Below are 144,179 nucleotides of genomic sequence, written 5' to 3'. Positions count from 1 at the left end.
TTACGTACCACATTAGCGCGTGGAGAGCACTCCACGCGCTGTCCCAGGGCTGGAGCTTTCACAGGTCGGGTCAGGAGACCACACTCAGCCTTGAAATGACCACCCTCACCACAATAGAGGCACAAACGAAGCCGGATCCGGCGCTGTCGCTCTTCTGGAGTTAGCCGGGTTTTCTGGATGTCCATGGGCTCAGGGGCAGACAGCGCAGCTTTCTCTGATGTGGGAGTGCGGGGTAGAGTCACAGGAGTGTGTAGAGTGCGAGAGCTGGTCTTGGGGCGGCGCGAGAGAAGTTGATCCAAACGAATCGAAAGTGAGATGAGTTGATCCAAAGTTAGCGAATCATCTCTGCAGGCTAACTCCCTCTGTATGTCAGGGTTGAGTCCGCATCTGAATACGTTAAGCAAAGCTGCGTTATTCCAACCACTACCAGCTGCAAGAGTGCGGAACTCCAAAGCGTAGGAAGCCACCAGCTTCTGACCTTGCTTGAGAGCCACCAAAAGTTCTCCATTACACTGTCCATAGCGAGAATGATCAAAAACCGAGCGAAAAATAGTCAAAAAATCAGTGAAACTAGCCCCTGAAACTTCCTCCCAAATAGCTGTTGCCCACTCAAGTGCCTTACCAGAAAGCCGGGAGATAATAAAACCGATTTTAGCATTATCGGTTGTGGTCGGTGAATTATTGAAAAACACGGAGCATTGTAAAAGAAAATCGCTGCATTTTTCCGGATCCCCATCAAAAATCTCCGGTTTAGAGACAGAAAAACCAGGCACAGATGAAATAGCGTTGGGCAAACGGCGGGCAGCTAACGGGCTAGGGCAAGGCTCAGTTAAGCCTCTGAGGTGAGCTAGCAGCTCCGAAAGTTGTTGCTGCTGTGTAGCTTGTTGGCTGGCTAGCTCAGAAACAGCTTGGGTCACACCAGCGAGCGTTTGCTGGTGCTGACCGAGTAGCCTCCCCTGGTTGGCTAAACCAGATCTAATAGCCTCAGTATCTGCTATCTGATCTTGTACGGCCGCGTATTCTGTCATGTTGAGCACAGAATTGCAGACACGTACAGATACTGATAAAAATATAAGTTTATTATAAAAATAAACAGATTTAATACGTGGTGGATACAGAAATCAGTTAATCACCAGAAACCAGAGCAATATAGACAAAACCATACCATAGCAGAGACAGTCCAGAGTTCATACACGAGAGATCCAATGTCAGAGGTCATCCAAGAGGCAGTAGTGAAAACACAGTCCAGGTAATACACGAGCAATCCAATATCAGAGGCAAAGGCAATAATCGGCGTCGAGAAAACAAAGGCAAGGTCATACACAAGATAAACTGAGACAAGAGATATAGAACGCTTTGTAATGAGGAGAACCTACAATACGCGGCGTGGGTGTTTGTGTGGAGTGCTCTTTTATAGTGCCAGTAATCAGTATTCAGGACTTCCTGGAGGAAGCAGGTGAGGTGTCACGTGATCAGGTGAGTGCGTGATGTCAGCGGGTGGTGCATTCTGGGTAATGTAGTTGTTGACCTGAGAACCTCCGTTAGAGCTGGGTGTGGAAGGGACAGAGGAGCTAACAGCACCAGACGTGACAAGGTGCTTTAATTGGAATGTGGGTTCCAATCATGCATCCAATGACTCTTGAAAATCCTAAAATATAAAATTTTGCAGAGCTATGTATCTTTCACTTCCCATTTAATTTTTGTTATAAAGACAAACCTGCAATTCTGTGGAATTCCTCTTTAATATTCATTAAAGGCTTATGCCCAGAGAACACCACAAAACTGGACAACAACTGTTTTAAAGCTAGACATACTTTGTGGACTGACCAACATACAGTTGCCTTGCCTATGTTTTCAGCGTCTCCTACATTGTACAAAAAAAGACCCATTGGCAAAGAAACAGACAGCAATGCATAAAGTCTGCAAAGAGGTGGAGGCTGATCCACGATGCATGATAGTTTAAATGTGTGGCTTTAAAATATTGTTTAGGTATAAAATTGACAGCGAGGAAAAACGGTAACGTGCGAATAATTTGCGTTTCAATATCAACTGGATCCGCTTGCATGAAAAAAGTGGCCGTAACCCTGAGTTCGGAGTAAGTTAACCTGCCAGCGAGCAGATTAGCTTCAGAGCGTAAGTTGCTATAGTAACTGACTCATGTTCTCTCTAAGCTCGGTTTCTGGAACGGGAAATCCTGAGTTTCCGTTAACTCAGAGTTTACTTACCCGGTTTTGTCACTTAACCCGCTTTCTGGAATACCCCCCCAGACAGGGACCACGTGACACACATATGTAGGAATGTCCACAACATTTCAATGTCAACAAAGGTAGGCCTATTAGATTTTAGAATAAGGGAACATTTTCCTTATTTTTAAATTCAAAACGTAACAGGTATGCAATAGTAACACAATAGTTACTTTTACTGGTAACTAGTTACTTTTGTATTTGAGTAACCTAGTTAGTAACTCAGTTACTCTTTTGGAGAAGTAACTAGTAACTATAACTAATTACTTTTTCAAAGTAACGTGTCCAACACTGGTCGTTATTGTGTTTACTATTATTATGATGATTTTTCATGAACCTGTGCATGATTGTCACATCTGGTGCTGTTAGCTCCTCTGTCCCTTCCACACCCAGCTCTAATGGAGGTTCTCAGGTCAACAACTACCTTACCCAGAATGCACCACCCGCTGACATCACGCACTCACCTGATCACGTGTCACCTCACCTGCTTCCTCCAGGAAGCCCCGAATACTGATTACTGGCACTATATAAGAGCACTCCACACAAACACCCACGCCGCGTATTGTAGGTTCTCCTCTTTACAAAGCGTTACTTTATCTCTTGTCTCAGTTTATCTTGTGTATGACCTTGCTTTTGTTTTCTCGACGCCGATTATTGCCTTTGCCTCTGATATTGGACTGCTTGTGTATTACCTGGACTGTGTTTTCACTACTGCCTCTTGGATTACCTCTGACATTGGATATCTCGTGTATGAACTCTGGACTGTCTCTCGTTTATGGTATGGTTTTGTCTACATTGCTCTGGATTCTGGTTATTACCCATTTTCTGTATCAACCACGTCTTACATCTGTTTATTTTTTATAATAAACAAATTGTTTTATCAGTATCTGCACGTGTCTGCAATTCTGTGCTCACCATGACAGAATACGCTTCCGTACAAGATCAGATAGCAGATACTGAGGCTATTAGATCTGATTTAGCCAACCAGGGGAGGCTACTCGGTCAGCACCAGCAAACGCTCGCTGGTGTGACCCAAGCAGTTTCTGAGCTAGCCAGCCAACAAGCTACACAGCAGCAACAGCTTTCGGAGCTGCTAGCTCACCTCAGAGGCTTAACTGAGCCTAGCCCTAGCCCGTTAGCTGGCCGGTCATTTCAAGGCTAAGTGTGGTCTCCTGACCCGACCTGTGAAAGCTCCAGCCCTGGGACAGCGCGTGGAGACGTAAGCAAAACACAATTTTTCGTTCCAAGTGTTTCTCGTTACCTGTGAATATTATGTTGCCTGATGGTATGCTCTCTGTCCCAGCGCTTATAGATTCCGGGTCGGAAGGGAATTTCATCAGTGTGGACCTGGTTAAAGAGCATGGCGTACCCACCCGAGAACTTCTGCGTCCGTTATCCATTCATGCTGTGGACGGGAAGACGGTTCGTTCAAAGCCTGTTACTCTGCAGACGCTACCCATCACCCAACAAGCCAGCACTCTTCATTTTGAGGAACTGCCACTTTTCGTGCTTCCCAGCACCGAGCATCCTGTGATCCTGGGCATGCCATGGCTCAAGACCCACGATCCCACTGTCTCCTGGCGCGATGGGGATATCACGGTTTGGTCTTCTCATTGTCATAAGAACTGTTTAGCTTTAGACAGCCTTATCATTCAGTCCACTTCTGTGGAGAGCCCTGAAGTTTCTGATTCCCCTGTTATTCCCACTGAGTATTCAGATTTTCTAGAAGTGTTTAGTAAAGATAACGCTACAAAGTTGCCTCCTCATCGCTCCTGTGCCTGTGCTATTGACCTAGTGGAGGGTGCCACCTTACCCAAAGCTAGAGTCTACCCCCTCACTCTCGATGAGGAGAAGGCTAAGAATGATTACGTCACTGAAGCTTTAGCTCAGGGATTCATTCGCCCGTCAAAGTCCCCTGTCGGTTCTGGCTTCTTCTTTGTGAAGAAAAAGGACGGGGGACTGAGACCCTGTATAGATTACAGAGGTTTAAACACTATCACTAAGAAGTTCACGTACCCTTTGCCTCTCATTCCATGCGCTCTTGAGCAGTTGCGTAACGCCACCTATTTTGCGAAGCTCGACTTACGTAGTGCTTACAATTTAATCCGCATCAGGGAGGGGGATGAGTGGAAAACTGCGTTTACTACCACTAATGACCATTATGAATACTTAGTTATGAGCTATGGTCTCGCTAACGCCCCCGCAGTATTTCAGTCATTTATGAATGACATCTTCAGGGACATGATTGGAAAGCATGTCACTCTTTTTATAGATGACATTTTAATTTATTCCCCCGATCTAGAATCTCATGTTCAGCACGTTCGTTCGGTTCTTCAAAGACTGTTGGAGAACAATCTCTATGCTAAAGCCGAGAAATGCGAGTTCCACCTTCAGAGAGTCGCATTTCTCGGCTATGTCATCAGCTCCCAGGGAGTTCTCATGGATGACTCTAAGGTAGACGCCGTAACTAGTTGGCCAGTTCCCCAATCCATCAAAGACCTCCAACGTTTCTTAGGGTTTGCAAATTTTTACAGACGTTTCATACGTAACTTCAGCAGTATAGCTGCCCCCCTTACAGCGCTCACTAAGAATGCCACCAAAGTTCTTAAGTGGTCCCCTGAAGCTGACCAAGCGTTCCATAAGTTAAAAGCCGCCTTCGTCTCTGACCCCGTTTTTATGCACCCCAAACCTGAACTACCGTTCATAGTCGAGGTCGATGCTTCTGATAATGGTGTAGGAGCTGTTCTCTCCCAACGCAGCGGTTCACCACCTAAACTACATCCCATAGCCTTCTTCTCACGCAAAATGTCACCTGCAGAGCGTAACTATGGGATAGGGGATAGAGAGCTGTTGGCTGTTAAACTTGCTCTAGAGGAGTGGCGTCACTGGCTGGAAGGGGCTGCACACCCATTCACCATACTAACTGATCACAAAAACCTGGAATATCTCCGTACAGCTAAACGCCTAAACCCCCGTCAAGCTTGTTGGTCATTGTTTTTCTCACGATTCAACTTCTCTATCTCGTTTCGACCAGGTAACCGCAATACTAAGGCTGATGCCTTGTCTCACGTCTTTAGTCACCCAGATGACACATGCCGCGCTTCTGAACCAGAATACATTCTGCCACCCACAGTTAAAGTGGCTGCCATTAGATGGTAGCTTGATGATCTCATTCATCAGAGCCAAGTTAACACACCACCTCCGGAGGGCTGTCCTCCTCACAAGATTTATGTACCTGAACAGTTTCATGATCAACTCATTGGTTGGGCACATGCTGCCCTTACTTCTGGTCACCCTGGTGTTACACGTACGCTACAACTGATCTCAGCTCGTTATTGGTGGGAGACCATGCGAGCTGACATACAAGCTTTCGTAGTTTCATGTTCTGTCTGTGCACAATGCAAAACACCCAAAACCCTTCCAGCTGGTAAACTATGTCCTCTGCCTGTTCCTGAAAGACCATGGTCTCACATTGCCGTAGATTTTGTTACTGATCTACCTGAATCAGAAGGGTACACTACTATTCTAACAGTTGTGGACAGATTTTCTAGGGGGGTTAAATTTATCCCTTTTCCTGCACTACCTAATGCTCTTCAGACAGCTCAGGCTATTTATACTCACATTTTCAGACATTTTGGTGTCCCAGAGGACATTCTTTCGGATAGAGGCCCACAATTTACCTCCAGAGTTTGGAAATCTTTCTTTGAACACTTAGGTGTCCACGTCAGTCTCACTTCTGGGTTTCATCCCACTAGTAATGGGCAATGTGAGAGGGTAAATCAGGAATTAGGAAAATTTCTGAGGTTATATTGTTTTAAACACCCTACTAATTGGTCTCAGTACCTCATTTGGATAGCTCAAAACTCTCTTGTCAACTCTACATCTGGTCTCACACCTTTTCAGTGCATTCTGGGTTACCAGCCTCCGTTGGCTCCGTGGACAGCGTGGTCCACTGAGAGACCTGCTGTTGATGACTGGATGAAGTGGAGTGAGCAGGTGTGGGAAGAGACGCATCAACAGATTTCGGAGGTTTTACGCAAGTATAAGGAGCAGTCTGACAGACACCGAGGTACCACCCCCCAATACCAGCCCGGAGACAGGGTGTGGTTGTCGACCCGGGACTTGAGGTTTGAGGGGGCCTGTAAGAAACTGCTGCCTAGGTATATTGGCCCGTTTAAGGTTTTGTCTCAGGTTACCTGCTCAGTACAGAGTGCATAACTCGTTCCATGTTTCTCTGCTTAAGCCTCTTGTCTCAGGTCCGCTTGCTGAGGGTGTTCCTGATGACGTGCCGCCCGCGGCAGTGGAGGGGGAGGATTCGTCTACCTATGCGGTTCGAGAGGTGCTGGATTCACGCAGGCGTGGCGGTGTGCTCCAGTACCTCATAGACTGGCAGGGTTACGGCCCTGAGGAGCGTTGCTGGGTTGCCGCCGGTGACGTGCTGGATCCTGCTCTACTGGCCGAATTTCATGCCCGTCACCCTGGAAAACCTGCTCCTCGACCCCGTGGGCGTCCCAAGCGCTCACTCCCTTCTTCGGCTCCGGTGCGTCGGGGTCCGCAGCCTCGCAACCCACGCCTGCCCGGCACCTCTGAGGCTACGCCTGGTCCTCCCGCCGGTACTCCCTGCCCGTCGGGTGGACGTCGTCGTGGTCGTCCCCGTTCCGGCTCCGTTACGACTCCCTTGGGGGGGAAGTACTGTCACGTCTGGTGCTGTTAGCTCCTCTGTCCCTTCCACACCCAGCTCTAATGGAGGTTCTCAGGTCAACAACTACATTACCCAGAATGCACCACCCGCTGACATCACGCACTCACCTGATCACGTGACACCTCACCTGCTTCCTCCAGGAAGTCCTGAATACTGATTACTGGCACTATATAAGAGCACTCCACACAAACACCCACGCCGCGTATTGTAGGTTCTCCTCTTTACAAAGCGTTACTTTATCTCTTGTCTCAGTTTATCTTGTGTATGACCTTGCTTTTGTTTTCTCGACGCCGATTATTGCATTTGCCTCTGATATTGGACTGCTTGTGTATTACCTGGACTGTGTTTTCACTACTGCCTCTTGGATTACCTGTGACATTGGATCTCTCGTGTATGAACTCTGGACTGTCTCTCGTTTATGGTATGGTTTTGTCTACATTGCTCTGGTTTCTGGTTATTATCCATTTTCTGTATCAACCACGTCTTATATCTGTGTATTTTTATAATAAACGTATTGTTTTATCAGTATCTGCACGTGTCTGCAATTCTGTGCTCACCATGACAATGATCTGCATAAGGGGGGTGTCAGCACTGCCAACAATACCAAACAGGGCTGTTTGACACACATACACATAGAACTTTGTAAACACTGTTATTGTTTATTGGAACTGTGTAGTCTAAGTGACTCTGGCTTGTCCCTCATGAGCGCACGCTGTATTCTGTTAAGCACTGAAGAAATAAAATACATGATCCTCACAGTGCTACCAGGCTTGTCCTGGTGAGAGTGAGAGCTCTATGTAGGAGAAAAATAATGGCATCATTACCAGTGGGCGGAAATTAACAAAGACCAGCCTCTCTCCTGTCTTCATCAGTTGAGGTATCTGTGCCACCAACCTGTGATTGTGTGATAGAGGTCCTTGAGGCGCAGAGTCTTGGGCTCAGACAACACGCTTGATGTTTTTCACAGCTGTGGCACCCTCCCCATCCCGGAAGATCCTCCGGCAAGAAAACCTCCAAGCGGTAAAGTTCCTTTTCTTTGTAATTTTCCCAATATGAGTATTCCAAATTAGCATACTAAATTATTACTAATTAACATATTATAATCTGCATAACTGACAGAGAGGACAAGGCGGAATGTTGTTCTTGTGTGCATTGAATTCTGCTTATGTATGGTGAAGAGTAACCATTTATTATACCTTGGGTGTATTGACAAATATCTTTCAATTATGATTACTTAACTGTAGCATCTATAATTACATTTTTTTTCTATGCCTTTATATAAAAGACTATTATATGACAAACTAACCCACACGATACATAAGGCATGTAACTAACACATAGGATCTATTGTATGGCGTACTAACCACGTGTTATTGACATATTAGCATATAACATATGGAATCTATTGTGTGACATGTTTAGCTCACTCTTAAGGCATCTCGGTCGCTGCATGACCCTAACTAACGGACATCAATCATCGGCTGGTACACTCTGTATGAACTCGACTGGTACACTCTGTATGAATTAAATTGCTACAGAGGAGGCTCTTGGACAGAGCGGCATTCTCTGTGTGTGGGTGCCTCCCTGAAACCTGCAGCTGCTTCAAAGAGGGGGTGACGCGCACACACACAGATAATGCCACAATGTCCAATTATGGAAGAACACAGTCAAGGCCAAGCACTAGTGGTCCGGTCAGACACGTGAAACGGATTACTAACACGTGAAATTATGCATACTAACATGAGATGATTTTAGCAACGCCTCATCAGGAGGTTTCACGTCATTTGGGGTATAAACATGGAGTCAGATCAGAGGGGGTCAGAACTTTTACTGGGACGGCTGTTAACTGTCTTGTATGTATTGGTTCTCCTGAATTCAGTATTTTGTAATAAAATGCTTGGTTTGCTTTCAACTCCACTCCACCTGTCTGCGACTCTCTCCATCAAAACGAACACGCAGTTGTACCCCGGATGGTGGATGGGGGTAACCCATCTTTCATTTTCTTTTTACAACAATGGTTTAATACATCTTGATTTTTTTTGTGCATTGAACTTTTGTACACAATATTTCAGTAGGAATTCCACAGACATTGAAACTGCTGCCAGAATCGCTCCCGGAGGAACAATCTCCGTATTATCGGCATTCCTGAAGGGGCAGAAGGCTCACAACCTACCCTGTTTATGGGGTCCTTCTTCACGGAGCTGTTCGGCGCCTCGAAGCTCTCATCTCCACCTGAGATTGAACAAGCCCACCGAGCTCCGATTCCTAAGCCTCAGCCAGGTGCTCAACCCAGGCCAATGCTGGTTAGTTTTCTTCGCTTCCAGGCTAAAGAGGAGATTCTGCACTTTTCCCGTCAGCAGGGCCAGTTGCTCTACAAGAACTCCCGAGTCCATATTTTCCCGGATCTTTCAGCGGAATTACGGAATCGTCGCAACAAGTTTAAATCCGTTAAACTCAAACTACACAAGGCAGGTCTGAAGTTCCGCATGCAGTATCCAGCACGGCTGATCTTTTCCTTTGACGGGTCCGCGCACAAATTCGATTCTGCGGCCGAGGCATCTACGAGACTCTCGCCTGCATTCTTTTACAGAGTTAAATGCAGCTTCAGCAGCTAGCACTGTAACTCTGCTGCTTCTTAAGCGGACTCAGTCCAGCGTTTGGACCTTGGATCTGACTGTTATGTCTTAATATTTCATTCGGAGAGTGATCTATCTTTTGTTTTTATTTTACTTTCTTACACTTAAAATGCTAGTGGACTCATTTATTTTCACATATTCTGCAAGCCTCTGATGCAGATGCAATGTGCGTAATTTTTCCACTCAAAAACATTTGTCGTTTGACCGGGTGTTTGTTTGTTTTTATTTATTGTGTAATGCGTACATCTTATTGTGTTTTAAGACACACGTTGGTGTTTTTGTGTATGTTTAGATTTACTTATGCGAGCAAGATATGTCACGGTGTTCCCTCTCCATAGTTCAGGAGAGTAATGTTTGGGTTGTTGAAGTGTTTCAAGTCACTTAGTAAGGTCGCCCTGTTTACTTTCTTCTTAGTTTGCACTCAGTTTATTATTTTTTATTTTTCCTTTGCCCTGTTACTTTCTTTTTTCTTTGTTTTTTTGCCCGTTTTGATTGTGTCCACCTTATCATTTCTCTATATGGTCCTTTCACTTTATTTAAAATATGGATGGAAATGCCGGCAGTATAATTAATTTCGTTAGCTGGAATGTTAGAGGGTTAAACTTATTGCGTAAAAGGAACAAGGTTCTTTCTCATCTTGAATATTTGCATACCCATATTGCATTTCTACAAGAGACGCATTTGCGTCCTTCTGAACATAAAAAAATGCAGAGAAGATGGGTGGGGCAGCTTTTTCACTCACAATTTTCGTGCAGATCTCGTGGACTAGCAGTTTTAATAAACAAAAGTGTTCAGTTCACACCTGGTTTATTTCAGTCAGACATAGGAGGTAGATATGTTATCATTACAGGCCATCTCTATCAGACTCCTGTGGTTTTAGTTAATATCTACGCACCGAATTGGGATGATTCTAAATTTATTGAAAAAATGATTTCTCTCCTTCCAGACTTAAATTCTTATTATCTTATTATGGGGGGTGATTTTAATTGTGCCATGGACCCTGATCTAGACAGATCATCCAAAAACAATTTCTCAGAATAATCTTAGACAAGCACTAAAGTCCTTTCTTGTTTCACATGGTCATTCAGATGTATGGCGCTTTCTCAATCCTTACAGTAGACAATACTCGTTTTTTTTCATCTGTTCACTTGTCCTATTCTCGCATTGATTATTTTTTTTTATAGATGATGCACTATTACCTAGAGTAAAGTATTACCTAGCTCTTACAGCAGTATTGTTATTTCTGATCACGCCACTTTATTAATGGCATTACTTTTTCCAGACAAACCTTCCACCACTAAATTGTGGCGCTCCCTCCTGCTTTCGGACAGTGATTTTATGCAGCATCCTGCTACTAATATTCAGGTATTTTTTCGCATCAATAACACTAAGGAGGTCTCCCCTTCTACTGTTTGGGAAACATTTAAAGCAGTGATTCGAGGCTGCACTATTTCCCATGTTTCATTTCATAATAAACAGCGGAAAGAAAAATGACTGAAGTTGACTAATGATATTCAGCAGTTAGATTCACTCTGTGCCCTTTCCCCTGATCTAGACAGTCTTAAGAAAAGAACAACCCTGCAATCTGAATTTAATTTATTATCCACTCTTCATGCAGAACAAATGCTTCTACGATCACGACAATCTTTTTTTGAACATGGCGATAAACCTAGCAAGATCTTGGCCTCTCAGCTTAAGCAACAATCTGCCAAAAATTTTATACGGCAGATTCGTATGCAGGACGGTACCCTTACTACAGACCCTTTAGAGATTAATGCATGCTTTAAACACTTTTATTCCTCATTGTATGAATCTGACTTCATGTCAAACTTAAATCAAATGGACGATTTTTTTTAAGGATCTCCCAGTTAACACAATTAGTGTATCAGATGCAGCTCAATTAGATTTACCTATAACCACGGAAGAAATTATTTCAGCCATTCAGGCTATGCAGAGTGGCAAGACTCCTGGCCCGGATGGCTTCCCTGTAGAATTCTTTAAGAAATTTTCTAAGGAACTCGCCCCTGCACTGTTGGAAATGTTTAATGATTCTTTACAAAAAGGAGTACTGCCTAATACCCTAAGGCAGGCGACTATTTCATTGATTTAAAAAAAGGTAAGGACCCTCTTGATTGCGGCACATACCGCCCTATCAGTCTCTTAAATGTAGATGTTAAAATCTTATCAAAAGTGCTAGCCGAACATCTTGAGACTGTATTAGGAGGTATAATACATACTGATCAAACAGGATTTGTTAGCCATAGGCTATCTTTCTTTAATATAAGAAGAGTCATGAACATTCTCTACACTTCAACTCCTTCTCCACCTTCAGAAATACTACTTTTGTTAGATGCTGAAAAAGCCTTTGACCGTGTCGAATGAAATTATATATTTTACACACTGCACAAGTTTGGTTTTGGTCCTGTATATATATCGTGGATTAAACGTTTATACACATCTCCTTTAGCATCAGTGCGCACTAATGGTCTCTGCTCAAGTTTCTTCCCTTTTCATAGGGGTACACGTCCCTCTCACACCTAATCTACGCAATCGCAATAGAACCTTTAGCAATTGCTATTCGTTCAGCAGAGGGAATTCAAGGGATTACTCGTGGAGGACTTGAACATAAAATCTCCCTGTATGCGGATGATGTGGTTCTATTTATAACTGATCCAGAGGTTTCCTTGCCACATGTTCTCAACGTCATTGATAGTTACAGCTCATTTTCTGGATATAAATTAAATTCTACTAAAAGCGAATTGTTCCCCATTAATATTTCAGTTGATGAATTGCCTCAGAGTGCCTTACCCTTCCATATTATCTCACATAGTTTTAAATATCTCGGTGTTACTTTGACCCGTAGATACTCCGACCTTTTTAAGTATAATTTTCTGTCTTTACTGTCTCAGAATAAGGATGATTTGTCTTCTCTTCCTCTGTCCTTAATTGGCCGGGTCAACTCAGTTAAAATGAATGTACTTCCCAAATTCTTATATCTCTTTCAGTCAATCCCTTTATTAAATCGTTCTTTAAAACTATTGACCAATGTATTGTTAATTTTATCTGGAACAAGAAACCCCCCAAAATTCATAATGCGGTAATTCAAAGTCCTAAGCATTTAGGTGGCCTTGCATCTCCAAATTTTCTATTTTATTACTGGGCGGCAAACATTCGTAGTATCCTGTTTTGGTGTGAGGGCCATTATGGGTTGAGCGATTGGGTGCCTGCATGGACAGCAGTAGAAATTGATGCGGCCAGACCCATATCCCTCATGGCTTTATTATGTGCTCCTCTAGCATCAAGTGTTAACACACCTACTACTAACCCAATTTTAAATGCTTCTTTACGTATTTGGCGCCAATTTCGGCATCATTTTGGTCTTCAGTCCCCATCTACTAATATGCCAGTTACTGCCAATCCTCTATTTCTACCTTCAACTATTGATTCGGCCTTTCTTAATTGGCATAAAGCTGGTATCAAGAAGATTCAGGACCTATATTCTGATGGCACATTTTGCAGTTTCACTCAGCTCTGTACCAAATTTCCTCTTCTCAAATCTCAATTCTTTAGATTCTTACAAATCCGTAACTATGTTAGAAATGCTTTTGCAGACTTTCCCAACACTCCCTCAAAATCACCCCTTGAAGATATCCTGGAAATTGATGCTAATGCTAGAAGCATTATTTCTAAAGTATTTAACATGTTATTTGCTTTAGCCCCTGCCCATAGATCCCTTCTTAAACAACAGTGGGAAGAGGAACTACAGTTAACTTTTGAGGATGAAGAATGGGACAGGATAATTCGCCGCATTCATTCTTCTTCAATCTGTGCTAGACACAACCTTATTCAGTTAAAGCTGGTTCATAGTGTATACTGGACAAAAGTTAAACTTTCTAAGCTTAACCCTAATATAGATAATCTTTGTGACCGTTGTTCTCAAGCTCCTGCCACATTGTTTCATATGTTTTGGCTCTGCCCTGCTCTAAAATCTTTCTGGCATTCTATATTTAACTGCTTCTCCTTTATATTAGAATCGAAAATTGAACCTTGTCCCTTGATTGCAATGTTTGGTATATCACCTAAAGACTGTTCCAGCTGTTTATTCTGATGTTTTTGCTTTTTGTACTCTTTTAGCTAGACGTCTTATTCTGATGCAGTGGAAAAGCTTCACTCCACCTTTATTTGAACGCTGGCTTAATGATGTTGCTTTATTTCTCTATTTGGAAAAAATTAGACACACTCTTAAAGGTAAAACACGTAAATTTAATCGTACCTGGGCCCCATTTTTTTCTTTTTTCTCAGAGTTCAGGCAGTCTAATGTCCCAGATGGATTGCAGTAATTTTTTTTCTCTCTTTTCTTCTTTTCCCCTCTCTCCTTACTTTTATTTTAGTTTCTAATTTTACTGTACTGAGTGGTTTTATTATTATCTTACATTGTCATTGTCATGAATGTGGGCGGCAAGTGACCGGGTGGGTGACCGGGTGGGTGAGTTTGGTTGGGCAAGGGGGAGTAGGTGGGTTAGGTAATAAATGAAAACAACTGTAAAAAAAAAATGTAATGTAATCAATCTCTGCCCTGTATTCTTTTTCCATCTTGCTAACCCAATAAATAGAATGGTCAAAAAAAAAAATCCTTAACTGGTGTCTGTATTCTGTACCCCACCATGACAACCTGGTGCTAATTGAGATGTTGAAATCATTTTAATTGGGTGCCAGTTTATTAAAATGGATTATTGAATAAATTAATTAATCAATTAATTCATAACACAAGACATCTCAGGGTGTGGCTTCTACGAGTAACAGAAATTCTCATAACCAAGTTATCCAGAAAACACACTGAAATTACAGGTTTGTAATATAAAAAGTATTTTAATAAGTCACATATAAGTAAATAATTCAGTAAAATGTCAACTGTAGCCAGAAGATATCACATCATAGGGTATGAAGATAAATGAGAATTAATAGAACGGTAAGGATTTCTAAATAAGGAACTATGTCATTTTAAGTCTACGAAGCCAGTTCTTATTTCCAATTTCACGTGAGCCAGTCTGCAAGATGATTTGACTTCCTGGTGTCAGTACGGAGCCCCGTCAGAACCCACGGGAAAATCACTTCGCTCTCAGCTGGCTTGCTGGTTGCATACGGACTGTAGGCTTCTGGGTTGGATCTGGTGGGTCTCTATTAAGCTGTACTTAGTTAAACTTGGTATGCATAATGCGTAGCTTCATAGATCGTAAAATTGCTTTAGTTGTCTTAACTAAAAAAGCTAGTATTAATATGCTTAAAGTTAAATGAGTTGTACTAAGAATGCTAAACTATCACTACTGGAGCTAAAATGCTAAGCTAAACTGAAGGATCTGGAGCTTTCTTCAACTACCACTCCATCCCCCATTTCTTTTGTTTGTTTTAGGACTGAGATGGCTTCGTCTTCATTAGGAAATGAGGAAAGCCCATCATGATCTGCTTGTTTGGGTTGTTATCTTCAAACCACAAGAATCTCAGGTAATCACGATGTTCTTCATGGACAATGAAGCAGTAAAACATCTGTTGAATATCCACTGTCACGGCTATGGGCTCGTTCCGACAGCTCAGAGGACTCCCAGCAAGGAATTGTTCATGTCAGGCCTTTGGAGAAGAATATCATTGAGAGAAATGCCCTCATGCTTGGCGCTAGAGTCAAACACCACACGGATCTGGTCCCTTTATATGGGTGATAGACACTGAAGATTGGTAAGTACCAGCGTTCTTGTTGTGGTGTCAGCACTGGAGCAGGCTCTGCTTTGTCTGCATCAAACATTGCTTGCATGAATTTTAAAAAGTGTTCCCTTATGTCTTTTTTCTTTTTCAAAATGCGGCGGAGATGATTGATGGCATGTTGTATGTTGTTGGATAGACAAGCCCTTTTTGGCTTGAAGGGCAGAGGTGCTACCCAGCAGTTTGCTTCATTCATGAAAACCTTTTTGTCCATGAGGTCAAGGAAAAGCTCATCTTCAACAGACATGCCAAGCTGGTCATCATGCTGTGTTTTTTGAAACACATCACTGCTCAGGCTGTCTACCTTGTTACTGTGACTGAATGCAGAGACACTTAAGAAGCAGTGGGGAGGCTCAAGGCTCCCTATTTTCTCTTTTACAACTAGGCTGCTGGTGCATGGGCTGAGAATGGAGTGGCGCCCCCTCAGCAGCACACTGTTCTAAAAACATTGACACTGTTTGTTCTGTGAGTTCTTCCCAGGCACACGTCTCCGATTATCACCCATCCAAGGTCAAGCCGTTAAGCAAATGGTGCACTTTGAGGGCCATTACACTGTTCTCGTACCTTGTGCACCTGGATTAAGTCCCGTCCGAGGAGGAGCAGGATAGACGCATCTGGGTCTACAGCTGGGATTTTATCCACGAGGTGTTCAAGATGTTGATGATGTCTGGCTACCTCTGATGATGGTATTTCAGACCGGTCGTCTGGCAGCATGTCGCATTCAATTAAGGTAGGTAAGGGAATTTTTGTGTTGCCATCTAGCGATTCCACAATGAAGTTGCTGCCAAGTCGTATTGCAAATGTATGTTGATCCTTCTCCCTTAATGCCGAAGTGCTCAAAAAAAATGTTCTACCTTCATAGCTTTGTCTCTTTGCCCTGAAGGATACACAAGCACCAGACAGATTTTGGAGCATGATTTAGAGGTGTTAACACTGCCACAGGTTTTGGTGCATTTGGGATTTACTGATGTGACAGCCTTCACTTCCTGTAGCTGCTCCCTGCCATGGTCTGTTCCAGTTTGTTGCACCTCAGTCTTGGGGCAGGCCCTGGATGCATCGCTGAGAGGTGTCTGTTACTATTACACTCTTTGCACTGCACAAGTTTGTCACAGTCTTTGGCCACATGGGTAGATGACGCACAGCACCTAAAACAGATGTGTTTTTCCTTCAGATATGCTTTTCTTTCATTTTTTTTTCTGAAGCCACGGCACTTTCTCAATGGATGGGGCTTGTTATGCAGGGGGCAATGTCTGTCAGGTTGGGGTTGCTGTGGCACAGCTACTGTTGTTGCCGTCAGCTGAGACTTCATTCCTTTTCACAGCAACAGATGGTTTCATCTGGTTACTGGTTAGGCCACTCTTTTCTGTCTTGGCTACACACCATGGTCCTGCTATGCTGGCAAAGCTGGGGTCATTGCACGTTTTTGCTTGTTCACAGAAAGTTTACAAAGACTGAGAATGGTGGGTATGGAATACGGTGTTGTTCCTTGTAGCGTGATCCCACTGTAATCCACTTTTCTTGTAGAGTTTAGGGAAGTTTTTGTACTATGGGGCTGACTCCACGGGAGGTGTTAAGATATGAGAGGCCAGGTAAGTACCCTTGCGCCTTAGCTGCTTCAAGCTCCATGAGGATGTCTCCAAGTTCTATTAGCTTGTGATTATCCTTAACTGAGATTTTGGGGAAATCTTCAACTTTTTAAAAGAAGGTGTCTTCAGTAACCTCTGGTGAGCCGTAAACATCTTCCAGTCTCTGCCACAACATCCTGAGGCCTGAAGGTGGATTGTGAATGTGTACTGCTCTGATTTTTTTTAGCTTGCTCAGATTATGATGGCCCAAGCCATTTGCAAAGCAGATCAAGCTCCTCTCTAGCAGAGAGCTTTAAGTCATCAATTGAGCTGAGATAAGATGCTTTCCAAGCCCAATAGTTTTCTGGCATGTCATCGAACCTCAGCAGGCCTGAACTCACCAACTTACGTCTCATCAAGTACTTCCCTATGTCAGTTGTAGCTGCTACACTGGATGGGCTGGTGTTATGCATAGGGAATGAAGGCATTTGATATGGCTTGTATTCATCTCTGATGTGGTTAATGTTGTGAGGGAGTTCCCAGTTACTGTGTGTTTCTTCTGCACAGTGCTAGTGTGCTGTTGTGAAGTCCAGGTGGCTTGTCTTTGGGGTAAGTGGTGTGAGCCCAATTCAATAAACTCATGGTCACTGATTTCACTTGATGATATATCACCCTGATTCCTGCAGCTCTGACCAGGCTGGTGCACTGGTGAATGTGAGGTCATAGGTGGCTTTGCATTAGAAGGTAAGGCTGTGAATGAGTTTAATGTTTTGGCTGTTATACTCTGAAGGGACTGGTGACCTGGCTGTCGCACAGTCATCTGTAATGTAACATTTTCACCATATAGTTCAGCTGAGTTCTGAAGCAGTGATGTTTTTTTCTTTGCTGAGGTGGGCTCATTTGTTTAAATTCTTCGGCAGCTGCCTCTAATATTTCAGCTTCTGCTTGGGCAGCTGCAGCTGCCTTTTCCATTCTCAATTCATGCAAGTTAGCCCGAATTATAGCTTGCTGCTTTAACATCTCTGCTGTTTGTTTAGCGAATGCTAGTTCTGCATGTGTAGCTTCAGCTTTAGCACGGGCTTTCAAGACAAGAGAGCTAGCTACAGACAATTTGCTGATCCGTGAGCAACTTGTGAACGTGTTTCCAGATCCTCAAGATCGACATCTTCTTTGTTCTGTGTCATGGTGATAGCTTGAGTTTGTTTTCTAGTCACAGGTTGGAGGTACATTAACCATTGGAAGAACTGCCTTTTTACTATTCTGCCCCTGCTACAAGCTCGGCAGATAGACAACAGTTTCTCAAGAAAAGCCAGATGCCGAAGTTCTCTTCAAAAGCTTTACTTAAGACACACTGTAAAACTGTATGGCAAAAATACAAAATATATCTTAGTTACATTTGTTTTCTAAGTTTACTTGTTTAACACTGTACTTTACTGAATGAAAACTGAATCGTTAGCTTAATGCTAACGTCTATGTAAAAATCCATTCAGATGCTAGCGGTTAGCATTAACAATTACCGGACGAAATATAGAACTTATTTTCGTTCATAAACATAGGTTTACCTCAGAGACAGCCTTAGTATAAAGTTATACAACAACTAAACATAATAATACTCACAAGCAAATGTTTTCCTGGCCGTATAATGCAGAGTAAGAAAACTGTGACTGTTTAGTTCCCTCATGCAGCCTGAACTAACTACAGGATCACTCAAGGCTCAAATAAATATTACTGCAACAAATCTTGACCACTAGAGGTCTCGCTTTGCCCAATGGTAATAACAGAACATCACAGGTATGTTATGCACAATTTTGTCCAAATCTCTATCAGAGGGTGCTTGAGGTTGCACAGAAATCCCATATGGCTGGGAATGCGGTCCGTGTACATTTTGACAGTTTGATTCTTGAACTGAATAGAGAGCTGAAGAAATGAAAAAACGGCTCGTTTTTTCGTTTTTTGGTTTGAACACACAAAAACAGAAACAGGAATTGAGTCAGAATATTGGTTTTCTCCTTTTGGTCTACAAAACGAACTTACCGCTCATTATTTTGATTGCGAAATATGGGCAGGCTTTAATCGTGCCTCTTACCACATTGGTTAGTCTGAGAGATCACGTGTTTGCAGTCGCTACGTTCCGATATAATAAAAGTCCCGAATTGTCAGACGTCAGTAATTTTGACCGCAGGAATATTATCAGTGTCTAGATTTGCGTGCAAAGATTTTCTCCAGTCTGACTGAATTAATTCCGATTACAGAATCTGACTAAAGTGTTTGTACACGCTACTCATCTGAGGAAAAAGGATATTTATATGTAACAGGAATGTACGCTGTAAAAGTAATAGAGCCCAAAATGATACACGTGTAGAGTACTACTGATTTTTCGATGTACCTTGAATTCATTATATTATTACATTCATACATTTAAATGTAATATGGTCAAACCATTGTTCATCTTCTGTACTACACACTCATGAACTAGGTACCAGTCCCACCATGCATGACAAAAAAAAACCTTTGGATGAAATTTATGGTGGAAGTAAGTCTGCTAAAAAATCCAGCTCTTTACCTGAAAATAAATATTTTACATTGAGACGTTATAGTTTATAATTATAGTTATTGTTTTTTTTTCATAAACAATGTTTATGATTTATTATATTATTATTTATTATGTTGCGGCTATATCAATCGGACGATTAAAAAAAAAACATGGAATTTAGGTTAAAAAGGTGTCATATGCTATTATTTGCTGTCTGTCCTTCAAGAGAAAAGTGCAGTGTCATTTCCTCCTTTGCCTTAATGATGATATCATAAAAGCCAGTTTTTAATTTTATAGGGGGTAAATTGAATGGTGTGACAGCACAGCCGCCCCAATGCATACTCAAATTATGTGGATACTTAGGGGCCCTAACGCCACCAGGGGGCACACCAAGAGCACCAAGAAACCATGATAAAAAATACATGTTTTAAAATAACGTTGAATAATAAAAATGAAATGGTAAAACAGTGTTTTAGGGCCATACAAAAAAAACAGAATAAAGACATAATATTACGAGAATAAAGGCGTAATATAACGAGAATAAAGTCGTAATATTACGAGAATAAAGTCGTAGTATTTTAAGGGAAATGTAGTTCTAACTGTAGTTCTAACTGGTTGCAGTTTAAGAGCGGAGCACTGAACGGCGCATTTTCCGCTAATTACCTGTTACAGGGCTAATCGCCATTTATCTATTATTTGTTATTTACATTTATAACCTGCAGAGTATTATTGTAGTGTTACAGATAATACAGTGTCCAGATTTTCCCATGGTAGCGTAGCCGAGCCTTCAGCACCCCTGCAGCGAGAATCCTCCCGTGTGCGCTGCTGCTCATGCCTTTTAGTTGGGTTTTTGTGACAAAGAAAGGAACAGAAATACAGTAAATTCCAGTCATGAATAAAGGAAATAAACATTTTACTGATGCAGGATGACTGTGTGTTATATATGGAGTTAAAAAAGGGTCATAAAGATTTTGAGTTTGTAAAACAGAAGTCACAAATGTACTGAAACTTGTAACTGCGTTTAATGTGTAAATCCAATCTCTTGAATGTGTGAATCAGTACTGCTCAAATGGCTTAAGCTGGGTCAGACCAAAAATCACATGGAATTTGTAAGGTTGTAAATGTGACAGTGGGTGTTTTTCACTGTGGAGCTAAAAATCCTCTCATTCATCTTCTCTGCTGCGTGTGCGAAGCTCTAGCTGCAGTTGCGAATTTTGACCCTGTTTTTACGCCTGATTGATGGACCAATAGGAAAGCTTTATACGGACCAATCAGATTACGGGGTTTGTTTAACCAATCAGAACACTGGGTGGGTCTCTGCAGCTCGGAGTACTGGGCGTGTCGAAAGGTGTGAGCGTGTCGAAAGTGTGGCCGCCATTTTGGAGTCGGCCACCATGCACCCCCAGTGGATGAATTTACACAGAGGAAGGAGTTTAATAAACCGATAATATTCACAACTCTACCAATTTTTACCCGATTTACACACGGTTTGGTTTGTTACAAACAGCAGAGATGTAGTTATGATTCAGGACACTGTCACACATTACAAATACGTGCTTTCATGCTGAAATACTTTATATTATGTTCTAATAATATGAATTAATTTTATATTTATGTACATAGATGCACACACACACATGTACACACACATGCACACACACACATACACACACATATATATATATATATATATATATATATATATATATATATATATATATATATATATGTGTGTGTGACCCCTCTGATGCGGACCCCTTATGTTCCTCTGCCCTCGTTGGGAAGGATACAACAGGCTGGGATAATGCAGCTTTTTATTGCCTGTAATGAATAAGGCAGCCACAGGACAGATCATTTACATGTGCTTCGGTCAGCTTACAAGCACAGCAATGTGCACACACTCTACTGACCCTTAATACTCTTTTCAGATAAAACAATGAAATACACAATATACATCAGATAATACAATAATATTTCTATATAAAGTTTCTATATAAAATAATAACATTTTAACACATTTCTTCCTTAGTGATCGTATAGATTTTTCTCTTAATGCTTATTTCTAGTTTTTTATATAATTATTTAGCTCTTCATATGTTTAAATCACTGCTACAAATCCCTTCTTTAATATATAAACCATACAACACAATAAAAATGGTGAATTAGCGCCATCCGGTGTCGAAGAAAAAACATGAAATCTAGGCCACATGGTGCAGCTAACTAGCTAACCTAGCTAGCAGAGATTCACAATTAGACTCAAGTGTTCAAAATCCTAAGAATTAACTAAGTAAAACACAAAAAATATATATAACACAACTTAGAACATACCTGTAATGAATAAGGCAGCCACAGGACAGATCATTTACATGTGCTTCGGTCAGCTTACAAGCTAGAGAGACAGGCTAGAGTTAGCATATTACTAGCTCAGATTAGAATTAGATTTATAATTATTTACAACACTTTTTACGACAGCCCAATGGGTCCACTAGTTTCTATGATATGTATTTAGAGATAATATCAGCATAAAGCAGTATTAAAACACTATACAGCATTATTAGCAGCTTTATTTAGCTGAGCTAAGCAGAGTTGTACTCACCACAGCAATGTGCACACACTCTACTGACGAGGGTGCACAGAGTCTAGTGTATATATTTCTCTGAGCTATTACACGCTGACCGCAGCAGGTGGCGCCATACCCATTTAGCAGGAATTTCACTCAATTAAAGTAGGTAACTATTGTACACCGTTACATACACACACACATATATATATATATATATATATATATATATATATATATATATATATATATATATATATATATATATTAATAAATTAATTAATTTATGTACTTATTAATATGCTATACCATATGTCTGTCTTTGTTAAAGAACATAATATAAAGTATTTCAGCATGAAAGCACGTATTTGTAATGTGTCACAGTGTCCTGTATCATAACTACATCTCTGATGTTTGTAACAAACCAAACCGTGTGTAAATCGGGTAAAAATTGGTAGAGTTATTAATATTATCGGTTTGTTAAACTCAGTGTAAATTAATCCACTGGGGGGCGCATGGTGACCGACTCCAAAATGGCGGCCACGCTGAAAAGACAGCTCAAATAGACCAATAGACGACCACCTTTCGACACGCCCAGTACTCCGAGCTGCAGAGACCCACCCAGTGTTCTGATTGGTTAAACAAACCCCGTAATCTGATTGGTCTAGATAAAGCTTTCCTATTGGTCCATCAATCAGGCGTAAAAACAGGGTCAAAATTCGCAACTGCAGCTAGAGCTTCGCACCCGCAGCAGAGGAGATGAATGAGAGGATTTTTAGCTCCACAGTGAAAAACACCCACTGTCACATTTACAACCTCACAAATTCCATGTGATTTTTGGTCTGACCCAGCTTAAGCCATTTGAGCAGTACTGATTCACACATTCAAGAGATTGGATTTACACATTTAAAAATATATATTTATATATAATTAAAATATTTTTTCACATTCGTACATTTGAGTTATTATTAATATTACTTTCTGTTTCAAGTTTGCACATTCCAGTTAATTTGTGGATTTGGATTTTCGTGCATGCAGTTGTTTAAACGCAGTTACAAGTTTCAGTACATTTGTGACTTCTGTTTTACAAACTCAAAATCTTTATGATCCTTTTTTGACTCCATAGTTATAAACTATATCAAGATCAAATATACTGTGAAGTATACATGATATGCACGTCAATTATCTCAACAATTGTGTTTATTAATTTCTTATTTCCAACAAAAATAGAATTATATATTTTATAAATATACAATTATAAGACTTAGGTCCAACTGTACACTGTACAAAATAGGAAGTAAAGATAATATAAAAAATATATTTTTTAATGTATTTTATTTTATTTTTGTACATGTGTGTATACTATTTTGTTTGAATATTTTAGAATTCGTTAGATTATATTTCCTTTAGCGTTTTGAGCTTAGTTTAGTTTTCCTATTTCATATCTATTTTTCAGTTTTTATTAAATGCTGTTATTAATCCACCTGCAGAGCTTTAAACGCGCGGATGAGCTCGTGTTCAGGCTTGTTCATGCTCGGGTTCAGGCAGACAATCTAAACTCTAGTATGCAGAACTATATTATTATTGTTAATTATTTTCCATTTTTTTAAACAGCAGGATACTTTGATTTTTATTTCTCTGCTCGGACCTGACCCGGCCCAAGGAAAGTAATGGAAAATCTCGGGTCGAGTCCAGGCTCCAGGAAATAGTCTGTGATGTTGTCATCTAAATTTTTAATACTATTTTTATTTTATATAAAGCTATGGCCTGATAAATCACCATATAGCTAAGTAAAAATGTATTATTGTTAACGAAAAGGAAAAACGAAATAACGAAAACTGAAAGTAAAAGTTCGATTTAACTGAGACTAATAAAAACAGTAATTAAAAGAAAAAACTAAAACGAACTGAAATTGCAAATTGAATACCCTCATTTTCGTGTTTGTTCATTTATTTCAGCGCTCGAGCTAGCGGCGAAATCAAATCAAATCAAATTTATTTGTATAGCGCTTTTTACAACTGGTGTTGGCACAAATCAGCTTTACAGAAACATGATTACAGGACAAAGAATCGGGCAAAACATTAAACATAGAAAATACAGAATACAGAACCCCCAGTGAGCGTGGAGGCAAGGAAAAACTCCCTCAGAGCTGCAGGAGGAGGAAGAAACCTTGGGAGGACCAAGACTCACATTTAAAGGGGGGACCATCCTACCACTGGTCAAATGGCTTTTAAATTCATTTTAAAAAGTCTTTCATACATCCACATAGGTTTTATATATTCAGGTGTATAGCAGCTCCACTAATGGCTTATAGAGTAAGATGGATGATGAGCAGCTGATCTGTGGTGGTGGATGGAGAAGAGCTGACTTCAGAAACTTCCAGTCTGGCCAGACAGAGGACATGAGAGCCTGAGGGTCCAACATCCCTCAGTATCGGGTCAGACAGGTGGGCAGTCAGTAACTCGGAGGAAGACAGAGAGATGGAATTAGTTTTGACTGGATTTATGTAAAACAGAGAATATAAAACATTATCAGAGTGTGGCTAATGACTCCGGCAGATCTAAATAAAACAGCCTAACTAGAGGCAGAGAGCCAGAAGGTAACATAGACATGGAGGCTCCCTGAAACACTGGCATCCACCCACTCCACCGTCCACAAACCTGAGTGACCGTGTGCAGTGGGAGAACAACAGCACCAGCATCTCAGTTTACCACAATTCCCTCTGTCCATGAACCCCTGAATCTGCAGCCTTATCTAAAGGGAAAAACATTAATTACCAAAAGCTAAAGTCTAGACTTAAAGATTGAGACTGTGTGAAATAATGACAGAAAACCCTTAGAAAACTGCAGAATTCTGAGATTAAAAACCTTTTTTGTTTACCAACTAATTTGTATGTCTAATATAAATTACACTTAAATGCAAAATAAATGTTAATTAAACCATTAAAATATATTATTTTCTGATACGTCATTACAAATCAAAACTATAATGCAGATCTCAGAAAAAAAACTGTACATAAACAGTGTAATCACAGATACTGTTTCTTGAGCATATTTTAGTGATACGGTCGGACCAAGGTCTTTAAGCTTTCCATTTGGTCACATTTCACAGGTATATAATGACGGAAACACAAAATGGCATTTCATGTATAACATAATGCTGTTTCTATATCTGATAAAATTGACTGAAGATCTGTATATTGTCAAATCACAGTGTCCTGCTTAAGAAACATGTCACAGGCCTCATATAAAAGACATAAAATTTGTTAAAGCTATATTTTCTGAATTATGTGTTCATTTAATTATGTAACCAGGTTTAAAACGGGGCGCATTTCCTCGGAGGCTGACTGAGTGTCTAATACTAAAAGTATTTCATGATTGGGTGTAAAGTTATAGCAAGTGCTTTGTAAGGTATACTATCTGCTGGGAAATATTAGGAATGTTTTAATATGAATTATGTTTATTTAATTAATACATGTTAGCCCTATATTACTAAATAGTTATTGAGAAATTATTAAACACATTTCCACATTTCCATCATAACTTTTAAACGCATATCATGTTTCACAGTATATTTGATCTTGACAACACAGAGACAATCATCCTGCATCAGTAAAATGTTTATTTCCTTTATTTATGACTGGAATGTACTGTATTTCTTTTCCTTTGGTCACAAAAACCCAACTAAAAGGCAGGAGCAGCAGCGCCACCATGGGAAAATCTGGACACTGTATTATCTAACTGTAACACTACATTAATAATCTGCAGGTTATAAATGTAAATAACAAATAATAGATAAATGGCGATTAGCCATATAACAGATAATTAGCGGAAAATGCGTCTTTCAGTGCACCGCTCTTAAACTGCAACCCATGCAGTTAGAACTACATTTCCCTTAAAATACTACGACTTTATTCTCGTAATATTACGTCTTTATTCTTGTAATATTAGGTCTTTATTCTCATAACATTCTGTCTTCATACTCGTAATATTACGAGTTTATTCTCATAACATTCTGTCTTCATACTCATAATATTACGAGTTTATTCTCGTAATATTACTCTTTATTCTTTAATATTATGTCTTTATTCTCAAAGTGAACTGTTTTTTTTTGTATGGTCCTAAAACGCCGTTCTACCATTTCATTTGTATTAGTCAACGTTATTTTAAAACATGTATTTTTTATCATGGTGTCTTGGTGCTCTTGGTGTGCCTCTGGTGGCGTTAGGGCCCCTAAGCATTTGAGTATGCATTGGGCCGGCTGTGCTGTCACACCATTAAATTTACCCCCTATAAAATTAAAAACTGGCTTTTATGATATCATCATTAAGGCAAAGGAGGAAATGACACTGCACTGTTCTCTTGAAGGACAGACAGCAAATAATAGCATATGTCACCTTTTAACCTAAATTCCATGTTTTTTTTACCTTCCGATTGATATAGCCGCAACATAATAAATAATAATATAATAAATTATAAACAATTGTTTAGGGGAAAAAACAATAACTATAATTATAAACTATAACGTCTCAATGTAAAATATTTATTTTCAGGTAAAGAGCTGGATTTTTTAGCAGACTTACTTCCACCATAAATTTCATCCAAAGGTTTTTTTTTTTTGTCATGCATGGTGGGACTGGTACCTAGTTCATGAGTGTGTAGTACAGAAGATGAACAATGGTTTGACCATATTACATTTAAATGTATGAATGTAATAATATTATGAATTCACACAAAATATGTACTCTACACGTGTATTATTTTGGACTTTATTACTTTTACAGCTTACATTCCTGTTACATATAAATATAGTTTAGTCAGATTCTGTAATCGGAATTAATTCAGTCAGACTGGAGAAAGTCTTTGCACGCAAATCTAGACACTGATAATATTCCTGCGGTCATAATTACTGACTTCTGACAATTCGGGACTTTTATTATATCTGAATGTAGCGGCTGCAAACACATGATCTCTCAGACTAACCAATGTGGTAAGAGGCGCGATTAAAGCCCGCCCATATTTCGCAATCAAAATAATGAGCCGTAAGTTTGTTTTGTAGACCCAAAGGAGAAAACCAATATTCGGACTCAATTCCCGTTTCTGTTTTTGTGTGTTCAAACCAAAAAAACGTCGTTTTTTCATTTCTTCAGCTTTCTATTCAGTTCAAGAATCAAACTGACAAAATGAACACGGACCGGTGACTAGAGGGAATGTATTTGAGGATGACTGTTGCTTAAGATCAGAAACCTCAGGGGTTACTGATCTAACAGATGGATTGATGCAGGATTCTCCTTCCATCCTTAGCTCAAGTGTTAACTCGGTTTGGTCACAAGTTAATTTTACTGCATTGTTAGCATGTGCAAATTCAGTTTCTAGCTCAACTTGTTTTGCGTTAGCATGTTTTAGTTTTTCGTGTGACTAAACTAAGTTGGGTAGCTATGTCGGCTTCCTTCTATCTTAACCGACTGCACTTTGGTTTTAAGATCCCTTGGTTAATTTCAGATTGTGTAGTTATGTTCTCTGGGTCTGAAACTGTATCATTTACAGTCACAATCTCTGCATAGAGATTTTGGATGGTTTTGGAGAAAGCGGCAAGTTGATCAAGGGCACACTGCTCTCTCTCCTGTGAGAACAGCAGTTGTTTCCAAGAGTAAATAAAATCAAACCTTTGAGTTGTATGTCAAAGTGAGTAACAAGCTTTGTTGAGAGTTAGGTACACAAAGATAGAGGTCTGTGATTGTACTGGGACGGTAAATCCTGGGGGTAGACCAGCTGTAAGCTCTAAAAGGGCTTATTTGGTGGCAAGCAATTTTCATGACAAACAGGTTTATTTTATGCTTGAGTTGTTTATCAGTGTGCCTTGCTCTATTCTAGAAAGAAAAGCTGTTAAAAGGAGATGACCTAAGATTAAGTTACAATAAGCAGATTAATTTTACAAGAATAGTTAGATTAGTTGTCAGTGGTGCGAGTGAACAGTTAATAACTCTATGGCACTATATGCGGTATGGCTGTATGGGTATAGCTATTAATTAATGTACAGGATGTGAGAAATTCAACTATGTATTAAGCACAGGTGTGCTGGGTATATGGTTGAGTAACTGATAACTGTGTTATTCTGTTTACGTCTCTGTAAATAAACCAGTCTTTACCTTTTATTCGGCAAGCGTCACCCCTATCTGTCTGGTGTTACATAATACCTCGCCGAAAGCTGTGATGGCCGAATTTAAGGATTTACAGCAGGCTGTAGATAACCAGAGGAGATTGCTCGGGCAGCATAGCCAGCTGTTCGAGGGTCTAACTCACTCTGTTAGCTCTCTCACCGCCCAGCAAACCGAGCAACACTCCCAGCTAGCCCAGATAACCGCAGTTAGCCCAGCTGAGCGTAGCCACCCCGGCTAGCTTAGCTCCCGCTAGCCAGGCCCCGGTTAGCTTAGCTTATCCAGCTCCGGCAGCCACTGTTTTTTCTGTGAGTAAACCGGATAAATATGACGGCTCTCCGGATCTGTGTAGAGGTTTTTTGCTCCAAATGTCATTATATTTTGCCAACATGCCATCTACCACAGATAGAGCTCGCGTTTCGTTTTTTGTTTCACGTTTGACCGGTAAAGCTTTGGACTGGGCTACTGCTATCTGGCCTATGGTGGAGAACGGCACCTATGAACAGTTTTTGGGCGAATTTCAGCTTGTTTTCGACCATCCGCATCAAGGACAATCTCGGGGGGAGTTGTTGGTCCGTTTACACCAGGGGAATCGTTCTGTAGCAGATTACGCGCTGGAATTCCGTACGCTAGCAGCGGGTAGCGGATGGAATGAGCCAGCTCTGCGTGTCATGTTCCATAATGGTTTACGGTCGGACATTTTAGCTGAGTTAGCCTGCAAGGATGATGGTCTTCCCCTAAATGACTTGATTTCTCTGGCTATAAGACTGGATCAGCTTAAACAAAATTCGTCAGTAGATCGTAAGAATACTGCTACAGCTGCTCACCTGGCTACTCCTCGCTCTGCTGGATTTACTCCCTGGTTCTCCACCTCACCTCGACCAGCTGCCACTTCATCGACCCGTGAGGAGCCCATGCAAGTCGACGCTACTCGATTGTCAAGAGAAGAACAACAACGACGCATACAGGCTGGCTTATGTCTATATTGTGGTGGAGCTGTTCATATGCTCCGAAATTATCAGATTCTGCCCCCCCGAGTATTGAATAATAACACTCCTGGCTTGTCCCGCGTTGGGCTCTCCCATGGTTCCCATGGCAACCCGGACCGTCCATACGAGCCACCTGCTGAATACTCTGGAAAGCGTGTGGAATCTTCTCCACACGCTAAAAGGGTAAGCGGTCACTGCTTTGACATGATTTCCAACTCTATTTTTATTTCTATTGTTCTGCTCTGCCAGTCAGTTTCTCCTTCTGTGTTTCCAGCACTAATAGACTCCGGTGCCGAGGGCAACTTAATTAATGAGCAACTGGTTCAACAACTCCAGATTCCAGTAGAGCCCCTGGACGATCCTGTGAAACTGTCAGCGGTGGATGGGACACCAATTGGACAGGGAACCATCTCCCACACCACCGTTCCAGTCAAGATGAACATCAGTGCCCTACACTCTGAGGAAATCAGGTTCTTTGTACTAACAGACACAGACTATTTTGTTATTTTGGGTCTCCCATGGCTGAGAAAACACAACCCATTGATTTCCTGGTTAAATAATGAAATAATGTCCTGGTCTCCCTATTGTCATGAACATTGTATCACAACTCCTAAATTGAAGGTCCAGTCTACAACAGTAGAAAGTCCTGAGCCTGAGTCTCTTGCACATATCCCCCAAGAATACTCTGATCTTGGTGAAGTATTTAGTAAACTTGTATCTTGGTGAAGTATTTAGTAAACTTGTATCACAACTCCTAAATTGAAGGTCCAGTCTACAACAGTAGAAAGTCCTGAGCCTGAGTCTCTTGCACATATCCCCCAAGAATACTCTGATCTTGGTGAAGTATTTAGTAAACTTCGGGCTACTCAACTCCCACCACACCGCCCCTATGACTGTGCCATTGATCTTATTGATAATCAAATACCTCCTAGATCCTCCTAGATCTCACTAGACTAGATCTATCCTCTAAGTCAGACTGAGGAGCTTGCCATGGAAGAGTATGTGCAGGAGTCTCTGGCTCAGGGTTTTATCCGTCACTCTACTTCTCCGGTTGTGTGGTGGAAAATAATGACAGGAAGAAAGAAACTTCAGGGTCTCTGAGTCTTGATCAGAATGAGTAACAAGATTTATTGAGAAGACACGCGTATGAATACAGAGTGATCTCCTGCCTTGGAAAAGTGCCACGCTCTCTTTTATACCTTTCAGATCCTCCCAACCCTTACTGTCTTACTTTCCCAATTATGGGCACAGTGCCACCATTGTGACACGTCAACTTCTTCTGACATATGGTATGACATAATCCCTTAGTGGGCATATCAGGCTGGCTCTCAAAACACTGCAAGCAGAAAGGAAGATGACCCTGGCGGCCGAACTTGTAGACAGAACAGCTGTGACGTGCATTCCTTAACACACACACACACACACATAGACACACACTGCTGGCGCCAGATAGAGAAAACTCTCACTCAGCATTTCAGAAATGCTCACTGAGGGTAGTTCAGTTCAGTTTACAGTACACATTATTATCGCATAGAACAAAAAGGTAATATCATTAATAGTCGTCATTGTTTATGAATTATCACACGTCATTGATTATGAATCATTTCAATAAACACCTTCCATCACACTCCCCCCTTTGATTCTGAATCAATAATAATTTTTTACAGATAATTTTCTTTACCTTCATCAAACAAACGGTCCAGCCTAAATGCAGTATCTAACTCTATTGTATCTACTGCAACTTGCAGGAACTGGCCTTTCTTCTGCATATGGCGGAACAAAAATTAATAGATATATATTAGAAAAGAGTAAAAGTACATCAACAAATAAAATCTCGATAGATCAACACATTCGCAACCCATAGAGAGAGAGAGAGAGAGAGAGAGAGAGAGAGACAGCCAGTCGAGGGCCAGAGAGAACTCCTCATACTTCATCCAAGCAGTTATACATTTTGCAAATGACATGTGATTGTACAGAACTTATCAATATGATTACGTCAGCAGAGTCCAGTTAACAGCATGTTGTCCAGTTTTAATGACGTGATCCGCTCTAGCCCGTCTGAGCAACAAGTTCTTATCATGATGTTGTTCAGCGCTGTGTCCTTCATGAACACAGCAGACAGTCCTTAAGTGTCCTAAAGTCTGTGAGAAGATGAGACAGAGGAAAAAAGTGGATGGAAAGATCTTCTGGCTATCTGAGGAGAGGTTTCCAGCACTTCACTCAGATAACTTGTTGTCTCCTAGTTCATATGCACTGGTCCCAGAACAGCAGAACAGCAGTGAAGCTTCTCTGCCACTCAGGGTCACGTTCTCCTCACAGCTCTCACTGTTGATGAAAACACTCTGACCTTCCTGATTCCTGAAAAAGTAAAAACAACCTCCAAAGCCTTGTGTCGCCGTGACAGTTAAAAAGAGAGCAAAGATCATAAAGTTATTAAGTGAATTATAAAGTGAACAGTAGAAATAATAACTGTATATATAAATGTATAAAACATTTAAGAATAAGAGTGTAAAGGTGTGGTTATCTCCAATCACACCCTTCACTCCCCCCTTCTAGACCAAATGGAATCATTCAAGATTCCATGATGGTCTACATAACGCCTAAGAAGCCCCGGGAGTAATGACAAGTGTCTGCATACAGAGTATGAGAACAAGTGTTTCTTCATCTCAGCTGTGGACATGCTGGGGCCTATTGCACACCAGTCCCCACGCCGGACTCTCCCTGCCTCGTCATGCCCACCATGGATCTGAGAAGATTCATAAACAAATTTTACTAAATTTTTTTTTTTTTCTCAGAATTACAACATAAACTTATAAAAGTGTTAAAATCAAGTCAATGTTTTTCAACATTGTCACTGTTTTTGCTCTAGACTATAGAATACATAGTCTCAACATTTATTTTTCAAATGCCTTCTTATTTTCTTTTAACCTTTCACATTGTCTAATTTAATCTTCAACCATAATAATGTATATATTTTTATACATTAATTAGACATTTTCTTACACTAGATGCTGAGAAGCTGATCTACACCTTTGTTTTGATTTAGACTATTGTAATGCATTATTCTCTGGATTACAATTATTATTATCTACAATTTACAAATTACATCTTGGTCAAAATGCTGCAGCTACAGTTCTAACTCACACACACACACAAAAAAAAGAGAGAAGATTATTTAGATTGGATTTTAATATTCATTTAGTGTAAAAAGTGTAAAAATCTCTTAACTGCTTAGCAGCTAAGTATATATCAGGACTCCTGACAGATCGACAATTCCAGCTCATTTGTTGAGAACATTTAGCGTTGCATTCTGTATTTATGCACCAAAGATTTGTAACTCTCTATCAGTTTATATCCCTCAGGGATCACCCAGTTCTTCCTTTGAAGCACATCTAAAACTTATTTGTGCACTTCAGATTAATCTTAGTTTTATTTATTTTAAAATAGTTTGTTATGTGCCAAAATTCTTAATGCCAATCTGTAGACAAACAATCCTCAACTTTACACATACTCAGAAATCCTTAAAGCATTGTTCAGAATATTTAGTCTGATTAGTGCTGTTATTTGAGGGCGAACACACAAAGAGCATAAAACACCCCCTTTTTATTTTAGTTATTGAGTAGAGAGTTCAGTTCCTCCAAAACTCTGATGAGTATGATGCAGTCAGTGCATTTCCTCTATATCCTTCGTAAACTTATTTTCCATCTGTTAACTTGAGTCTAAAAACATTTGGCTGATGTTAGAATTTAAATGTGTGTGGAGTTGTGTCCACAAGCTGTTGTAGGCATGGTCCACCTAAGTTTAGACTAACTAGTTCCTATGACAGTGATTTTGAAGTTATGAGCTGCAGTGGTCCTGTTTGAAGTCATTAGCCTAATATTTATTTTCCTTGTTCAGTTCCAATATATATTTTTGCGAACTGTGCTACCTGTAAATTAATTGCAAAAATAAAAACATATTTAAGTTTCACTTGTATGGCATAGTTGCAAGACTGTTAGCTGGTGGTTTAGCAAGCTAGTTATTATTATATATATTGAATTAATTTAGCATTAATATTAATGCACATATAAGAGAAAGATTTCTATCTTACCCTATATATTTTTTTAAAAACTTTTGGAGCAAACAAAGCTCTTTTTGTAGTTGATAGTCTACATTGATGTATTAATAAGATTTTAAATGGTTGATTTTTATTTAAGCCAGCATGTTTGGTTACTTTAGCTAGTTACAACTACATCTGAGTTTATATGTATTAATTTTGTCAAAAGCCAGTAGACAACTTCCCTTACATAAGCCTTAATGGAGATGATTGTTATTAAAAATGTTTTATACAAATCATAGTCATTAGGCAACATAAATTACATAATGTAAACCTAAAAAAAAAAAACTTTCCAGTGAAAATTGAGGGCCAATGTGTGATAGGCCTCTAATGTATTAATCTGCCCAGCAACCATGTTTGGCTACTGTTTACAATGAAATTAAAGATTTTTTTTTTTTTCCTGAACTAGATATTATTTTTAATTCATCAAAGTTTTTGATAAGAAATACTACTTAAAAGAGAAACAAAAAAAAACTAAAACCTCCCTTTTTTTTTTTTCCTTAAAAAGAAGGGTAAAACAGTCATAATTTGAGTCACCACCAGATTTAAAGTTTAACCAAACATTTTCTACATGAGGCATAAACATCAAAAATTAAATAAAATCACTCCTTTTAATGGAAAAAAAGTAAACAGGCATAAAAATAAAAAAATCTGGTCTCACGTCTCTGTTGCTGGCTCAGGCTGAGGGGTGAATCCACTGGGCTGATTGGCTGCTGGGGGTGGGTGGTGTTGATGGTTGAGCAGGTGCTGTCTGAAGCGGTCTCTGATCGCTCAGTTCTTCCAGATCTGAAACCAGTTTCCTGGACCAGTGCTGTAACATTTCAATCACAGCAGGTCCGGTGAAGACGCAGTCCAGCCATCGACCGACAGCTGGACCAAACACAGTCTTTCATCTGAGACTCTCCTCATAAAGTGCTCTGGTTCAGATGATGTTCACAGTACTGTTGCAGAGGACCCTGTCTCTGAGGGTCAAAACTCCTGTGATGAGCACCACCCCCGCCTTCTCAAACACCCAGAAAACAGCACTGAGCAACATTCAGTCAAAAAAGAAAAATCCCTCCAAAAAAAAAAAAAAAACTCAAAAGAAAAAAATAATAATAAAAAAAAAGAAATTCTGAAAGGAATTCTATAATATGGTTAAAAATTATTTCCAGCCAAACAACGCTTGATATTCCTAAACTGTATAAACATTAACATTATATTGTTGTGCTCTGATGGGGACTCAAAATATAGCCAAGAATATGCAAGCAAGTTCTTCATTGCCAGAAATAGAAAACATATGGAAAGCAAAACAGAAAGCTTTGTTTTTTTTTTTTTTTTAAAACATCTGATGTCTCCTTGTTTAAAAGTCAGAAAGAGAGACCCAATTCACTGCAGCTCGTAATAGATCCAATACTAAGATTGTCAAATTACACCCTTCCAAAGAAAGTAAGGTCTTTCCTTACTGGATTCTACTATCCTCATTAAGAGAATCAAAAGAACAGCATAAACTGAGATGCATGAGAACCACTAGAGAAATTAGATATGTGTATTCTTTAAATCTCATTCAGCTGAGACTGAGCTGAAATCAGTCTCAATAAGAAAAGAATAAGAATAGAAAAGGCCTAAACCACATGAAGACAGAAGCTGTGTTCAGAATGGCTCACTCATTAACTCTTTCACTGTGTAGCATTTTCTATTTACTAAACGAATTATGGAACAACCAAACAATAAACCATGTTTGTCCTGCTCTGAGGATGTCTGATACAACAGCACTGCATTGCATTATAGTATATTTTGGAATTTCTAAATTTTGTGATGCATTAGGTTGTTTCATAGTGAACTATATAGGGAATAGAATGTACTGCTGCGGTTTTAAACAGTACTGCAAAAATGGTTTACACACTATATAGTGCACTATTTCTGGAATAGGGAGCGATTCTGACACAGCCACACACACATTATATTCATCATTAGATTCGCTTATAGAATATCAGAGTTAGACAAATGTTAGAAACATACACACTTACACACACGCACAGACACACACACACACACCAAATGTGATAGAAGATAGCATAGAAGAGATGTTTTGTCTATCTCTCTCACTGCTTCATGCAACACACGCAGAAACACACACACACACACTGTCTCAAAAGCCTGGAATCCTCATCTCTTTTCTGTTTCAATCAGGGATGACTTTCACAATGTGGACATTTGTACAAAACTCATCACTACTACTCAAACATGAAGCTGTCTCACATATTCACTAAACTGTCATCCTCAGAATTCTACAGCATTCTCCATAAAGATAATAAAACGTGTTACATTGAACAGTACCAGCATGGCTCAATATTCTGCCCTACTTTAATATATGTATATTGTTTATATGCTGACGATTCCAAACTTTTGAACAGCACTACATAAACACACACATAGTTTTGGCTCATTTGATTGAAAAGAGCTGCGTCATGAATTTTTTGGATTAAATTTCAATTCTTTAGTTACTTGGGATCCCATTTTGTTCTCTCATTCGATTTTAATGACTCAGAGTAATTTAGCCCCAATAATCACGTCTCACCTTCCTTCTTCTAACCCTGCTTAATACACAATCAGTACCCTGTACTATTAGTATTATTTATGCACTCCTCCCCACGGTCCCGGGACCTATTACTCTAATGACACGTCTATCAATAGAGGCCTCACGACCAGGCTAGTCTTCTCTTTAACTTTAAAGATATATTTACATACATCAATAAAGGCCTCACGACCAGGCTAGTCTTGTACACCGTCATGTAACTATACACTGTCCAGGGCGGAGTGCTGAAGGAAGGATGGAGGGGAGTAAATTAATTTAAGAACAAATTTTACATTCAAAATTTCCTTAATGAGTAAATTAGTTAACCTGTCACTCACCACCAATGTTTGTTGATGAGGCTTGGATTTGCGAGTGGGGGGGAGAGGCCGCACTTACCCCCGCGGTACTTTGTCCTTATTCTGTGGAATTTTCCCTTGCTTCTGGGGCCCAGCTGTTTTGCTGGAGAGCGTCCTCGGCAGGTGCTAGTCTCTCCCCCTCCGCCGCAAGACCATGCTCATCCTGTTCCGTGACGCCAAATTGTGGTGGAAAATAATGACAGGAAGAAAGAAACTTCAGGGTCTCTGAGTCTTGATCAGAATGAGTAACAAGATTTATTGAGAAGACACGCGTATGAATACAGAGTGATCTCCTGCCTTGGAAAAGTGCCACGCTCTCTTTTATACCTTTCAGATCCTCCCAACCCTTACTGTCTTACTTTCCCAATTATGGGCACAGTGCCACCATTGTGACACGTCAACTTCTTCTGACATATGGTATGACATAATCCCTTAGTGGGCATATCAGGCTGGCTCTCAAAACACTGCAAGCAGAAAGGAAGATGACCCTGGCGGCCGAACTTGTAGACAGAACAGCTGTGACGTGCATTCCTTAACACACACACACACACACATAGACACACACTGCTGGCGCCAGATAGAGAAAACTCTCACTCAGCATTTCAGAAATGCTCACTGAGGGTAGTTCAGTTCAGTTTACAGTACACATTATTATCGCATAGAACAAAAAGGTAATATCATTAATAGTCGTCATTGTTTATGAATTATCACACGTCATTGATTATGAATCATTTCAATAAACACCTTCCATCACAGTTGCTGCATCATTCTTTTTTGTAAAAAAGAAAGACGGTGGTCTCCGACCATGTATTGATTATAGACAACTAAACGCAGTTACTAAAAGCTACCCGTACCCTCTCCCTCTTGTACCCGTAGCTTTAGAACAATTATGAGGGGCCTCTGTCTTCACCAAACTTGATCTCCGTAGTGCTTATAATCTTGTAAGAATCAAAGGAGATGAGTGGAAAACCGCCTTTTTCACCACTAGGGGGCACTAGTACTTAGTTATGCCATTTGGCCTTAAAAATGCCCCCTCTGTGTTCCAATCTTTTATTAATGACGTTTTACATGACATGTTAGGAAAATTTGTTATTGCATTTATGGACGACATTCTCATATACTCATCTGATTTGCCCACACATGTCCTCCAGGTACATGCTGTACTATCCCTACTGCTCGAAAATCAGCTTTTTATCAAGGCAGAGAAATGTGCTTTTCATCTCTCCACTTTCTCTTTTCTTGGATATGTTGTCAGTTCTAAGGGGGTTGCCATGGACTCTACCAAGGTCCAGGCAGTAATAGATTGGCCACGTCCAAAGTCAGTGAAAGAATTACAAAGATTTTTGGGTTTCGCAAACTTTTATAGACGTTTCATTCGTAATTATAGTTCTGTTGCAGCTCCACTCACCAATCTGCTGTGACATAAATCTAAAACTCTGGTTTGGTCCGAGCAAGCAACTGATGCCTTTGCTACCCTTAAAGGGAAATTCACTTCCGCTCCCCTGCTAAAACATCCTGATCCTAAGGAACCTTTTGTGGTAGAGGTAGACGCTTCTAGTGTTGGGGTAGGTGCTGTTCTGTCCCAAAGATTCGGCACACCGAGTAAAATGCATGCTGTAGCTTACTACTCTCACAAACTCACACCAGCTGAACAAAATTACGGAATTGGTGATTGTGAACTCCTGGCCATAAAATTAGCCCTAGATGAATGGCATCATTGGTTGGAGGGTGCTTTGCACCCGTTTGTAGTTATTACTGACCATAGAAATTTAGAATTCTTAAAGTCCATGAAATGCATGAACTCCCGTCAGGCTAGGTGGTCCCTGTTTTTCTCCCGGTTCAATTTTACTGTGACCTACCGTCCAGGTTCCAGAAACACCAAAGCTGATGCTCTTTCACGCATGTATGATGAAAATAATTCTATTATTTCTGAATCCACCACAATTCTGAAACCTGAGGTAGTCTTGGCCCCAATTAGGTGGGAGATCTCAGAAGAGATCAGTCAGATTAATGAAGTCACACCCCCTCCTGCTGAATGTCCTCCAAGCAAAACGTATGTACCTAATCAATGCAGGAGTAAATTAATAACATGGGCTCATACTTCTTTAACTTCTGGGCATCCTGGTGAGACTCGCACCCATCAATTATTAGAGGGTCGTTTTTGGTGGGAAACTATGCGCGCTGATATTCATGAATTTGTTTCATCATGCACCGCATGCGCACAAAGTAAAACTCCACGTACTTTACCTGCCGGCAAACTAGTACCCCTACCTGTTCCAGCTCGACCCTGGTCCCATCTGGCGGTCGATTTTGTCACAGATCTCCCCGTATCTTTGGGTTACACAGTAATAATGACGGTTGTAGATCGTTTTTCACGTGGGGTTAAGTTCACACCCTTTGCTAAATTACCCACAGCATTTGAAGCTGCAGAGAGTCTTTTTAATAACGTTTTTGAGCTTTTGGTATCCCCTAAGATATAGTTTCCGATTGTGGTCCTCAGTTCATATCACAAGTTTGGTCAGCTTTTATTAATAGGTTGGGTGTTTCTGTTAGTTTGACTTCTGGTTATCACCCCCAGAGTAATGGTCAGTGCGAAAGAATGAACCAGGAACTAGGAACATTTTTACATATTTATTGTTCTAATAACATCCATGACTGGGCTCAATATCTCCCCTGGGCAGAATTAGCACAAAAACTCACTAGTCAGTTCCTCTACCAAACTAACTCCCTTCCAGTGCTTTCTAGGCTATCAACCTCCTTTCATGCCGTGGTCGGCTGAACCCTCTGACATCCCTGCTGTGGATCAGTGGATGCGCCGTAGTGAGGAAGTGTGGGAGGAGACTCACAGGCGCATCGAGGCTGTGTTAGCGCAACATAAACAACAGGCTGATCGCCATCGCCATGAGGCTTCTCTCTACTCCCCTGGGGATTGTGTTTGGCTATCTACCAGGGATTTCCGGCTCCCTGAGGGAAACAAAAAACTCTCAGTTAAGTTTATTGGTCCTAAAATTACTAAATGCATCAATGAAGTCACTTATCGCCTAGAGCTGCCGTCTAATTACCGTATCTGTCCTTCGTTCCATGTCTCTCTTCTTAAGCCGGTTATCTCTGGTCCGCTGGATGAGGGATGCTACCTCCTCCGCCGGTGCTTATGGATGGGGGACCTGTCTACGCGGTGGAGCTCCTGTCAGACTCCAGAAGGAGAAGGGGTGCCCTGGAGTACCTGGTGGATTGGGAAGGTTACGGACCTGAGGAGAGAAGCTGGGTTACTGCAGCCGACATCCTAGACCCTTTGTTGGTGGAAGAGTTCCACCGGTCTCACCCGTCTCATCCAGCACCACGCCCTAGGGGTCATCCGAGGAGGAGGTCTCCTGACCCTGGAAGGGGTAGGCGCTGTAGGTCGACTGCTACTCGGTCTCTCAGTTCTGTCCGTGGCTCCAGGACCAGGGGTCGTCCCAGGACCAGGGCTCCTGTTCAGGCTATCCCCGCTTCAGGTTCTCGCGTCCGTCGGGCCTCCGGTCGGAGAGGGGCGGCTCCGGTGTGTCGTCTTCATTCTTCGGTCCTTTCGGACTCCTCGGGGGGGAGTACTGTCATGTCTCTAAGCTCTCCTTTCACACTCCCGAACTCCATTTCCCATATACCCACTCGCGATGACGTCACCGTCAGCCGCTCACCTTCATCGAGAAGTACGAGTAGGGAAACACAGCCTTGGTCGGCAGCTGTAAGTAGATAATTTGTTATTTTAATTAAAGCTGTCTTAGTGCTATGATGAGGCCTAAATCCAGATTGAAAATTTTCATAGATTTGGTTTCTTTGCAGGTAAGAGCAAAGTTGTTGGGCTACAGCTTTTTCTAAAATCTTAGAAATGAACGGTAAGTTTGAAATAGGTCTATAGTTAGACAGTAAACTAGGATCAAGATTTGGTTTCTTGATCAGAGGTTTTAAAGGCTTTGGGTACATGGCCTAGGGTAAGTGATGAGTTTACTATCATTAACAGAGGTTTAATTATATCTGGTAGTACCTGTTTTAGTAATTTTGTGGGAACTGCTTCAAGTGTGCAGGTTGTGCTGTTTGAAGAGGAGATAATTTTCTCTAGTTCAAGCTGTGGAAGTGGGTTAAAGACTTCCAACCTAACGTCAGTAACAGGGTTTTGTTCTATATCGACAACACCAGATGAAAGAGAGGATGTGCTGTTTATCTGTTTAATTTTATCCTGAATGTTTTCAATTTTACCATCGAAGAAGTCCATAAAAGCGTTGCTGGTGTGAATGGCTGGAATCTGAGGTTCAGTACCTGCCTGGTTTTTAGTTCATTTGGAAATAACACTAAAGAGAACTCTAAAGGATTATTTTTATTAATCTCGATCTGTGAGCCCAGATATGCTGAGCGGGCTTTATCAAGTTCTTTTCTATATTTAACAAGACCGTCTTTCCACGCAGAGTAAAACACCTCCAGTTTAGTTAATCGATATTTACTCTCTAAATTTCGTACTAAATGCTTTAAGGTACGAGTTTGATCATTGTACCATGGTGCGAGCTTTTTCTGTCTCTCTATTTTATGTTTAAGGGGAGCTACAACATCTAAGGTGGAGCGAAAGGTATTTTCTAAACCTTCGCTTAGTTTATCTAGTTCTACTGGGTCTACAGGAGAGTACATTATAGTTGATAAATCGGGAAGCTTATCGGTAAATTGTTGGGCTGTAAAAGACGTTATTGAATGTTTTGTAGAGTAGCTATGGGATGTACGTATATTATGACTGAGATGTAATTTAAATGAAATAAGGTAATGATCTGAAATTGCGGAGGTTTGAGAACGAATATTCAGGTTATCTATGCTCACACCCAGGGTCAAAACTAAATCCAGAGTATGATTTCAGTAATGAGTAGGTCCTGTTATATTTTGAATAATACCAACTGAGTCTAAAATGGATGTGAATGCCTTTTTAAATGGATCATCCAATTTTTCAAAATGAATGTTGAAGTCTCCAACTATAATCACTTTATCACTACATACTGCTAATTCTGTGACAAAATCACTCAATTCTTTTAAAAATTCTAGATAGGGGCCTGGTGGTCTGTAGATTTTAATTAAAGAAAATGCATTCTTTTTTGTAACTGGATTAGTTATACTGGTGTAAAGAAGCTCAAAAGAAGTAAAATTATCATAGTGTTTCTGATTGCTAATTAAGGTACTTAAAGTATGCAGACCCCACCTCCTCTACCAGACAATCTCGGATTGTGTATATAATTATAGCCTGCAGGGGTGGCTTCATTTAATGCTACATATTCATTTGGCCTAATCCAGGTTTCTGTCAGGCACAGAACATTGAATTTCTGATCAGTTATCATTTTATTCACTAGAACTCCTTTTGAATTTAGAGATCTACTTAAGTAAACCAATCTTTAGGTTTGAAGTGTTAGTACTACAGTCTGGATACGATTGTTTAATATAGGTTAAATTATTTGGATTGACTGCTTTAGTTTTTTGATGTTTTTGTTTGACTCTGGGGACAGACACAGTCAGAATATATTGGTATCTTGGTAACGTCTCTTTGCAGCTCGCAGAAGGTCGGTTAAGCCTCTCTGTCTGCGGCCTGGTCTCGGCTCTGGATTGTCAGCAGCTTCTAACACTACTTTGCCGACCAGCTAAAAGTCTATGAGCTATGCTGCATAAAAGTAAGGCAGCACCCTCCCACGTGGGGTGGACACCATCCCTACCTAAAAGACCAGGCTTGCCCTCAAACTGTAGCCAGTTATCTATAAAGCCCCCATGATTTTCTGCACACCACTTGGACATCCAGCGGTTCAGCGAAGAAAGCCTGCTGTAAGCTTCATCACCACACCTCATTGGGATGGGGCCAGAGCAGATTATCTCCTCGGACAGCGTCTGGGCCTGTTTAATCACCTCTTTAACATTAGGCGGGCTGGCTGTGGCCTTTGCGGTAACATTAGCCTTAGCCTTTCGTCTATGCCGCCGAGACGTTATCCATTCGCCCCGCTGTGAGGGCTCTAAGGCCGGAGTTGAGGGGGTACTAACTCTCCCTGAGACACCCGGGGCTGCTAACAGTGAATCCTGCTGTCTATCCCTTATTAAACCCCAGATGTGTAGCTCTAACTTATTCACCTTATCCACCAAGGTGCTAACTATCTCACACTACAAATACCACTATTTTTACCAGTATCGGTGGAAAAGGGATCTAAGCTAAACATGCCACACTCTAAACAGGAGTAAACCTTAGCAGAAGCCATGGAGAAAAAAGCACTCGCCTTGTTTCAGTTGAAATTAGAAACTTACACAAACAAACTGCAGCAGCAAACAGCTAATCCAGCAAACCTGAGAAAAAAGTCTATAAAAGTAGACTGAGAGTGGATTAATAGGTGTGTAGAGCAAGAGAAAGCAGACTAAAAGTGAATTAGTAAGTGTGAAGAGAGTAAAAGAGAAGAAAACAGAGAAAAGTGTAGAAGCTGAAGATTAGAGCAAGCTTTCAGCAGCAGACCAGAGTAGCAGAGAGCAAAGCAGGGAGCAGAGAGCAGAGCAGTAGACTTTTTTTTTCTACTGCGGCGGAGCCGGTCATGTGTTGCGTAACTGCCAGATTTGCCCCTCTCGAGCTAATTGCAAAGATGATACTTCAGGCTCGTCCCACGGTGGGCTCTCCCATGGTTACCATGGCAACCCGGACCGTCCATACGAGCCACCTGCTACTAGCTCGGGAAAGCGTGTGGAAACCCCTCGGATTCCACACGCTAAAGGGGTAAGCAGACTCAACTCTGACATGTTTTCCAGATCTTTCATTATCTCTGTTATACTGTTCTGCCAGTCTTCTTCTTTTGTGTTTTCAGCTCTAATTGACTCCGGCGCCGAGGGTAACTTCATTAATGAACAGCTGGCCAGACAACTCCTGATCCCGTTTGAGAGCCTGGAGGATCCTATTAAACTGTCTGCGTTGGATGGGACACCAGTCGGACAGGGAACTATCACCAACACCAACACACCTGTCAAGATGAGCGTCAGCGCACTGCACACTGAGGAAATAATTGTTTTTGTTATGAAAAACACTAGCTATCAAATTATTCTAGGACTTTCTTGGTTAAGAATGCATGATCCGTTGATTGCCTGGTCCAACAAAGAAATAACATCCTGGTCTCCATATTGTTTAAAGCACTGTGTAATGTTTCCAAAAGTCAAGCTCCAATCTACTTCTGTTGAAAGTCCAGGGCCGGAGTCTCTTGCTCATATCCCTCCTGATTACAAAGATCTTTGTGAGGTTTTCAGTAAGTCTCATGCCACCCAACTTCCTCCACATCATTCCTACGATTGTGCTATCGACCTTATAGATAACCAAATACTCCCTAAGTCTCGTATTTATCCTCTAACTCAGACCGAGGAACTGGCCATGGAGGAATATGTGCAGGAGGCTCTGGCACAGGGTTTTATCCGCCACTCTACTTCACCTGTAGCTGCTTCCTTTTTCTTTGTTAAGAAGAAGGATGGCGGCCTTCGTCCCTGTATTGATTATCGTCAGCTAAATGCAGTAACTAAGACCAACCCCTATCCTCTTCCTTTAGTGCCTGTTGCTCTGGAAAAATTGCGTGGGGCCTCTGTGTTTACTAAATTAGATCTTTGCAGTGCTTATAACCTGGTGAGGATTAGAGAGGGAGACGAATGTAAAACGGCCTTTTTCACCACTAGAGGGCACTATGAATATCTTGTTATGCCTTTTGGTCTCAAAAAATCACCTTCTGTTTTTCAGTCTTTGATCAATGATGTGTTACGTGATATGCTTGGAAAGTTTGTTATTGTATTTATAGATGACATTCTGATTTACTCCTCCGACATGTCTACTCATATATCACATGTACGAGCTGTCCTAACCCACCTTCTTCAGAACCAGCTCTTTGTTAAAGCTGAGAAATGCGAGTTCCATAGGTCCACAGTCACCTTTTAGGGGTATATCATTAGTGCTCAGGGGGTTTCCATGGATGATAAAAAGGTTCAGGCAGTGGTTAATTGGCCCCAACCCCAATCAGTTAAGGATTTACAGAGATTTCTAGGTTTCGCTAATTTTTACAGACGGTTCATTCGCTCCATTGCGGCCCCACTCACCAATCTGTTTAAGAGTAATACCAGAACTTTGACCTGGTCTGAGTCAGCTACCAATGCATTCACTTCCCTTAAAAGGTTGTTCACTACAGCCCCTCTATTAAAACACCCAGATCCTAAAGAGCTTTTCATTGTCGAAGTAGATGCTTCCAGTGTAGGAATAGGTGCAATCTTATCTCAGAATTTTGGCCCTTTCAGTGAATTGTATCCAGTGGCTTATTTCTCTCACAAACTCTCCCCGGCAGAACACAATTATGGTATTGGGGATCGCAAGCTTTTGGCTATCAAATTAGCATTAGAAGAATGGCAACACTGGTTAGAGGGAGCTTTACATCCGTTTGTTGTGATTAAAGACCATAAGAATCTAGAATATTTGAGATCTATGAAGAGTATGAACTCCCAAAAGGCACGCTGGTCTTTGTTCTTTGCACGTTTTGATTTCGTAAATTACTTATCGACCAGGGTCCAGAAATACTAAGGCTGATGCACTCTCCCGAATCTATGAAGAGGGTAATTTAGAAAGTCCTGTACACACGTCTATTTTAAAACCAGAGATTATTTTGGCTCCCATCAAGTGGGAGATTTCTGATGAAATAGATCAACTGAACTCAGCTACACCTCCTCCAGCTCAATGTCCACTGAACAAATCTTATGTTCCTGATCAATGCAGAGCCAGACTTATTACATGGGCTCATATTTCTCCTTCGTCAGGACATCCGGGTGAGACACGTACTTATCAGTTATTAGAAAATCGCTTTTGGTGGGAAAATATGCGTTCTGATATTCACGATTTTGTCTCCTCCTGCACTGTCTGTGCTCAAAGTAAGACTCCGCGTACCCTACCGGTCAGCAAATTGGTACCCTTACCTGTTCCAGTTGGACCCTGATCTCACTTAGCGGTTGATTTTGTTACCAACCTCCCTGTATCTATGGGTCAGACGGTTATTATGACTGTTGTTGATCACTTTTCTCAACATCCCCTTCAGTAAGTTACCCACTGCACTAGAAACAGAATCACAGAATCTCTATTTAATCAGGTTTTTCGCATTTTTGGTATTTCAGAAGATATAGTTTCTGATCGAGGTCCCCAGTTTATTTCTCAAGTCTGGTCAGCATTTATGAATAGGTTAGGTATATCTGTCATTCTTTCTTCAGGTTATCATCCTCAGAGCAACGGCCAATGTGAGAGGATGAATCAGGAGCTGGGTAAATTCTTAAGGATTTATTGTTGTAATAATTTTCATGACTGGGCCAAATATCTCCCCTGGGTGGAATTAGCTCAGAACTCGCTCATTAGTTCTACCACTAAGATGACTCTATTTCTATGCTTCCTAGGTTACCAACCACCCCTTATGCCCTGGTCAGCCCGCTGTTGATGATTGTATGCGCTGGAGCGAGGAAGTGTGGGAGGAGACTCACAGATGCATTGAGGCTGTCTTAGAGCGGCAACAACAACAAGCTGACCGCCTACATCATGAGACCCCCCTTTATTCTCCTGGAGACCGGGTTTGGCTATCTACCAGGGATTTCCAGCTGTCTGAGGGAAACAAAAAGCTTTCAGTTAAGTATATTGGCCGTTTCAGGATCATTAAGAAAATAAATGAAGTAACCTACCGTCTTGATCTACCCTCTCATTATCGTGTATGTCCCTCTTTTCATGTATCCTTGTTAAAGCCGGTTATCCCTGGTCCTCTGGATGAGACTTCGCGCGGGTCATTCCTCCCCCGCCCATAGATAAGGAGGGTGGTCCTGTGTATGCTGTGGAACGTTTATTGGACTCCAGGAGGAGAGGGGGAGGCCTGGAGTACCTGGTGGACTGGAAGGGTTACAGACCTGAGGAGCGTAGTTGGGTTCCAGCTGATGCTGTCCTGGATCCCTTGATGGTAGAGGACTTCCACCGGTCTCATCCGTCCCATCTGGCACCACGCCCCAGAGGTCGTCCTAGGAGAGGGTCTCCTGGTCCTAGAAGGGGTAGGCGCGGAGGTGCAGGCTTGATCCGGTCCCTCAGTCCTGTCCACGGCTCCAGGAGGGGTCGTCCCAGATCAAGGGCTCCCGCCCAATCCGTTCCCTCTTCCAGGCCATTTGTCCGGATCTCCACTGGGTGTGGGGGGGCGGCTCCCTTGTGTCGTCCTCATCCGTTGGCCTATTCGGACTCTTTGGGGGGGGAGTACTGTTACGCAGCCTGACTCTCCTTCCACACAACCGGACTCCATTTCCCAGAATCCTATGATTTATGACGTCACCGTCAGTCGCTCTCCTTCGCCCAATCACGTTATGCTCCGACACTCAGATTCATCTGTGTTCTGAGGAAGTTCCGGGGTTATGCTCATCATGTATTTTGTATTTAAGGCTGCATTATGTATACTATCTTCGCGAGGTATTGTCGACTTTGGTTGCATACTAAGCGTTCTTTTCATGTATTTTTCTTGTTACGACCCTCTTTTCTGATTTATCGGTTTATGTCTCTTGTTTTGCCCCTATTGGCTTTAATGGACTGTCTTTTGGTTTCGAACATGGACTGTTTATACTGCTACGGCTCAGGTTTTTGGTGAGATTATTGTTTGTTTGACTCTGGTATCTGTAATATCTGGTTATCAGCCTGTTAATAAACCAGTCTGTTTATTTGACTCGGCTAGCATCTCTCCACTCTGTCTGGCGTTACAGCTGCATTGTGAGCTTCGTCCTGTACAAATTCACTGTCCTGCTTAAAGAGTTGGTGCAGTGGTGCATTGACATCAGACAACCTTGGTGCAAATATAGACAGGTTATAGTTTTAAACTCAGCCACTTTTGGGTGGCTCCATTTCTTTCACGTCCTTGACTTTTTCTGGGTCCAGTGACACTGTTCTGAAGTTGTGATTATGTTGTCATTTTGTTGAATAAATAATAATAATAATAATTATTATTAAATAATAATAATACTTTAACATAATTAATTATGTTTTTGTGTTTTTTCAATTATGCCTGTGGTGGAAAAAAAAGATTAGTAACAGAACAAACAAATCTGAGTCTGGATCAAGTGAGTAGCAATTATTTAATTGTAGAAAAAACAGTATATTTGTACTTTTTCTTCCCTTAGGCATTTTGCCTTATATGGTAAAAAAGTCCACGTCTCCGTGTACATCACCTGGCCAGTCTTGACCAGTCCGGTCCGGTGCATTCCTACAGCCTGGGGCGAGGCACATAGCTTCCAGAAACTTCCAGTACACTGGTCAGTAATTTGTGCAACTTATGCTTTATGGTTGATGCCCGAGGGATATGATCATGTGGTCACCTGTCCTGCACGCCCATGTGAGCCACGTACACACATTCTAATCTCTGCAGCTAATCACGTATCTCCAGTCACAATTACATACATGATTAAGGAAAAGTTTACTCTTCTTATTGAATCACCTTAAATAAATAAACTTCACATGCCTAATTATTGGAACATTTATATTATTTTCTGTAAGCAGCTGCCTTGGAAAAATGTGTTTTATTACAGTGATAAGAAACTTTAATTCAGAATATGGTATGGTATGGTATGGTATGGTATAGTAAAAATTGCTGCAAACCGCTATAAACCTTGCAGTCAGTATTTTACTTACTGTATGGTTTAATTGTTGTTATTATTATTGTTATATTTAATTGTTTTTTTAATACAACAATAACAAATTTACTGTATGTGATTTATCTTTTAATGAAACAGAAATTTAGAACACAGTAGAGAAACTGTAAAAATAAAGGGAAAGAGCTAAAAAAAACCCTGCTGCCAGTATTTTACTGTAATTAAAGGACATTTTCACATTACAATAATGACTTTAATCTAGTAATATTGCAACTTTAATCAGGGTACATGGAAAACAGTAATACAAGAAGAATCAAACAATGCTGGGCGAACTGAAACAATACTCAGCACAGAAGCTGAGTTCAGGGCTAGTACTCAGGAGAAGGACTTCCCAAAGGGGTCAAAAGATCGAGTCACAGGCTGGTGCGTTCTGGGTAGTGTAGTCTTGTGCCTGTAAGTTACAGGTAGAGCTAAGTGTGAGTGAGACAGGCACAGTTTCAGTGCCAGGCGTGACACAAATTAGCAATATTTCTCATTAGAAACACAATATTCTAGGATTCAAAGTTCAAGGAATATCCTGGCCAAAGGCATATTTACAATTTTTTTAGGCGTTAAGCTTCTTTCCATTTACTCACATTCATTGTGGACTCGATCGTGGACAGGCTCTACATAAACAACCTTGATTAACTAAAAATTTTACTTAAGGCAACCAAAATTCAATAATGATTGAACATTGTTCCTTGTGTCATATTTAATTATTTAATTTATTATTGTTAGCAAATAGCAACTATGGGGTTTAAAGGTTTTAAAATTCTGAAATGTTTAATGTTTTATAATATAAAAGGTCTTCTTCCGCTAAAATCCACTTGTTCTTTGTAGGTCTCTCTGAGTTGTATATGCCTGCTGCATATGAAACGGTTCTTTAACCCAGCGTTTCTCAACCTTTTTTCTATCACGGCACCCTTTAAATATATGCGAGATGTCAAGGCACCCCAGTTTACGGACGGGGGGGGGGGGGGGGGGGGGGTGGTGTGGGGGGTGCTGGCGCAGTACTTCAGGTGAGAACGAGGGGTGTTGCTGGCGGAATATGAAATAAAATAGCGCGTGCATCGCGTGGGGGGACAAAAACTTTACAGTGTGTCCCAATTTAGGGGCTGCATCCTTCAGAGGCTGTATTCGAAGACAGATTGCGTCACAGCTGCGCAGTAATACACCGCCTCTGTGAATTGGGACACACCCCGACACGAGCTGACTCTGGGAAGGAAATATGCACGTGAGGCGCAATATTTTGACGGCACCCCCGATGAAGCCAGACGGCACCCCAGGGTGCCGCGGCACCCTGGTTGAGAAACACTGCTTTAACCTATATTGTCTGCAGTAGCTCGTAAAATATAATATTTAGAAAAATAAGCCAATCAGGAAAAGCTGTCTTCAAGTGTCTTCAAACACCTCTGCTCTTTCAGTCGTGGGGCCACTCGCCTCACAGCCAAGTGACGCTGAGAGTCTAATGTTGAGCAAAGTTGACAATTGAGTCGAAGTTAAGCATTTAAAATATATTAAATTAAAGTAAGTAATTAAATTATGAGGTTAATTCTACAATAGTTTTGACTAATTGTAATGTGGATTCAGGTTGTGTGCATTTAAACTGCTTGTGCTTGCTATATTGATGTGAGGCATGGCTTAATATGCCAATCTAAGGACAGCTCATGTAAATATCCTGAATATTCATTTAAAAGCCGTTTGACCAGCGATAGGATGGTTCCCCCGTATATGTGAGTCTTGGTGCTCCCAATGTTTCTTCCTCCTCGAGCTCTGAGGGAGTTTTTCCTTGCCTTCGCACTTACTAGGGGTTCTGTATTATATGTTCAGTGCTTTGTCTGATTCTTTGTTCTGTAAAGCTGCTTTGTGACAACATCAGTTGTAAGAAGCGCTAAATAAATAAATTTGATTTTATTTGAAGTCAGGAGACGGGATTTCCATACCGTCCTTCTGCAGACCAGCCGGGGGCGCTGATACTGTACAAGTAGTCACCAGCTTCAATACAAGGGGAGCAGAAGCAGTGGGCAGCAGGGCGCATGTGCGTGCGCTGTAGCAGCAGGATTGTGGAAGGTGGGTAGTGATCATGTTTAGTATTTATAGAAACAATTTTGTAATAGTAACCTAATCTAGTGGCTGCTTTCAAAACACGTCTGTAGAGATTCTTGGTTTGTTGAGGGTCCTAAAGAAAACAAGGAATTCCTTGCTGTGGTTCTTGTTAAGTAACATACATGTTTCTGCTAACAAAAATCCTGCTCAACAGTAGCTTCTGCTGGTAGCTGTTTTTTGATGCTCAGGTTGTTTGGAAAACTGTCCATCCAGCCTAATGCTGGTAGGCTGGCTAGGGTTCAAGTGAAGGTTTTTATTAAATTAAAAAAGTTGTGACATTTTCACTTAACATTGAACACATACATCAAGTAATCTTTGCGTCCTTGGGATTTAGAACATGCATTTCATAATGTTGGTCACTGATGTAGATTTCTAACTAGATAGGGCTAGAAGGGGCACTACAGCTTTCAACAATTTTAAAAATCAAACTCCAATCATTTTATGCAATCTACAGACAAACAACTGGTTCAGTTTAATCCAGAGATCAGATTTAGAACAGCTTTGTCAGAAAATTGATGAATTTTGTTTAATTGTGTGTGTGTGTGTGTTTAACTACAGCGTTCTTTGAAAATGTCAAAAAGTCAATCTAAAACAAACTGTGGAAACAGTCTGCATTTTCATTCATAACCACAACATGTGGACACCTTTTGACAAATTCTAACTCACATAATAAATGTTCTATATATCCTCAGTAGAGGATATGCTCTAGCCATACCTGTCAAGTCTCCCGTTTTGGCCGGGAAACTACCGTATTTTACTCCTCTTTCCCGCCGTCCTCCTGTATTAGTATTTTCCCGTAAATTTCCCGTATTTTATTAAAATAATAAAATATATATTATTGAGGAGACAGGGCACTGACCGCTCTGTGTCTCTTAACCAATCGTGGAGCCGGTTCAAAGAGAAAGTCCCGCCTTTCAGGAGAAACAGCCAATCAGCTTGCAAAGGAGGGTCAGTGTGGGGAAGCCCCCCGTCGCTGTGAGTTCAAGCAGCTAGTCGGAGCAGCTGATGTTAAAACATATCTGGATATTCAGCGATTTTTCTTAAAGAAAGGGTATAGGTATAGGCTAGGTATAGGGTATAACGGTATAGGCTAATCATGGAAACTGTGATGCGATTTTTCTGATAGCTGCTTAAAAATACTCGTCTCCGAAATAAAACACACAGATTAAACCTTTAAAAAAAAAAAAAAATACAGCTTGTGAGAGGACCGAAATTATCTGAACTGATCAGGGGTGGAGTGATCAAAAGAAAGAAGTATTAATTAAAAGTTATTAATTGTGTAGGCCCCTTAGGACTAATTTTTACTGATGGAATATATCTGGTCCATGTCCTTTTAGTAAAAGCTCATGATACTATTTTTAGGTCACCAACAGTCATTTTGCAGAATTTGCGCACCCTTTGTTCAATTTTAAATCCATTAAATAAATAAAAAATATATCATATAAAAGAGGGCATTTATGCCAAAAAAGACATGAAATCTTAACTTTTTTTAATATCTAGAAAAGGGTTTTTAATTTGGCTGTATTAAAAGAATGACATATGTAGGAATGTCCACAACATTTCAGATTCTGATAATCTAATTGTAGTGTGTAGGTGGTTTACATGTGTCTTAAAATGTAAGGGATACTGAACCTTCGTTGGGCTGGTGGGACGGCTTTAAGCGGACAGAGGAAAATATCCCTTATTTTTAAATCTAAAACTTGACAGGTATGGCTCTAGCAGGCGTCATTGTGGTTTGTGGTTGAACCTGCATATTGCTGCTTGTGGCTATATTTTGGGTTGATTTTGCTTGTTGTGGTTTTGCGGTTATCTAGCTTTGTTAGGTTGATGATGCTGGTGGACAATCTAGTTTTACCAGCAACCTCTAATAGAAATCTACCCTTTGCTGGTCGACCATCTTGAGATGGCCATGCGGTTTAATAGCAAGGAATTGCTGTTATGTTTTTGGCAGGCATCTTAGTGTGTTAATATTCTTGAACTCTTTAAAGCTCACCTTCCGTCGTTTTTTCTTTCATTTTAAAATGTCTAGTTGTGGTCTCTAGTATGAATGAATGACATGTGAGCCGTTTTTGTAAAAAAAAAGTGCTCAGGTGTCTCTGTATAGCTCTTTTTTAACGGACTGTTTTAGGGGTGTGTCCAAAATGACCGGATTCCAGCTTTGCTCATGAATATTCATACATGCAAACAGCATGCAAATATCTCTCCTCTGATTGGCTAGGAGCACTGCGACGCCCCTCCACCGCTCTGCCGCTCACTGCCTCCCACCTCCTAACTGATGAGCGGTGATGTTGCATCGCTTCAGCTCCTGGGAGTTTCTCGAGCCAAGGTGGGCTGGTCTGTGAGTTTCTGCCTACGTAGGCAGAAATGTAATTCAAAATTCACCCGTTTTTCTCCTGCAGACAATGGGGGCTGCAAAACAGTTTAATGTGCAGGTGTACACATTCAACTCGGAGAGACCTACTGTATTCCACAAAAAACAAGAAAAATCGGATTTTCGCGGAAGGTGAGCTTTAAACTATTATGGTAGATTAGGAGGTGGAAGATAGAGAGGCCTTCTGTGTAGTGGTTGGCTGAGGGATGTAAAGAAGAGGCTGTAGCCAGTGTTGCCAACTCCTCAGTAAGGAAAGTAGCTATTGGCTGTCCTAAAAGTCGCTAGAAGTCGCTAAATGACGTCATCGCCTAATTTGCATAATACATATTTTTGAAGCTGTAAAGGATTAGGGAAAAAAAGTGAGTAAAAAAACACCATAAATATGTTAGAAATGTTACAAATAAACAACTTCTGTTGCTTTTTAAATAGGATGTCACTTTTTTTTTTTACAATAACTTAATTTTTACGTGAATTACATAAATTAGTTTTTTTTGCCATGTTCTTAAATGTTATTATATGTTGTTTGTTTTATTTTTTATTTTTTTACGTTTTCTTAAGTTTTCTTTATTTTTGAATCTATCATAGACATATTGTTGAATGGTTTAATAGATATTTAGCTTTTTATAAAGAGGCAGACACTGTGAAGGAGGTGAGTGACAGGCTATGTGGTGAATGAGGTGAGTGACAAAGTGAGTTAAATTCAGTGATTTCTGTTCGTGTCACACTGAAGACACATTAATATTTATACTTCTGCTCTGTAAATACAGAGCGGGCTCAGTCAGCGGTGGCTGTGGGCAAGCGCGATTCATTTACAGTGTGTTCGTGGAGCGGTGTGTGTGTTCTCTGAGTGTGAGAGAGTGTGGGTCTGCACTGTGAGTGGTGTGGGCGGGGCTCCCGGCAGCGCCCGCTGCAGCGCGGAGGACAGTAACTGAAGAGCCTGTGTTCATCTTAGAGTCTCCAATAACACCACAAAAACTCGCTAGATTTGTCGCTAGTCGCTTTTTTACTAAAAAAGTCACTAGAGGGTCTGAAAAGTCGCTAAATATGGCGACAAAGTCGCTAAGTTGGCAACACTGGCTGTAGCAGAGCGGGTTTATGGAGAACCTATTTACCCCCTATCTTCACCATTATATGAAAAATTAACAGTAAATGATGCTGAAACTCAGCTGATGCTGCAACTACAGTCAGAACTTTTACCTAGTTTAAAACTAAATATATATTTGAGGGCGAATGATTTGATATTGTTCTGTGTTGGGAATATTAATACATTTTCTTTTTAAGAATGATTAGTCATTTATGAACTTATTTTGTGCAAATGCTCCATATGTATAGAGAGGAATTAGTGCCAAATTTAAAAACAAACACTACTGTCGAAAAAGGTAAATGCAATCAAGTGTATCCACAAGATGCATTGCTTTTCCTCACCAACATGCAGAATATGTGCCAAAATTAACTGCAACCACTATTACATTAGATTTTACTACACTTGAGCTCTTTATTAAAAACAATACACAAGAATTTACATTTTCCAAAACCAAACACTGAATTTGACAGAATTTAATAGAATTTACCACAAGGTACATTAAACATAAATGTAATACTCACAAAATTTGCTTTTCAACACTGGTGTGAGGAAAAAGTGACACAATGGAAAATAAAGGCTCCAGTAAACTGATTTAATGTCACCCAATGTTTAAAAGCAAATTTTAATGCACAGAATGGCATTTTGTCTAGGAGCCGTACAATATTTGTGCCAAATTTTCACTTAATTTTCACATAGATACTGTGCGTCTACTATGAAATGCAATCCTAAGAATAACAAAACATTTCACCTCACCCTGTCTTTCTCCCTTACTGAACACAACTTACCCTTCCTTACCCCTTCACTTTACCTCGCCTCTCTCCCTCACTGAACACAACTCCCCCTTTCCTACTGCTTCACTTTACCTCGCCTCCCTTCCTCACTGAACACAACTCCCCCTGCCCTACCGCTTCACTTTACCTCGCCTCTCTCCCTCACTGAACACAACTCCCCCTTTCCCTACCGCTTCACTTTACCTCGCCTCTCTCCCTCACTGAACACAACTCCCCCTTCCCTACCGCTTCACTTTACCTCGCCTCTCTCCCTCACTGAACACAACTCCCCCTTTCCTACCGCTTCACTTTACCTCGCCTCCCTTCCTCACTGAACACAACTCCCCCTTCACTTTACCTCGCCTCTCTCCCTCACTGAACACAACTCCCCCTTCCCTACTGCTTCACTTTACCTCGCCTCTCTCCCTCACTGAACACAACTCCCCCTTTCCTACCGCTTCACTTTACCTCGCCTCCCTTCCTCACTGAACACAACTCCCCCTTCACTTTACCTCGCCTCTCTCCCTCACTGAACACAACTCCCCCTTCCCTACTGCTTCACTTTACCTCGCCTCCCTTCCTCACTGAACACAACTCCCCCTTCCCTACTGCTTCACTTTACCTCGCCTCCCTTCCTCACTGAACACAACTCCCCCTTCCCTACTGCTTCACTTTACCTCGCCTCTCTCCCTCACTGAACACAACTCCCCCTTTCCTTCTGCTTCACTTTACCTCACCTCCCTTCCTCACTGAACACAACTCCCCCTTCCCTACCGCTTCTCTTTACCTCGCCTCCCTTCCTGACCGAACACGACTCCCCCTTCCCTACCGCTTCACTTTACCTCGTCTCTCTCCCTCATTGAACACAATTCCCCCTTCCCTACCGCCTCACTTTACCTCGCCTCTCTCCCTCACTGAACACAACTCCCCTTTCTCTAACGCTTCACTTTACCTCGCCTCCCTCCCTCATTGAACACAACTCCCCCTTCCCTAGCGTTTCTCTTTACCTCGCCTCCCTTCCTGACTGAACACAACTCCCCCTTCCCTACAGCTTCACCTCGCCTCGCCTCCCTTACTCACTGATCACAACTCCCCCTTCTCTACTGCTTCACCTCGTCTCGCCTCCCTTCCTCACTGACCACAACTCCCCCTTCCCTACCGTTTCTCTTTACCTCGGCTCCCTTCCTGACTGAACACAACTCCCCCTTCCCTACCGCGTCACCTCGCCTCGCCTGCCTTACTCACTGAACACAACTCCCCCTTCTCTACTGCTTCACCTCATCTCGCCTCCCTTCCTCACTGACCACAACTCCCCCTTCCCTACCCCTTCACCTCGCCTCGCCTCCCTTCCTCACTGAACATAACTCGCCCTTCCCTACTGCTTCACCTCGCCTCGCCTCCCTTTTTCACTAAACACAACTCCCCCTTCCCTACCGCTTCACCTCGCCTCGCCTCCCTTCCTCACTGAACACAACTCCCCCTCCCTACCGGTTCGCCTCTCCTCCCTTCCTAACTGAACACAACTCCCCCTTCCCTACTGCTTCAACTTGTCTCGCCTCCCTTCCTCACTGAACACAACTCCCCCTTCCCTACCCCTTCACTTTACCTCACCTCCCTTCCTCACTGAACACAACTCCCCCTTCCCTACCCCTTCACTTTACCTCGCCTCCCTTCCTCACTGAACACAACTCCCCCTTCACTTTACCTCGCCTCTCTCCCTCACTGAACACAACTCCCCCTTCCCTACTGCTTCACTTTACCTCACCTCCCTTCCTCACTGAACACAACTCCCCCTTCCCTACTGCTTCACTTTACCTCGCCTCCCTTCCTCACTGAACACAACTCCCCCTTCCCTACTGCTTCACTTTACCTCGCCTCTCTCCCTCACTGAACACAACTCCCCCTTTCCTTCTGCTTCACTTTACCTCACCTCCCTTCCTCACTGAACACAACTCCCCCTTCCCTACCGCTTCTCTTTACCTCGCCTCCCTTCCTGACCGAACACGACTCCCCCTTCCCTACCGCTTCACTTTACCTCGTCTCTCTCCCTCACTGAACACAACTCCCCTTTCTCTAACGCTTCACTTTACCTCGCCTCCCTCCCTCATTGAACACAACTCCCCTTTCTCTAACGCTTCACTTTACCTCGCCTCCCTCCCTCATTGAACACAACTCCCCCTTCCCTAGCGTTTCTCTTTACCTCGCCTCCCTCCCTCATTGAACACAACTCCCCCTTCCCTAGCGTTTCTCTTTACCTCGCCTCCCTTCCTGACTGAACACAACTCCCCCTTCCCTACAGCTTCACCTCGCCTCGCCTCCCTTACTCACTGAACACAACTCCCCCTTCTCTACTGCTTCACCTCGTCTCGCCTCCCTTCCTCACTGACCACAACTCCCCCTTCCCTACCGTTTCTCTTTACCTCGGCTCCCTTCCTGACTGAACACAACTCCCCCTTCCCTACCGCCTCGCCTCGCCTGCCTTACTCACTGAACACAACTCCCCCTTCTCTACTGCTTCACCTCATCTCGCCTCCCTTCCTCACTGACCACAACTCCCCCTTCCCTACCCCTTCACCTCGCCTCGCCTCCCTTCCTCACTGAACATAACTCGCCCTTCCCTACTGCTTCACCTCGCCTCGCCTCCCTTTTTCACTAAACACAACTCCCCCTTCCCTACCGCTTCACCTCGCCTCACGTCCCTTCCTCACTGAACACAACTCCCCCTTTCCTACCGCTTCACCTCGCCTCCCTTCCTCACTGAACACAACTCCCCCTCCCTACCGGTTCGCCTCTCCTCCCTTCCTAACTGAACACAACTCCCCCTTCCCTACTGCTTCAACTTGTCTCGCCTCCCTTCCTCACTGAACACAACTCCCCCTTCCCTACCCCTTCACTTTACCTCACCTCCCTTCCTCACTGAACACAACTCCCCCTTCCCTACCCCTTCACTTTACCTCGCCTCCCTTCCTCACTGAACACAACTCCCCCTTCACTTTACCCCGCCTCTCTCCCTCACTGAACACAACTCCCCCTTCCCTACTGCTTCACTTTACCTCACCTCCCTTCCTCACTGAACACAACTCCCCCTTCCCTACTGCTTCACTTTACCTCGCCTCCCTTCCTCACTGAACACAACTCCCCCTTCCCTACTGCTTCACTTTACCTCGCCTCTCTCCCTCACTGAACAAAACTCGCCCTTCCCTACTGCTTCACCTCGCCTCGCCTCCCTTTTTCACTAAACAAAACTCGCCCTTCCCTACTGCTTCACCTCGCCTCGCCTCCCTTTTTCACTAAACACAACTCCCCCTTCCCTACCGCTTCACCTCGCCTCGCCTCCCTTTCTCACTAAACAAAACTCGCCCTTCCCTACTGCTTCACCTCGCCTCGCCTCCCTTTTTCACTAAACACAACTCCCCCTTCCCTACCGCTTCACCTCTCCTCACCTCCTTTTCTCACTGAACACAACTCCCCCTTCCCTACTGCTTCACCCTGCCTCACGTCCCTTCCTCACTGAACACAACTCCCCCTTCCCTACTGCTTCACCCTGCCTCACGTCCCTTCCTCACTGAACACAACTCCCCCTTCCCTACCGCTTCACCTCGCCTCGCCTTCCTTTCTCAATGAATACAACTCCCCCTTCCCTACCGTGTCGCCTCGCCTCCCTTACTCACTGAACACAACTCCCCCTTCTCTACTGCTTCACCTCGTCTCGCCTCCCTTCCTCACTGACCACAACTCCCCCTTCCCTACCGCTTCACCTCGCCTCGCTTCCTCACTGAACAAAACTCGCCCTTCCCTACTGCTTCACCTCGCCTCGCCTCCCTTTTTCACTGAACACAACTCCCCCTTCCCTACCGCTTCACCTCGCCTCACCTCCCTTTCTCACTGAACACAACTCCCCCTTCCCTACTGCTTCACCCTGCCTCACATCCCTTCCTCACTGAACACAACTCCCCCTTCCCTACTGCTTCACCCTGCCTCACGTCTCTTCCTCACTGAACACAACTCCCCCTTCCCTACCGCTTCACCTCGCCTCGCCTCCCTTTCTCACTGAACACAACTCCCCCTTCCCTACCGCTTCACCTCGCCTCACCTCCCTTTCTCACTGAACACAACTCCCCCTTCCCTGCTGCTTCACCCTGCCTTATGTCCCTTCCTCACTGAACACAACTCCCCCTTCCCTACTGCTTCACCCTGCCTCACGTCCCTTCCTCACTGAACACAACTCCCCCTTCCCTACCGTTTACCTCGCCTCCCTTCCTCACTGGACACAAGTCCCCCCTCCCTACCGGTTCGCCTCGCCTCCCTTCCTAACTGAACACAACTCCCCCTTCCCTACTGCTTCAACTCGTCTCGCCTCCCTTCCTCACTGAACACAACTCCCTCTTCCCTACCACTTCACCTCGCCTCGCCTTCCTTTCTCAATGAATACAACTCCCTCTTCCCTACCGCTTCACTTCACCACACACATGGTTTTAGACCACAATAATTTGTTGTGCTGGTGGAAACAGGAGAGTTGAGGTGTACATTGAATTCTGCCGTGATTTGGGCAGCCGTGCTTTTATGTTTTTTGGATACAATCAGGGTTAGCACCCGAACATCCCTTTCAGCTTTCTCTTGCATCCACAGTTAATCCTGTTTGATTTGGTTCGTCTTTTTTTGTGGTATGCTGACACTATCCTGGATACCGTGACTCTTGATACTCTTGATACTTCACAAAGATTTGCTGTCTTGGTCACAGGTGCGCCAGCAAGACGTGCAGCAAGAAGTGGTCCTCTTTTGAACATACATCACCCATAATGTTGTGTGCATTGCAATATTTTGAGCCAAACTGTGCTCTTTCCCTGCTAATTTAACCTTCACACTCTGCTCTTACTGGTGCAATGTGCAATTAATGAAAATTGGCCACCAGACTGTTCCAATTTATCCATGAAACCTCCCATACTAAAATAACAGGTGTTTTAGTTTCATTATTCAACCACTGTAATTATCACAGGTGTCTGAGATTGATTTCAGCGATCCAAAGAGCCGTGACACCCAATAATATCCATGAGTTGAGAAACAAAAACAAAAAATCTTGACACTTAAATGCATGTGTTATTTGCATAATAATTTAGAATGCGTTGTAATAGGCTACACTAATATACAAGATAAGGCACTGAATGATAAATGTGTCAGTGTAAAATCTTGAACATGTAGCTTTGTCTCATTATGTCTTTTTGGTATTACTGTATGGGATGAAGACATATTGAGATGTATATCGAATATCACCATTTAACAATTAATGATGATAACACATGCTGTGGAAAAAAATCTGATCCAAAATTATGAGTACAAATTAACTAATTTCTGTATTTTTGACAAAGAAGGCAGTGATTTATTCTGAAAGTATACAAATATATGTTGAGCGATTTCTTACATCCAAAATGAATAACGGTAAAAGCTATTTTATTTAGATGTTCATTATCATTCTTCACTGACTTCGCTGACTGCCCAGTGAGGGCAGATCATAAATAAGATTAGGCTGCAGATTCACATGTAATTCACATGTAGGTTCAGTGCCCTTAACTTGCCCTTAACAAGTACTTTAGACCACGTTGACTTTTTTACTTTACTGTGCATGTTTCTGTGCATGCTCTCTGTTTTGGCACATTTCTGAATTTCATTCAAAGTAAAAAAAAAAGTGCAACAATTCATTTATACCTTTTATTACTTTCAATAATAATTTACTAATTTCAATACCAAGCCCTATTTTTTATACACACAGTACTTCAGGTATTGCCATCTTCAAATTCAATACCAAGCCCTAATTGTTTATCCCAGAGACTGCAAAAAAGATGGAAGCCATGTCGCCGTTTCCATTCATTCAATGAAAATGAAGCTATAATCTTCAGCCATGTTGGCGATCCTGAAACCCGAGTCTGCTCAGTAGAGACCAGAGGAGGGAGAAAGAGTGTGGATCGGCGGCCTGTCCAGGGTGTATACTGCCCTCCGCCTGATGCCGGCTGGGATAGACTCTAGCACCCCACCCCCACCACCCCACCCCGGTGCCCCTTAACGGATAAATTGGTTGACGACGAGTAAATGAGTGAGTGAATTACAGAATATTGGAAAAAAACATGATTTGAAATTTGTCTGTTTCGCCATTCAAACCTATGGTTTGGCCTAAACCTTAAATTATGCAAAGAAAACAAGTTCATATTCATTTAGAAACAACAATGGTAATGTTTTAAAAGTTTAGAAGTTAATATTTGGTGGCATTAGCTTGATTTTGGTCCGTGTACACCTGCTCTCAGCAGCTACGTTCAGATATGATAAAAGTCCCAAATTGTCTGACCTCAGGAATTATGACAGCAGGAATATTATTAGTGGCTAGGTTTGCATGCAAAGACTTTCTCCAATTAGAGTAAATTAGTTCCGATTACAGAATCTGACTAAAGTGTTTGTACATGCTAACAATCAAAGAAATACCTGATTTTTCTCTGGATATTTTATTTAGTTTTTGAACTGTCCCACCACAACTGACAAACATCTCCGGATGAAATTTATGGTGGAGGTAACTCTGCTTAAAAAATCTAGCTAAAGACCAGCTGTCATCCAGGAAAACATACATTATACTGGTCAATAGCTAGTTAACGAGAGCCAATAGGTTATGTTTTTTCTGGATAAACAGGTGGGCTTGAGTTGGATTTTTTTTAAAGATTTTTGAAAGATAATAAGACATCCCGTCTTTATGATCACTTATTGTGTAGTTTTTTGTTATTTGACTGACAAGCTGTTGACGGAAACCTTTTCCATTTTTTCGCCTTCATTTTCAGAATGTTAATAAAAATAAAACACTACGCATGATGGGGTTCAAACTATTAACATGGTTAATGGGACAATCCACAATTCAAGAGACAGTATTTAATACATTCAAAACATTCAATACAGTATGGATCTATTTATAGTCATTTTACATTGTTAAATTATAGTTTATAATTATAGTTGTTTTTTCCCTAAACAATTGTTTATCATTTATTTATATAATAGAGTAAAATGTTGCTCCTATCTCAATCAAACAATAAAAAAACATGAAATTTAGGTTACAAAAGTGAAATTTGCTATTATTTGCTGTCTGTCCTTCAAGAGAAAAGTGCAGTGTCATTTCCTCATTGTCCTCAAAAATGATATCACAAGAGCCAATTATTAATTTGACAGGGGATCAATTGAATGGTGTGAGGACAACCGGCGCAAGGGATACTCAAATTAGCTGCTTAGGGCTCTAACGCCACCAGGAGCACCCCAAGAGCACCAAAACATCATGATAAAAAAAAAAGAAAAATAAAAAAAAACCACGAAAAAGCGATTTTTATATTATTTTGGTATTGGCACACCAATATGTAAATTAATTCCTACTGATGGCTGCTGCCACTGTTATGGAAATGCAGACATGCACCGCTTGAGTGTCACCAGCCAGGATGACACCAGTATGATATAAAATAATTACAAATAATAATATTAATAATAATAATAACTAACAAAAAGGCGGTCAGAGATTATATCTCAGTGGTGGATCCTTCATCTGTGCAGTGCTGTGTAGGAATTCCCTTGCTAACATCTGTATGTTGCAAAGCAAAACACTTATCCACTGAATCTTGTCATTTACCAACATGTGTAACTTGATTTTAATTCACAGCCAGGTGTATTTGGAATTTGCCCATGTTAAGAATATTCTTAAAGCATGGGCGTGGTAGTGGGGGGAAAAGTGGACCTGAATACCCAGGGCCAGAGTAGGGAGAGGGGTCCATGAGAATCCTTTTCTTAAGTCCTGGCTTGGAGAGGGGCCCACTGATATTGAAAGTGTACAGGGCCCAGAATTTGCTGCTACGCCCCTGCTTACAGTAAAATGAGTAGCGATTCTCATTACAAACGAAAATAACTCTACAGAAGTCAAATTAAAAAGCTACTACATACGCTATAGACGCTATATACAAACTATTTACAAAATAGGCGAGAGAAAAATGTGTGAAACTGTAAAAGAAGTACCATAGTAAGTGTAATATAGAATACTAAATACAGCGACATGATAGAAAATACTTAAACAATGACAATGTATCTGATTATTACAAAATGCATGTTGCAAATTTGGGACAGTATTTTTTTATATCTGAGCGTAGCTGCTGAGACCAGGTGATCTCTCAGACTAACCAATGTGGGAGGAGGCACGACTAAAGCCCGTCCATTCTTCTCAATTAAAATAATGAGCCGTATGTTTGTTTTATAGACACAAAGGAAAAAACGAACATTCTGACTGAATTCCCATTACTGGTTTCGTGTGTTTAAACCGAAAAACGAAAAAAAAAAAAACAAGCCGTTCATTCAATTCTTTAGCTCTCTAATCAGTTCAAGAATCAAATGGTCAAAATGTACATGGACCGATTTTTCACAACAACAAGTCTTTCACACTGCTTTTGGGTGACCATATTCAACTACTGGCACAAAAAATCAAGCAGTTTAGCTTTGTTTAATGGCTTGTGACCAACTTAAATCTTACATGATTACATTAAGAATTTTTTTTAATGGGGTTCAGGTCTGGAGATTGATTGTTGACTTATTTGAACAACAGTCAACAACTGCAGGCTGACATCAAGAGACCTATAAAAAAAAATGGCAAATAGTGAAGTGCATGAAAAGAACAGTTCAAAACAATCTCGCTAAAAAAAGGACCTTCTTTAATGAGAAGCAAAGAAGAGCCAGGCTGAAGTTTGCAAAATATCATAAGAATTGGACTATAGAGGACTGGAGTAAGATAATTTTTTCTGATAAGACCGATTTTCAGCTTTTCAGCACCTGGCCATCAACTGTTTAGATTGAGACCTGCAGAGGTGTACTTGCACCCCCTGTGAAATTTGGTGGGGGATCGGTGATGATCTGGGGAAGCTCAGCAAGGCTGGAATTGGGCAGTTTGTTTTTTGCGAATGAAGCATGAATCAATCCCAGAGGTGGAAAGTAACGAATTACATTTACTCAAGTTACTGTAATTGAGTAGATTTTATGAGTAATTTGTATTTTTTTAAGTAGTTTTTACAATAGGTAATTTAACTTTTACTCAAGTTCATTTTGACACAAGTGATTTTTTAACTTTGCTACATTGGAAAACTCCCGTTACTGAGTAAAAAATAAAATGCATTTTAATTATTTCATGCTTACTTTTGTTCTTGGTGTTACATCTTTATATTAGCTTTATATTCTGCTGCTTTGAGATTAGTACCACTTCAGTGGCTGTTAAATTGTTGTTTTTGTTCATTTCTTTGTTTTTTTTTTATATATTTCTTTGTTTGGTTTTGTGGGATTTTTTGTAATATTTCTTTTGTATTTTTGTAACTGTGTGGTCACTTTTTCGTTTTGATCTTCTAGAATTTGTTTGATTATATTTCTTTTAGCATTTTGAGCTTAATTTAGTTGGTTATTTTATTATTTTTCTATTTTTCTGTTATTATTAAATGTTGTTATTAGCTTATTAGCTTCTAGCTTGTTGCTGCCTTCTTTGTTATTTAGCATACAGAACGTCTCACTGGTATTTTCAATTAATGTTAATTTATTCATTTAATAGCTGTATCTAACTATTTTAAGCCAGACAGACACTGTGTGATTTTTTTTGATCGGTGTGGAGAGCTCATCCACATGTTTGAATGGTTTGTCCTGTAGGAAAACGCACACGATTTATATGCTGACACTGCAGTCTTGCAAGCTAAGAGACGTCATGCAGCCCGTAAGCAGTAGAAGAAGCGGCAAATCCCGCGAGAGGTGCGCACCGATTAATCCACCTGCAGGTGGATTAATCAGGCTCGGTTCAGGCAGACAGTCTAAACTCTAGTATATAGAGCTATATTATTTTTGTTATTTATTTTCCATTCTTTTAAAGAGCAGGATAGTTTGACTTTTATTTTGCCAGAAGAGACTTGAGACTTGACTCAGACTCTGACCAAAGACTTGTGAACATCTCTGATATGTATATTCTAAATTCACTGGTTAGCTGTGGATTTACTTTATAAAAGCCAGTAATCTCCATTAATATGCAGCAACACAGATTATACAATCTTCTGTATTTAGTTAAATATCCAGCACAATAATCCCTTTATTAAAAATTGTACAACCTAAGCAAATTCAGGGTATTTGAAAAACAGTGAAGGTTAATGAAGACGGAAGGTGTTTGTTATCCTGTATGTTGCTTAATCTACTAACGTGTATTAACACCTAAATGAATAGTATGTTAAATTTACTACAGCTGTATGAAATGCATCTGTCAGCGCTATGTCAACAGGTGGTTGAGGTGAATATAACCTAAATACCTTAGCTAATGATCATGGATTACATAGATCCCCTTTAGACATTAAACAACGCTGAACTAAACTGGAGACATATCAAACTGCCTAGGTTAGCAAACAAGGTTGTTAGCTTGCTATCTATTCTAGCTAATGGAGCTGCGCAATGTTACATGCTTAACCTGCGTGCACAAATAGAGTTTATCTTTCTGAAAGTCTTGGTGGTGAGAGAAATGCCCCATAATGTTCGCTGTGTTTATGTTCCACTGATTTTATCACACATAGTTTGCACTGAGTTGTGTTCTCCCTGGCAGTGCAGCTAAACTTTTCCCAGCAGTGTTTATTACGGTTAGCGGGAGAGACGCTGTGTAAATCAGCTGTGTAACTTGTGGTCTGTGTGCGGGGCAACCGATGTTCTGTCGAGTTATGCTACCAATCGATATGTGCTTCTTTACGGCACTGCGCATTTTTATGATTTCATGTTTTTAATGATAATTCCTTATTTTTTTTATTAGAAACATTAAACAATCTGCTTAAATGTAAATATCAGTTAAAGCAATGAAAAAGTAAAAAATAATAATAATAATGAACTATTAAACTATAAAAATACAGTTTATAGTCACCTATATGACCATAACTTTTTAACAGTTAAGAAAAAAATGGATCATAGAAACATATGCCACTTGTTCTTGAAAATGTTTTATGGGGTGGTATGAACAAATACTGCCTGAAAGGTCCAAATTATTATGTGGAATAATAATTTATATATATTATTATATATATAATAATAATAATATAATAATATAATAATATATTATTATATATATTATCAAATAATTAAAAGTAACTATGTAACTTTTACTCAAAGTACATTTTAAATTGAGTACTTTTTTTACTTTTACTCAAGTAGATGGGTACTTTTACTTTTACTTGAGTAGAATTTTAGCAAAGTAAAGGTACTTTTATTAAATTACAAATTTTCAATACTTTTGTCACCTCTGATCAATGCACATGCAAGGTTATCCTGGAAGAAAACTTGCTTTCTTCTGCTCTGGCAATGTTCCTCAACTCTGGGGACTGTTTTTTTCCAGCAGGACAATGCTCAATTCCACACATCTAGATTAATTAAGGTGTGAATAAAGTACCACAAGATCGAGACAGTGTCATCTCCAGCCCTGGACCCCATTGAAAACCTATAGAATGTAAATCATAAGGAAGTTAGATGGTCACAAGCCATCAAACAAAGCTGAACTGTTTGAATGTTTGCGCCAGGAGTGGCATAAGGTCACCCAATAGCAGTATGAAAGACTTGTGGAAACATGAAAACTGTGATTGAGTGGGGACCACAGATCTCTTCTTAGAACCTATGCATTCTGGCTGATGTTTTGGTTACTTTTGAATGATTGTGGTGCTTTCACACTCGTGATAGCATGAGATGGACTCTATAACCCACACAAGTGGCTCAGGTAGTGCAGTTCATCCAGGATGGCACATCAATGCGAGCTGTGGCAAGAAGGTTTGCTGTCTCTGTCAGCATAGTGTTCAGAGGCTGGAGGCGCTACCAGGAGACAGGCCAGCACACCAGGAGACGTGTAGGAGGGCAACAACTCTACCTCCACCTTTGTGCAAGAAGGAACAGGAGGAGCACAGCCAGAGCCCTGCAAAATTACATCCAGCAATCCACAAATGTGCATGTGTTTGCACAAATGGTTAATAAACCCACTCCATGAGGATGGTATGAGGCCAGAGGCCTGTGCTCTTCACAGATGAGAGCAGGTTCACACTGAGCACATGTACCAGACGTGACAGAGTCTGGAGACGCGTCTGCAACATCCTTCAGCATAACTGGTTTGGCAGTGGGTCAGTAATGGTGTGGGGTGGCATTTCTTTGGAGGGTCGCACAGACCTCCATGTGCTCACCAGAGGTACCTTGACTGCCGGGATGAGATCCCCAGAACCCTTGTGAGACCATATGCAGGTGCAGTGGGTCCTATGTGGGCCCTAATTGTCCCTAATGCAGGACAATTGTATACCTCATGTGGCTGAAGTGTGTCGGCAGTTCCTGTAAGATGAGGCATTGAAGCTATGGACAGGCCCGCTGGTTCCCCAGACCTGAATCCGATTGAGCACATCTGGGACATCATGTCTCGTTTCATCCACCAACGCCACACTGCACCACAGACTGTCCAGGAGTTGGCGGATCTGGGAGGAGATTCCTCAGGAGACCATTCGCCACCTCAGTACTGGCTTAATATACTGTGGAGAGATGAAACCAAAATTTAATTGTTTGGAAGAAACACAACGTCAAAAAAGGCACAGCACACCATCATCAAAACCTCATCCCAACTGTGAAATATGGTTTTGTGAAGAGGAATGGTTCCTTCTGACCATTGTGCAGGTCTGATCTGCAACTACGGGTAACGTTTGGTTGTGGTTATTTCAGACTGTGTTTGTCGGTTTTTGTGACTTTGCTAAGTGCGGACCACGCCTGATAGAAGTAGAAAAGGAGGAAGAAAAAGGGGAGGGAACTCGGGGAAATTTGGGCTGGAGTTCTGAACTGCATGCTGAAGAAGCGTGCAGTTATATCCCCCCCTTTTTATTTAATGAGAAGTGGAAGAGTAGAAAAAAGGGGGTTGTTGGGGAGGAGGTGGGTTGCGAAGTTTTCGTCACGAGAGGTAGTTAGTTAGGGGAGGTATTTATAGGACGGTTGATTGATACGGGGTGGAGTTAGAACGTAGAGTTCAGGCGTGGTCCTTCTCCCAAACTTTTGTTATTACATAACATCATTTTGCTAAGTGCGGACCACGCCTGATAGAAGTAGAAAAGGAGGAAGAAAAAGGGGAGGGAACTCGGGGAAACTTGGGCTGGAGTTCTGAACTGCGTGCTGAAGAAGCGTGCAGTTATATCCCCAAAATATGGAGCTTATAATGAAGCTAGTTTGAGATGAGCCTGTCTCAAATCGTCTGGTTTGGAACAGATGTATAAGTGGTACGCCTGAGAAGACCACCGTCTGAGAAGCTTGATGACGTGCTCGGGGATTCCTTGTCTGGAGGCGTTGGATGCTGCACCGATGCGGAATGAGTGGGCGGAGAATTGGTCTGGTGAGTAACCGTTGACCGAAAGGATGCGGCGGAAATGTGTGTGGAACCAGTGCCTTGTGATTATACTACCAGATTCCGTAGTGAACAGAGGATCTGAAGGTGATGCTTGTTGAGAGAGCCGGAGATTTAGGTGGTGGACGAGTGGTTCGTACGGGCTGAGGGGTGAGTCAAGTTTAAACAGATGGAGGATAGTGGTTTTGCCAAGTTGGTCAGTTTTGCTTCGCTTGATTTTAAAGGTGAGAGTATCCGAGTCCAGGATGCTGAGATCTGATATGAGGGGGTATGAAAAGGAGTTGTGGGAGATTTTAAGTGAAGTGAATTCTGAGCATCTGAGGAATCCGAAGTATGCCAGGAGAAATAGTGATTGGAGTGTGGAGGATGTTGTCGGAGGGTAAAAGCCTGATCGGAGGGTTTGAATGCAACGATGGAGGATTTCTGGTGAGATGGGAGCTCGTTGGTGTGAGCATGGAGTTTCTGATTTTTGGATTCCTTTCAGGAGAAGGGAAATTTGAGGGTGATTAGAGGAAGGGTGTGGTATGCCAGTAATTAGTTTAGTGAAAAAATTGATAGCTGCCAGATGGACTCTGAGTGATGAGGAACGGGCTGAATGTTGAGTGTGAATGTAAGTAATATAAGCTGCTATTACGGATGGATGATGAGAAGGGAAAGATATATTATGTGTGGAGTGGAAATCTTTGTATGCTTTCCAGCTTGACCAGTAAGTAGAGAGTGTCTGTGGGGAAACGGCTGAAAGGATGGTTTGTTGTGCTTGGAGGATTAGTTCGTTCAGACGGGGGTTAGGTGTAGTGTAGTTAGTGAAAATGGAGGTACCGGCGTTGGGTTGCAGTCTGCATGCGGAGCCAAGGATCTGAATTTCTGGAATTGAAAGCGAGAAAGAGAGTCAGCAATAGAGTTGGATAAACCTGGGATGTGGACAGCTTTAATTATAAACTGATGCTTAATGGAGTGCCAAGTGAGGCGACGGATAAAAGGCATTATTTCTAGCTATTTTGATCGACTTTTGTTGATGATGTGGACCGCGGCGAGATTGTCTGAATGGAGTAAAATTGATTTTCCTGACCATTCATGTCCCCAAAGGAGGGCAGCGACAACTATAGGATAAATCTCCCAGAGCGCAGAAGAATCGCGCAGAGGAGCAGACGAATTGCTTCGGCCAGGCAGAGGCGAACCAGCGTCCGCCGTAATAGCCGCCGTAACCAGAGGAAGGCGCAGCATCAGTGAACAGCTGAACATCAGAAGGGCTGGAAGCTGCGTCGGCATAGAAAAAGGAGATCCCATTCCAGTGGCGGAGGAGAGAGAGCCAGAAACGGAGCTCCGACGTGCAGTATTCGTCGAGCGTGACGAAATGGTGGAGGGATCGGACAGAAGAAGACAAGCGAAGGAGATGGGAGATGAAAGAACGACCCTGAGGTATGATTTGGGTAGCGTAATTAAAGTGGCCGAGCAGGGAAAGAAGCTGCTGCTTAGTACAGGTGGGAAAACTGAGAAAGTCGGAGATGAAAGAAGTGACGTGATTAAGCTTTTCATGAGGAAGAGAAGCTTGGAAGGAAGCGGAGTCGAGAATGATCCCGAGGAACTCCAGAGACGTGGCGGGACCCACGGTCTTCTCCTCCGAATTCGGGACTTCGAGACGAGTGAAAGTGCTGGTCACGGCGTCAAGGCCCCGCGAGGGGGGCGAGGAAGGTGAGTCAACGACGAGAAAATCATCCAGGAGGTGGAGCACGAACGGGAGCCTGTGTTTATTCAGCAAGATCCAGCACAGCGCCTCAGCGAAGGAATCAAAAAGCTTGGGGCTGCTTTTGCACCCAAAAGCAAGGCGAACGGAAAAGTAAAACTGATCGTCCCAGCGGACTCCAAAAAGGTGCCAAGAGTCAGGATGGAGGGGTAGGATTTTAAAAGCTGAGATGATGTCGGCCTTCGACAGCCAAGCACCTCTGCCGGCCAACTTGATGGCTTCGATGGCACAATCCACGGTGGCGTAACGGAGAGAAAATTCAGAACTAGGGATGAGACTGTTGATGGACGGGTCCGAAGAGCCATGCGGAGCCGAGAGATCAATTATGATCCTCTTTTTGCCAGAGTATTTTCGTGTGGCAATGCCCAAAGGATTGATGCGAATACGGAAAAAGGGGGCGTTGAAACCACTGGAGAGCTCCTGTTGCAGAAGGGAAGACATGACATCGGGCTCGGCCAGAGCGGAAAGGAGGTTAGGACAGGTGAGAGAAGAGCTCGGCGAGGCGACGAGACCGGGATAAAAGCCAAAGAGAAAGCCGTCCAGGAGGCTGCAAACGAAGGAGGTGTCCGGGTGAGCAGACAGGCCAGCGGCGAGAGCCGGTACGTTGACCGGGGTGGAGAGGAACCGCAATAGTCAGCTCTGGCCAAACTTGGGGGGATGCGTTGGGCAGCAGGAGAGAGCGTGCGCCAAACCGCATCGAGAGCAAACGTGCAGCCTTCGACAGGAGGAAGCAAAACAACCCAAATGGTTGAAATTGTTGCAAACCATCTGCCCGTCGGGAAAAACGATAGGGCGGCCAAAGCTGTTGCGGGCGCCCGAAGAGGACGGGCGCACGGGAGCGGCGCGCGCCGAGGAATGTTGGACGGGGGCTGAAGGGGCGGTGGAGGCTGCCTGGGAACAAACAGAAGCAGGGTGAGAGGGGCCGCCACACACGGAGCAGGAGAGGGAGCTACGTCCCGCGAAACGTGGCAATAAAGTTCCAGGTCTGGGGCGCCCCAGAATGTAGCAAGGTTCCACTGTTTAAGTCAAGCTGCGGCACGGGCTGAGAAGAGGCGGTGATATTCGTAGAAACCAGAGCCTCCGAAACGGATAGCCATATCCAAAATCAAGGACAGATAGTCGTCCAATTCCTGGCGACGTGATGGAAAAGCCGAACAGATGACATCCCTGAAGATGGAGAAGGCAAAGGCGAATTCGGCTGCAGAGAGGATTTTGGAGACGCGGGGGCCTGGTTGATGCAAGGTAAGCGAGATGTCGCCGGTGTCGATGACACGGGGAGCAGAAGAAGTGGAGGGGAGAAGTAGGGAGGAAAGATCGACATCCGCACCTTGAAGAATGCGGTTCCGCAGAGAAGAGGAGACCAGGGGAGGGTTGAACATCTGTGCGTTGGCCGCGGGGGCAACAGGCGGTGGCGTAGACAGGGAGAATGAAGAGCACAGAGCTCCGGTGAAGGGCGCGGCGAGTGCTGCAGACTGGGGGGAACAGGGATAGAAGTGGAGGGGAGAGGCTGGACTAGCATAGAGTGAGAGAATGAGAAAGGCTGGCTGGAAAACACCGGTTGGGGAACGGCAGAAGCGGAGCAAAGGGGAGGGACGAAGGATGATTGAGGGAAGGGGTTGGACGACTGAGGGAGGGGGTTGGACGGCTGAGGGAGGGGGTTGGATGGCTGAGGGAGGGGGGGTTGGACGATCGAGGGAGGGGGTTGGACGATCGAGGGAGGGGGTTGGACGAATGGAGGAAGCGGGGGGGAAGGAGAGAGACGAGAGAAAACAGCCAGAGCGGCGAGCCCGACCAGGAGGAGTAGGGGAAGGAGGAGAAGAGCGGCAGGAGCGCTGAGATCCGGGGGTGCGTTGGTGAGGACGACCAGCCCGGGAGGAAGAATGGGTAGAACCAGGAGTAGCCGGAATGGAGACGTTAGACCTCAAGCGATGAGCCCGGCGAGAGGGAGCAGGAGCAGAGACAGGCTGGCTGGGAGGGAAGAGGTCCTCATCGGAGGCGGTGAGTTGGAGATCCATGGGGAGCGAGCAAATGCTGGCAGGTGAGTGCGTCAAATTCGATTGTTGCGAAGTTTTCGTCACGAGAGGTAGATTTATAGGACGGTTGATTGATACGGGGTGGAGTTAGAACGTAGAGTTCGGGCGTGGTCCTTCTCCCAAACTTTTGTTATTACATAACATCATTTAGATAAAGATCAGAACATATTTAATGACCAATTCATGCATGAATCCAAGTAATCCCAAAGGGTTCACATACTTTTTTGCAACTGTATTTTGTGTTGGTCTATCACTTAAAATCTCAATAAAATACATTTAAATTTGTGGTTGTAAGGTGACAAAATGTGAAAAAGGGGTATGAATACTTTTGCAAGCCACTGTGGTGTGTGTGTGTGCTACAGTGGGGATGGTGTGTTAATTATTAATTGTAACTGTTGTGAATGAGAGAAATGTGGTGCTGGAACTACAGTTTTGGGAAACAACCGAGTAGCTTAAGTAAGGGTCGCACTAAGTTGTACTAAAATGCACTTTAGAGGTTTAGAGGTTACCTCCATAGTTCCAACAACACTTTTGGGAAAGACCTGCACAGCAGCTGCATTATCCAGACTATGTAAGTTGCTAACATACTTAGCAACTACGCTTTTGGGAAACGGACCCCTGATTGAGCCCTATGCGTAACGCTGGAGAAGTTGGGTGTCTGTAATTGAAATCGTGCATCCTCCTTCATTATGTAACATATTATTCATGGTATATCATACAGTGGCTTGCAAAAGTATTCATAGCCCTTGAACTTTTCCATATTTTGTCACATTACAACAACAAACAGATATACACTGCTCAAAAAAATAAAGGGAACACTCAAATAACACAATAAAACTCCAAGTAAATCAAACTTCTGTGAAATTAAATTGTCCACTTAGGAAGCAACACTGATTGACAATCCATTTCACCTGCTGTTGTGCAAATGGAATAGACAACAGGTGGAAATTATTGGCAATTAGTAAGACACACTTAATAAAGGAGTGGTTCTGCAGGTGGGGACCACAGACCACTTCTCAGAACCTATGCTGTCTGGCTGATGTTTTGGTCAGTTTTGAATGTTGGTGGTGCTTTCACACTCGTGGTAGCATGAGACGGACTCTACAACCCACACAAGTGGCTCAGGTAGTGAAGCTCATCCAGGATGGCACATCAATGCGAGCTGTGGCAAGAAGGTTTGCTGTGTCTGTCAGCGTAGTGTCTAGAGGCTGGAGGCGCTACCAGGAGACAGGCCAGTACACCAGGAGACGTGGAGGAGGCCGTAGGAGGGCAACAACCCAGCAGCAGGACCGCTACCTCTGCCTTTGTGCAAGAAGGAACAGGAGGAGCACTGCCAGAGCCCTGCAAAATGACCTCCAGCAGGCCACAAATGTGCATGTGTCTGCACAAACGGTTAGAAACCGACTCCATGAGGATGGTATGAGGGCCCGACGTCCACAGATGGGGGTTGTGCTCACAGCCCAACACCGTACAGGACGCTTGGCATTTGTCAGAGAACACCAGGATTGGCAAATTCGCCACTGGCGCCTTGTGCTCCTCACAGATGAAAGCAGGTTCACACTGAGCACATGACAGACGTGACAGAGTCTGGAGACGCCGTGGAGAGCGCTGCAACATCCTTCAGCATGACCGGTTTGGCAGTGGGTCAGTAATGGTGTGGGGTGGCATTTCTTTGGAGGGCCGCACAGTCCTCCATGTGCTCACCAGAGGTAGCCTGACTGCCATTAGGTACCGAGATGAGATCCTCAGACCCCCTGTGAGACCATATGCTGGTGCGGTTGGCCCTGGGTTCCTCCTAATGCAGGACAATGCTAGACCTCATGTGGCTGGAGTGTGTCAGCAGTTCCTGCAAGATGAAGGCATTGAAGCTATGGACTGGCCCGCCCGTTCCCCAGACCTGAATCCGATTGAGCACATCTGGGACATCATGTCTCGCTCCATCCACCAACGTCACGTTGCACCACAGACTGTCCAGGAGTTGGCGGATGCTTTAGTCCAGGTCTGGGAGGAGATCCCTCAGGAGACCATCCGCCACCTCATCAGGAGCATGCCCAGGCGTTGTAGGGAGGTCATACAGGCACGTGGAGGCCACACACAATACTGAGCCTCATTTTGACTTGTTTTAAGGACATTACATTAAAGTTGGATCAGCCTGTAGTGTGTTTTTTCACTTTAATTTTGTGTGTGGCTCCAAATCCAGGCCTCCATTGGTTAATAAATTTGATTTCCATTGATGATTTTTGTGTGATTTTGTTGTCAGCACATTCAACTTTGTACAGAACAAAGTATTCAATGAGAATATTTCATTCATTCAGATCTAGGATGTGTTATTTGAGTGTTCCCTTTATTTTTTTGAGCAGTGTATATATATATATATATATATATATATATATATATATATATATATATATATATATACAGTGAGTCCAAGAAGTATTTGATCCCTTGCTGATTTTCTTCGTTGGCCCACTAATAAAGACATGATCATTCTATACTTTTAATGGTAGATGTATTCTTACATGGAGAGACAGAATATTAAAAAGAAAATCCAGAAAATAAATGTAAGGAATATATATTAATTGATTTGTATTTCATGGAGTGAAATAAGTATTTGATCCCTTAGTATTCATTAGCAGTTCTGGCTTTTACAGACCAGTTAGACACTCCCAATCAACTTGTTACCTGACCTGAAGCCACCTGTTCTCACTAATCACTTGTGTGAAAAACACCTGTCCACAGAATCAGACAGATCACACAGATTTCAAGTCTCCAACATGGGTAAAACCAAAGAGCTGTCACAGGACCTCAGAGTCAGAATTGTTGACCTTCACAAAGCTGGAATGGGCTACAAAAAGATTAGTAAGGTGTTGGATGTGAAAGTAACAACTATTGGTGCAATTATCAGAAAGTTTAAAGAGTATAACATGACAATCAACAGACCTCGGCCCGGTGCTCCAAAGAAGATTTCGCCTCGTGGGGTGGCAATGATGCTGAGAACGGTCAGAAATCGTCCTGCAACCACTCGGCAGGAGTTAGCAAATGACCTGAAGGCAGCTGGGACCACAGTTTGCAAGGAAACAATTGGCAACACTTTGCGCGACAATGGATTCACATCCTGCAGTGCCCGAAAGGTACCCCTGCTGAAGAGAGCACATGTGGAGGCGCGCCTCAAGTATGCCAATGATCATTTGAAAGATGAACCAAGTTATTGGGAGAAGGTTTTGTGGTCAGACGAGACCAAAATTGAACTTTTTGGCCTCAACTCCACCCGCCATGTGTGGAGGAAGAAAAATGCTGCCTATGACCCCAAGAACACTGTGCCCACCGTCAAGCATGGAGGTGGAAGCATAATGTTTTGGGGTTTTTTCTCTGCAAAGGGTACAGGGCTACTTCACCGCATCACTAGGAAGATGGATGGAGCCATGTACCGCACAATCCTGAGGGACAACCTCCTCCCCTCTGCCAGGGATCTGAAAATGGGCCGTGGTTGGGTCTTCCAACATGATAACGACCCTAAACATACAGCAAACGCAACAAAGGATTGGCTCAAGAAAAATCACATTAAGGTCATGGAGTGGCCCAGCCAGTCGCCAGACCTCAATCCGATCGAAAATCTATGGAGGGAGCTGAAGGTCAGAGTTGCCAAGCGACAGCCCACCAACCTTCATGATTTAGAGAGGATCTGCAAAGAATAGTGGGCCAAAATTCCCCCTGGTGTGTGTGCTAAACTTGTGGTTAACTACAACAAACGTCTCACCGCTGTGCTTGCAAACAAAGGCTTTGCCACTAAGTATTGAGTGTGTTTGGCAAGAGGGATCAAATACTTATTTTCCTCATTGAAATACAAATTAATTAAAATATATTCTTTAAAATTATATTCTGGATTTTTGTCTTGATATTCTGTCTCTCCATGTTAGAATATATCTACCATTAAAAGTGCAGAAGGATAGTGTCTTTATTAGTGGGCAAACAAAGAAAATCAGCAAGGGATCAAATACTTCTTGGACTCACTGTATATATATATATATATATATATATATATATATATATATATATATATATATATATACATACATACATACATACATACATCATTGGAATTTAATGTGAAAGACCAACAAAAATGGTATACAATTTTGAAGTGTAAAGAAAATTATGCATGATTCGAAACATTTTTTACAAATAAAAAAGTGCTGTGTATTCAGCCCCTCTGAGTCAATACTTTGTGGAACCACCTTTTACTGGATGTACAGCTGCAAGTTTTTTTAAGCATTTTATCTCCACCAGCCTTGCACATCTTGTGACTGAAATTTTTGCACATTCTTTTTGGCAAAACAGCTTAAGCTCAGTCAGATTAGATGGAGGGCGTTTGTAAACAGCAGTTTTTAAATCTTCCACAAGTTCTAGATTGGGTTTACGTCTGGACTGACTGAACCATTTTAACACATGAATGTGTTTTGTTTTAAACCATTCCATTGTAGCGCTGGCTTTATGTTTAGGGTTGTTGTCCAGCTGGAAGGTGAACCTCCGCCCCAGTCTCAAGTCTTTTGCAGATTCTAACAGGTTTTCTTCCAAGATTGCCCTGTAATTGGCTTCATCAATCTTCCTATCAACTCTGACCAACTTTCATGTCCCTGCTAAAGAGAAGCAGCCCCAGATGCTGCCACCACCATGTTTCACAGTGAGGATGGTCTGTTCACACATAACGTTTTGCATTTTGGCCAAGGAGTTCAATTTTGTTCTCATCTGACCACAGCACCTTGTTCCACATGTTAGCTATGTCCCCAACATGGATTCTGGCAAACTGCAAATATGACTTTTTATGTTTTGTTTTTTTTAACAATGGCATTTTTCTTGCCACTCTTTCATAAAGACCACATTTGTGCAGTATAGGACTAATAGTTGTCCTGTGGACAGATCCCCCCACCTGAGCTGTTAATGGTTATTAGTGGTGTCAGTCACTTAAAAATTAATTAAAAGCATGATTACATTTTTTAAATGCTGGAATCAGTATTATTAATAATAGTGTAGTGTGGTTTAGGTCTGGCAGACAAGATAATTTTGTGCTGTATTATAATATTTTAAAGAGAGAGAGAGAGAGACAAACAGATGGCGCGAGCAAAAGAGAGAGAAAGTGAGATAGAGACGGCGAGCGAGAGAAAGGGCAAGACAGACAGACGGCATGAGCGAAAGAGAGCGAGACAGACAGATAGCAAGAGAGAGAGAGAGAGAGAGAGAGAGAGACAGACGGTGCGAGCGAAAGAGAGAGACAGAGACAGACAGATGGCAAGAGTGAGCGAGAGAGACAGACAGACGGCACGAGAAAGAGACAGAGAGAGATGGCCAGTATGAGCGCCTAACCCTGGAAATTGACGGGTGAGCATTAGTTTCCTATGGCAGCACAGCAACAGTGTGTGGACAGAATGATTTGCGTTTTTGTGCATGCTCTCTGCTTGTGTGCTCCAGCTTGCAGTCAGAGTATAATAGCAACAGTGCTACAGCTACATTTTCCAAGTGCAACACTCCTTTGAACATTAGTTCTGCATTACGTTCATTAATTCCACAGGTCTCCTAAAGACTGTCTGTGTACCCTGTATTCTTCGTCCGTTTGCACGAACCGAACCGTGACCCCCGTGCCCTGTCAGTTTGCAAAGAATACATGTACTGTTACACCCCTAATATTTCGTAGATCCACCTTTTGCACAAATAACATCCTCTAAAACCCTTCCTATGGATTTTAATGAGAGTCTGGCTTTTAGTTGAAGGTATTTTGGACCATTCTTCTATTTTTAGCAAAACATCTTCAGTTCAGTCAGGTATGATGTGTTCTGAACATTGACAGCCAACTTTAAAATCAGGCCACATTTTCTATAATAATATTCAGGTCTGGGGACTGAGATGGCAGAATGTTGTACTTGTTCCTCTGCATGAATTCCTTATTACATAGGTCGGCAATAGGCGTGGCCTTCAAGCATGAAACATCTGGCCTGTGAGATTGTTTAAACTATAATGAACGATAATAAAAAAAAATAAAAGTAAAACGCTTCTCTGGCGAACTTTCACTTACACGCCCATTCTCGGGCTCCCTTCTCATTATAAGGCGTTTTTATTGGGCCGCACTCCTAACGACTCTGGTTTGATCCCCGCGTGAGAAGCGGTGTGTTTATTTATATATTTATTTATTTTTTCCTGGATTTACCTGCTTCATTTTCCAAAAACAGCTTTTTTTGCCCACCATGTAATGGATTGGAAAATATCTGGCCACACAGCCCCACAGCATGATGGAATTGCCATCAAATTTTACTGTGGTATTGTATTTTAGTTTAATCAGTCCACAGCTCCTTATTTCAAAATTCAGTTAGTTTGACGAAATGTACCTCAAGTGAATCTGTTTGTGGCATGTGCACAGAAATTCAATTCAATTAAAAAACAAACTGGGGCTCCAATATGCAGATAAGGTGTAAGTAGCCAGCCAACCATGAGCTTTCTAATATGAAGTATGTAGTTAGCTAGTAAGCTTTGAGCAAGTATACATTTGTACTCAAAGCAGCAGTTAAGTTTAAGTTTTGATGTTTCCTCAGCACTGTCTCCCCTCAGGGCTGTGTGCTGAGCCCCTTCCTGTTCACACTGCTCACATTTGACTGCTCACCTATCCATCCAGGCTGTTGTATTGTGCAGTTTGCGGATGACACGGCAGTGGTAGGATGCATCACGAACAGAGATGGGTCCAGATACAGGCAGGAGGTGGAACACCAGGAGGGTTGGTGCAGAGAAAACAACCTCTGCATCAATGTAAAGAAGATGAAGGAGATGATTGTGGACTTCAGAAGAGGCCAGCATGCCCACCTCCCCCTGCACATTGGAGGATCTGCACTTTTTGTCTCGCTCCCCTCAGGCCGGAGCATCAAGTGCAAAACAACCAGACTCTTAAACTCCACCAAAACAACACACTGCACTGACACTTTACAAGGACAATTACTGTTTACAAATACTGTCACTTTAAACCACATTGAGACACTTTATCTTTACTGCTCTTAATTCACACTATCATGCTGCTATAGCAAAACTTGCACTCTGGATCACGTGAAATCACAATTTCGTTCCACCTTGTGATGTGAATGACAAAGTATCCTTGAATCCTTCACAGTCACATAATACATACTACTTTTTTTTTACTTATCCAAACAAGCAAACTTTTAAGAAATAATAAAAATATGCTTTGAAGAAAAAACATAGTTTTACTCTATGGTTGTATGTTTATTACCCCAGTGTGATCAAGTAATGTTGGGACCACATCAGCCTATTGGATGAAACTTTCGTGTAAAATACAGGAAGTAATAAACAAACAGTGTTCTCAAAAAACGTTTAACCTTTGTACACTTTAACACTTCATGTTGTATGTATGAAAATTTTGGGCAAAGGGTAGCTAGACAGAGAATTTTTTAAATTTTGTCACGATAAAGACGCTTTGATGAGCTGCTGAGGGTTGATGTTGAGACGGTTGTGCCCAACTCACTCGCCTTATAGCGTAAGCAACAGAAGAAGGTTACCCACAGCAGCTGCAAACAAAAGCAGTCCCATGATGAATTTCCACAATGAGAAGAATGTTTATCTGTAGTAGTCTCTCTGCTATAAAATGTAAGAAGAGGTTGAATAAAGTGTGCCTCCTTTTTACATCCAAAGGGCATGGTGTCACTTCGTTGGTATTCAGAGTCTCTCAAAATATGCTATGCATGGGACTAAGATCTACTACCTAACTGCTCTAGTGGTCAGGAGGCATGAACTATAATTCAGTAATACACTGATAGTTCTGCTTAAATGCTGATTTAATATGCTGTGAATAACTCCCATTTATCGTGCTTACAGTGGCAGAGCAAGAGCAGGGATCATGGGTGTCTACAGTAGTCACATTTATGTACCTTACTACTTTACCATACGTGTCTACTAGCACTTTTTTAAACGCGTTCTGCCAAGCTGTATCTCTCAGCTCAGGGTGTGGGCATGTCTGTGTGTGTGAGGCTCGTATGAGTATGATATAGCAGCCTACTGTTCCCCAATCGGCTGATACAGCACGACGACTGGATTTATTTGAATAAACCCAGCATGCACCACTCCATTTAGAGACTTCCTCTATCATAAAGAATTCGATGCGTCTAGGCTCAAGTTTTAATGGACACATACTGTTAGGCTTCATGATTTTGTGACAATGACTTAAGATTTTCTTCTTTCTTTTTCAGAAATGAATGACATCTTGCTCCAAGTTTTCTGCAGTTACTACAGTCCAGGATCCCACAGAGCTTAAATTTACTTCCAGAAACACACACAATCAGGACATTTCCCATTTAATTCTTAAACTATAGAAAGAGAATAAATATAAGGCTATGGCATCAAGAGGAGTATCCAGTAATAAGCAAACATCCCAAGGGCCTCTTCACACGACCCCATCTCTTGGACAAAATGCAGAAAAGGAAAAAATGACCACTGCTCAGACTGTGGGCAGAATCTTATCCAACAATGTGCTCTCAGGACACACCAGTGCATTCACAAAGAAGAGAAACCATATTACGGCTAAGACTCGGAAACATTTTACCACAGAGAGTCATTGCAACAAAACACACCAGCATATTCCTACAAGAGAGAAGCCGTATCAGTGCTTAGAGTGTGGAAAGAGTTTTACTAGACAGAGTAATCTCCTAGTCCACCAGCGAATTCACACAGGAGAGAAGCCATATCTCTGCTCAGACTGTGGAAGAAGTTTTAATCATCAGCAAAGTCTTAAACAGCACCAGTTCAGTCACACAGAAAAGAAGCCACATCACTGCTCAGACTGTGGAAAGAGTTTTACTATACAGGGTCATCTCCAAAAACACCAGCGTATTCACACTGGAGAAAAACCATATCAGTGCTCTGACTGTGGGAAGAGTTTTACATCAGACAGTAATCTGCTAGTACACCAGCGCATTCACACTGGAGAGAAACCGTATCACTGCGCAGACTGTGGTAGGAATTTTACTACACAAAGTCACCTCCAACAACACCAGCACATTCACACAGGAGAAAAACCATATCACTGCTCAGACTGTGGGAAGAGTTTTACTAGACAGAGTCTTCTCAAAACACACCACCGTATTCATACAGGGGAAAAGAGGTATGACTGCTCAGACTGTGGGAAGAGTTTTAATACACATAATTATCTCCAAGTGCACCAGAGAATTCATACCGGAGAGACACCATATTATTGCTCTGTGTGTGAAAAGGGGTTTAATACACACAGTAATCTCCAAGAACACCAGAGAATTCACACAGGAGAAAAGCCATATAGCTGCTCAGACTGTGGAAAGAGTTTTACTCAACGGGGTCATCTCCATGAACACCAGAGAATTCACACTGGAGAGAAGCCGTATCACTGCTCACTTTGTGGGAAGAGCTTTCATCAACAGAGTCATCTCCGTAGACACCAGCGTGTTCATACAGGAGAAAAGCTACATGACTGCTCAGTGTGTGGGAGGAGTTTTACTACTCAAAGTAACCTCCTAGTACACCAGAGAATTCACACCGGAGAAAAACCATATAACTGCTTAGAGTGTAAAAAGACTTTTAATCAACAGAGTCATCTCCAGAGACACCAGCGCATTCACACAGGAGAGATGTTCCCGGTGAGGTCCCAAAATGTCTGGTCTCAAAGAAACTCTGAGGTGGTTAATTTGTGGTGAGATGATCTGACCACACAAACCGATATACCCTGCAAGTTTGAGCTAAATCTCTGTGCAGTTTTAGTTTGACCTGGTATATTGCCAAAACAATTACTGCACCCAATACAAATGCCATACTGGCTGCTGCTCCATGATAAACTACACATTACTATCTTTCTATATTTACATTATTGTCCCCTTTAAATACAACTTTGACCAGTGAGCAGAGAGTATGTTCTTACATGGTTTCATGTCAAACATTTTAATGCTTTTGATTGCATTGTTTTGCCTGTGTATAAACAAAGCACACCTAACCAAAAATGCTTCAGGTTTACGCCTGGCCCACACTACAGGATAACTGGGCTGATTTTGAAACAAATTTGCTTGTTCTGACAATCCAAAAACTGTAATTATATACTATAAAACCATGTACTATGATCCTGTAGTGTGTGGCATCTATAATCCTTAGTTTTCCGATCATCTCTAAGACCAGTGGGACCCCCCCACTATAAAAAATTATATATTTAACTTCACAAATGCTATTTGAAAAAAATCATTTTTCATACAGTGTATATGGGTCAATAACGTGACGCCTAAATTTTGTGTCCAACTACATTTTTTTCAATTAAAAAAGGTTTAAAAGCATAAAAAGTTTTCATAGATATGTAGTGCACTTACTTTTACTTTTTAAAAATAATTAGTTCATCAAAAAGTTTTAGTTATTTAAAGTGTCAAAATATCATGTTGTGCGACTGTCCCACCATGACTATTGTTTTGAAAACTTCTTTAAAATTACTCCTAACCTATATATTTAATTTTTTTGCCCTTTTCGACATGGTTTTCAAAGTGTTTTTTAGTCCTGTACAAAATTGCAAAGCATTAGTAATTTTATTTTCATCGTAATATACAAGGATTCAAGGAGATTTTATTGTCATTTGCATCACATGTGGTACATGAGGTGAAACAAAATTGTGATCTCACGATCCAGTTTACACCCAAGAGCTGTTATTGAAATAGATATATAGATAAAATAAAGAATAAAAAAAAAATAGAGAGAGTAGACAGGTTGCAGCAACATGAAGTCCAGAGTGCAAGTGTTCTATAGCAGCATGATATGGAATTAGAGCAGTAGAAGATAAAGTGTCTCAGTGCGGTTTAAAGTGACAGTGTTTGTAAACAGTAATTTGTCCTTGGTGTCAGTGCAGTGTGTTGTTAGGTGGAGTTTAAGAGTCTTACAGCTTCTGGAATGAAGCTGTTTCTGAGTCTGGTTGTTTTGCTCCGCAGCCTCCGGCCTGAGGGGAGCGGGACAAAAAGTGCGTGTGCTGGGTGGGTGGGATTCTTCCTGATGTATCTGGCCCTTTTCCTGCATCTGGAGGTGTAGATGTCCGTGGTGCTGAGGAGGCTGACTTCAACAATCCTCTGTGCATCCTTCACCACCCTCTGCAGAGCTTTCCTGTCTGTAGAATGCCACAAGTTGATGCTGGAGCACTCGATGCTCTCCAACACACATCTGTAGAAGGAAGTGAGGACTGCGCACCCGAGTCCAGCTCGTCTCAGCTTCTTGAGGAAGTAGAGCCGCTGATGTGCCTTCCTGACCAGAGTGGAAGTGTTGTTGCTCCAGGTGAGGATGCTGCTCAGGTGCACACCCAAGTATCTGTAGCTGTCAACCACTTCCACCGCAGATCCTCCAATGTGCAGGGGGAGGTGGGCATGCTGGCCTCTTCTGAAGTCCACAATCATCTCCTTCATCTTCTTTACATTGATGCAGTGTTTTTTTTTTGTTTTCTCTGCACCAACCCTCCAGGTGTTCCACCTCCTGCCTGTATCTGGACTCATCTCTGTTCGTGATGCATCCTACCACTGCCGTGTCGTCCGCAAACTTCACAATACAACAGCCTGGATGGATAGGTGAGCAGTCATATGTGAGCAGTGTGAACAGGAGGGGCTCAGCACACAGCCCTGAGGGGAGCCAGTGCTGAGGATTATGGAGGGGGAGGAGATGTTGTGAATCCTCACAGACTGCGGCCTGTTGGTCAGGAAGTCTAGGACTCAGTTGCACAGGGAAGAGATCAGTCCAAGTGAGGATAGTTTGGTTATCAGTGTCTGAGGAATCATGGAAAGCAGATGTAAAGTCCACAAAAAGCATACGGACGTAGGAATCCTTCTGCTCCAGGTGGGTGAGGGCAGTGTGGACCCTGGAGGAAATGGCATCCTCTGTGGATCGGTTCTTCCTGTATGCGTACTGGTGTGGATCCACAGTGACGTTGATGGTGGCTTTGATGTGGGTCTGAACCAGTCTTTCAAAGCACTTTGTGACTATCGGCTTGACGGCTACTGGCTGGTAGTCATTCAGACCTGTCACTGCGGAGTGGTGGCGTTCTTCAGGCAAGCAAAATATACAAGCAAAATTTGTCGGAAAGTCTCCATTTTATAGAATATCATGTGGTGCGACCATCAAGAAACTACTACTTTGGGACCTTTATGTTAAAACCAATTTAAATACAGGAAGTTGCATAATTTACTAGTTTGCCAGGGACCTATGGAAGCTGCAAGCAAGTTTGTAACTCTCTCTCAAATTTGATAAACAACCTTTTTTACAGCTGGTATGAAGTTGCTACATTTGGATATCATGTGGTATGACCTCAAAAAAATAATGAATATTAGGTTATTTCTACAAATATATATTTTGATTATAAATTTCATAGTGACCTTTTGTGGGAAGTTAGCTTATTTTGTTTAGGTGGCCAATTCTCTGCCTGTAAATTCTGACTGAACTTGAAAACATCATGTGGTGCGACCAAATGTCATATGGTGCGACCATTGCAGAGTGTTTTCCATGATCGATATAAGGGCTAGATTGTCACTTTTTGTGCTTTTATATTTAGTTGATGACATGTATACATAAAGTACTATATTTTAGGGTTTTCTTTTGGAAAATATTTTAATGCAATTTGAGTCATTTTGAGTCAAAATTACAGAGAATGTTTAATCTTTGTAAAATATAATTATAAAAATGCAAAAAAAATTAAGTATGACTTGGTGTCAGTGCAGTGTGTTGTTAGGTGGAGTTTAAGAGTCTTACAGCTTCTGGAATGAAGCTGTTTCTGAGTCTGGTTGTTTTGCTCCGCAGCCTCCGGCCTGAGGGGAGCGGGACAAAAAGTGCGTGTGCTGGGTGGGTGGGATCCTTCCTGATGTATCTGGCCCTTTTCCTGCATCTGGAGGTGTAGATGTCCGTGGTGCTGAGGAGGCTGACTTCAACAATCCTCTGTGCATCCTTCACCACCCTCTGCAGAGCTTTCCTGTCTGTAGAATGCCACAAGTTGATGCTGGAGCACTCGATGCTCTCCAACACACATCTGTAGAAGGAAGTGAGGACTGTGCACCCGAGTCCAGCTCGTCTCAGCTTCTTGAGGAAGTAGAGCCGCTGATGTGCCTTCCTGACCAGAGTGGAAGTGTTGTTGCTCCAGGTGAGGATGCTGCTCAGGTGCACACCCAAGTATCTGTAGCTGTCAACCACTTCCACCGCAGATCCTCCAATGTGCAGGGGGAGGTGGGCATGCTGGCCTCTTCTGAAGTCCACAATCATCTCCTTCATCTTCTTTACATTGATGCAGTGTTTTTTTTTTGTTTTCTCTGCACCAACCCTCCAGGTGTTCCACCTCCTGCCTGTATCTGGACTCATCTCTGTTCGTGATGCATCCTACCACTGCCGTGTCGTCCGCAAACTTCACAATACAACAGCCTGGATGGATAGGTGAGCAGTGTGAACAGGAGGGGCTCAGCACACAGCCCTGAGGGGAGCCAGTGCTGAGGATTATGGAGGGGGAGGAGATGTTGTGAATCCTCACAGACTGCGGCCTGTTGGTCAGGAAGTCTAGGACTCAGTTGCACAGGGAAGAGATCAGTCCAAGTGAGGATAGTTTGGTTATCAGTGTCTGAGGAATCATGGAAAGCAGATGTAAAGTCCACAAAAAGCATACGGACGTAGGAATCCTTCTGCTCCAGGTGGGTGAGGGCAGTGTGGACCCTGGAGGAAATGGCATCCTCTGTGGATCGGTTCTTCCTGTATGCGTACTGGTGTGGATCCACAGTGACGTTGATGGTGGCTTTGATGTGGGTCTGAACCAGTCTTTCAAAGCACTTTGTGACTATCGGCTTGACGGCTACTGGCTGGTAGTCATTCAGACCTGTCACTGCGGAGTGGTGGCGTTCTTCAGGCAAGCAAAATATACAAGCAAAATTTGTCGGAAAGTCTCCATTTTATAGAATATCATGTGGTGCGACCATCAAGAAACTACTACTTTGGGACCTTTATGTTAAAACCAATTTAAATACAGGAAGTTGCATAATTTACTAGTTTGCCAGGGACCTATGGAAGCTGCAAGCAAGTTTGTAACTCTCTCTCAAATTTGATAAACAACCTTTTTTACAGCTGGTATGAAGTTGCCACATTTGGATATCATGTGGTATGACCTCAAAAAAATAATGAATATTAGGTTATTTCTACAAATATATATTTTGATTATAAATTTCATAGTGACCTTTTGTGGGAAGTTAGCTTATTTTGTTTAGGTGGCCAATTCTCTGCCTGTAAATTCTGACTGAACTTGAAAACATCATGTGGTGCGACCAAATGTCATATGGTGCGACCATTGCAGAGTGTTTTCCATGATCGATATAAGGGTTAGATTGTCACTTTTTGTGCTTTTATATTTAGTTGATGACATGTATACATAAAGTACTATATTTTAGGGTTTTCTTTTGGAAAATATTTTAATGCAATTTGAGTCATTTTGAGTCAAAATTACAGAGAATGTTTAATCTTTGTAAAATATAATTATAAAAATGCAAAAAAAAAATAGGTATGTCTTTTAACTTTTATGTATTTCTTTAACTGTTAATCTATTTTACCAGATGCCGCTGTCAAGCAAAGTAAAAACCGCTCACCATAGGCAGCGTGTTTATTCTAATCCTGCAGCAATTAGACTTGAGGTGAGATGCTGGCCAAAATATTCAGAAATATGATGTAATGATTCCAGGCAAATTAACAACTGTTAGAGGCACCTTAAAATTTAAAAACCAGGTTTTGTCTTCAGATGCTGCACAAATAAGTTATAGGGAGGTATATAGCTGGGCAATATGGCCCCAAAAATGTTTTATTAAACTACAGATGATAAAGAAATGGTTAAAAACAAGTTTTTATTTATTTTGTTTTTACTTAAATTGTCCCTTAATGGTTATAGTGCAACCAGAAACAAGCAAAAAACAATTGTAACAATTGAGAACATCTAGTAATTTTTAGAAAGCTTTCTCCAACATAGTTTAGGTACTGACACAATGCACCCTCAAACCTGTTTTTTTTTTGGTTTGCCATAATGTTTGCTGCACTTACAACACATCATAACACTTTTGTTTTACATATATTACATTGTGATGAGATTTTTGTTAATCAAAAACAAAAAAAAACTTTATGAAACATTGGTGTTCATGACAAATCTTTGATACTTTAATTGAATCTGGTTTAAATCATGCTGCATCAGCAGCAGCTCAAAAAGAGGCGGAGTCTGACTTCACATGTATCGGAGGAGGCGTGTGCTAGTCTTCATCCTCCTGGTGTTGGGGCACCACTAGTAATAGGGGAAGTCTGAATAAGTGAGTTGGGTAATTGGTCATATAAATTAGGGAAAAATTGGGGAAAAAAATAGAAAACAATTCTGGTTTTGTTTGGAATTCTATTTTTGTATTTATTTATTTTGTTAAATGTATTGTTATTTGGAGCAACCACTCATCGTGTGGTGAAACCTATAATAACAGTACTGTATTAAATTTAATATAAAGTATAATTTTTCTGTTGCTGAAATATTGTATGGCAGTATGCTGAAGTTAATGGTGTTTTAGAACACATTTTAACAGTTTTATAGGATTTACTGGAAAAATTACCCTATTAACTACATTAAAGCCAATAATTGTGATAATAATGCAAATACTTTATTTATAGACACTTTATATTAGTGGGAATTTGTAAAATAAAAATAAAGTATATTAAGGAAATGTATTAATTTTAACATAAATCACAGTCGCACCACATGACATTTTGTAAGGCCAAGGCCAATTCTAAATGAAAATACACTAAAATCACTCAATCTAAAATTTTAATATGAGTTGGTGTTCACAACATTTAAAATTTTGGAACAATTGCAACAGATATTACAGATATACTTATTGTTAGAATTTTAAAATTGGCATGTTGAAAATCCTTATACATCATTGACCCATATATAAATTTTTACAGACATTTTAATCTCATTTGAACCATAGTGCTAAGGCCTCACTTATAAAACTCTGTGTAAATTTTGAAGAGAATGTGTGCGCATGCACAAAAAACAGGAAATGGCATGTGTATGTATACCTGAGCGCTGTTTCCTCTTTGTAAATTATAAATGTGCGCAGGTGACCCAGTCTCATGTTCTGCCTCTATACCGCCCACATTTACCAATAAAAGGTCCATGCAAATCCTTCAATGAATATTTAAAGTGGGATTTCCCATTCATACTGAGTGGGACAATAGCAAGATTTTGGAGACTGTAAAGTAGAAGTCCTTGTGTCGGAGGTCGAGGTGGGGAAGAATGTGTTAATTGATGCTTTTAGCCAACATGTAGCTGCAGCAGTTAATAATGTAGCTCAACAAGCCAAACTATTAGAGAGGTTAGAAGAAAGTGTTCAGATACAAAAATGCTGCTTCACCTGCACATATTTTCCAATAGTTGTAAAAAAAACCTGTAAATGTACATTTATTCCATGATCCATTGGTCTCTATAAATCTGTGCCCAACTTAGCACACAGTTCCTCGAGAATGGCTCCTTGAAACCTAAATCGGCTCTTTAATCAGCAATCATCATTCACAAAAAAATCTATTTGTAGAGCTGTTATTTTTTTTGCAATTAGGTACAGCTGTTTATGCTCGTAATTATCTGCAACTGCAACCCAAAACATTTTTCTCTTTCTTTATTATGGATTATAATTTGTTATAATAATAATAAAATTGTGATAATAATAATTATAATAGTAATAATACATTTGAATACTGATACTTTAGATACATCTCCTTTGAATTTTAAAATTGTGAGATAAAACAAAACAGATAATACAAATAAAATTGAAATACATTACAGCGTGAAATACACAAGTTAGTGCAAAAAATAATACTTCATATAAAGCAGAATAAGATACAGCAAACATTGAAACATTATACATGCAGACAAAAATATATTTAAACAAATATGGGTTAATCCTGCTTAATCTTTCGTTCTTAGTCTTGATTTATGCGGTATGAACTTAGTATGCATGAGGGTAGTTTGCGCATTTACTTGCTATTTACTTACCACATGATGTCACTAATTCCCGCTCTCTTTGCAATCTTCTAAAGGAATACGGACGCCTTAAACCTTGCTGAAATGTACGCTCGTTTTCACGGCAAGTATTTCTTTATAAATCACAGCAAGCGTGAGATGTTGTGCACGCACATTTAATATCACGTGATGTATTATAAATGTATTAGAGATCAGGGGCCTCATGTACTAAAGGTGCGTACGCACAAAAACATTGCGTACGCCATATTTCACGCTCACGGTCTGATGTACTAAATTTGACTTGAACGTGTGAAAGTGCGTTCCCCCACGGAAGTTTTGTTTTGGGCGTACGCCTTTTTTTTGTGCGTATGTATTGTGTTTTTGTCATTTGGCGACACTTAGAGGCGATGCATTGAAATTACAACTATTAAGATATCCTTTATGCACACATTGAAGTAAGCATTATTGGGTAAAATAAAGTAAATTAATCAGACAGTTTCATTGTCTTACAGAAATAATCGTTTAACGTGTTTCCACTTAGCCTAGATCAGGTTTGCGCTGGAGTTGTTGGAGATGCAGCGTTGGCATTACTGGAAAATACTGCTAATGGCCGAATTCATTGAGCGCGCATTTTCCGTGATCATTATGTTTTTTTGGCCCATGATGATGACTGGCTTATAAGCAGTTTTAGATTTCCAAGAGCATAAGAAAACAAGCTGAGTACGTGACGTGTGTCTTTTTGGTAGGCAACTCATTTAAAGCATTTAAATGAAAGCATTTATCTTAGAATAATAAAACTTAAAACATGGGTAATTATACGCTATGCGTATATAATATTATTATTATTATTATTATTATTAATAATAATATTATTATTAATAATAATAATAATAATAATAATAATAATAATAATAATAATAATAATATAACATTATACTCTGCGTAATTGAGGGAGGAGTCGTGGCAAGTGTGCTGCTTTCGTGCATTTGCGCTTGATTTCAAGTTGATTGTGATGTACTAAGAGAAAGTACGTGGAATTCTGCCTACGCACGGTTTGATAAATCATTTATCAAACCGTGCGTAGGCAGAATCCCACGTACGCAAGTGTCGCAAGACGCGTAGCGTAATAACTAATAATTACCCATGTTTTAAATGTATCATTCTAGGATGGATAATAAATGCTTTCATTTAAATGAGTTGCTCACCAAGAAGCCACCCATCACGCACTCAGCTTGTTTTCTTATCCTCTTATGCTCTTGGAAATCTGAAACGGTTTATAAGTCAGAAATGGTCACGAAAAATGCGCTCTCAATGAATTCGGCCATTAGCAATATTTTCCAATAATGCCAACGCTGCCATCTCCAACAACTCCAGCGCAACATTTTATGCATGTTTATATAATCTAGGCTAAGTGGAAACACGTTAAACGATTATTTCAGTAAGTGAATGAAATTGTCTGATTTAATTTATTTTATTTTACCCAAATAATGCTTAATACAATGTGTGCATAAAGGATGTCTTAATAGTTGTAATTTCAGTGCATCGCCTCTAAGTGTCGCCAAATGACAAAAACACAATACATACGCACAAAAAAATATTATTTATTATTATTTAATTTATTTTGTCTATTATTTTTTTTAACCTTTAATTAATAATAATTGTGGTGTTCGTTTAGTCCTCTATTTCTTTAATTGTGTTTATATTATTTTATTATATTTTTTATGTATCTCTTTAGCCTCTCTGCATATCCTTTATTCTGAGTTTATTTTATTTCTTCTTAATTGAAACTTACATTGTTTTCTTGTTTTATAATTTAAACTTATTTTTCAGTCCCTTTAAATTTGTAAATGCTTGGCTGCATTAAAAATGAGGGTTAGCCTTAATGTATGACAGAGTGGAAAAAAATGTTGATTGATTGATTGATAGATGGAATACATGCCAGTGTGCAGTATGATATTAGAAATTCAATGGGCTGCCATCGGCTTTCACACGCTGTGTAAATATATAGTACAGAGCTATTTACTTTTTTGTTTTCTTAATGTTTACCCCCTCCGATTGTTCCCTACTTACAAAACTTGTCAACATTGTGTTTGTTTTATATTTTCTAGCACAAGTGTCACAAATGTGTGAATCAAACCCAACTATTTGTACATGATTCTGGATGATTTTCCATGATATTTAAAATAAAGGCAAATTATTATTTTGACAGCCACATCCGATTTCTGCACTAATTTATACATTATATGGTTAATAAAATACATGAAACAATATACAGAATATAAGACAAAAGAAAAAATATATATTGACATTATTTTCACTTAATTAATATGTTTAGTGTTTGGGCACATGACTAATTGGCAATTAAGGAATTAAAACATTAACGTTACTTTTACTTCTAATATACTTCTAAAAAGATTATTAACCATTTAACTCAAAACATTTGATTTAAGTATTAAGACTATTTTGTTACTTATTTATTTTATTTTAATTGCATAAGTGCAACTTATCCGGGCTTTACAATACTGGAAGGCACTCATTAGAAGGTGTGTCCACAAACATTTGGACATGTGTATTAATGGCATGCATAGGAGCTCGTTGTTTTCCGGCAGTTCTCGGCTCTTTCCGTGGCAGGCGAGTTTGAATCGGCGGTGTTCGGTGGCCGATAACGGTCAGTGCTGTTCAAATCTGACGCTGTTAGCATTTAGCTTCTCCCCGGCTAACATACAGAGACCGGAGCGGAGAGGGAGCGCGGAGGGGCAGTCCAGGAGGCCGGCCAAAGCGACGGAATGACGGTGTTGCAGGAACCTGTACAGGTATTCAGCCACAGATTTAGGCCGCTGTGTGTAACCCGGAGCGGCGGGGAGAGTTTCACCCATAAGCCAAACTCACAACTTTACTCGGGGTGATTTTGAGCTCCTGGCTTCGGCCTGTTCGGCGCTCTGCTCCTCAAACCGCAGGGCTGTTCTCTGTCTGACAGGATTCTAAACAAACGCACCCCTGAATCCTACAGGGTGGAACAGACGGGATATTACCGTGATTTAAACACCTGAAATGCAGAGTATTTTAACGCTAAACCTGCTGTTTTCGGTCTCTCTGGTGCTGGAAAGCGGGGCTAAAGTTAGCCTGTATGCTAGCGGGTTCGTTCTTTCCTCTTGGTTAGCTAACGTTAGCTTAGGTTAGCTGGCTAGTTACCCCTCAGAGCTCTCGGGTCTGCTGTCTGTATAATTATTGCTAAAGATTGTGTTTAAGTTATGAAGTTTACTGACGAGCGTCTGGCCGTTTACAAGTTGTCAGGATCGGCCGCTGCGTGCAGTGTTAGTAGCTAGGAGTATCCCATGTTAGCAAGGCGAGCTAGCCTGTTATTTAGCTAGCTAGTAATGTTACTGTGTTTAATCACCTAGCTCACAAATTACTCTTTACTGCTGGGATTTGTCATGCTCCTTTCTCGTATAGCTGTCATGTCACCTAAATAAACAAGAGCCACTGTATAGTTAATAATGCCGGGCTATCCGCAGAGCTGCTTACCTACTATAACAGTTCATATTGTCTTCATGTCTGTTACCTACCCAGTTAGTCCTCCAGCTGCTCAGTTTATTAGCTCAGCTTGCGTATGTGTCTTAACGTTTATTTTAAATGTTAGGTGAATGGTTTAAAACCAGCTACACCATATTAGATGAGCACATGCATTTAACATAACCTGGAGATACTTATTAGTCCGTTGCTATTTTTTTACGTGTTTCTAGTTAGCTAGTTGCACATCAGCTGAGACGTTGCGCTTCACTATCTCTGGCAGCCCCTTATTTGATTTTCTTTTCAGGGTATATGTAATTAAACTCTTTAATACCTCGGTCCCAGCTGCCACTTAGCAACTGGCACTACTTCATCTTACTGATATTGTGCCATTTTAGCTTGTTTTTTTACCACTGTCAAATAAATAAACATAATAAATAATTGTGGGCTGCATTTTAATATAAAATCCTGACACCTTTTTATCGACAAATTTCTTTGTTTAAAAAAAAAAAAATCAGTCTGTGTTGCTGCCAAGTCACAGTCTTGTTTATTTTGTTTATGCCTGTTAATCAATACCCCCAGCTGCCAGTTTGGCTTTTATGTGCACCTTAAAACAGAGCAAATATTACGTAAATATTTTAACCATACTTGTGCATCTAAAAAATAGACTATTATTGAAAAGTTACTTTATTCCAGTAATTTAGCTCACAATGTGAAACTCATATTACACAGATGCATTACTCAAAGTGCTCTATTTTAAGCGTTTATTTATTTTATTGTTGATGATTATGGCTTGCAGCCAAAATAAAATTTTAATGATAAGTCCTATTGGAAAATAAAATCCTCATATCCATAAAAGTTGTCAGCAGAGGGAAGCGAGCTGTAAGATTTTCTGGAAAAACACTGCACTGACTTTGGAATTGATATAACCTAATGGATCAACACCAGTAGATGACGTGACTCTCCAAACCATCACTGACTGTGAAAACTTTACACGAGACCTCAAGCAGCTTGCACTGTGTGCTCCTCCACTCTTCCTCCAGACTCTTGTCCATTGATTTCAAAATGAAATGCAAAATTTACGGATGGTCAGTGATGGTTTGGAGTGACTCTCTGGTCCAAATGTTTGTGTAAAAAGGTTAGTCTGGACCAACAAGGTGGATGTCAAAGCACTGATAGTCTCTGACCCTATTAGACCCTATCTCTAAACCTATAGTTTACTAGGTTAGATGTTCGCAAATGCTTGCTAGGTTGATGTTCTAGTCCACTGTCTTTGTAAATGTTATCTCTAATTTAAGAGACCTAGGTCTAGTAGATCTGGGACACTTAGAAACTAACGTTTGCCATGTCTTAAGCTGACACTATGCCATTCCGTCACCACTGGGATTTCAGTAAAACTAACATTGATTTGGCGTGCAGTTTGGTTTCATATAATCCACAACCTCTTGCTTTGACCTTTTGTAATATATTTATGTCTGCTGTGTTGTTTGTCTATAGGCTGCTGTCTGGCACGCTTTAAACCACTATGCCTACAGAGATGCTGTATTTCTGGCAGAGAGGCTCTATGCTGAAGGTAGGGTTCAAAATCTTTTCAATGATGACACATAATCAGTAGTACTAAACATTAATTTCCATTATGTCCTGTAGATCATACACCAGTGTTACTGTCTTGTTAATCTTTTGCTTAAAAAAAGAAAAAAAAATAACATGGAAATATATAATATAATCTGTATAGCCAAGATTGGAGTAGTTTTGTTTGTATCAAGCATCTCCTAGAGCGTGACTCAATTGCGATAACATTGTTGAAATTAGCTATAACGTACATTCTCCTGTTTTTCTCCTAATTTAGCTTGGCCAATTGTTCCACTACTCAGCTATATATCCCACATCACAAGTGATTCCAAAACACAAATAGGGTGAAGACTAGCAGACATCTCCAACACGTGAAGTCATCCATCGCCTCTTTTCTAACTGCTGCTAATGTAGCATTGCCGGTGGTCGACTACACATGTGTTTGAGGAGGCGTGTGCTAGCTACATGACCGGGATTCAAACCAGCAATCTCCCAATCATAGTGGCAGCGCTTTAGACCGCTGGAACACTTGGCGACCCTAAAGGGAATATAATCTAAAATTAAATTCATAATTTACTCTAGATTACAAGCTCCATGTTTAGGCAAATTAGCTACTTTTCAAAATTAGCTTTCTTTGTTGATCAATTCAGTGTTTCTCAGAAGCCTGAGCAAACCTGGGAGTAGCCTGGTGGCTTTGGTGGTGAATGGGAGACTTTCGAATTGATGTTTTATTTAATAATATCTCTTAATATTATACTCCATCATTACGGCAACTGATTCCTGACAAATTAATCATACACACTTTTCTTGAACTGAATTGTCCCATCGTGCCTGAAATCTGCTGCATTCACAGACTATTTTTCAGTTTCTTTGTAGTGTACATGTTCTCCCAAAAGGTACATTAATGTATGCATATTGAAGGAAAGAAGAAAGATGAGGAGCGTTGTAGATTGGGTTCATGTGATGGCGACACCCAGTGTTCAAATTTGTTATCTTTAATTATAAAAACTTGCTTAACAGTGGGCCAACTCTCTTATTTCTGAAATACCTCACAGGCCAAATTGTATTTGCTTAGATAATCTGACATTTAAATGAGGCATCAAGTATGGAATAAAAGTCATTGTGGGTTTGGTCAACATGAACAGTTTTGCTTTGGAAATAATTTTTGATACACTGAGAAAAACTGATTATTAAAACTAAAATTTTGTGGCTATTTATGTTTGTGGAAAATGTTGTTTTTACTGTACTTTAATCTGTTTACACAACACATGATTGTATGTTTGACTACCTGCCACAGTGTCTTCGCTTCTTATTGACCCAATCATTACATTTCTTACTTACTTTTATGATATACTGCTAAAATAAAGCTTTACACTTCACTAATCTGACTCAGAGTAGGTCAGAGGTGAGTTTTAATTAAACTATTTTCTTGTTTGTTCCTTTCAGTGCATTCGGAAGACGCACTCTTCCTCCTGGCCACGTGTTATTATAGATCGGGAAAGGCCTACAAGGCATACCATCTCCTCAAAGGGCACAGCTGCACGACACCACAATGCAAATACCTCCTTGCCAAATGTTGTGTGGAGCTCAGCAAGTAAGAACCAAAATGTTGATTGGCAGGCTTTAAATTTATGGAAAAACGCAGGTCTAATGCTAAATACATCTATATTAAAAAAAATAGTCTGATTATGAATTTATGGTAAAAGGCACTTATATTGTATTACAATGAATATGTTAGACTCTGTTTACATGTTCTTTTTTACAGTGGCATCATTTATCAAGCATCTTAGAATAAAAGTAATGTCCTAAGATTTTCTCTCATCAGCTGTCTAATACAATTCAATAACCTTTCAATGATCCTGGATTAGCATTCTTACACCAAAAATTTGAAAAAATATGGACGATTTTGTTATTACAAAACACCACAAGCACGACACTGTTCCTCAACCTCCATTGTCTGCAGTAGCTAGTAAAAGAAAATATTCAGAAAAACGAGTCGGTCAGGAAAAGCACTGTGTCCACCTCAACTCATAAATTAGGATTCATGGCAGCAACACTCGTCAGATAGGAGCACGGCAGTTTGTTTTTCAGAAAAACAAGCAGTTTGTTCCTGTGTTATTTGTGCAAATAACATATCAGTGTTTGCCCAGTAATTCAGAGCTAAGCAACAAATGTTTAGAATTTGTCTATGAAACTCCACCAGCGAAGTTTAATTAAGAGGTAGGTGTGTATGTTTAGAACATTTATAAATGTTGTGCTATTACCCAATGGTCTTTGAAGTGGAATTCAATGAACAGTGTATATTTACTAATTAATAAATATTTAGAGCTTCACATTATCTCAGTGTTTTATTATTTTCTTATTAAGTGAATTAAGTTGTTCTGTTTACTCTAGTTACTAGTTATCTTGTGTCAGCAGAGGTGGGTAGTCTAGGTCCAGAAAGTAAAAATCCACCCCAGGGTTTTGTTCAAACTCCCTGGGTGGCTCTGATGTGGCTCAGCCAACAAAACCTGGGGTGGATCTTTACTCTCTGGACCTGGACTTCCCACCTCTGTGTAACTATAGATTTACATGGGATCTCCAGTGGATTTGGCATTTTACAGAGACTCTAAGACTAGGTCAGTGGCTGAACAGCATATAGCAGGGCATTACACATGTTGTAAAGTAACACATGACATTACAGACTGTTATAAGTGTAAAAATTATCTTTATGGTAAAACATTTCAAACTGTTGTCTGTCTCGCTGCCCCCTGGTTTCTTAGAGCTGTTTGCCAATCAGCGGCAACATTTTTGCATGTATGAATGTTCTTGAGCAGGAGTAGAAATCGTAAGCATTTTGCTCCTTTTATCTGTTCCTTAATATCCTCCTCCACACAAGCGAGTGCTCATCAGTAAGAATTTATGGCCTGTGGTCATTTGTGGAACATGAACAGACAAGGACGCTCAACAAAACGACAAACTACTAAACCTAAAATACATGGATAGTTGAGCATAACTGTCAAAACAAATAATACTCCTCCTAACATGTTTTGTCTTTTATCAGGCTGGCAGAGGGTGAGCAGATTCTCACAGGAGGAGTCTTGAACAAACAGAAGAGCCAGGATGACATTGTAACAGAGTTTGGCGACTCCTCCTGTTTCACATTGGCACTGCTTGGGCAAATCTACTGGTATGTGACCAAATTACTGGGGAGTAACTTAAATAAAGTTGTGTTTGTGTTTAGTTTTTAATAAAATATGTATCATAATTTGTTTAAAATGTATCATTTAACTCACCTTTGTAGATTGCACTATTAATAATTAAATTATCATCACACGCATTTGTTGTGGAAATTAAATGTGCAATTGTGCAATGCAATTTTCATTGCTGGGTTTTTTTTCTCACTACTGGTAACATCACTGCTGGCTACTTATTCTACAGGTGTAAGACTGAAAGATATTTAGATTATTAATTATTGGCCCTCACATGTCCTTTCCACAACGACAACAGGTTGTTGAAGGCTATCAAGTTGCAAGAAAATTTGCGTTTTGCTGATAAAAAAAATGTTGGCGTAGCAGCAAATGATGGCTGGCACAGTATCATATTTAACCAACAAATGCTGCTATTCTGCCTCACTGTGATGCAGCCTTCTTTCATTGTCTATGCATGCGTTAATGTGGCAAATTTTGGGAGGTGGTGGACGTAGGGGGTTAGGTGGCCGGCATAATTATAAAATGCTCCAGAAAACCCTGACAAAAAATGTGTAGGCAGTGTGTTTAATTGATCTAGAATAGAATCAGGTAGCAGGGAATGAGCATTCACTAACAGTTTTTAAACAAAGAGATCTGTCAAGCTGTTTGTGTTTTGAGCTTTGTTTGGAGAAGGCAATTAAACACAGACTGCTAAAGAGGACTTTAGTCACTCATTGCTCATGAGATATGAGAATAACTATGGATGTTTTAGTGTCTAGAAAAAAAACTAATTATTAATGAGACTTTAGAAATCTCTGATCCAATGTCTTCCTCTCTTTCTATAGCAAAACAGATCGCTTAGGAAAAGGAGCTGAGTGTTATCAGAAGAGTCTGAGTGAGAACCCTTTTCTCTGGTCTCCCTTTGAGTCCCTCTGTCAGATTGGTGAGTTTAGTACCTCTTTCATAGTACTAGTGCAGCAGCTTTCGACACCACTGAATCAAGTAATACACAAACACCTGTAACTTCTGTTCCATCATAACCTCATACATACTGAGTGTTTTCATTTATTTGTGTGATATCTTTTTTATATTTAAATTCCAATTTCTAAATTTTGCTATTTAAAATTACCTGTTGTCAATGCATTATTTGGCTGTTATAAGAAAGTAAGAGAGGGCAATCCTTTATTAATCACATAGGGGGGGTATGTGTATAAACATATTTTTGTATTTACAGTTTTCAACAAAAGTGAGTACACCTCTTACATTTCTGCAAATAGTGTACAGCTTGTATAGCAGAATAGATCCACTCTGAAAATAACAACACAGCCATTAAAGTGTAAATTGCTGAGAACAAAAGTGAATACACCCTAAAATTAACATGTTAAAAACACCCCAATTGTGTTATTTTCCCTCCCTGGGGTCATGTGATTTTCTGGCATTGCCCAAATAAGTTGAGTTTGCATGTGTAGTGTAATATCCAGAAGTTTGCTTTAAAAAATAGATGCTCAAGTACCAACAGCACTTCTGCAGAGTTTGGAGCAGTGAAAACTCAGTATGCAGTGCTTAGATCATAAGCTACACACTAAATCAAGCTTATATAAAAGATTGCCCAGTCACTATTTAAAATACATGATATGTCTTTCAAGACAATGTGTTCTTTATGACCTAAGTGACCGAGAGTTCTAATTATTGATTGTTTGTGTGTCTGGGCATGTGCATGAGTAGGTGAGCGACCAGATCCAGAGCAGATTTTCAAGCTGACCTCCCTGCAGAGCTTCATTGGGGGCAGTGGCGGGGGTGCTCCCATTTTTCCTATCAGCCCTGCCCACACGCCCAGCCACAATGTGCTCCATCGGCAGGTGGACTCTGTCTTAATGGAAACACCGCAGGACACGCTGGTATGTGTTTTGCCTAGAGTTGTGTTTAATTATTGGTTCTTCTTCTTCTTCTTCTTCTGCTTTTTCTTCTTGCTTTATTCTTCTTGCTTCATTCTTCTTCTTCTTCTTCTTCTTGCTTTATTCTTCTTGCTTCATTCTTCTTCTTCTTGCTTCATTCTTCTTCTTCTTCTTCTTTTTCTTGCTTCGTTCTTCTTGCTTCGTTCTTCTTCTTCTTGCTTCATTCTTCTTCTTCTTCTTGCTTCATTCTTCTTCTTCTTCTTCTTGCTTCATTCTTCTTCTTCTTGCTTCATTCTTCTTCTTCTTCTTCTTGCTTCATTCTTCTTCTTCTTCTTGCTTCATTCTTCATCTTCTTCTTGCTTCATTCTTCATCTTCTTCTTGCTTCATTCATCTTCTTCTTGCTTCATTCTTCTTCTTCTTCTTCTTCTTCTTGCTTCCTTCTTCTTCTTCTTCTTCTTGCTTCATTGTTCTTCTTCTTGTTCTTCTTCTTGCTTCATTCTTCTTCTTGTTCTTCTTCTTGCTTCATTCTTCTTCTTGTTCTTCTTCTTTCTTCTTCTTCTTCTTCTTCTTCTTGCTTCGTTCTTCTTCTTCTTCTTCTTGCTTCGTTCTTCTTCTTCTTGCTTCATTCTTCTTCTTCTTCTTCTTGCTTCATTCTTCTTCTTCTTCTTCTTGCTTCATTCTTCTTCTTCTTGCTTCATTCTTCTTCTTCTTCTTCTTGCTTCATTCTTCTTCTTCTTCTTCTTGCTTCATTCTTCTTCTTGCTTCATTCTTCTTCTTCTTCTTCTTGCTTCATTCTTCTTCTTCTTCTTGCTTCATTCTTCTTCTTCTTCTTCTTGCTTCATTCTTCATCTTCTTCTTGCTTCATTCTTCTTCTTCTTCTTCTTCTTCTTCTTGCTTCCTTCTTCTTCTTCTTGTTCTTCTTCTTGTTCTTCTTCTTCTTGCTTCGTTCTTCTTCTTCTTGCTTCGTTCTTCTTCTTCTTGCTTCATTCTTCTTCTTGCTTCGTTCTTCTTCTTCTTGCTTCGTTCTTCTTCTTCTTCTTGCTTCGTTCTTCTTCTTCTTCTTGCTTCGTTCTTCTTCTTCTTCTTGCTTCATTCTTCTTCTTCTTCATTCTTCTTCTTCTTCTTCTTGCTTCATTCTTCTTCTTCTTCTTGCTTCATTCTTCTTCTTCTTCTTCTTCTTCTTGCTTCGTTCTTCTTCTTCTTCTTGCTTCGTTCTTCTTCTTCTTCTTGCTTCGTTCTTCTTCTTGCTTCATTCTTCTTCTTCTTCTTGCTTAATTCTTCTTGCTTCATTCTTCTTCTTCTTCTTGCTTAATTCTTCTTGCTTCATTCTTCTTCTTCTTCTTCTTCTTCTTGCTTCATTCTTCTTCTTCTTCTTCTTCTTCTTCTTCTTGCTTAATTCTTCTTGCTTCATTCTTCTTCTTCTTCTTCTTCTTCTTGCTTCATTCTTCTTCTTCTTCTTCTTCTTCTTCTTGCTTCATTCTTCTTCTTCTTCTTGCTTCATTCTTCTTCTTCTTCTTGCTTCATTCTTCTTCTTCTTCTTGCTTCATTCTTCTTCTTCTTCTTCTTGCTTCATTCTTCTTCTTCTTCTTGCTTCATTCTTCTTCTTCTTCTTGCTTCATTCTTCTTCTTCTTGCTTCATTCTTCTTCTTGCTTCATTCTTCTTCTTGCTTCATTCTTCTTCTTGCTTCATTCTTCTTCTTCTTCTTCTTCTTCTTGCTTCATTCTTCTTCTTCTTCTTGCTTCATTCTTCATCTTCTTCTTGCTTCATTCTTCTTCTTCTTGCTTCCTTCTTCTTGCTTCGTTCTTCTTCTTCTTGCTTCGTTCTTCTTCTTCTTGCTTCATTCTTCTTCTTCTTCTTGCTTCATTCTTCATCTTCTTCTTGCTTCATTCTTCTTCTTCTTGTTCTTCTTCTTGTTCTTCTTCTTGTTCTTCTTCTTGCTTCGTTCTTCTTCTTCTTCATTCTTCTTCTTCTTCTTCTTGCTTCGTTCTTCTTCTTCTTCTTGCTTCGTTCTTCTTCTTCTTCATTCTTCTTCTTCTTCTTCTTGCTTCATTCTTCTTCTTCTTCTTCTTGCTTCATTCTTCTTCTTCTTCTTCTTGCTTCATTCTTCTTCTTCTTGTTCTTCTTCTTCTTCTTCTTGCTTCGTTCTTCTTCTTCTTGCTTCGTTCTTCTTCTTCTTCTTGCTTCGTTCTTCTTCTTCTTCTTGCTTCATTCTTCTTCTTCTTCATTCTTCTTCTTCTTCTTCTTGCTTCATTCTTCTTCTTCTTCTTCTTGCTTCATTCTTCTTCTTCTTCTTCTTCTTGCTTCATTCTTCTTCTTCTTGCTTCATTCTTCTTCTTCTTGCTTCATTCTTCTTCTTCTTCTTGCTTCATTCTTCTTCTTCTTCTTGCTTCATTCTTCTTCTTCTTCTTGCTTCATTCTTCTTCTTCTTCTTCTTCTTGCTTCATTCTTCTTCTTCTTCTTGCTTCATTCTTCTTCTTCTTCTTCTTGCTTCATTCTTCTTCTTCTTCTTGCTTCATTCTTCTTCTTCTTGCTTCATTCTTCTTCTTCTTGCTTCATTCTTCTTGCTTCATTCTTCTTCTTCTTGCTTCATTCTTCTTCTTCTTCTTGCTTCATTCTTCTTGCTTCATTCTTCTTCTTCTTCTTGCTTCATTCTTCTTCTTGCTTCGTTCTTCTTCTGCTTCGTTCTTCTTCTTGCTTCGTTCTTCTTCTTCTTCTTCTTCTTGCTTCGTTCTTCTTCTTCTTCTTCTTCTTGCTTCATTCTTCTTCTTGCTTTCTTCTTCTTCTTGCTTCATTGTTCTAGTTCTTCTTCTTCTTCTTGCTTCATTCTTCTTCTTCTTCTTGCTTCATTCTTCTTCTTCTTCTTGCTTCATTCTTCTTCTTCTTCTTGCTTCATTCTTCTTCTTCTTCTTGCTTCATTCTTCTTCTTCTTCTTGCTTCATTCTTCTTCTTCTTCTTCTTCTTCTTGCTTCATTCTTCTTCTTCTTCTTCTTCTTGCTTCATTCTTCTTCTTCTTCTTCTTCTTCTTGCTTCATTCTTCTTCTCCTTCTTCTTGCTTCATTCTTCTTCTTCTTCTTCTCCTTCTTCTTGCTTCATTCTTCTTCTTCTTCTTCTTCTTCTTCTTGCTTCATTCTTCTTCTTCTTCTTCTTCTTGCTTCATTCTTCTTCTTCTTCTTCTTCTTCTTCTTCTTGCTTCATTCTTCTTCTTCTTCTTGCTTCATTCTTCTTCTTCTTCTTCTTCTTGCTTCATTCTTCTTCTTCTTCTTGCTTCATTCTTCTTCTTCTTCTTCTTGCTTCATTCTTCTTCTTCTTCTTCTTCTTGCTTCATTCTTCTTCTTCTTCTTGCTTCATTCTTCTTCTTCTTCTTGCTTCATTCTTCTTCTTGCTTCATTCTTCTTCTTCTTCTTCTTCTTCTTGCTTCATTCTTCTTCTTCTCCTTCTTCTTGCTTCATTCTTCTTCTTGCTTCATTCTTCTTCTTGCTTCATTCTTCTTCTTCTTGCTTCATTCTTCTTCTTCTTCTTGCTTCATTCTTCTTCTTGCTTCATTCTTCTTCTTGCTTCATTCTTCTTCTTGCTTCATTCTTCTTCTTCATCTTGCTTCATTCTTCTTCTTCTTCTTCTCCTTCTTCTTGCTTCATTCTTCTTCTTCTTCTTGCTTCATTCTTCTTCTTCTTCTTGCTTCATTCTTCTTCTTCTTCTTGCTTCATTCTTCTTCTTCTTCTTCTTGCTTCATTCTTCTTGCTTCATTCTTCTTCTTCTTCTTCTTCTTCTTCTTCTTCTTCTTCTTCTGCTTCATTCTTCTTCTTCTTCTTCTTCTTCTTCTTCTGCTTCATTCTTCTTCTTCTTCTTGCTTCATTCTTCTTCTTCTTCTTCTTCTTGCTTCATTCTTCTTCTTCTTCTTGCTTCATTCTTCTTCTTCTTCTTGCTTCATTCTTCTTCTTCTTGCTTCATTCTTCTTCTTCTTCTTGCTTCATTCTTCTTCTTCTTCTTGCTTCATTCTTCTTCTTCTTCTTGCTTCATTCTTCTTCTTCTTGCTTCATTCTTCTTCTTCTTCTTCTTGCTTCATTTTTCTAGTTCTTCTTCTTCTTCTTGCTTCATTCTTCTAGTTCTTCTTCTTCTTCTTGCTTCGTTCTTCTTCTTCTCCTTCTTCTTGCTTCATTCTTCTTCTTCTTCTTCTCCTTCTTCTTGCTTCATTCTTCTTCTTCTCCTTCTTGCTTCATTCTTCTTCTTCTTCTTCTTCTTCTCCTTCTTGCTTCATTCTTCTTCTTCTTCTCCTTCTTCTTGCTTCATTCTTCTTCTTCTTCTTCTTCTTCTTGCTTCATTCTTCTTCTTCTTCTTCTTCTTCTTGCTTCATTCTTCTTCTTCTTGCTTCATTCTTCTTCTTCTTGCTTCATTCTTCTTCTTCTTGCTTCATTCTTCTTCTTGCTTCATTCTTCTTGCTTCATTCTTCTTGCTTCATTCTTCTTCTTCTTGCTTCATTCTTCTTCTTCTTCTTCTTCTTTTTCTTGCTTCATTCTTCTTCTTCTTCTTGCTTCATTTTTCTAGTTCTTCTTCTTCTTCTTGCTTCATTCTTCTAGTTCTTCTTCTTCTTCTTGCTTCGTTCTTCTTCTTCTTCTCCTTCTTCTTGCTTCATTCTTCTTCTTCTTCTTCTTCTCCTTCTTCTTGCTTCATTCTTCTTCTTCTCCTTCTTGCTTCATTCTTCTTCTTCTTCTTCTCCTTCTTCTTGCTTCATTCTTCTTCTTCTCCTTCTTGCTTCATTCTTCTTCTTCTTCTCCTTCTTCTTGCTTCATTCTTCTTCTTCTTCTTCTTCTTGATTCATTCTTCTTCTTGCTTCATTCTTCTTCTTCTTCTTCTTCTTGCTTCATTCTTCTTCTTCTTGCTTCATTCTTCTTCTTCTTGCTTCATTCTTCTTCTTCTTGCTTCATTCTTCTTGCTTCATTCTTCTTCTTCTTGCTTCATTCTTCTTCTTCTTGCTTCATTCTTCTTCTTCTTGCTTCATTCTTCTTCTTCTTCTTCTTCTTCTTCTTCTTCTTGCTTCATTTTTCTAGTTCTTCTTCTTCTTCTTGCTTCGTTCTTCTTCTTCTTCTCCTTCTTCTTGCTTCATTCTTCTTCTTCTTCTTCTTGCTTCATTCTTCTTCTTCTCCTTGCTTCATTCTTCTTCTTCTTCTTCTCCTTCTTCTTGCTTCATTCTTCTTCTTCTCCTTCTTCTTGCTTCATTCTTCTTCTTCTTCTTCTTGCTTCATTCTTCTTCTTCTTCTCCTTCTTCTTGCTTCATTCTTCTTCTTCTTCTTCTTCTTGCTTCATTCTTCTTCTTCTTGCTTCATTCTTCTTCTTCTTGCTTCATTCTTCTTCTTCTTGCTTCATTCTTCTTCTTCTTCTTCTTCTTCTTCTTGCTTCATTCTTCTAGTTCTTCTTCTTCTTCTTGCTTCATTCTTCTTCTTCTTGCTTCATTCTTCTTCTCCTTCTTCTTCTTCTTCTTCTCCTTCTTCTTGCTTCATTCTTCTCCTTCTTCTTGCTTCATTCTTCTTCTTGCTTCATTCTTCTTCTTCTTCTTGCTTCATTCTTCTTCTTCTTCTTGCTTCATTCTTCTTCTTCTTCTTGCTTCATTCTTCTTCTTCTTCTTGCTTCATTCTTCTTCTTCTTCTTGCTTCATTCTTCTTCTTCTTCTTGCTTCATTCTTCTTCTTCTTCTTGCTTCATTCTTCTTCTTCTTCTTGCTTCATTCTTCTTCTTCTTCTTGCTTCATTCTTCTTCTTCTTCTTCTTGCTTCATTCTTCTTCTTCTTCTTGCTTCATTCTTCTTCTTCTTCTTCTTGCTTCATTCTTCTTCTTCTTCTTCTTGCTTCATTCTTCTTCTTCTTCTTCTTGCTTCATTCTTCTTCTTCTTCTTCTTGCTTCATTCTTCTTCTTCTTCTTCTTGCTTCATTCTTCTTCTTCTTCTTCTTGCTTCATTCTTCTTCTTCTTCTTGCTTCATTCTTCTTCTTCTTCTTGCTTCATTCTTCTTCTTCTTCTTGCTTCATTCTTCTTCTTCTTCTTGCTTCATTCTTCTTCTTCTTCTTCTTGCTTCATTCTTCTTCTTCTTCTTCTTGCTTCATTCTTCTTCTTCTTCTTCTTGCTTCATTCTTCTTCTTCTTCTTCTTGCTTCATTCTTCTTCTTCTTCTTCTTGCTTCATTCTTCTTCTTCTTCTTCTTGCTTCATTCTTCTTCTTCTTCTTCTTGCTTCATTCTTCTTCTTCTTCTTCTTGCTTCATTCTTCTTCTTCTTGCTTCATTCTTCTTCTTGCTTCATTCTTCTTCTTCTTGCTTCATTCTTCTTCTTCTTCTTCTTTTTGCTTCATTCTTCTTCCTCTTGCTTTATTCTTCCTCTTGCTTCATTCTTCTTCTTCTTCTTGCTTCATTCTTCTTCTTCTTCTTGCTTCATTCTTCTTCTTCTTCTTGCTTAATTCTTCTTTTTGCTTCATTCTTCTTCTTCTTCTTGCTTCATTCTTCTTCTTCTTGCTTCATTCTTCTTCTTCTTCTTCTTCTTGCTTCATTCTTCTTCTTCTTCTTGCTTCTTGCTTCATTCTTCTTCTTGCTTGATTCTTCTTCTTGCTTCATTCTTCTTCTTGCTTCATTCTTCTTCTTCTTGCTTCATTCTTCTTCTTCTTCTTCTTCTTGCTTCATTCTTCTTCTTCTTCTTCTTCTTCTTGCTTCATTCTTCTTCTTCTTCTTGCTTCTTGCTTCATTCTTCTTCTTGCTTCATTCTTCTTCTTCTTGCTTCATTCTTCTTCTTCTTGCTTCATTCTTCTTCTTCTTGCTTCATTCTTCTTCTTCTTGCTTCATTCTTCTTCTTCTTGCTTCATTCTTCTTCTTCTTCTTCTTGCTTCATTCTTCTTCTTCTTCTTGCTTCATTCTTCTTCTTCTTCTTCTTGCTTCATTCTTCTTCTTCTTCTTCTTGCTTCATTCTTCTTCTTCTTCTTCTTGCTTCATTCTTCTTCTTCTTCTTCTTGCTTCATTCTTCTTCTTCTTGCTTCATTCTTCTTCTTCTTGCTTCATTCTTCTTCTTCTTGCTTCATTCTTCTTCTTCTTCTTCTTTTTGCTTCATTCTTCTTCCTCTTGCTTTATTCTTCCTCTTGCTTCATTCTTCTTCTTCTTCTTGCTTCATTCTTCTTCTTCTTCTTGCTTCATTCTTCTTCTTGCTTCATTCTTCTTCTTCTTCTTGCTTCATTCTTCTTTTTGCTTCATTCTTCTTCTTCTTCTTGCTTCATTCTTCTTCTTCTTGCTTCATTCTTCTTCTTCTTCTTCTTCTTCTTGCTTCATTCTTCTTCTTCTTCTTGCTTCTTGCTTCATTCTTCTTCTTGCTTCATTCTTCTTCTTGCTTCATTCTTGCTTCATTCTTCTTCTTCGTCTTCTTCTTTTTGCTTCATTCTTCTTCCTCTTGCTTTATTCTTCTTCTTGCTTCCTTCTTCTTCTTGCTTCATTCTTCTTCTTCTTCTTGCTTCATTCTTCTTCTTCTTCTTGCTTCATTCTTCTTCTTCTTCTTGCTTCATTCTTCTTCCTCTTCTTCTTCCTCTTGCTTCATTCTTCTTCCTCTTCTTCCTCTTGCTTCATTCTTCTTCTTCCTCTTGCTTCATTCTTCTTCCTCTTCTTCCTCTTGCTTCATTCTTCTTCTTCTTGCTTCATTCTTCTTCTTCTTCTTGCTTCATTCTTCTTCTTCTTCGTCTTCTTCTTTTTGCTTCATTCTTCTTCCTCTTGCTTTATTCTTCTTCTTCTTCGTCTTCTTCTTTTTGCTTCATTCTTCTTCCTCTTGCTTTATTCTTCTTCTTGCTTTATTCTTCTTCTTCTTGCTTCATTCTTCTTCTTCTTGCTTCATTCTTCTTCTTCTTGCTTCATTCTTCTTCTTCTTGCTTCATTCTTCTTCTTGCTTCATTCTTCTTCTTGCTTCATTCTTCTTGCTTCATTCTTCTTGCTTCATTCTTCTGCTTCTTCTTCTTCTTGCTTTATTCTTCTTCTTGCTTTATTCTTCTTCTTCTTGCTTTATTCTTCTTCCTCTTGCTTTGTTCTTCTTCTTCTTCCTCTTGCTTTGTTCTTCTTCTTCTTCCTCTTGCTTTGTTCTTCTTCTTCTTCCTCTTGCTTTGTTCTTCTTCTTCTTCCTCTTGCTTTGTTCTTCTTCTTCTTCCTCTTGCTTCGTTCTTCTTCTTCTTCTTGCTTTATTCTTCTTCTTCTTGCTTTGTTCTTCTTCTTCTTCCTCTTGCTTTGTTCTTCTTCTTCTTCCTCTTGCTTCGTTCTTCTTCTTCTTCTTGCTTCGTTCTTCTTCTTCCTCTTGCTTCGTTCTTCTTCTTGCTTCGTTCTTCTTCTTCTTGCTTCGTTCTTCTTCTTCTTGCTTCGTTCTTCTTCTTCTTGCTTCATTCTTCTTCTTCCTCTTGCTTCATTCTTCTTCTTCCTCTTGCTTCATTCTTCTTCTTCCTCTTGCTTCATTCTTCTTCTTCCTCTTGCTTCGTTCTTCTTCTTCTTCTTGCTTCGTTCTTCTTCTTCCTCTTCTTCTTTTTGCTTAATTCTTCTTCCTCTTGCTTCATTCTTCTTCCTCTTGCTTCATTCTTCTTCTTCTTGCTTCATTCTTCTTCTTCTTGCTTCATTCTTCTTCTTCTTGCTTCATTCTTCTTCCTCTTGCTTCATTCTTCTTCCTCTTGCTTCATTCTTCTTCCTCTTGCTTCATTCTTCTTCTTCCTCTTGCTTCATTCTTCTTGCTTCATTCTTCTTCTTCCTCTTCTTGCTTCATTCTTCTTGCTTCATTCTTCTTGCTTCATTCTTCTTCTTCCTCTTCTTGCTTCATTCTTCTTCTTCTTCCTCTTGCTTCGTTCTTCTTCTTGCTTCATTCTTCTTCCTCTTGCTTCATTCTTCTTCCTCTTGCTTCATTCTTCTTCCTCTTGCTTCATTCTTCTTCCTCTTGCTTCATTCTTCTTCTTGCTTCATTCTTCTTCCTCTTGCTTCATTCTTCTTCCTCTTGCTTCATTCTTCTTCCTCTTGCTTCATTCTTCTTCCTCTTGCTTCATTCTTCTTCCTCTTGCTTCATTCTTCTTCTTCCTCTTGCTTCATTCTTCTTGCTTCATTCTTCTTCTTCCTCTTCTTGCTTCATTCTTCTTGCTTCATTCTTCTTGCTTCATTCTTCTTCTTCCTCTTCTTGCTTCATTCTTCTTGCTTCATTCTTCTTCTTCCTCTTGCTTCGTTCTTCTTCTTCTTCTTCTTGCTTCGTTCTTCTTCTTCTTGCTTTCTTCTTCTTCTTGCTTTCTTCTTCTTCTTGCTTCATTCTTCTTCTTGCTTCGTTCTTCTTCTTCTTGCTTTCTTCTTCTTCTTGCTTCATTCTTCTTCTTCTTCTTGCTTCATTCTTCTTCTTCTTCTTGCTTCATTCTTCTGCTTCTTCTTGCTTCATTCTTCTGCTTCTTCTTGCTTCATTCTTCTGCTTCTTCTTGCTTCATTCTTCTGCTTCTTGCTTTATTCTTCTTCTTGCTTCATTCTTCTTCTTCTTGCTTCATTCTTCTTCTTCTTGCTTCATTCTTCTTCTTCTTGCTTCATTCTTCTTCTTGCTTCATTCTTCTTCTTGCTTCATTCTTCTTCTTGCTTCATTCTTCTTCTTGCTTCATTCTTCTTCTTGCTTCATTCTTCTTCTTCTTCTTGCTTCATTCTTCTTCTTCTTCTTGCTTTATTCTTCTTCTTGCTTTATTCTTCTTCTTCTTGCTTTATTCTTCTTCTTCCTCTTGCTTCGTTCTTCTTCTTCCTCTTGCTTTGTTCTTCTTCTTCTTCTTCCTCTTGCTTCGTTCTTCTTCTTCTTCTTCTTCTTGCTTCGTTCTTCTTCTTCTTCTTGCTTCGTTCTTCTTCTTCTTCTTCTTCTTCTTCTTCTTCGTCTTCTTCCTCTTGCTTCATTCTTCTTCTTCTTGCTTCATTCTTCTTCTTCTTGCTTCATTCTTCTTCCTCTTGCTTCATTCTTCTTCCTCTTGCTTCATTCTTCTTCCTCTTGCTTCATTCTTCTTCCTCTTGCTTCATTCTTCTTCTTCCTCTTGCTTCATTCTTCTTGCTTCATTCTTCTTCTTCCTCTTCTTGCTTCATTCTTCTTGCTTCATTCTTCTTGCTTCATTCTTCTTGCTTCATTCTTCTTCCTCTTGCTTCATTCTTCTTCTTCCTCTTCTTGCTTCATTCTTCTTCTTCCTCTTGCTTCATTCTTCTGCTTGCTTCATTCTTCTTGCTTCATTCTTCTTCTTCTTCTTGCTTCGTTCTTCTTCTTCCTCTTGCTTCGTTCTTCTTCTTCCTCTTGCTTCGTTCTTCTTCTTGCTTCGTTCTTCTTCTTCTTGCTTCGTTCTTCTTCTTCTTGCTTCGTTCTTCTTCTTCTTGCTTCATTCTTCTTCTTCCTCTTGCTTCATTCTTCTTCTTCCTCTTGCTTCATTCTTCTTCTTCCTCTTGCTTCATTCTTCTTCTTCCTCTTGCTTCGTTCTTCTTCTTCTTCTTGCTTCGTTCTTCTTCTTCCTCTTCTTCTTTTTGCTTAATTCTTCTTCCTCTTGCTTCATTCTTCTTCCTCTTGCTTCATTCTTCTTCTTCTTGCTTCATTCTTCTTCTTCTTGCTTCATTCTTCTTCTTCTTGCTTCATTCTTCTTCCTCTTGCTTCATTCTTCTTCCTCTTGCTTCATTCTTCTTCCTCTTGCTTCATTCTTCTTCTTCCTCTTGCTTCATTCTTCTTGCTTCATTCTTCTTCTTCCTCTTCTTGCTTCATTCTTCTTGCTTCATTCTTCTTGCTTCATTCTTCTTCTTCCTCTTCTTGCTTCATTCTTCTTCTTCTTCCTCTTGCTTCGTTCTTCTTCTTGCTTCATTCTTCTTCCTCTTGCTTCATTCTTCTTCCTCTTGCTTCATTCTTCTTCCTCTTGCTTCATTCTTCTTCCTCTTGCTTCATTCTTCTTCTTGCTTCATTCTTCTTCCTCTTGCTTCATTCTTCTTCCTCTTGCTTCATTCTTCTTCCTCTTGCTTCATTCTTCTTCCTCTTGCTTCATTCTTCTTCTTCCTCTTGCTTCATTCTTCTTGCTTCATTCTTCTTCTTCCTCTTCTTGCTTCATTCTTCTTGCTTCATTCTTCTTGCTTCATTCTTCTTCTTCCTCTTCTTGCTTCATTCTTCTTGCTTCATTCTTCTTCTTCCTCTTGCTTCGTTCTTCTTCTTCTTCTTCTTGCTTCGTTCTTCTTCTTCTTGCTTTCTTCTTCTTCTTGCTTTCTTCTTCTTCTTGCTTCATTCTTCTTCTTGCTTCGTTCTTCTTCTTCTTGCTTTCTTCTTCTTCTTGCTTCATTCTTCTTCTTCTTCTTGCTTCATTCTTCTTCTTCTTCTTGCTTCATTCTTCTGCTTCTTCTTGCTTCATTCTTCTGCTTCTTCTTGCTTCATTCTTCTGCTTCTTCTTGCTTCATTCTTCTGCTTCTTGCTTTATTCTTCTTCTTGCTTCATTCTTCTTCTTCTTGCTTCATTCTTCTTCTTCTTGCTTCATTCTTCTTCTTCTTGCTTCATTCTTCTTCTTGCTTCATTCTTCTTCTTGCTTCATTCTTCTTCTTGCTTCATTCTTCTTCTTGCTTCATTCTTCTTCTTCTTCTTGCTTCATTCTTCTTCTTCTTCTTGCTTCATTCTTCTTCTTCTTCTTGCTTTATTCTTCTTCTTGCTTTATTCTTCTTCTTCTTGCTTTATTCTTCTTCTTCCTCTTGCTTCGTTCTTCTTCTTCCTCTTGCTTTGTTCTTCTTCTTCTTCTTCCTCTTGCTTCGTTCTTCTTCTTCTTCTTCTTCTTGCTTCGTTCTTCTTCTTCTTCTTGCTTCGTTCTTCTTCTTCTTCTTCTTCTTCTTCTTCTTCGTCTTCTTCCTCTTGCTTCATTCTTCTTCTTCTTGCTTCATTCTTCTTCTTCTTGCTTCATTCTTCTTCCTCTTGCTTCATTCTTCTTCCTCTTGCTTCATTCTTCTTCCTCTTGCTTCATTCTTCTTCCTCTTGCTTCATTCTTCTTCTTCCTCTTGCTTCATTCTTCTTGCTTCATTCTTCTTCTTCCTCTTCTTGCTTCATTCTTCTTGCTTCATTCTTCTTGCTTCATTCTTCTTGCTTCATTCTTCTTCCTCTTGCTTCATTCTTCTTCTTCCTCTTCTTGCTTCATTCTTCTTCTTCCTCTTCTTGCTTCATTCTTCTGCTTGCTTCATTCTTCTTGCTTCATTCTTCTGCTTCTTCTTGCTTCATTCTTCTTCTTGCTTCATTCTTCTTGCTTCATTCTTCTTCTTCCTCTTCTTGCTTTCTTCTTCTTCTTCTTCTTGCTTCATTCTTCTTCTTCTTGCTTCATTCTTCTTCTTCTTGCTTCATTCTTCTGCTTCTTCATTCTTCTGCTTCTTCTTCTTCTTCTTGCTTCATTCTTCTTCTTCTTGCTTCATTCTTCTTCTTCTTGCTTTATTCTTCTTCTTCTTGCTTTATTCTTCTTGCTTTATTCTTCTTCTTCTTGCTTTATTCTTCTTCTTCTTGCTTCATTCTTCTTCTTCCTCTTGCTTCATTCTTCTGCTTGCTTCATTCTTCTTGCTTCATTCTTCTGCTTCTTCTTGCTTCATTCTTCTGCTTCTTCTTGCTTCTTCTTGCTTCATTCTTCTGCTTCTTCTTGCTTCTTCTTGCTTCATTCTTCTTCTTCTGCTTGCTTCATTCTTCTGCTTGCTTCATTCTTCTTCTGCTTGCTTCATTCTTCTGCTTCTTCTGCTTGCTTCATTCTTCTTCTGCTTGCTTCATTCTTCTTCTTCTTCTTGCTTCATTCTTCTTCTTCTTCTTGCTTCATTCTTCTTCTTCTTCTTCTAGCTTCATTCTTCTTCTTGCTTCATTCTTCTTCTTGCTTCATTCTTCTTCTTGCTTCATTCTTCTTCTTCTTCCTCTTGCTTCATTCTTCTTCTTCTTCTGCTTGCTTCATTCTTCTGCTTGCTTCATTCTTCTTCTTCTTCTGCTTGCTTCATTCTTCTGCTTGCTTCATTCTTCTTCTTCTTCTGCTTGCTTCATTCTTCTGCTTGCTTCATTCTTCTTCTGCTTGCTTCATTCTTCTGCTTCTTCTGCTTGCTTCATTCTTCTGCTTCTTCTGCTTGATTCATTCTTCTTCTGCTTGATTCATTCTTCTTCTGCTTGATTCATTCTTCTTCTGCTTGATTCATTCTTCTTCTGCTTGATTCATTCTTCTTCTTCTGCTTGCTTCATTCTTCTTCTTCTGCTTGCTTCATTCTTCTTCTTGCTTCATTCTTCTTCTTGCTTCATTCTTCTTCTTCCTCTTGCTTCATTCTTCTGCTTGCTTCATTCTTCTTCTTCTTCCTCTTGCTTCATTCTTCTGCTTGCTTCATTCTTCTGCTTCTTCTTGCTTCATTCTTCTGCTTCTTCTTGCTTCATTCTTCTGCTTCTTCTTGCTTCATTCTTCTTCTTGCTTCATTCTTCTTCTTCCTCTTGCTTCATTCTTCTGCTTGCTTCATTCTTCTTCTTCTTGCTTCATTCTTCTTCTTCTTGCTTCATTCTTCTTCTGCTTGCTTCATTCTTCCTCCTGCTTCATTCTTCTTCTTGCTTCATTCTTCTTCCTGCTTCATTCTTCTTCTGCTTGCTTCAGTCTTCTTCTGCTTGCTTCATTCTTCTTCTGCTTGCTTCATTCTTCTTCTGCTTGCTTCATTCTGCTTCATTCTTCTTCTTGCTCTTGCTTCATTCTTCTTCTTGCTTCATTCTTCTGCTTGCTTCATTCTTCTGCTTGCTTCATTCTTCTGCTTCTTCTTGCTTCATTCTTCTGCTTCTTCTTGCTTCATTCTTCTTCTTGCTTCATTCTTCTTCTTCCTCTTGCTTCATTCTTCTGCTTGCTTCATTCTTCTTCTTCTTCCGCTTGCTTCATTCTTCTTCTTGCTTCATTCTTCTGCTTCTTGCTTCATTCTTCTTCTGCTTGCTTCATTCTTCTTCCTGCTTCATTCTTCTTCTTGCTTCATTCTTCTTCCTGCTTCATTCTTCTTCTGCTTGCTTCATTCTTCTTCTGCTTGCTTCATTCTTCTTCTTCTTCTGCTTGCTTCATTCTTCTTCTTCTTCTGCTTGCTTCATTCTTCTTCTTCTTCTGCTTGCTTCATTCTTCTTCTTCTTCTGCTTGCTTCATTCTTCTTCTCCTTTTTTTTTGCTGTATTTCTTGGGTCAGTATCTACAACTTTGCAATTTGGCCTATGCACTTCCGTCTACTTAGAATTTTTTGCTAATTTGCATAATATGCAAAACATACTTTTACAAAGTAGTCATAGGAATTTTGACCAATCCTGACATGTATGGTATCCAAATACTTGAGAGCATGGGCTTCATTATTCATCAAACAAAGTTGAAATGTCTGAACAATATGACCACCATATGCAAATTAATCCTTCCGGATATATGTTAAATCTGGAACACTGTTTCTCAGCAACGGTGCTATCTAGCAACCTGAAACTTTGCATACAGAATCCATCATACAATCTCTAAAGGATGTTCGGAGAGCAACTTCATCAATCAAAACAGCTGAACACCGTCAGCCAATCAGCATTCAGCAGGCATTTTGGCAGGCTGGACGTTGCCCAATCAGGATGAAACTTGGGTGTTACAGTCAGGTGGAGACATTGTAGTGACCTGCAAAGTGGTAACTACGATGCGGCCACTGGAGGGGCTGTTTCATAGTGTAACACAGTGAATATCACACAGACTTTCAAATCACGGTTCCCGCGGGTCCTTAAAAGTCTTTACTGGAAATTTGCTGTACGTGTTGAATTTTTAGATTGTGCATTTAATGTCTGTGGGGAAAACACAGTGGCCCACAGTGAATATCTAATCTGGGGAAAGAACTAACGTTAGCAGAGAGCTAGCTAACAATAGAGCAGGGTTAGCTATCATGCTGACCTTGCAGACGTGTTAGCTAAGCTACTGGAAAAGAAATATTGGTAGCGGAGACTTAGCTAACACACTAACTTTTTTAATTATTATTATTTATAATTATTATTATTATTATTATTATTATTATTATTATTATTATTATTATTATTATTATTATTATCAGTAGTAATCATATTAGTGGTAGTTTTAGTATTTTAAACATCACTACAATTTAATTGATAATTCCCTCCTTTTCCACATGTGCAGGAAGCTGCAAAAGAGCTAATGCAAATTACACATGTTTTGTTTGCTCTGTTGGAACAAAATCAATTATTTTCTCCAAAAGAAATTATGACTCTGTTTTCAGGTCTTAGGTTATATTTTTTAGGTTTTTAAAAATTAAACATTAAATTTGACTTTTAAAATGGTGCAAGGACCCTGCAAACAATCCCGGACATGTGGGACATGTGGTCTTCCGTTGTGGCAAAGATGTGGTTGCGTGCAAAATATTTTTTTCATTTTGGTTGATACAATTAGAATTCCAATATACAGGGATTGGACAATGAAATTGAAACACCTGGTTTTAGACCACAATAATTTATTGTCCCAACGGACAGCACATTGAATTCTGCCGTGATTTGGGCAGCTGTGGTTTTATGTTTTTTGGAAACAAAAGACTTGCTGTCTTGGTCACAGATGTACCAGCAAGATGTGCACCAACAATTTGTCCTCTTTTGAACTAATGTTTGAAAGCCGCAGAATCCGGCTTGTGAAAACAGCGCTTATAAATTAACAAACATGAAAGTGAGGGTATTCTATGTGTGGTTTCCATTCATTTTACTTTTTTCTTTTAATTACCGTTTATTTCCGTTAACAATAATACTTGGTTACTTAGCTATATGGTGATTATCATGCCATAGCTTTATGTAAAATAAAAATAGTATTAAAAAATAGATGACCGCATCACAGACTAGCCAGAGGAAAGTGATGGGAAATCTCGGGTCAGGTCCGGGGAGAGAAATAAAAGTCAAAGTATCCTGCTATTTAAAAGAATGGAAAATTAATTACAATAATAAAATAGTTCTGCATGCTAGAGTTTAGATTTTCTGCCCGAACCCGAGCCTAAACCTGTGCCTAATCGCGAGCCTGACTGACCCAATGACTGAATTTGGGCCGGCGAGAATTCTCAACCCTTTCCTGGTGCTGTCGGGTTCGGCTGAAGAAAATGGTCTGTGACTGACATAGAACTATGTTCAATGTAACAAATCACACTGTTGTCTGCATATAAATCGCGTGCGTTTTTCCTACAGGAACCATTCAAACATGTGGATGAGCTCTCTACACCGATCAAAAAAATCACACAGTGTCTGTCTGGCTTAAAATAGTTAGATACAGCTATTAAATTAGTAAATCAACATTCATTTAACAGACCAGTGAGACATTCTGTATGCTAAATAACAAAGAAGGCAGCAATAAGCTAGAAGCTAATAAGCTAATAACATTTAATAAAAGCAGAAAAATAGATATGAAATAGGAAAATAACCAAATAAACTAAGCTCAAAATGCTAAAAGAAATAAAATCGAACAAATTCTAGAAGATCAAAATGAAATAGTGAACAAAAAATAGTGAAAAAAATCCCTAAGTAAATACATTGCGTCTATTTACCAAACAAAGAAATAACAAAAACAATTTAAGAGCCACTAAAGTTGTACTAATCTCAAAGCAGGAGCTTAACAGACAGAATATAAAGCTTTATCAGCGCTATGAGACGCAACACCTATAAAACAGAAGGGGCGGTAGCAGCGTGACTGTTTATATAAACCGAGTTTATGCAAAGTGACCACGCCTATACATTTCATCATAGCCTACTTTACATATTTGCATGAATAATTGATGAAATTACTGTAGAAACAATATCGTCCCCACAATATTTGTCGTCATATCGCACAGCTCTATGGTCACGAAAAAGGCTTGGAAAAGTCATGAAAAATCATGAAAATGCGTTGCTTATCACTTTACTATTTTGATTTCAGTTTTATTTCCTGTGCAACCCACTGTGTAGAGCTTCTATCACACACACTCTGCTTTGTTCACAGTGGTTTATACTACTTATTCCTTATTAACCCTTAGAACCCTACAGGTAGATTTTGCGTCCAAAATCGCACCTTGTGTTCTCAGCTTAATTACAGAAATGCCTTTACACATCAGCATAAACCATATGTGGTTAGAAAGGGGGGAAATCTATCTAAAAAAAAATAGTGGTTACATCCAAGTGCTGTAAAGCATTTGCAAGAAATCTATTGGGGAAAAATACCAAAAAAATAAGATCTCCTTCAGAGTTTTATTCTTCCATTATAACTCTATTTGTTTGCTTGAAACACATAATCAGCTGTATTTACATTCACTCTCAGGTCTGAGTAAATTACATGACGTTATCATTGCCACTGATTCCTCAAAGTGTTGAAAAAGGGACATCCCCACAACAAACAATACATGCAATTAGCTTTTCCAAACCCATATTATTTACTTCTAGTGCTTCAAACATATTAAATATTAGGTTTCAAACCAAATAATATCAGTAAATGACCCAATAGAGTCCACAAAAAGTGTGAAACTACCTGCACTCAAACTAAAGCTTAGTTTGGCACTACTTTATATAGATTATTTTACTTTTTACTGAGTACTTATTTTGCACTAAACATTTTTATTAATTTAGACTAAAGTTTAATTTTTTATATATAGTTTGCTATTGTGTGTCCTAAATAAAAATGTTTTTCTCATCATTTTCTGAAATAACTCTTTATTATAATATTTGTTGTCATTATAAGCAGCTGGAAATAAATATCTGGTATAGTAAGTCAGTTTTGTTATTAGTTGGAATATTGGACATATTGGCTTTGATCAAAATACTGAAAGGCATAGTCTGCTCTGGCTGTCAGATTTTCAGTAATCTACATGTATCCTAGAGGTGTGATTATCAACAAAAATAACTCCACCTGATGCTCTTCATGTTTTTTGTCAAAGTAATAAGCCATGTAATGAACTATCATTAATATTCTTATGCTTTCAACTCATAAACACTCTAGTCTAACCATTTTTGAAAAGATATCTTTGGTGTCTATACATTCAAAAACAAAAAGAAAAAAACAGGCGCCTGGTAAAAATTTGACCAAAACATGACCAGTTCCAAGAAAATATAACAATTTTGCTACCTTATATATTTTAAATGATTATACTTTTCAGTGGCCACATGACTTCTGGAGTAAAAGAGCTCATGGCATGTGTCTGTCTGATATAATTACTGTGTTATAAGAGGAACCGACAAAAACAGAGAAAAACACAAACAGGATAGGGTTCTAAGGGTTAAATGCATAAAGTTCATTTTGTTTGGCAAATCACATTGATAATTTTTTTTTCTATCTCTCTCTCACTCTTTTATTCTCCAATCTGCTTGTTCAAAGGAACTAAACCGGCTAAATCTGGAGTCATCCAACTCTAAATACTCGTCTATAAACACAGACTCCTCTATGTCTTATATCGACTCCTCTGTCATCTCACCGGATTCTGCTCCGCTTGGCACCAGTGGTTCTCTGCTCTCCAAGCAAGTGCCGAGTAAGCCAAAGAGTGGCCGCTGTCTGCTTGGAGGCACAGCCACACTGAGCCCGCTCACACCCAGGTAACTCCTCTAGCCCTGCTCAGCAATTGAAAACTGGGAAATTAACTTCTAGTACAATTAATACTTTTAATTTAGTTTTTATTTATTCCCATCTAGTCAAATACTTTTAGTTCTTTTTTTATTTGAACATGCTTTAATTATAATCCTATATCTATTTTTTAGAATGTTTTAGGACATATGCAGACTGGCAATGCCATTGTGTTTTGAGTATAATTTCTGTAAATTTGTGTTACTCAATTAAGGAAGTGAGAACGGACATTTCCTGAGTGTGTTTGTTGTTTTGTCTTCCTTTCTTGTTTAGTTTCGGAATCTTACCCTTGGAGCCTAGCCCAGGAGACCCCTCCTATCTGCAGAACTATAGTCATAGTGGGACGGGCATGGAGCCGCCTCCTCCACCAGGCCCACCAAAAAAGGTTCTGTACTCCTGTGTCAGCATATTGTTATGAAAAGACTTAAAGCAGTTACTTTTTTAGACAAAGTACGGCATCATTTGTCAGTTGGTAGTAACCTGTATCCAATTTTGGCTTCTCATTTCCCTTTTATCTGTTGCAGACTGTCAGTAGAATCAGCCAGGTGGGAACTAAGTCAGTGTTTTCTCAAAGCGGGAACAGCAGAGAGGTGATTCCAAACCCCTTTAACCAGACCCAGACCACTGCTCCACAGACCAGGTGACTAAATTATTGAGTTCTGAGCAGTTACAAAAAAGAGAAGAGAATGAGTGTTACTGTTATGATAAGATGGGAAAAAGAAACTATTGCAAAAAAAAAAGAATAAATAAAAGAAGGGATGTCCCCGATTCAATCATTTGATGAGCCGATCTTGTAATTTTCAAAGGATCGGAATTGGGTGGAAAAGACCCAAATGATTACTGATTTATCAAAAATGTAATGTTGCATAGTTACTCCACAAACTCACTATAGACATGCTGCTTTCACACTTGCAGCAACAAATTTGTCATGTCATGCAAGTTTGTCTGCTCTGTGTGTTTTTGACCGCTCTTGATGTTGTGTTGCTGAAGGCTCTCTTTCTCTCTCTCTTTCTCTCTCTCTCTCTCTCTCTCTCCACACTACACTTACTATTTATTTAGAAAAAGATATATATTTAAATGGAACTCATTATATGGCAATTTAATACTTATTTATTTTGTGTTAAAAGTTGGTTGATACATTTCAATAATAATCAATCAAATGATTTAGACATGAAAATGATCGGGACATCCCTAAATAAAAGTAATAAAATTTTGAAATACAAAGGAAGAGAGAGGATGATTGGGCCACTTTAATGTAATACAAGTGATTAACATCCTGACACAATGCCATTCATCAATGTACTTATGATTTAATGGTCCATGTTTTCAGAGTGTGTTTTTATTGAGTTCATTTTTCTTAAGATAAAATAAGCTGCACAAAACTTAATGGCAGGCTGGTTCAGCAAGTTTGTTGCAACATTTGTCTAATGTATAACATGGAGTCCCAAAAAGTTGTCTTTTGCTTACAGCCTTTGGTTCTTGTAACACATTTTGTTTTATTCACAGATAGTGGTTGGGTAAAGCCCTTTTTTATCCAACAATGGTGTTTGTCCTTTTTAAAACTATAATGACAAGCTATCCAAATTACCCTGATCAAAAGTTTACATACAGTGCCTTGCAGAAGTATTCCCTTGAACTTCCCTTGACACATTTCAGGCTTAAAGATATGAAATTGTATTTTTTTTTTTATGAAGAATTAACAAAAAGTGAGACAAAATCGTGAAGTGAAACGAAATTTAACCTTTTTTTAAAATAAAAAACTGAAAAGGGGGGCGTGCAATATAATTTGGCCCCCTTGCATTAATACTTTGTAGCGCCACCTTTTGCTGCGATTACAGCTGCAAGTCGCTTGGGGTATGTATATCAGTTTTGCACATCAAGTGACTGAAATTTTTGCCCATTCTTTCTTGGAAAACTGCTGGAGCTCAATCAGGTTGGATGGAGAGCGTTGGTTTGTAAACAGCAGTTTTCAGCTCTTTCCACAGATTCTCCATTGAATTCAGGTCTGGACTTTGACTTGGCCATTCGAACACCTGGCTATGTTTATTTGTGAATCATTCTGTTGTGTATTCACACACTAGTAAATAGTTTAAGCAATCAACTGGAAAGACACAAAGGCAAATATACAAGATAACTCGAAGTTGGTTTATTTGATAACCACCACCACTGAACATGTAGTGCTCTGCTTTTCACGCAGGAGCAGGCAAAGACAAAAGACTCTATCCCTCGCTAGAGAACATCCAATGAAAAACACATTATTCAGCAGTACCAAAATAAAAGTAATCTCACCAAAATAAAATCCTATTCTTGTGTGTTGGAACTCCACACATTCCATTGTAGATTTTGCTTTGCATTGTCTTGTTGGAAGATAAATCTCCATCCCAGTCTCAGGTCTTTTTGGATTTTCTTCCAGAATAGACCTGTATTTGGCTCCATCCATCTTCTCAATTTTAATTTTCAATTTTAACCATCTTCCCTGTCCCTGCTGATCCCAAAGAAGGCCCAAACGGTGATGCTGCCACCACCATGTTTGACAGTGGGAATGGTGTGTTCAGGGTGATGAGCTGTGTTGCTTTTACGCCAAACTTAACATTTTGCATTGTGGCCAAAAAGTTCGATTTTGGTATCATCTGACCAGAGCATCTTATTACACGTTTGGTGTGCCTCCCAGGTGGCTTGTGGCAAACTTTAAATGAGACTTTTTTAAGGATCTCTTTGAGAAATGGCTTTCTTCTTGCCAGTCTTCCATAAAGGCCAGATTTGTGCAGTGTACGACTGATTGTTGTCCTATGGACAGAGTCTCCCACCTCAGCTGTAGATCTCTGCAGTTTATCCAGCGTGATCATGGGCCTCTTGGCTGCATCTCTGATCAGTCTTCTCGTTGTTTGAGCTGAAGGTTTAGAGGGACGGCCGGGTCTTGGTAGATTTACCGTGGTCCGATTCTCCTTCCATTTTAATATGATCGCTTGCACAGTGACTTCGAGATGTTTAAAGCTTGGGAAATCTTTTTTTTTATCCAAATCCGGCTTTAAACTTCTCCACAACAGTATCTCAGACCTGCCTGGTGTGTTTCTTGGTCTTCATGATGCTTTCTGCACTTTAAACAGAACTCTGAGTCTATCACAGAACAGGTGCATTTATACGGAGACTTGATTACACACAGGTGGATTCTGTTCATCATCAGTCATTTAGGTCAACATTGGATTATTTCGAGATCCTAAACTTCTGGAGTGAGTTTGCTGCACTGAAAGTAAAGGGGCCGAATAATATTGCACTCCCTACTGTTCAGTTTTTTTTTTGTTTTTTTCTAAATAAAATTTTAAATGTCCAAAATATTTTGTTCCACTTGTTGATTCTTCACAAAAAATATTAGTTAATTTCTTTAAGTTTGAAGTCTAAAATGTGGCAAAAGGTTTAAGGGGGCAAAAAATACTTTTGCAAGGCACTGTACTCTGGAAGTTTTAGCATGTTACCATACACACAAGTTGAGACACATGAGTAGACCTGTCATGATAATTACATTATCGACTTATCTAGAAAAATGAACATGACCTCAATAATATTTGATAATGGTGATATGTTATATTATGTGTATTTGTGTGTTTGTTCACTAGGGCTGCAGCTATTGATTATTTGAGTAAACGAGTACTCTACTGAAAAATCGATCCGATTTAAGAGAGTAATCGGATAAAACATATTTGCTAGATAAGTTATAATGTTATATACATTATAACTTATAATATAATGTATATAATGGACAGGCATTTTCAGGTCTCTCCAGAGATACTGTTGTTCCAAAGCCACTTCATTGTTATTTTAGGTAACATACTGCTTAGAATTAATGCCAAAAAGTTAAATTTTCATCTCATCAGATCAGGGAATCTTATTTCAAGACTGGGAGCACTCTGTGTCCTCTTCTATGTATTGCACTGAGGAGACGCTTCTGTCGGGGCCACTCTGCCATAAAGCCTTGTGGAGGGTTGCAGTGATAATTGACATTGTGGAACTTTCTCCCAACTGCATCTCTGGAGCTCAGTCACAGTGATCTTTGGGTTTTTCTTTACCTCTTTCACCAAATCTCTTCTCCCACGATTGCGCAGTTTCTCTGGACAGCCAGGTCTAGGAAGAGTTCTGGTCATCCCAAACTTCTTCCATTTAAGGATTATGGTGGCCACTGTGCTCATAGGAACCTTAAGTGCTGCAGAAATTCTTTTGTAACACTGGCCAGATCTGTGTCTTGCCACAATTCTGTCTCTGAGCTCTTTCGACAGTTTCTTCGACATCATGATTCTCGTTTGCTCTGACATGCACTGTGAGCTGTAAGGTCTTATGTAGACAGGTGTGTGCCTTTCCTAATCAAGTCCAATCAGTTTAATAAAACACAGCTGGACTCCAGTGAAGGGGAAATGGACAGCTTGTGTGTTAAACATCAGTGTCACAGCAAAGGGTCTGAATATTTATGATCATGTGATTTTATTTCAGTTTTTTCTTCTTTATTAAATTTGCAAAAAAATCTACGTTTTTTTTATTTCTGTCAAGATGGGGTGCTGCGTGTACATTAATGATAAATAAAATTAACCTTTTATATTTTAGCAAATGGCTGAAATGATTTTTTTAAGGGATGTGTCTATCTGCCCTGAAGCTGCACATGAGAATCCTTTGATGTTGCAACAGAACAATGATCCAAAACACAAGACCTGTGTCTGTGTGTTAATCCAAACAAAGAAGACTGAAATTAAAACAAAACAAAAAAAGCCCTAAAAAAGAAAAAGCATGCAAATGCTTTTATATGATGCATGCTGTGTCTCTATGCTTTGTGCAGTACTACACCTCAAGTGCTGAGTCCCACCATCGCTGCTCCACCCAATGTGCAGCCTCGACGTAGCTCCAGACTCTTCACCAGTGCCAGCTCCACTGCCAAGGTACACCCCACATACTGAATTCAATATATAGTATATTCAACCCTCTGCTAATGCACACGCATACATTTCTGACCATTCTTCACTTGCTGTAGAATCCTGTAAGTGTTTTTGCAATGGTCATTTTTCTTATTACTTGTTATAACTTGGTAATTAATTGAATCAAACAGGAGAACAGCAAGAAGCTAAAAATGAAGTTTCCCACCAAGATCCCCAACAGAAAAACCAAGACAAAAACAGGCAAGGGGGGAATCACCCCGACCAGTCTGAATGAGAGCATTGAGATCTTGAAGTTGGACTCATCCTTGTCTGAGGGGAAGGGTAACCTCAGTTCACCTCAGTTCCAAGCTTTCACTTTGCAGAAGGCTGCAGCAGGTATCTGTAAACCCCACATCCATCCTTGAATGGCAAAAAGATTATGTATTTACCTATACATAAGACAGATTTTCTACAGATCCTTAAAATCTCCCAAATGTTTTAAAAATGCAACAAACCTTAAATATACTTTTGGTTTTATTGTTGCACATTTCATTTTGCAGTTTCAAACTTGAAATGCAGCTTATTCATTTAAATGATTTGATATCTAGCTTTACTGATTTTACAACAGACATAACAGCATTATTAATGGACTTTTAAAGGGAACTTTTAAAGTACACATATTCATTACTTGCTTTTAGCTAGCCTAGATGGTACTGTAGGTGTGAAAACTGTAGACCTGTGGTTAAATAACCCCAATTTTGCACTGGTCCCTGTGTGAACCATTGCTACTTTTAGTTTAAAGAAAACTGTTCATTAATGCTTTTATGTTTAAAATATGGTTTGTCAAAAAATATAGGATTCACAAGCTGTAATATGTTTTACAGCAATTAAATGTTTTTGTCATTGTGACCTGTGGTCTTTATTTTGTGGCTTTAAGTTGTTAAGTTGGCTAATAAGACAAAAAAATAGGATGCAAAACATACATTTCCCTGGTCCTCTAAGCACTAAATTGGATATTAAGGGCAATTCATTTACATTAATGAGGTTTATGCCATTAATTATTGACCGTACCTTGCACTATTCCAACAGGCAAATGATCTTTCTTACACTCCTACCATCTCAAACTTGCCTTAAAAACACAGATACAGACCCTTGTCTGATTGAAAATGTGCGGGATGCTTTTGGATGCTCTATCAGCCCTCCACCTCTTTCGCACAGTCTGCAGGATCTGCAAGAGAATATTTGAGCTGCAGGAGCTATATTATCACAGGACTCAATACAGAGATGTCTTGCATGTTTGAGTTATTTATTGACTTACACATACAGAAGTAGAGTTCTTAAGTATTTTATTTAGGGCTGCACAACATATTGTTTCAGAATAGTCATCACAATGGACACACATGCCATGTTTTTTTGCACAAAAAAAAAAAAAGTAATGTTCATATTTCACATAGCATTATTACAGATAGTACCATTTATGTTACTACAATCATTCATACACATTGCATTATTAGCATCATGATGGGCTGGATCTGTGACCTTAAAACCTGGTGTTAATTCCAGTTTTTTTGGTATTGCAAGATTACCACAGAATAACATTTTGTTTTCCAATTTTATGCAGACCAATTTTATGCTAATAAATCTCCCTTCTTATATATCTGGTTCTCAACAGATTGACCATATTTATGGTTTTGTAGTATTCTCAATATCCATCATGCATTAAAAGAATACAACATGCAGAAATATGTATTTATATATATATTTTTAAATAATCATTTCCTTTTTTAGATGGGCTGATGTCACTAATGCGAGACATCGGACGAGGCTATCTGGCCTTGTGTTCCTATAACTGCAGAGAGGCCATTTGCATCCTCAGTCAGCTACCTGCACACCACTACAACACCGGCTGGGTGTTAGGTCAGATAGGCCGTGCACACTTTGAATTGGCAGAATACATGCAGGTAAAACCCTTTCAAAGTCTAATACATGTAAGCCTGTCCAGTGGGGGCAATTTTGGTGTTTTGCAATTTCAGTCATCAGCATGGAGGCAGCTGTGGTAGCTTTAATAATTACCATTGCATGACTGATTTAATCTCCATGTACTTTGTTATATTAAATTACGGACCAATTGCTTTTGCAGTCTGATGCACATTGAGACTGTATGCTTAGTCTACCATTTTACCTGTTTTAAACTCTAGGCTGAGAGGATTTTTTCTGAAGTACGTCGCATCGAGAGCTATCGAGTAGAGGGAATGGAGATCTACTCTACTACACTATGGCATCTACAGAAAGATGTGGCACTTTCTGCTCTCTCAAAAGACCTCACTGACATGGACAAAAACTCTCCAGAAGTAAGAGTCACAACCTGAATTAGTACTCATATATTATTTGTTTGGGGATTCTTGTGTTTGGTACTTTCTGTGTGTTTCTTTAAAAAAAAAAAAAAAAAAAAAAAAAAGTAAAATCATTTTCAAATTTTTCCAACAGCCATGGTGTGTAGCTGGTAACTGTTTCAGTCTGCAGCGGGAGCATGACATTGCCATTAAATTCTTCACACGGGCTATACAAGTAGATCCCAGTTTTGCCTATGCCTACACGCTGCTGGGTCATGAGCTGGTGCTAACCGAGGAGCTGGAGAAAGCACTGGGCTGTTTTCGTAATGCCATCCGCATCAACAAGCGCCACTACAATGCCTGGTATGATGATTAATAAAAATTTAGATACAGTACCTGGACTTGTTTAGCACATTTGTTTCGTACATAGCCAAACATAAACAAAAGATAATGAAAAAAGAGACTGTGTTGACATTTTTCCTGTAAAAGTAATGAGGCTAAGGAATGTAGTGCTGCTTTAACACCTTTTCCATGACTGCCTTCACGTGCAAGAGCAGATATGATCTATATTACAACCCAATTTATTATAATGCACATACAAAATGAGTAGTATAGAATGCTCTGTTAAAGGAGTCACAGTAATTGGATGAAGAGGAGAATTTTGCTTTAGTTATGAACACAAAACAAAAAGATGAGTGTTTTGGAGCCCTGTACAACTAAAATACACCACCTTCCAAGCTCTAGTTAAGTGCTCATAGGTTAGGGTTTAGGCTCATTTTTTCCTAAGAGCCACACAACACTCGATGTGCCTGGTGCTTCATAAGTGTTTCTCCTCCACATAAATCATAAAGGCAGTGAATGGATGTTTGGGTGGAGGGTTTAAATGCAGTGTCATCAGCCATAGATGCATGCACTCTATTTAAATCTTAATGCTAGTTTGATTCATGACTTTGGAAAACAATAACTAGCAATAATTTCATTGTTCCCTTTTACAAGGTACGGCTTAGGAATGATATACTACAAGCAGGAGAAGTTTAACCTGGCAGAGATTCATTTTAAGAAGGCTTTGAGTATTAACCCCCAGAGCTCTGTTCTTCTCTGCCACATTGGTGTGGTGAGTATGCCCGTACAGGTGCTTGAAATCCTGGAAAATGCATGAATTTTAACGTTCTGTTTTCCAGGACTGGAAAGTGCTGGAATTTTGGAGAAAGTGCTTGAAAATGCTTGAAATTGTAATTTCATTTACATTACAAAAAATAACTATCTGACTAAATATGTTCACTTAAAGGAAAAAAACTGCAGTAAAACTGCAATAAAGTCTTCGCTCGCGCCTCCACGTATGTGAGACTACAAAGTCTGTTTTTTTCTCGTAATCCAAGAGGAGTTATCTTACGAGGAACCGGCTCTGTTTGCGCTTCTGCGTTTTTTAAAACACGGACAGCAGGAGAGATAGCTAGCTATGCTAAAAGCCAAGCTTTGGATTTATCTAAATAATAGTAATAATCCGGAGTTACACGTATAATATACTATTAGGCTAAACCGAGCCCGGCACTGTTAACGTGGTGCCGGAGTTCTGTCGAGTTCTGCTACCCTGTCAAAACACTCAAACAAACGATGACACTGAGTCCAGATTGTACACTGCACCTGGGACAAATGTAAATCATCAGGAAAAAAATACTACAGGTGGGTAACCCAGGTCCAGAAAGTAAAAATCCAACCCAGGGTTTTTTTTTTTTTTTTATCTGCAGCAGATCCGCTCAGGGGGTTGGTACAAAGCCCTGGGTGGCATTTTTACTTTCTGGACCTGGGTTACCCACCTCTACATTTTCAGTAAAAAAAATATTGAAAGTTATTTGCTTAGTGATCTTTTGTGTCTCAGTTTTATTATTGACCCAACCAAGTTGGATAGCAAGCAAACTTTATAGACAGGTGATACATTTTGAATCATAAAATGTTTGATTTCATTTCTTCTCCTTCTGCAATTACCAAACACAATTCTGATTGTGTTCACATAAACAAAATACCATCTCTTGCAGTGTGACCAAAGGCAAATCAATAATTTTGAGTGTTTCTACGTATAAATGCTCTCAGCTCACCCCTGAATTTGACATATTACAGTAACTGCTCAATTACATGAATAGGGTAAACACACAGTAAAGAACATTGTGTGAAACTGACACCAATAAATCCATAATTCCTTCTATTAACTTACTAAGAAGTATTTTTTTTTTTCTCAGTAGCATAGTCTCTGTGAAGTGTGAAGAATAGTTTTGCGATATATTAATCATCACTTAATCGCAGTTTTGAGATATCACCGTTATCATTAATTTACCACAGCTGAAAGGTGCTGGAAAAACTTAAAAATGGGCCTTGAAAGTGCTTGAAAATTGCTTAAATTTTACCTTGTAAAAGGTGTATGAACCTTGTGTATCACAAGAGGTGTGTATCACATCTTGGCGAGATGTGAAATATTATCTTGCACAACATCACAGCTAATATATTCCAACTCTTTTTACAATTAACCAAACATACTGAACCCCTGTTTGTCTTTTGTTATGAAGCATAGCATACCTACAGTGGTGGAAAAGTGTTTGCCCCTTCTTGATTTCTTATTTCCTTGCATGCTTATTACACTTACATGTTTCAGATTATCAAACAAATTTAAATATCATTCAAAGACAACTCAAGTAAACACAAAATGCATTTGTTTTGTAAACAATATTTTTTTTTTTTTTTTTTTATCATAAAATTATACATCACTCAATCTTGTTTTGTTTTAAAACTGTATACAAAGCCAGGGACTGCCAGGGAAAACACATATCAATACTGGCATATTATAATCAATTACATATTCATATATAGGTATAAATTATACTGATCTCTATAGGAAGATGGGGGGAAAGAAAACCCTATATAAAAAAAAATACAAGTAAATAAATAAATAAAATATTAACCTACAAAGGTCGCACATCAACTTCAATTACCCGTCGCAGATCTTCTCCCTTAATAATACAAATGATTTAATACTGCATTTGGTATTACTTGTGTTGTCTTTTGACTCAGATCAAACAAATTTAAATATTAAACATTTAAGAGGGACAAACTGTCACTGAAGCTGCTGGCTCAGTGCAGACAGTTTGACAGTTTCTGAGTGATATTAAAAGTTGAAAATGAGTGTAAAAAATCAACATTATTAAAACATCACAATATGTACTATAGATTTAGAATTATTGTCCAGTCCTACTGTGTACATACATGCAATGTGTTTTCTGTTCTTCTGGGTGGCTTCGATGCATTTTTTTGAGTTATGTTACAATTAGCTTTACACTGCCAACATTTCTTCTTTGCCAAAAACAATAGTTTCTTCATTGTGCTTGGTAACTAATATAAACCCAGTATAGCTTGATAAACTAGTATATTATAGCATACTACCATTTACAGTGTTCTTACGCTTGTTCTCTCATGCTGTCTTACAGGTCCAACATGCATTGAAAAAATCAGACCATGCTCTAGAAACCTTAAACAGAGCAATCAGCATTGATCCTAAGAACCCACTATGCAAATTCCACAGGGCCTCTATTCTCTTTGCAAATGAGAAGTATAAGGTAGGGACTTTGTTGATTTTGTGGAACCATTTGTGTAGAGACTGCAAATAAGTCCTATTTTGATTACTGTAATTTTTTTTTCTATACAGGCAGCTCTACAGGAGCTTGAAGAACTGAAACAGATCGTGCCCAAAGAGTCTCTTGTTTACTTTTTAATAGGAAAGGTAAAAAAAAAAAAAAAAAGTCATGATGCAGTATTCCTAATGTAACTCCTGTTTTTTAATATTGAAGCTCTCTTTTCTCGATAGGTCTATAAGAAGCTCGGTCAGACTCACCTGGCGCTGATGAACTTCTCCTGGGCAATGGACTTAGACCCTAAAGGGGCCAACAATCAGATCAAAGAGGCCATAGACAAGCGTTACCTCCCTGATGACGAAGAGCCTGTCACCCCTGATGACTATCCTTACTACTCAAGTAAGTTCTCAAGCATGTAAACGACTGTGTTATAATAATAATCCTTTAAATATAAGGGAGAAAAATGCCTTAATACACACCTAAATGTTCCGTTAAGCATACTTCAAGTGCATAAAGTCTCTTAATGGTCTGTGCACTTAGGATTATTTAAGGGGCCAAAAACATTACCTAAACACCCGAACAACTGTGTTTGCCTCCTTCATGATTTCTTTTTTTTTTTTTTTTTTTTTTTTTTTGCGCATGCTTTCTATATCTACTCCGTTCATATTGAATAGGGGTACAAGACAATGTTGTCCCCTCTCCCTAGCATTATTCTCACTTTTCTTTGAAGCATTAGCTCAAGCAATAAAACAGGATGCTTCCGAGATCCCTATTCTTGTTTCCAATGATTCTATTACCACCCCATAAAACCTTTTTTAAAGAGCTAGACTCCTTAATCTCAGCATTTATTTTGGAACAATAAAAGGCCAAGAATTAGTATCAAAACTTTACGGAGAAAGACCAGTGAAGGTGGCCTAGCATCACCAAACTTTAAGCTGTATTTTTGGCTACAGGCAATTTGGTATTTGGTTAAGTACAGAGTCAAGAGAGGCATGGCATGCCTTAGAGAGGTATATAAACCTACATTTCCCTGTGTGAAAGTGTTTTCCACCACACCACTCCCACAGGTGGTTTATCACACCTGAGTTCAATTTCTCTAGCCTGATTATTGCCACACCTGTTCTCAATCAAGAAAACACTTAAATAGAACCTGCCAAAAAAAGTTAAGTAGATCAAAAGATGCTTAAAAGCTAGACATCAATATCCAAAGAAATACAAAAACAAAAGAGAGAGAAAGTAATTGAGATGCATCAGTCTGGAAAAGTTTATAAAGCCATTTCTAAAGATTTGGGACCCTCAATGAGAACCACTCTTCCACGTTTATGCCTTTTTGTGGATAATGGCGAACCTGATAAGGAGTGGCTGACTGAGCAAAATTTAGCCCAAGATCGCAGAGACGACTCATCCAAGAGATCACAGTAGTCCCCACAACAACATCCTAAGAACTGCAGGCCTCAGTTGCCTCAGTTAAGGTAAGCATTTATGACTTCACCTTAAGAAAGAGACTGGGCAAAAATGGCCTGCGAGAAGAAATTTTAAGGCTTTTCCCAATGTTGCCAGAAAACATTTTGACCCTCAAACATTGCACTGATGGTAGTTTGGGTGTACTCACTTTGTTTAATATTATTAATTAGATGCAACACCACCACTAAGTTTGCAACACTGACTCTCAAACAGCCGTTTTAAGTGAACAGTTTTTACTGCTGGTGAGTCATTGTTGTGGCTACAGTAAAAATTTACTCCAAAAAAAAACTCACTGCAGTAAATCCCTTAACCTTTCCATTTAGTTAAGTAAAACATCTGAGGAATTTTATGCAACACTCTTAAGTGATTCTTTTCGGTAAGTGGAAATCTTTTCATAGGTGTTTTCTACAACCGAGCACAGATTTAGTCTAGTCTTATCCAATTAGTGTAGATAAACCTAGATTATCTCTACAAAGCAACTAGTGATGGGTCTGATCTAATATCTGTATCTGGTCCAATATTTGGTGTGTTTAGTTTATTGGATATCAAATGAACAAGGCCATCCTGATTCCAGTCTGCAGAGTACCTGCAGAGACTTTACAAGAGAATAGTAGAAGTTCATACTGTTCAACAGAAACACACTGAATTTCAGAAGAAATATGCTCTAATATGCTTTAAGTAAAGTAATTGGGAACACATTTAAATTGTACAAAAAAAAGGATGTTCATTTGCTCTATTTGCTGATTTTTTTTGTAACGAGAGGTATTTTGACTCTTATATGGTGTTGCGTTACAGCGGAGGTGGAGGAATCTCAGGAGAGCAGTATGACTGACGCGGACGACACGCAACTTCACACCACAGAAAGTGACGAGGTTTTGTAACCCTCCGTTTCTGTGGCCTCCTGTCTTGACTCAACAACAGATTATGCCAGCCTGGAGCTACCTTAAGACTCCAACTAAAGATAAAAAAAACAACAAAAAAAAAAACAGGAGGAAGGAGAAGAATAAAACTGCTGCTAATACAGTACCTCCTCATTTCTGTATTTTTTTTTTTTAATATCAACTTTTCTTGTTTTACCATGTCAAACCATCCTCTTCCCTCCTTTTTTTTTTTTTTTTGCGTTTTATTTCTGGTTTGATCTTTTTTCAAAATGCTCTGGGTCCTGTCATTATGCCTTATTACTGGATCCTCCAGGTCCCCCATATCAGAATTGGGTCTTTATCAAAATTCCTGGAAAACATTCGCTTCATTTATGATGGAAACCTAAGACTTGTCTATTGGGGTAAAAGGGGAAAAAAGCAAGCCACAAAAAAAACATTTCGGGGATGTTTCTGTCTTAATGCCTTGGCCTTTTGTTTCTTTTAAATTTTCATTTACTATAAATAAAGACCTGTGTAAGAGTTGTAAGTCCGTTGATTCCTCTCCCCTTTTTCAACACAGAGCAGATGAGCAGGGAGACGAGTAGCACTTTCATCCCTTGGCAGCAGCGAGGGGCCATGTTAAACATGAATCAGACTGGGCACCTTGTTCTCTTGCCAGGTTTTCCCTTACTTTTAACTTCCTAAAGAAAACCAAGCAACTGTATTGAGTTTGTTAAAGAAGAACAAAGTATTTAACTGTGTGTATATTGCGTGAATGAGAGCGAGTGTAGGTGTGTGTCCTGGAGGTTGAAATTAATTTTTTCTCCCCCCCCCACACCTTTGTTTTGTCTTAAATGTCTCAGGCTATGTTAAAATAACGAAGGTATGTTGATGTTTCTTCTGCAGTTGACACTTGAGCTATGTGGATACCATCAGAATTTGGTTAGACATGAATGTTTCTTTCAAATAAATGACGTAATACATATCTGACAAGGAGGATGGGGTTCGACTGAAGTTGCCTGTCTTGTTGCTTTAGAAGGCCTGTTTTTTTTTTTTTTTATCCCGATACTCTGTGTTCTAAATCTTTGTTTTTAGATTAAGGGCGAACCTTAAGCTCCCATTAAAAAAAATCTTGTTTTAGGCTGTCTAAGATCTTTATTCTGGTAGAGTTGGTTGTTACTGTTGAAGTCACTTTAAAAGTTCCTTGGTGCAGTGACGGGCTCTAAGGCACTGGACAACAAGAAAACGAATTTCTTAAGTCGTGGTGCTTTTGATGACTGCAGTTTTTTGCATAAGGTATCTTAGATATAATTTTCATTTGATGAGATCTGTGTGCAGATTTTTGTCATAGGGAAAATGCTTGTTAATGTCTATTTTAAGAATTTAAAAATGAATAAACTACTTTAAATTTTATTGTTGTGATTGTTCAGATAACGATCATCTGTTTAGCAGCATCACACAGAAGTAGAAATACGTATATACGTGTAATACGTGTATGTTAATTTTTGTAAATAGACTGTAACATATTAATTAAATTGCTCTTGTTAAGCAGCAGCTTAACCTGCAGAAGGGTTAAGAAGAACATAATCAATCTAAGCACAAGAAGCTAAAAGCGCAGAGGGCTGCTATGATCCTGAGAGATCACTAAATATGATTTAAGTTAGTGTAACCATTTCTTTAAGTCATTCAACCCAAATGAACAGTAGAAGTACGTCAGTCAAAAAGACCCCCTGAATCGGGAGCAGTTAAATGTAAATGTGATCGTATTGATGTTGATTCTTTAATTGTGGGTTGGAACTAAACTAAAATCTAATTGCTCAACAGACTAAAGATAGCTTAAACCAAAGAGACAAAACGCTGCCAGCATCACCCAGAAAAGCCCTGAACTCTGTAAACTTCCAGTTATATTTACTTCACACAAAACGCCTATCGGTTCGAAAATAACACGGACCAGCCAATCATCAGGCTGCTTTACCCACAGCGACCAATCGCAGCGCGCAGCGAGGAAACCGGATGCTTTCCAGTTCAAGCCTGGTTGATTTGTGCAGGTAAGCGGTGGCGGGTTTCAGTGCTCATCTTTTCTGATATGTAAACGTTTTGTTATTGATAGAGGAGGAGGAGAGTATGCTAAAACAGATGGTCTGTTTAAGTTATACAAAAGACTGCGGTGAGCTTCGCGGTGAGCTTCGCGGTCAGCAGGGCCGAGCCGGGACAGTCGGACAGGTTTAGCGAGCGCTGTCCACCCAGCTTTAACTTTTACATTTATTTACCACAATTACCATACAGCCGACAGCGCTCTTTCTGCCATACTTTTCATTTCCTCCACCATCTAAACCAGCCCGCCATTTGGTCCCGCAGCCCGGCCTAGCTAATGCCGCCACTAGCTTGTTAAAATAGTGGAGCTAATATTTCTGTGATATTTGTCTCTCAGTCAAAACAGCCCGCGCAGAAACTGCCCTTTAAACGGTCAATCACTGAAATCTCTTAACAGAGACACTGCAGCGATTATCCACAACTTTCACCCTTTCAGACATGCAGACATTTTCTTATTAAACAGATTTACACAGTTGAAACGGGCTCTTTATTGGGCAGCTTCTGTTCACTTAAACCTTAAAAACCTGTTTTGCATGTTCATTCTACCTAAAGCAGAAATGTTTAGGGCTGTAGGCTTCTGGAGTGCTTGTGAGGATTGACCTTCCTCAGCCTTATCATATTGATTAGACCTAACCTTGGGCTTAAGACCACGGGGTCCGAGGTGGAATGAAATATTTAAATAAGAAGCATATGAAACCTTACATCCACTACTAATATTTTAAAGCCCTCTCTCTCTCACCTCCCAACCCCCCCCTCCCCCCCCCCCCCCAATTGGGTTTTTGGATTAAGCTGAACTCTCACAGCCGGTTGGAATAATGAAAGCTGTTTGGATGAAGCGGCGCAGAGGTCTGGGCCTTTCACTGGTGAGAAGAGCCACGTTTTATAAATTAATGTTATATTATTGTGTGTGAATGCTATTTTTTTTTAGGGGGGCTTTTTATATACACACTTTATAGCAGTAACAAATCTATTTATTTAAGGGAGAAAATTTATCCAAACCAACCTGGCTCTTTGTGAAACAGTATTTGCTCCCTAAAACTAACCAGCCACCCTTGGGTCTTTCACATCTCTGTGGAGAAATGTTTTAATTTAACTATTTTGGAAGGGAGAGAGGGAGGGGGTTGAGCATTAGCCACTCCAAAACCTTTATTTAGTTTTTTCTGTAGCCATTCAGAGGTGGACTTTGATTCATTGTCCTGCTGCAGAACCCACGTATGCTTGAGGCCAGAAACTGATAGACGGACATTCTCCTTCAGTAATTTGTCATAGAGATTTTCTGGTTCTAACAATCACAGCAAGTTATCCAGTTCTGGGAGCAGCAAAGCACATAATTTTCCCCCCAAAGTCCTGGGATTTATCCAGATGTTTGTGGGCAAATGTGAGATGGGCCCTTGTGATCTACTTGGTCAGCAATGGTTTTCGAATTGGAACTCTCCCATAGAAACCATTTTCACCCAGTATTATTGAATCATGAACACTGACTTTAATTAGGGTGGACCTGGCCTGCAGTTCTTTAGATGTTGTTCTGGGTTCTTTTGGGATGTGATGGATTATGTTATCACACAGGGCCAGGTTGGTTTTAATATATTTTTCTCTTTCTTAATAAATTAACTAATTTAAAAACAGCTTTTTGTGTTAACTGGGGTTATCCTAAATTGTGTTTGATATTTTGAAAAATGTAAGCATGAAAAAAAGCAAAAAAAAAGTGGGGACATTTTCATATATATGGCCCCTAGCGGCAATCGGTAGTTCTACAGGTTCAAAACAACTGGGCTATGGGCTGAGAAAACTGAGAAATGCTGCTTAACCCATTAGTCTTAAATGTAACTGTATGGTGGTAGGGAGAATGCCAGTGTTTGGCCTTCAGGGCCTTCAAATGTTTTTGCTAGAAATGATTCCACTTTCATAATTTTTTTAACCAGTTTGCTTTATGCCAATGATTAGCAGATCCCATTTTGCAGAACAGTTGAGTACCGAATCAGTCTCCATTAGGGGTGGGCGATGGCCCTAAAATAATATAACGATACTTTTGGCGATATGATAAAACACTGAATAAAAATTAATATATTTGTAAAAGAAATCAATGATCCAGAATACCATGATACTAATAATGCACTCCATATATCTCTATATGTCCAGGACTGAAGTAAAATAAATTGTACTGGACAGATATAATAGTGTCAGATAGAAGCAAAGTGTCTACCTGATGCCTCCTGTTCACTGTTGTTCTTAATGAGTATTTTGAAATACATGACTAATTTGTTTTGTGTTTACTTTCATTTGGGCACTCTTTTATAAACTTAGATATATACATGTGAATTCTCTTTTTCTTATCCAATGTCTTGACACAAACACTTTGCAGAGAGACTGAACAGATATGTGTGTTGTGGTATCCGCTTTTCCCTTTCACAACAAAACAGCAGGTTGTGTTCTCAGGAACCTTCAGCCATAAACAGTTGCAGCACCACTTTCCCACAGATCACTGTGCTGCTTTTATGCATTTTAGTGCGATTTTGTTTTGTTTTGTCCAAATTTTCAATATTTACAAACAGCAAACTTAATTTTTTCCTTGTTTTTACCCAACTTGCCAAGCTTAATGGAGTATTATTATGAAAGCCAGTTTGCTGGATATGGATTAGGCTAACTGCAGCTATGCTTTATTTAAAATGTAAAGTCAATATGGTCGGAGAGGCATCATTCCATATATACACTGCTCATAAAATGAGTTGTATTAAGAACAGAATAACATGACAGTAATCAATGTAAATCAAAAGTATTATCCCATTGCGGCCGATGTATTGAAACATACTCAAAATCTAAGCGAAAATCAAATAACAGGCTATTGAAACAACTTCAGTGAAAATTCCTCAAGCCAAGTTAAAATGAAGTTCTCCGTGGCATTGCCAGACTCTGTCACATGTGCGCAGTGCGAACCTGCTCTCATCCTTGAAGAGCACAGGGTGCCAATGGTGCACTAGGATGTGTTGTGTTGTTCTCTGGCATTTGGCCATCATCCTGTGCTGTGTTATGCTATAAACACAAGCACCACTTGTGGAGGTCCCCATACCACCCTCGTGGTGTCTGTTTCTGACAGTTTGAGCAGAAACTTGGATATTAGTGGCCTATTAGTGGGTTGTTGTCCTCCTACAGCCCTGTCTCTTGATTTACTGGCCTTTCATATCTTCTTTATGCTCTGGACACTGTGCTGACAAACTTTCTTACCACAGCTTGCATTGCACAACTACCTGAGCAACTTTTGTGGTTTGTAGACAGTCCATATGCTACCTCTAGGGTTATTAACGCTTAAATAATAAAAAATACATAAATGTCAGTGGGTTGATAAATGAGCGATTCAACCAGATGATTGTTCTACAACCGAAGTTGTGGGCCGTGCTGTGCAGGGAGGCAGCGGGAGGTTTAGATGTTTAAACCTGGGGTTACTGTTTAAAGGTTCAGGCTGTTTTAAGCCTGCAGGAGATGGTGGTTATGTGAAGCTGCTCTGTACCTCCACCGTGCGGCGGACAGGGGGAGCGGGTGTTGCCCTAGCGGCGGCTGAGGGTACTGCCTCCCGCTGCCTCGCTCTCTGTTTCTGTTAGTCAGACTGAATCTGAGGAGAAGCAGCGAGCCGCCATTTTCCTAGCGCTGCTCTCTCCGCATCAACAACAATAAAATCCGACCGAAACGAAGCAAAACCGCCGAAATACCACCGGCAGGAGCCTCTGGCAGCAGGAGAGGACAACCAGCACTCAAAACGTTGTCCATGAGCGGAGAATACGGAGTTATTTGTGTGTCTTTAGGCGGGTGTTTGTGGCCTTTGTGGTGAAGCGGAGAGCGGGTCGGTTCCTGTAGCTCCGCGGCCCCGTTTCTCCCTCTTACCCATTTCAGGACTGCAAAACGCGGTGCAATCGAAAACGGAGAGCCGAGGGAGCCGGAGCTCCACCGGAGAACAAGAGCAGGGATACGGCGCTACAGCATACACTCACACCTGGATGAGTTTATTTTTGCATTGTGATTATTTTCAACGTGTTAGTTCGCAAACTGCGGATATTCGCTACTAAAATTCCCTCGGAATCGGCTCCTCATCACGTGGTAGGTCCTTCCTTTTCTTTGTTACTTTAAACTGGGCAGTGTGGGAGAACTGGAGGAGCACTGTATAAAAATATAATTTTAACAACAATCTACAGCTGTATTTTAGCTTGGTAAATAATTGATTAAAATATAGGTGACTTTAATTCCGCGGAGTGGGCGGGGGTTTAAGTATTTCCCCTCGGGTTTCCCTCTCTGTTTCAGTTTGGATGGCAGAATTAGGCGGACATGACTAAACTACTGTCTGCTCTTTATCAGCACAGCGTTACAGAAAGAGAGAGAGGGGTAAAGGAGGTGATGGTTGTAAACACGTGACTCATTTAACCCACTAGTCTGAGCTCTAGTTTTTCTCATAATTCCTGCACTATTTACCCAGTAGGCATGATTAAGTACATTCATTATTAAATTACTTCCAGCTTGGTTTTCTGCCTTTCCCTACCTATTCCCCTGTCCGGACGTTAGCCATTTAATGTTAGTGTCACCTGCATTTCACAGCCAACTTTGACACTTTCAGTAAGAAATGTTGTGAACCATCAACCGGCCGTGCTTAGCTGCTTTTAGGACTTGGTGCAGGGAGACGCCACGTTTTGCCCAGGAGGATTGCAGATATTGTTTACTTTATCCTGAGAAACCCCAGCTCTGCAGGACTTTAATACACTATGCCTTCTAATTAATAACTTGGGACCATTTAGTCAGTTATAGAACATCAGAAGCCCTAACTGTGGTTTAGGGTGTCAGGTGAGCGTCTGTAACACTGGGATGTGTTTGTAAATGACGCAATGTCCTTTTGCCGTGAAAGTCTGAACAAGGGAGTTTTCCATAACATTCGGTATTACATAATTTTCCATTTTGGCTAAAGTTTCGCTCTCGGCCCATTGGAGCTCAGACCGGTCAGTGTGGAGGAAAGCTCTGGTGTGGTTGGGTGAACTATCAGTCCACTGATTATTAACCTAACCCGTTTGCCCTCGTGTTTTTGCAGTCCAGCTACAGTGCATATCCTTACACCAGACCCAAAGCCTTAGCGTTTAAATAACACATGTGCGAGTTTCTCTGTACTTTGAAGGGCCTGTTCACGTTTTGATTTCTTAAATTTAAGCTTTGTGGTTTGTGGTTTCACCCCAAGTTAAAAGTAATGTGGGCCTTGGGTTAAGGAATCCAATCAAGAGTTTTAACCCCTTTTATATTTTTGCCCTAACTTTCAGGGTTCGTCTTAATCTAAATTTAATTGGAATTGAGTTAGTTAGTTTTTTTTCCTTTAGGTGTCTTTTAAACAGGTGCCTCCGTGCTAGGTATAGTCTTTATTTACTGCTGTTGTAAGGGGTACAGGTTCCTCTGTACGCAGTTCCTTATTTTATAAGTGTCAAGTGTCAAGCTCTCTTATATTCACCCAGGTCGTGCTCTAAGATAAAACTGTTTTTTATGTCTGTATTTGTATGTTACTGAAGTGAGCTGAAGGAAATGTCCACACAGGACCGTAAGGTTATCAGGCTAGAATTCAGCAATGTCCTGCATCCTTACAGGATGTTATGTTAACTGGTCAGCGAGAGAAGTGTTGTAATTTTCTTCAAAGCGGTTCACTCCGGGAGAGTCACTGGGAGTGTTTATTTTTCACTTTTTCCTCATTGAAACTAATTTCCTCTTTTTTTCCCCCTCTCTGTATTTACTTTTTTACACCTTTTATAAATCCTAATGCTTTGTAAAGTATGATGTAATTAGTTTTCTATTGTTGGTTTGACAGTCTTGATGTTACACAACACATTAGCTGTTCAGTTTAGAGTCGGTCTTAAGTGAGAGCTGGAACATCTATGAATAATGTAATGTAGAGTGTAACTACAGGCTTTGTGTATTAGTATACTCCACAAATCTGCCTTAGTTTGATGTAGGCTCTATGAAAATAACAGTAAAGACATGCTGTTGTATAGTCATTTTTCTCATGAAGTTAAGATGAGTTAATGTTTCCTTCCTCAGATGAGTATGAGGGTGATTAGTCTAAAAAGTGAAATTGACTACAGACTGCTTAAATGAATTGACTAACTTCGATTGAGACTACTGGAAAGTTCAACACTTGGACAGACCTTTGTGCCTTTTGTATGTTTGTGTTGGATTTGCAGTAAGGGTTGGTTGATATGGAGCAACTAAGTAAAATCAGAGTTTGTAAATGTCTGATAATTGTATACTACAATATGCACTTATGTCCTCAACACAAAACTATATCAAAGGTTTCAGTACTGGAGACATGTTTTAAGGTTTTAAGGTTTTAGTCAGTTTACAGTAGCAGAGATGCAGCATCTTTAGTGTGTAAAACTTATATATGTTATAATATGTTGAAATTAATACATTTCCTTAATATACATTATTTTTATTTTACTTATTCCCACTAGTATAAAGTGTCTAAAATATTTGCATTATTGTTTCATTTTTGTAAATAATGATCTCAGTTTTGTTTTTTAGTGTCACAATCACTGGCTATAATGTAGTTAATAGGGTAATCTTTCCTGTAAATCCTATAAATTTGTTAAAATGTGTTCTAAAACACCATTAACTTCAGCATACTGCCATACAAGATTTCAGCAACAGAAAATGGATACTTTATTTTAAATTTAATACAGTACTGTTATTATAGGTTGCACCACATGAGTGGTCACTCCAAATGACAAAGTATCGTATCATTACTATTTAACTATTTAAAGAGATGAATAAACAATAAATTCAACAAAATAAATAAATACAAAAATAGAATTCCATGCAAAACCAGAATTGTTTTCTTTTTTTCCCCCAATTTTTCCCTAATTTATATGACCAATTACCCAACTCACTTATTCAGACTTCCCCTATTACTATTACTATTCCCCTAGTCCCCAACACCAGGAGGGTTAAGAACATGCACACGCCTCCTCCAATACATGAGGAGCATCACAGCACTAACACTCGGAGGAAAGCACAGCGATTCGGTTCTGATACATCAGCTCAGAGACGCAGTCTTGTGCTGATCCACATCACCCTAGGAGAACCATCTACTGTACCCACCCAGAGAGAGCTAGGCCAATTTTGCTCTCTCATGGCTCCAGCAGCTGATGGCAAGCTGTATGACTGGGATTCGAACTGGCGATCTCCTGATCATAATGGCAGCGCTTAGCCCGCTGGACAACTCGGAGCCCTGATTTAATTAAAATATCAAGGGTTTGTCACGAACACCAAGGTTTCGTAAAGTGTTTTTTTTTTCTTTCAAAAAATCCCATAGAATTGAATAAACCAGGTTTGAGGGTGCATTGTGTCAGTACCTAAACGTTGAAGAAAGCTTTCTAAAAGTTACTAGATGTTCTCAATTGTTACAATTGTTTTTTTTTGGTTGTTTCTGGTTGCACTTTAACCACAAAAATGGAAAGTTTAAGTAAAAACGAAATAAATAAAAACTTGTTTTTAACCATTTCTTTAGCATCTGTAGTTTAATAAAACATTTTTTGGGGCCATATTGCCCAGCTCTACACCTCCCTATAACTATAATATATAATTTCTTTAGAGTGGGCCGTGGCAAACCCCCTCATTCACACATTCTCTGTCTGCGGACCTCGGGGGCATTACTCACAGCTTTAAAAGACAGTCTGGTGGCGCTGATTTCCTAAATAAGAGCAGGGCATACTAACAGGGTTCAAGGAACTTCAAGCTACACCAGACTGCTCTTTTAGTTCACTTCAGCTACGCTGTACCAGCAACAGCAAACACGCTTTTTAGTGTGCTTTTCGGACAAGGTTGGGCGAGTTTCTTTAGAGCGGGGCGTAGCAACCCCCCTCGTTCACACATTCTCTGTCTGCGGACCTCAGGGGCATTACTCACGACTTTAAAAGACAGTCTGGTGGCGCTGATTTCCTATATAGCCCGCAGCTGTGCGCAATTTAGAGTCCTATTTCATTACTCACACTCGCTGAGGAGTCAGCCGAAGGAGTCAGCTGTTGTGTGAAGACCAACGCCGGTAAAGACCTGGGAGTCTACCTGCGCGAGTCTACCGACAAGGCAGCCCGTCCTACTGCCTCCTAAAATGTGCTTCCAACACATTTCTGTTATCTCCGGTATGCACAGAAGGCGAAAAAACACACACAGGCGCCAGAATCATACTAACCTGCGTCCACTAAAGCAAACCACGCCCCCTTCTACCTCATTCTCTGTTGGGCTATGGAACTGCCAGTCGGCTGTTTATAAAGCAGATTTTATTGCCTCTTATGCAAATCATTTATCATTACAACTGCTACTCCGGCGGTACTTTCAATTAATTATTCCTTCTCCCATACTCAAAACTGACCTATTAATCACTAATGGCTTGAAACATACTCCACTACTACCTACAAACACATACAATTCATTTGAGTATAATGCGACACTGGTTAATACTCCAGTAAAACTTGCCATTATATCTACAGTCCTCCTGGACAAATGGGCGAGTTCACACATGAACTCGACATGCTACTGTCTTCTTTCTCTGAGCAAGATTTTCCCATGCTCATTCTAGGGGATTTGAACATCCGCCATGACAGTACCAGCTTCACAGACTTCATATCCTTCATGCAGTCTTTCGATCTGGAGCAGGTCCCCAGCCCTCCAACACATAAAGCTGGCAAACATCTAGACCTGATCTTGACTTGTAACTGCGACACCGACACTTTAACTGTCACTCCTTTGCACCTCTCAGATCACTACTTCATACAGCTCAATGTTCATATTTCAAATAAACCCACAGCTACTCCTACTATGGTCTCGTTCCGCCGAAATCTTCGAGATCTTTCAGCAGAAAAGTGCTCCTCACTGGTGAATGATAATATGCCTCCACCAGGCTCATTTTCATCACTCAATTTAAATGATGCCACTTATTCTCTCTGCTCCACACTAAGCTCCTGTTTGGACAACCTCTGTCCTCTAACATCTGGAGCCATTAGCTCAAGCAAACCACAGCCATGGCTTCAAAATGACACACTCAGGGAACTATGCTCCAAATTCCGAGCTGCCGAAAGAAAATGGCAAAAAAAGCAAAATCATGCAAACCTGCTCCTGGCTTCTTTTCCAGCCAACCTCACTACTGCTAAAGCTGAATTTTATCACAAAACAAACAGCTCCCTCACAGAGTCCCGGAAACTATTTGCTACATTTATATCACTACTCAACCCTCCACCTCCTTCTCCGGCTACATGCCTTACAGCTGAAACACTTGCCTCATTCTTTACTGGGAAAGTGGCAGCCAACAGCAGCCAGTTTACTGATGTAACATGTAGCAGTCCTACTACATGCTCTGCTGCGTAGTATCCCTCTACCTAAGGCGTCACTTTCTACTCGTTTACTCCTCTCACTGAGAACGAGACACTGGCTCTCCTAACATGTAGCCGTCCTGCTACGTGTCCACTTGACCCAATTCCTTTAAACCTACTGCAAACCATTGCACCTGCAATCATTCCGGCTATCATTCACACGATCAATGCCTCTTTAACTTCTGGTGTTTTCCCAACTGCTTTCAAACAAGCGCATGTAACACCACTGCTTAAAAAGCCTTCTCTCAACCCTGCCCAGGTTGATAACTACAGACCGGTGTCACTACTACCTTTTCTCTCTAAAACATAAGAAAGAGCAGTTTTAAAACAGGTCTCTGGCTTCCTCTCCCAGAATGACCTCCTGGACCAGAACCAATCTGGTTTTAAAAAAGGACACTCTAGCGAGAAGGCTTTGTTGTCTGTGACTGAAGCGTTGAAAACTGCCAGAGCTGCAGGTCAGTCCTCAGTGCTCATTCTGCTGGACCTTCGACACAGTCAACCATGACTTCCTTTTAACTATACTCTCAAACATGGGGATCTCAGACAATGTGCTGTCATGGTTCAGATCATTCCTCACTGGGCGCTCGTTCAAGGTGTCATGGCACCCAGCTATACCTGTCATTCTCACCTGAAGATCATTCGATCTCTGCACGGATATCACAGTGTCTCTCAGACATATCCGCATGGATGAAGAAGCATCACCTTCAACTAAATCTCTCAAAGACTGAACTTCTGGTTATACCAGCTAATCCATCTTTTCAACACAACTTCACTATAACCATCGACTCTCTGTCTCTCTCACCGACAAAGGTTGCTATAGAAACCTGGGTGTTATGGTTGATGACCAGCTCTCCTTTACGCACCATGTGGCTTCAGTTGCTCGATACTGCCGCTTCGCGCTTTATAACATCAGAAAAATTCAACCGTTTCTGACGCAACAGGCCACCCAACTCTTGGTACAAACAGTCGTCATCTAACGCCTCGACTACTGCAATGCCATACTAACTGTGTAGTAAAAACCACCCCAAATGATCCAGAATGCAGCAGCACGTCTAGTCTTCAACCAACCAAAACGGGCACGTCACCCCACTGCTCATTGAGCTCCATTGACTACCAGTTGATTCTTGCATCAAATTCAAATTACAATTGCCGACAAGGTGATGACAGAACAGGCTCCTTCCTACCTGCACTGATCACTCCTGAAGGCTTACGCCACCTCCCGGCCGCTGCGCTCTTCTAATGAACGTCGCCTCGCTTTACCAAACAAATGTAATGTAATGTATATTCATCAATTATTTATGCAAGTTAGGGTTGGGCAGTATTGAAGTTTTTCATACCAGCATACATCGTCAGATTATATGGCGGTATATGGTATCAACGCCATATAATAATTGTAATCATGATTTTAAATATTTCACTAGAACAGTCACCCTGCCGCTGCTCCTTCTGTTTTATAGGTGTTGCGTCTCATAGCGCTGGTAAATATTTATATTCTGTCTGTTAAGCTACTTCTTTGAGATTAGTAAAATTTTATTGGCTCTTAAATTGTTGTTTTTTCTTTGTTTGGTGTTGTCGCCCAGACATAGTTTTTTTTACTTTTACGTTGTTGTTTTTTTATAACTAATATTTATTTTTGTACCTGTGTGTTCACTATTTCGCTTTGCTTTTTTAGAATTCGTTAGATCATATTTCTTTTAGCATTTTGAGCTTAATTTAGTTATTAGGTATTATTTAGTTTAGGTTATCCCAGTTCATATCTATTTTTATGTTTTAATTGACGTGCATATCACGTATACTTCACACAGTATATTTTATCTTGATATAGTTTATAATACACAGTCATCCTGCATCAGTAAAATGTTTATTTCCTTTATTAATGACTGGAATTTACTGTATTTCTGTTCCTTTGGTCACAAAAACCCAACTAAAAGGCAGGAAATGTCCGCGCAGAAGCGCAGGCTCTCCCCACGCAGGGCGATTCTCGCGGCAGGGGTGCTGAAGGCTGGGCTATGCCACCATAGGAAATCTAGACACTATATTATCTAACTGTAACACTACGTTAATAATCTGCAGGTTATAAATGTAGATAATAAATAGTTAAATGGTGATTAGCCCTGTAACAGATAATGAGCGGAAAATGCCCCTTTCGGTGCTCCACTCTTAAATGGCAACCCACAAAGAACCACATTTCCCTTAAAAAACTACAACTTTATTTTGTAATATTACAACTTTATTCACGTAATATTACGACTTTATTCTAGAAGTGAACTGTTTTTATTTATTTATTTTTTATGGCCCTAAAACACGTAATTTTAAGCCAGACAAAAACTGTGTGATTTTTTTTTTTTGATCGGTGTGGAGAGCTCATTTGCATGTTTAAATGGTTTGTCCTGTAGGAAAACGCATGAGATTTATA

The 144,179-nt window shown here is 40.2% G+C and overlaps 3 protein-coding genes across 12 annotated transcripts in view; all 3 read left to right on the top strand.

Annotated features, from left to right (window-relative positions):
• The first annotated feature begins 49,844 nt into the window (after positions 1–49,844).
• On the top strand, positions 49,845–88,805 carry LOC103036137 (zinc finger protein 345). 6 transcript variants are annotated; one of them, XR_007438332.1, is made up of 3 exons: positions 49,845–49,903; positions 79,599–82,674; positions 84,704–88,805. XR_007438332.1 is itself a non-coding variant. In XM_022663543.2 (2 exons), exon 2 carries the CDS (start codon positions 79,743–79,745, stop codon positions 81,072–81,074), a length of 1,332 nt encoding a protein of 443 aa, XP_022519264.2. In that variant the 5' UTR covers positions 49,845–49,903; positions 79,599–79,742; the 3' UTR covers positions 81,075–88,805. The 6 variants fall into 6 exon arrangements, 1 of the variants encoding a protein (XP_022519264.2); XR_007438330.1 differs by having other exon boundaries at positions 82,858–88,805; XR_007438331.1 differs by having other exon boundaries at positions 79,599–82,822; positions 84,668–88,805.
• Positions 88,806–91,032: 2,227 nt separating this feature from the next.
• cdc27 (cell division cycle 27) lies at positions 91,033–131,702 on the top strand. Its single transcript, XM_049476107.1, has 19 exons — positions 91,033–91,215; positions 93,410–93,485; positions 94,931–95,078; positions 96,528–96,653; positions 97,500–97,597; positions 98,380–98,552; positions 116,872–117,086; positions 117,388–117,499; positions 117,639–117,754; positions 121,937–122,036; positions 122,204–122,408; positions 123,801–123,973; positions 124,211–124,363; positions 124,500–124,708; positions 125,342–125,459; positions 127,822–127,950; positions 128,040–128,114; positions 128,199–128,364; positions 130,225–131,702. Exons 1-19 carry the CDS (start codon positions 91,189–91,191, stop codon positions 130,308–130,310), a joined length of 2,505 nt encoding a protein of 834 aa, XP_049332064.1. The 5' UTR covers positions 91,033–91,188; the 3' UTR covers positions 130,311–131,702.
• Positions 131,703–133,190: 1,488 nt separating this feature from the next.
• kansl1b (KAT8 regulatory NSL complex subunit 1b) overlaps positions 133,191–144,179 on the top strand; it is a 150,342-nt gene continuing 139,353 nt past the window's right edge. For 3 of the 5 annotated variants that reach the window (XM_049476106.1, XM_049476105.1, XM_022666745.2), the window contains exon 1: positions 135,969–136,472. The gene's annotated coding sequence lies outside the window, so the exon portion shown is untranslated. Of the gene's footprint in view, positions 133,247–135,967; positions 136,473–144,179 lie in introns of those variants that run through there. The other 2 variants (XM_049476103.1, XM_049476104.1) reach the window with 2 other exon arrangements.

This window comes from Astyanax mexicanus, chromosome 3, assembly GCF_023375975.1.
Source record: "Astyanax mexicanus isolate ESR-SI-001 chromosome 3, AstMex3_surface, whole genome shotgun sequence".
In the NCBI taxonomy this organism is placed as follows: domain Eukaryota; kingdom Metazoa; phylum Chordata; class Actinopteri; order Characiformes; family Acestrorhamphidae; genus Astyanax; species Astyanax mexicanus.
The sequence above is the reverse complement of the archived record's forward strand: the minus strand, read 5'-3'. Positions and strand labels throughout refer to the sequence as shown.

What these genes read in the sequence shown, in the direction of transcription:
- LOC103036137 (XM_022663543.2), top strand. Translation starts at nt 79,743, where the DNA reads ATGGCATCAAGAGGAGTATCCAGTAATAAGCAAACATCCCAAGGGCCT.
- cdc27 (XM_049476107.1), top strand. Translation starts at nt 91,189, where the DNA reads ATGACGGTGTTGCAGGAACCTGTACAG. An exon ending in TTTGCAGAAGGCTGCAGCAG is followed by an intron (nt 122,409 to 123,800) that starts GTATCTGTAAAC and finishes TTCCTTTTTTAG; the next exon opens with ATGGGCTGATGTCACTAATG. An exon ending in AATTGGCAGAATACATGCAG is followed by an intron (nt 123,974 to 124,210) that starts GTAAAACCCTTT and finishes TTTAAACTCTAG; the next exon opens with GCTGAGAGGATTTTTTCTGA.